The following is a 144,179-nucleotide window of genomic DNA, read 5'->3' on the forward strand; positions in this document are numbered from 1 at the left end:
CTGGCACTGTATCTTCTACTTCATATTGCTTCTTTACTTTTCCATCTATGCCTAAGAGACTCGCCCACACTGGCGCTTGCTGGGTCAGGCACTGACAAATTACTCCTCAATGGGAAACCGCAATACACATGGTCTGATATAGGAGAACCTGAAATAAATTTTGCTAAGCCTCATATGGTGTGACAAAATGTGTATCACACACACACACACACACACACACACACACACACACACACACACACTTTCTAGCCAAGGAAGTTATTGTTATACATTCCAAAGGAATCCACATTTTGTTCTTTGTTTTTCCTTTTGGAATTCCCGAGTCAGGGTCTCACTGTGTTGCTGTTGCTCAAACTTGTGGTCCTCCTGCCTCAGTCTCCCGAGTACCACTGTGTTCAGCTCTCATGGCTTACTCTTTGTTTCACGAGTGTGACATGTTTATATTCACATGACACATAGGACACAGGGTAAAGTCAGGTGTCTCCATTCATTGCTCTCCCTCACAGTTTTGAGATCTGATTTCCCAGTCAGTGTAGGATTCGTTGATCCATCTAGACTGCCTGGCCAGTGAGTACTGGTCCCTGTCTCCACCTCCCTAGGGCTAACATTGGCTTGTACTACTATGTCCAGCTTTAGATCATTGTTAAATCATCTGGAGATCAGAACCGAGATCCTCAGGCTTGTGTGGCAAGGACTTTGCTGACTGAACCATTTCTCCAGCCCCTCTGGTTTATTATTTCACTGAAAATGAACACTAGAAAGCTAACTCATCCTTTATCACCCTTCAACTTTCCACCCCGCCTGGAAAGCAGCACATTAAAAGCATGCAGTGTTTTTCAAGACCTCCTTCAAATTCAGCAGTGAGGGAGGCATGGTCTCCTTGCCTTTACTATGTGGTCTGCTACAGAAGACCATGTCTGACCAAAGGTTCCCATGATGCTGCCTCTTAGAAGTGATGCAAGGCTAGTCTCCCTTCCACTCCTGGATGCTATACTTCATTTAACATGTGTCTTTATAAAGATCATTTTTAACGGCAGGCACGGTAGTTTTCCGAGACAGCTCTGCTCTCTAACAAGAAGCAGAGGAATGGGTAGCCATGACTGAACTTACTAGAATCTTTGCAGATGTTAGGTGAGCAGGGCTTTAAAATAGTGGATTTCCTGTAATGATGGTAGGAGCCCTGAATTTCCCTAGATTCTTAAGTATTTGTTCTCAGGACAGAGGAAAGCTCGGAGACTGCCACGCCCTTCGCATGGAGGGATTCTGCCAGTTTTTCTTTGTGGAGGAAGGCTGCTGAAATATAGCTAAACACCATGTGACTAAACAATCAATGATGGGCCCTAAGAAGCAGCAGCCTTTGCCCTAGGGAAGATTGGCAGGTTGGGGTATTTTGTACTCTGTCCTGATGTTGGGTTTTAGGACACTTGTGTGTTGGTCTGAGTCTTAGCCAAATCATTGAGGAAGCAAATGTGAAGACCATCTTTCCAGTCCTGATCTGCTGGGACTAATGACGTTGGAGTTTGGGGCATAGTCCCATCTTCTGCTTCGAGTAAGTCTCACAACAGCCCAGCCTGTCCTGAGGAGAGATGTGGCAATTATGGAGGGCATGCTTCAGGGACACTAAGCCACCTGTTGCCTTTCAATCTCAGCAAGGACTTTAGGGCAGGCCCATCAGAGTCCATATCCCACCTAGTTTTCACAACTTTGAATTTCAGCAGCTTCTCCCATAAAGTGGAGTGCACAGTGCTTAGCTCCTTAGGACACCGCAAGAATGGAATGGGGACACTTTACGTGTAGAGCAGGGTCTCACTGTGTGAAGTTACCACAGCCACCGGGGTCATTGCTATTCATTAGTGAGCGTAGTTGCCTTCACAGTGTAGTTCATTGGCCTGGTAAGTTGGAGCTGCATATGACATTTCAGTGTAACGCGTTACACTGAAGCACAGTACTGTCACTCAATGATGAACTCTCAAGCACACACCCTGGCTGCATTCAGGAAGGGCAAGGTCTGAGATGACAGGGGTTCCTTAGGGGTTTATAGTTTTCTGCAAGGGCATGAACTGCTTTCCTACTCACAAGATGACTACATTAGGTAAGTTTCAAAAAGAGCATCTTCTTGCGTTCCCTCCCTCATCGTTGACGGGCTGGGGCAGGAAGGAGGCACCAGCTGTGCCCGGTGTTGTGAACCTCTTGAAGCCTGGCTCATTAGAGAAGCCAAAATGCTTAGTGGATTTCCTGGGAGAATGGTTCCAAATAACTTAACAGAGAGTGGCTTGAAAGAAGTGGAAAAAGGCATTTTGTTCTCTCAAGGAGCCTAGCGAATGCTCAGTCCAAACACCCCCATAACTAATTCATTGCTTTACACCACACAGACATCTTTTAAATTAGGCAGAATACAGATGAGTCTTGTTTTGTGCCATTAATTTCAATGGTTTTACACAATATTTGAATCACTAGCTTTTCTTTTCCTTTGGAGGCAGACCAAATCAGGCTGAATCTACTTGCATTAAAAGCCATTCATGAGACCCAGCCAGCTCAGTCTTGCAGATGGAACACCATATGTTTTGGCTCAACCGCCATATGGAACGGCAATATGCAATCCAAGGATAGAAAGTACCGTTTCTTCCCATCCGCCTTCACGGTCACCTCTAACCCAGGAGCTCTTTCCATTCTGCATGGGAGTAAGCACACTCATTCAAAAAGCAGCCAGAAATGAGGAACATTGCAAGGAGTGTTTTCTTTCCTCTTGTCCTTTTACACTCAGAGACATCCACACACTCCATCCTATCTGTGCTTCCATGGGACGGCACTTGGAAAGATTCCATTTTCACGTTTCCAGGAATAGGTTAGGCCTTTTTGCTTGAAAGCACTTTTTTTTTGCAAACATCAGGAGACTCTAGAAATAGTGAGTTGAGGATCTGGTCCATGCAAAAGCATTTGTATATAATTTAATGCTTCCTGCGAGGAGCGTAGGAAGGAATAAAGGGACTGTTGTCCAGAAGAGAGGAGCCAGTATGGGCTTCATGGGCCAATTAGAATAAAGGCTTCAGGTTTTCTAGGGAAAAATGGATGGAAGGTGATTGCAAAGTAAGGACTCCCTTTCCCTCATCCAGGGTGAGAAAGCTGAAAGAGCCCTGAACTGGGAGTCTGGCCTTTTCTCCATTATTAAATAGCTTTATGACCTTGAGAACGGAGATGTGGCATTCATCATATATAATAAAGGTATTAGGGAGGCCTGGTGATGGCTACAGATCTGTCTCTCATCCTATCTCATACTGTGGGACACTATGGCAGGGGATGGGGGCTCCATGTTCACGGTGGTGACATGGACTAGATGCTGGCCTGACAGTGGGTGTGCTTCCTACATATTCAGACTGAGATGTCCCTCCCAGCAACAGCATTTTATAACCATGATTCAGTGTGTTCACATGAACCTGTGTGCTATTAATGACTAAGGAAGGGCACCTTACATATGTTGCTATAGCACTAAAGCCTCTGTACACACTCTTATCCACCTGCTTGAGGCAGTAAAGTTTTACTTCTTAGCAAGGGATCAGTTAGCACTAGCCTCAGACCACCCTGGATGACATGGAAGCACAGATGCTTTGAACCTGGAATTTTGATCTTGATGTAATTGTAAAGCAGAGGCAAGGGGACAGATGACAGAATTTTACCTTGTTTGGGACTGCCCAGAGGAGAGCCACATCTTCTAGCTATTTATGTCTCAAGAAGCTCCAACTGTGACTCTGGAGTTAGCAAATATCTATGATCTGGGACCTTCGAGACTGAGTTTCAGGAAATCTAGACCTCCGAGATTGCCAGAGCCTTGTTACCTGAGTTTCCAAACAGTTCCCCATGTAGTCACCTGTGACTGAAGCTTGCAAGTGGATGCTCCAATTCTCTTAGCAAAGGTGACAAAGCTCAAGGACAAAGGAAGGACAGCTGTGAGTCCTGACATTGCAAACTCTGGAGCTCAACTTCTGTGCAGAAGTTGTGCAGATTGACCTAAGAACGGGGATCCTGACCCTTAGCCCATCAGTTGTTTCTTAGGGGTAAAGAAATTGAGTTTGGAAATTCAAGAGACAAAAGATATGCAGGTGGGCAGGTTTGTGTGTGCTGTGATCCACTTGCACCCCTACAGGCACACTGTAGGAAACAGGAGGCAGGAGGAGAAACTTCCCTGGAGTTGAAGGGCACAGCAAACACACTGGGGTCTGAGCCATACCTGAGTTAGCCACAGGTTCTCAGGGCACTGAGGCTCAGGGAACTTGGGGTGCTGAAAAGCAATGCTATGAATTTCCTATGATTCAAATAGACCAAAGGAGGAGAATTGACCTGGAGATGTCTCAGAAGGAAGTCTGGCCAAGATGTAACAGCTGGAAAAGTAATGAGCCCCTATCAGAGAGTAGCTGGAGGGTGAGCTCTGGTCCTCAGGGACTAGCACAGGCAGATCAGCGGGAGTAACCATCTGCCACAAGTGGGCTTGGGGGAGGCTGCAGAGAGTGGAGAGAGTGGGGCACAGAGTAGAGGAAAGCTGAGCCTTCCCTTTCCTCTCTACTTCCTCACAGGAGGCTTGCTTGTTTGTTTGTGGTGTTAAGGCTGGAACCCAGAGCCTCCCGCATGCTAGGCAATGCTTTACCAATAAGCTACATAAAACCCTAGCTCCCACACAGTGAAAGCAGTAAGTATGTGAAAGGACACCTAAATGTATTCACCTTTCGGAACTGCTTCTTTTTTAACTGCAGAATAGCCTTCTGTGGCAATACTAGTTAATCATTTGCCTGCCTGCTCCCCTATTGATCAAGACATGGATTCTTTCCAGCTTGGAGCTATTGGGATCAGAGCTGCTAAATACGAATATTCATGTGCTAGTCATCGTGGGAACACATGTCTCCCTTTCTCCTGATGAAGGTACCTCAGAGGGCTCTGCGTGTAACTGGGCATCTCACTGCTCAGTGCAAAGGCCAAGATGTTTCACCCTGCCTCGCCCCATCTCAGTGCACGCTCTGACAGAGCAAGCTCCACTTGGTTATTCTTCTCTGAGCTGTGTTTGTTTTCTAGAAAACTTATTTATGAAAAAAAAATTTTTTTTCAAAAGGATGAAAGTGACTTGCTTTGGTGAATACTTAGGCTGTTGCTAGAGGCTTGGGAGTGTGTGTGTGTGTGTGTGTGTGTGTGTCACGGGGCACTACCAGCCTGGGATCACTTTCAGCTTCATTTGTGGCTGGTTGTTTATTATGGACTCACACATCTGGTCTAAACATCTAATAAAAGCCACTGTAGTCATGGCCACTCAAAGAAGGCTTTTAGATTTTGGATAGGTCTGTTTTGCTTTGCTTGGTGTCTCTCTGCAAGCCCTGGACAGGAGGGCGAGGTGCAGTGGGTTTCCTTCTGCCTCTGCCTTATCCTGCTTCTAAGACCTTAGTCTGCACATAAAAAACAGTAGCTCAGTTTCACTTAGCATGACAAATAGCTTCAGGGTGAGACCAACTTCAGTTTACCTCCCTATGTCTCTGCCTTTTACTTGGACTTTCAGTTTACCTCCTCAGAGTCTGCTTTTGTTTTGGCTTTTGGATGAGCTATTTACCACTCTCTTACCAGTGTTTACATGAAGGTGTTTCTAGTGTTTTACTTACACTTTTAGTGATTTTTGTGAGGAGAGTTGGTTCATCTCACTTCTGGGAGGTACAAACCTAGTAGATAAGCAGAATGCTGTCCTCGGAGCATAGCAGCCATGACCATCTTCAACCCAGCAGTTGTGACTATTTGCAACTATCCTTGTCAGGCCTGACTTCCTATAAAAGGAGGGGGTGAAAGCCATTAGACAATCACCTGAAATGTCAGCCACTTCTCACACTTTCAGTCCTTGGGATATCTAGTTCCACCCAATTTCATGGTCTCAGGAGGCGGTACTGTGTATAGGATGTGGAAGGGTAACTGCATATTTTATATGTATACATCTATGTATTCTGGGGCAAAGCTTTCCAATGCTGCTGCTCCTGTAAAGAAGCCCCCACCCATGCTGTGGGAGTGAGTATCCTGTAAGTACCCCCACCCATGCTGTGGGAGTGAGCCTCATATTAGTTCTTGAAGCAAGACTTGTTTGCACTGTCATAGGTGCCCTGATTGGAGTGAATAAACATTCCTTCACACATCTCAGGAAAAGTTCACACAAGACAAGAAGTGTTAGCCCCTTTGGTAAGCCCTTTTAAAGTATACAACTTACCTCTTCTGTGTTAAAAATGACACTGAGTTATGTATCTCATAATGTCTATGATATCATCTGCCTTCGGTTTCCTCCAAAGACAAGGAGACAGTTCTTTGGATGATAGGCCACTTGGATCAAGGCTCTAATTTTCCTCTTTTGTGAGCTTTCCCCCGTTTGAATCATTTTGCCTTCTTTTCTGGGAGAACTTCTCAATGCTTTTATTGAATTTTTACTTTTTGTAATGGTATTCTTTAATTCTGAGAGCCCCTCCCCCTTCATGGTTCTCTGAACGGTTCTCTCTCTTCTAGCACCTGAGGTCTGGTTTCTGGAGTGAAATGTCTTCTGTCTCAGCGGGATTGCTGATGACAGTTTGGGTTCTCTGGTTGGGTCACTGTCTTTATAAGCTGCCATCTTCTACTGGTCTCTGTGCATGGGGGAAGCTGCCTCTGATGCTGGGATCTTCAACTGCTCAGATTTTAACACTAGGCACCAAAATGATCATCAAAACCACTCTTTGTATGTTTTAATGTATGCTTGTAACTCTCTCCCCCCTCTCTCTCTCTTTCTCTCTCTCTGCATCCTATTTGCTCTTTCACAGTAAAGACCATGAGTAAAAGCAACTTGTGGAAGAAGCCGTCTATTTGGTTTATACATCACAATCTCAGTCCCTCAATGAGGGAAGCCAAGGCAAGGACTCAGCAGGGCAGGGAGCATGAAGGAATGCTGCTTATCAGCTTCCCCAACTTGCTCTCTTATACAACCTAAGACTACCTTTCTAGGAGTGACACCACCCACAGTGGGCTGGAACTTCCTCCACGTTAATCATTAGTTAAGAAAATGCCCCCATAGACATACCCACAGGCCAGTCTTATGGAAGTATTTACTCAATTATGTTCACTATAGTTTGTGTCAAATTGACAAAAACTAACCAGTACACTGTGTATATGTGTATGTGTATGTGTATGTGTATGTGTATGTGTATGTGTATGTGTGTTTTGACCTAACCAAGAGAGAGTAGACTAAAGTTTTGAAACTGTCTTTCATACAGCATAATTTTTCATACAATATATACAGCTGCTAAACTCTACTCCATATTCAAGGACTTGGATCCATGGAGTTTCTATCATCAAAGTTGCTTTATTTGGACCATACAGTCTGGCTCTTCGTTTGTAGAACAGGGTGCCAGCCAATTGGTTCTTACATGCTTCAGTCTTAAGTGATGCCTCTTGCACCTGTAGCTGGTTATGGTACACATGCTGGAAGGAGTGAGAGAGCAAAGAAATGTTTGCCAATACAGGATGTCTTTGCCACAAGCTTATGGACAATGGGCCTCACATCTGTAGTGGTTTGAATAAGAATGCCCCCATAGGCTTATATATTTGAAGGGTTAGGAAGTGACGCTATTTGAAAGGATTAGGAGGTATGGCCTTGTTAGAGTAGACGTGGCCTTGTTGGGATAAGAGTGGCCTTGTTGGAGTAGGTGTGGCCTTGTTGGTAGGCTTTGAGGTTTCAAAAGCCCACACCATGTGAACGGAGAGATGAGGTGGCTCAGTGGTTAAGAGCACCAGCTCCTCTTCCAGAGGTACTGAGTTCAATTCCCAGCAACCGCATGGTGGCTGACAGCTATTTATAATGAGCTCTGATGCCCTTTTGTGATATGTAGATGTACATGCATATAGAGCACTCAAACATAAAATAAATACATCAAAAAAAGAAAGAAACAAAATAAAAGCCCATGCCAGGCTCATCTGGATGTAGAACTCTCAGCTATCATGACTGCCTGTGTGAGTTATGCTCGTTATCATGAGGAGAATGAATAAGCCAAACCTCTGAACTTGTAAACAAGCCTCTATTAAATCCTTTCTTTCTATGAGAGTTGCTATGGTCATGGTGTCTCTTCACAGCAATAGAAGATTAACAAAGACAGTGACCACTCACCTGTCTAGTTCTAATGCTGATCCCTTTTTGTGTTTTCCTTTTCAGTGGGTCAGAGTCTCAAAAGGAGTCTTTTCTAATCTCTTAACTAGAGACTGAGTTCTGGCAGCTAATGCTCTGGAAGCTAAGATGGGGAAGGAGGCTGAAACTGGGGGTGGTAGGAGGTATTTCAGTATGCAGTCTACACGGGTAGGCACTGGGGACCTTGTTATTGGTGGTGTCCCTCTCCCTGGGGTCCAAAGTTCTGTATATGAGAGACATCCCCCAATATCCAAATGGGGAAGCAGGCTGACAATTGAACTTTTCCTTTAACGTTCTTAAACCAGGTTTCTCATTTGCAACCTCCTCATCATTCCTACATTCGTGAGCACCTGGTGGCATCGGCCCTGCTGCCAGCCCAGTGTTGAAAACTCAGTGCTCACTTTCCTATGTGCTCCTTAACTTCCAAGTGCCTCTCATGTTTCCTCTCCTATTCCTTATGTGCCATTGGGTTTGTGTCATTTAAAAATCATTTTAATGGAGTTCTTGGGGGAACTAGAGGTGAATGGATGCTTGCTGCCCCTTTTCTTTATTTAGACAGAAGGTTTACTTCCATACTGTTGCAAGTCTTTTATTGGATCACCATATATTGGACTTTTACATATATATCATCATTCCAAGCTGTTTTTAGTGAAACTTGGGGTGCTTTTGCCCACCTATAATTTGGGAAGCAAAAAAGGACATTGCAATTCACCCTATATGTTTCTTCTTTGGCAAATACATTTGTTAGCTTGGGGCTATTTTTTTTTTTTTTTTACATGGCAGATTATGGGAGTTCCAGGAAGCTTTATAATGCAGAACCATTGAGTATCCAGAACAAAGCTTGATGCACCAAACATACCCTCAAGACTGCATACTTTTCTGCTGTGGACCTTTAGACTATGGCTTCTAGAAGAGGCACAGTGTCTCTTAATGCTTTGTTAGTTTACTTAACATCTAGTTAAATGTGGAAATTATGAATGACTCGACATCCAGAAACACACTGTAGCTTAGATATTATTTTTCTTGGAGACTACAGTGAGTGAAGGAAGACTTTGGGTGGCATCTGAGGCACTCTTGGACAATTTGTTGAGGTTGTAGTCTGAAGTAGGCTTTTATAGCCTTTCTTTGGTTCTGGTATAAATGGGCTATTGTTCTTGTGTCTTCCAAAAGGAAGAGGGGCAAAATGTTCTGTGCTTGGGGGTTAGCTTTGAAACTTTGACACAATGTTTAGAAGGGTAGTCAGATTTAGTTATCTAAAACCCACTTTTTTGTTCCTTTCTTGCCTTTTGCAGGGCTGGGGATTGAACCCAGAACTTCATGCATACAAGGCAAGCACTCTATTGACTAGGCTATATCTCCAGCCCCTGTAATGTGGCTTTTAAGTCTATGCTAGATAGTTATTAGGCACCTTGGGCCTATCCTCACATACACTTTTATATGTGAACAATTGACATCATGCCATCCTCATGTAAACTTCATGGCAAGGCTGTTTTGAGTTCAGTCCTGATGGCAGTTGCTCAGTGTCTTGAAGAAAAACCATGGGCTGGGGTTCCATTCCTGCTGAGCCATCAGGCCAGTTTCTTGTCTCTAGCACAACCAGAAACTCAAGATTTGAGTCTAGTTCATGATGTCTGTGAAAACATGATGTTAGTTCTAGAGTGGAAGGCATATTTCTCAAAATTCTCTGTCAGGATTAGCAAAGGCCATTACTGAGTCAAAAGCAGATAGGGCTCCTCTTTGTGGTGCAGTTCCTGAAGGCCACACCCTTTCGTGACATATGCTGTTCAAAACTATGCTGCTTTCAAAGGCCCCATTTGGTGTGGCCAGGTAGCTTATGGGGAAAAAAACCTCAGGGGTGATCTGTGTTAGCATCTGTGTTGGGAGGCTGAAGATTAGGACACACTGATGATTAATGAATGTGTTTCATTCATTTTCCCTTCCTCTGACATCTTTTTATCATTCCTAGTGACTCTTAGGCAAACTCATTACCTTCTGGAATGTTCTCTAATCCCAGTTCTACATAGCAGTTTCCTCTCAGTTTTTCCCCCTCCCTTTTTAATGTATGTCTATGCATGTGTATGTACAGCTGAGTGCTCGTGTGTGTGTGTGTGTGTGTGTGTGTGTGTGTGTGTGTGGGTACACATGTGCAAGTGTGCACGTACACGCAGAAGCCAAAGGATAAACTCAGGTGTGGTTCCTCAGGAGCCATTCACCCCTTGTGAACACCCCTTACCTCACAGAGTAGGGTAAACTGACCAGGCTCTACCCCTCATGTTGAAATCTCAAGTATGAGTCACCAAACCTGGCCTTTTTTTTAGTCCCTGTTGAGTGGGGTGATGTTGGGGATTTAACTCAGGACCTCATACTCATGAGGCAAGTGTTTGCCCTCATTTCCTTTAATTTTTTTTATTTAAATGTTTACATATCTATCTATCTATCTATCTATCTATCTATCTACCTACCTACCTACCTATCTATCTATCTATCATCTATCTATCTATCTATCTATCTATCTATCTATCTATCTATCTATCTGCCATGGTTGGGCAAGTGCCTGCAAAGGTGGAAGAGGGCCCTAGAGCTGCAATTACAGGCAGTCATGAGCGGCCTGATATGGGTGCAGGGAATTGAACTTGGGTCTTCTGGAAGAGCACAAAGAGCTGTTTGCCACAGAACCACACCCATTTACTTTAAACTCTGTACCATGTTGCAGTCCCCACCTCATAAGTCATTTTTCTCTTACTTTACTAGAGGAAGCTCTCCCTTAGAAGCCTGTCATACATTCTTCATCTCCACTGTCACAGAGAGTTAAAGTCATACCCTTGTTGCTATGGGAAACCAAATATACTAGAGATTACAGTTAACTGGGAGATCCACCCTGATGACATCATGAGCAAGTGTATCTAGCTCCACAGGTTAAAGAAAGTCTTTTTTGTTGTTTTATTTTTCTATTTTTATTATGTTCTATTATCCACCACCCTTCCAACCGTTATTCCACTGCAATTCCTTCCAACTCTGAAGCAGCCCTGTATCCCACACCTGGGATTAAAACAAAATATATTCAGGTATCATAACTCAGTTTTTAAAGAAACCAAAATTCTCACTACACTGCTCCCCACCCCAAGCCACAAGAAAAAATGAAGGGCACTGATAATCCAACTCAGACATCTATTGGGCCACCTCTTTCCTCCTCAGCAACTCTCCCTGTCCAGTATGCCTCTGGGGGTAGGCAGATATGAAAGTATGAGCCTTTCATCGTCTGATAAAGACCTGGAGAAATCTTCTCTCTGTTGGCAGTCATTTCTGGATGACTGTGGTAGTTGCTAGAAGACCAAGGACTCACATATCTCTACCCCAGAAGATCTCTCAAAGGCTAAGCTTTGGCTAGGACAGCCAGGACAGGCAAGGATGGTACATGGTGAGCAGCTGGTGAAGAAATGGAATTTTAAAGTTCCTCATCTCTTCTTAGTGCTGGACAAGGAATTTTTGACAGCAGAAAGATCCAAAGTAGAATAAATTGAAGAAAGGAAAGCATAAACCAAACATAAAATAAAAATTTTAATATTGATGCACATGAGGATAGGGTGATTGATGGCCTTTGTACTAGACCAACTTGTACACAAGCACACATAACTTATAATTACAATGAAATGACAGATCTTTAATGTATACTGAACAAACATCTTGACCCTATTGAATGAATGTTACCCATCCCCTGTTTAACTAGACTTTTTAGACTTTGATAAATAGTATTATTTTTCTGCAGAGGAGCATGGAACTCCCTTTTCTGTGCAGACTCCGTGGTATTCCATGGTATTTCTTGGTGTGGGTCTTAGGCTCTATCCTGGTGTAACAGAAAGCCTGTAATTTTTCTATGTTCATCATTGTGATTGTCTGTGTGCTTGCTTGTGAATGCTGCATCTACTGTGTTCTCTCAGGCAGGTTTAGGTAAAACACAAAGCTTTATTTTAAACACAGAGTCTGTTTTATTTTCCACAAGATCAGTTTGATAAGGGAGTAACTACAGAGAGACTTTATGTAGTGACAGGGTAGTGTCTCTTCCATTGTCTATTGATGGCCTGATGGTCTATTGATGTCTGATGAATAAGGATAGAGAGACTCAATGTCTGTGTTAAGTGCTTCAGAGGTAGTTCCTCATGTCTGAGCTGTTGCTTTCCTTGGAGGTTTGAAACACTTCTCTCTGTAATAATACTCATTAAAGATGAAGTGACTAGAAGATGGGTACCAGGGTATTCCAATCCTTGGGTTGCCTAACAAGAAAAGGTTTTGGTGATACTTGAGATGAGCTAAGAGCCAGTCATTCTCTGGCACACTGGGCTGCATCAGAAGAAAAGTTTCCAGAGAAGACATAAGTTAGGACAAGAAATGTCGAGTTAAGTGGGAAAGGAGCAGACATTGGAGACCCTACATCTGAAGACTAGCTGAGCTTCCGGTCTGGGCCTGAGCACTGAGCAGATCCCGGGCGAGCAGCTTTGCCCCGAACTTCACAGAACTCAGAGGAAGCAGGCCTCCCAGGAGCTCTAACCTGGGCAGTATCTTAGGTAAGGAGACAGCAACACCCACCTTAAACAGGAAGTAACTGGGACCCACTAGGACCCAGAAATTCACTCCTGGCTCAGAGCATTGGTTCCTTCTTGTCTGCGCCTGAGCACTGAGCAGATCTTGGGCCCCAGATCTAACCCCAGTAGTAACACCCACCCCACACAGTTCTGATACAACCAAGATAATAGGAAAGATAGGCTCTATTCAGAGACAGGGCAGATAGCACTAAGGAGATCCAGATGGTGAAAGGCAAGTGCAAGAACATAAGCATCAGCAACCCAGGGTACTTGGCATCATTAGAACCTAGTTCTTCCACACAAGAAAGTCCTGAATTCCCCCATATCACTAGGAAAGCAAGATTCAGATTTAAAATCACTTCTAATGATGATGTTAGAGGACTTTAAGAAGGACATAAATAATACTCTCAAAGAATTTGAGGAGAATACAGGTAAACAGGTAGAAGCCCTTAAAGAGGAAACACAAAAATCCCTTAAAGAATTACAAGAGAACACAGCCAAACAGGTGAAGGAATTGAACAAAACAATCCGGGACATAAAAATGGAAGTAGACACAATCAAGAAATCACAAAGGGAGTCTACCCTGGAGATAGAAAACCTAAGAAAGAAATCAGGTGTCATGGACACAAGCATCACCAACAGAATACAAGAGATAGAAGAGAAAATCTCAGGTGCAGAAGATATCATAGAAAATATTGACACAACTGTCAAAGAAAATGCAAAATGCAAAAAGTTCTTAACACAAAACATCCAGGAAATCCAGGACACAATGAGACGGCCAAACCTAAGGATAATAGGTGTAGATGAGAGTGAAGATTCCCAACTTAAAGGGCCAATAAATATCTTCAACAAAATTATAGAAAACTTCCCTAACCTAAAGAACGAGAAGCCCATAAACATACAAGAAACCTATAGAATGCCAAATAGACTAGATCAGAAAAAAATAACTCCTGTGACATAATAATCAAAACACCAAGTGCTTAACACAAAGAAAGAATATTAAATGCAGTAAGGGAAAAAGGCCAAGTAACATATAAAAGCAGACCTATCAGCATGACACCAGACTTCTCACCAGATACTATAAAAGCTAGAAGATGTTGGACAGATGTCATACAGACCCTAAGAGAACACAAATACCAGCCCAGGCTACTATACCTAGCAAAACTCTCAATTACCATAGATAGAGAAACCAAGATATTGTATGACAAAACCAAATTTATGCAATATCTTTCCGCAAACCCAGTATTACAAAGGATAATAGCAGGAAAGCTCCAATACAAGGAGGGAAATTATACCCTGGAAAGAGCAAGAAAGTAATCCTCTTGCAACAAATCCAAAATAAGATAGCCACACAAAGATAATTCCACCTCTAATAACAAAAATAACAGGAAGCAACAATCACCGTTCCTTAATATCTCTTAACATCAATGGACTCAATTTCCTAATTAAAAGACATAGGTTAATGGACTGGATATGTAAACAGGACCCAGCATTTTGCTGCATACAGGAAACCCACTTCAGTGACAAAGATAGACTCTACCTTAGAGTAAAAGACTGGAAAACAAATTTTCAAGCAAATAGTCCTAAGAAACAAGCTGGAGTAGCCATTCTAAAATTTCCAGCCCGAGAACACAAAGGGAGGGACTCATGGCTCCACCTGTATAGGTAGTTGAGGGTGGCCTTGCCAGGCATCAGTGGAAGCCGACGGCCTTGGTGCCTGAAAGTTTGGATTCCCTAGTGTTGGGGAATCTGAGAGCAGGGAGGTGGGAATGGGAGGATGGTGGGAGCATCTTCTCATAGTAATAGGAGGAGGGGGGATGGGGTAAGGGGTTAGGCATCAGTAGAAGTGGAGAGCCTTGGTGACTGAAAGTTTGGATTCCCTAGTGTTGGAGAATTCGAGAGCAGGGAGGTGGGAATGGGAGGATGGTGGTAGCACACCCTCATAGAAATTCTCAGAATTATATGGATTAGACATGACAGAGCCAGGCTGCCAGAAGACTAGATTCCAGAATTCAAACAAAAGATTTCCTTGATACTAAAATTTGTTTTGAGAATTGTATATTGCAGAATACACAGACTTGGTGTATCTACTCATTGAGCAAGCTGAGCAGACCTGCTTGAACCTCTGATGTCCTGGAATTCCAGCTGGATGCAGTGAAGACACAGCATCAGAGGCTTATCAATTTACTCTCCCCCCTGGCCCCTTCTAATATCTTAATGCCCATAATCAGCTGGAAGCAGTTAATAAAGAATCAGAGCCCCTATTCCCTGGGCTTGGGAACTGAGGTGGCTAATACTGGGCTGTCTTTCTAGGGAAAAGTAGTGGTTTTGTTGGAACAGGGAGGAATAGCTAGGATTTACTGCATAGCCATAACCTATTGGTAGAAATATGTATAATTGTTATTAAGATGAAGTTATTATTTCTTAAATAGTACAAAATTTACTTTTATTTCAAATTTAAGGTTTTCATTGGTACGAGCTTCTTGAGAGCTTGTTTGGAGGTTCTAGCAGGGAGCACAGCTACTCGTATACCCTTGATCGAAGACCTGCCTTCCTCTATTCAGAGAAGGTTGTCCTCTTCGACCGAGCAAGCAGCTTCAGGAGGGATGCACATGGAGCAGTGAGGGAGGAAGGGGACACCCACCTAGCCAGCCAGATCAGCCAAATCAACCCTGGTGATCAATGGGGTGACAGATATCGCAGCAGATCACCCTCACATCCTGGTATGAGTTTCTTTTTGATATAAAAGTGAGATTAATATTATTACTCACATAGGCATTGTGGCTATATAATACATTTAAGATTACAAGGCTTGCCGGGCGGTGGTGGTGCATGCCTTTAATCCCAGCACTTGGCAGGCAGAGGCAGGCGGATTTCTGAGTTTGAGGCCAGCCTGGTCTACAGAGTGAGTTCCTGGACAACCAGGGCTACACAGAGAAACCCTGTCTCGACAAAAACAAACAAACAAACAAACAAAATACAAGGTTTAGACCCAGCCCTTCTTTAACCTTTTTAACTGATTTGAGATGGTTAGCCTGTGATTTAGGGGCCTATAGCAAATTCATGGCTCTGAGTTTATTGTTAGGGTGTTTTCTATATTTTGTTTAGCTGAGAGGAGTTAACAAACAATAGTTCAGATTGCCTTACATGAATAGTTGATTTTCAAAACGTCAGAAGTCCACAGAATTGACGTTACAAACATTTCTGTATTAATGTTCATTTTGATTAGAGACCTGTCTGCTCCTGACAGCTTCCTGTCTTGGATTCTAAGAAGAAATTGAGTATCTTTGGAGTTATTCCAGTTGTGATGAGACAGCAACTAGGCAAAAATTGCCTCTTTTCATCTACAGACAAATTACTGTCCAGAAAAGGACACACTTGCAGAATAGTCGACTGATTATATCTGCCAAGACAGAGTAATCAGCCCTTAATAATTCTGCATCACTAGGTCTGTCAGATGATCCTGGGCCAGAAGGCTGAAGATCGGATGCCCCAATGTTTTGTAGTGTAGAGACTGTCCAGGTGTTCAATGGTCTCTATAAATTGGCTAAATTTTAGAAGCTATGCTTTGTGCTTCCCATAATTTCAGTTAACTCAGTCATTCTGGATTTCTGACGGGGTTGAAGACTTATAGTATCATAGCCAATCCCGGCTATTTACTTTGAGAGAAAAGAGTTGAGAGGATGGTTTTCAGCTGACATTCATTCTAAAGCCAAGAAAAAAGCCAGGTTCAGAACTAAGTCTTTTAGTTAGGAGAGATGACAGAGGTTCTGGTTAGTCAACAAAATGATGGACTGTGTATTATGTCTGTCTTGTACCTTACTGACCCAAATTGGTATAGTTATGCTCTAATTGTATTTTGAGAGAAAAGTTTTATTTTAACAGGAAGGGTGATATGTAGGAGGAGCTAAGGTGGGAGGAGGAAAAGAGGAAGAGGAGGAGGAAAGAGAGGAGGAGAGGGAGAGGAGGAGCTAGGAGACAAGAGAGAGAGAGAGAGAGAGAGAGAGAGAGAGAGAGAGAGAGAGAGAGAGAGAGAAACATGGAGGCAGATGTTCGCGTGTCTCCACCGGTCAAAGGTAGTTGGTATATTGAGGTTGGGTATTGGGTTACACTTCTGATTGTATGGGCAGCTTGTTATTGAGCATTACCAAACTTATCAAGCCTTTGATCAACATTTAAAAAATTGTATAAAAGCAAAAAGGAGGAGGGGGAGGAGGGATGGAATAGGGGTTTTCTAGGGAGGGGAAATGGGGAAAGGGGATAGCATCTGAAATGTAAATAAAATATCCAATAAAAAAATAAATAAAACAAAAAAATTAAAGGTGTATACACCCAGTCTAAAAGGTATATTATTAAGCTAGAATATTCATTGTAGAGCTCAAATTTAATGAACATTTCAGATTGTAATTTAAATATTTATCAAAATGCAAAATAAAGATTCTGTGACAGTCAGAAAAAAAAAGACTAGCTGAAGCGAGGCTGTGGCTAAGGAACTGGGGAAGAGTGGGCTCAGAGCTCAGAAAGGCTGGGGGACTACTAGAGAAGTCAGAGGAACTCGTTGCTGGGCTGGGCCTGGCTTTTGTGTGTGTGTTTTATTCATGAACTTGAATTCCATGCCAAACTGCAGTCAGCAACTTAAGGCATCAATCTTTCTCTAACTTCAACTGTCAACTGTTGGGTAGAGTTGATGAAATAATCTATTTCTTTGGAGGAAACATGCATGCCAGGATAAGTCACAAACATGTATCTGGTTAGCAATTATTTAAAGGATTTGCAAAGGTATAATGCTGTCTTATTTGTGTGGGGTTATAATTTTGCTTGTTATGTTCCTAGAATTAAGTTAAACCTGGAAAGCAAGTCCTGGTCAATAAGGACTAGCAAACAGGAATGGGATTGGAGGGGGCCATGAATGCAGCCACAGGTGAGGGGAATCCAAGAATACAGGTATACATGCATTGTGGAGAATACAGTCAGGGTTGCTCTGAGCAGATCCCACCCACCCTGCCCCCATTACTATGATCAAAGAAAGTGCAGATCCTTCTTAGAAATCTATGGAACACTTGCTCCCTTTCCCCTCAGATTTCCCACTTCTGTACAGTTGTCTCTTATGACAAGAGAAAGACCAAGACAACCCGATGTGTACATCAACAGACTATACAGTTGACAGCAACCTGGGAAACTGCAGTGTTCCCTTAAAGACAGGCCTGGAGACAGATACTACAAGGAGAAGAGCCATAAGCAAACCAAGGGAAGGTAGTATGCAACATTAAAATCACTCTGGTTGCACCTTGAAGAAAGGTAGATTAGAAAGAGGAGGAGTGCAGGAGGGATAGGCTCAGAAGAAAATGTGCAGGGGGTGAAGATCTCATGCATGTCACATAGGCACTTGTGTCTGTCTTTCCTGAGATACGTCTCTGAAGATAAAGGGTCATATGAATCCAGGTGACCTCGCCTGGGGCATCAAGATCTGTAGGAGAGAATGTGTGTGTGTGTGTGTGTGTGTGTGTGTGTGTGGTATGGGCAAATGCTAGCAGGGCTAAGACCCTCCTTGGCTTTTGGAAATTTGTGGAAATTAGTATCAGTGCGATAGTCAGCTGCTTGATTGATTTTCATGACCATTATTGCTGCTAAGGAGGATAGAGCCTTCCCAAAGGGAGCAGGCTAGAGAGTCAAGGCCCAAGAAGCAAAGCCCCACTTGATCTTTCAGGCCTAGCATACCCGTTGTCTCTTCTGTGAATTCTTCTCTGAATATTCCCAGTTGCTTGGACTGACATTTTCTTTTTATTTCATTCTTCCATTCATTGTATATCACGGTTCCGCCCATTACATTTAAGCCTTTCTGAGGCTGGAACTGTGTCCTTGTTCCTCAGAGACAGCCTTAGTTCATTGTGGCTTTTCAGTGAGGTCTGAAAACTTGGATGAACAAGAGTAGATATTCTGTCACACACACATCCTTGCCTTGGGTGGCTCTCTGATGTTTGTGGTCCAGAGCCCTATATCTGGAACAGTGCCTGATCTTAGGGGATGGGGATGAAGATCACAGTTTCCTAGCCTTCTCTTTTTCTTTGTGGACCATGTCTCTGCAAAGGAAAGGAGCGCTGTCTTAAGGGCACATGAATCCAGTGCTTTCTTTGCATATTCTCCTTCTCTGGCTCTCTCACCTCTGTAACATCTCTGTCAGGGCTGTTACATTTATCTACTTTTCTTTCCACTCCAGCCACTGGACTTTGAGCCTTGCAAAGTGTCCATGTGCCACGCTGTCTAGTTCCTTGAATAAATGGTTAGAGAGACTTCTAGATGGAACAGTTCTGTCCTGTTAAACTTACATGTTGAATTTCTAATTCTAGTACAATTGTATCAGGAGGTTTGGGCCTTTGGAGATGTTGCAATGTTGGGAATGTGTTAGAGAAGGGGGCATTTCATAGAGTCCAGGAAGCTAGAAGGGAGAGAGGGGAAGAGGCTGGGGAAATGAAGGTCTTCAAGGGCAGACCCTAATGTTGAACTTACTTAGGCTATATCCCCTGAAGTTCCACCACCTCTCAATAGCCCACATCTTAGTTACTTTTCTATTGTAAGACAAAGGACCATGACCAAGACAACTCATAAACACAACAAAAAAGCATTTAAGTTGAGCTCACAGCTTCAGAGGGTTCATGCTCATGATTATCTTGGAGGATAGCATGGCAATAAGTGAGCAGGCATGGTTCTGAAGTAGTAGCTGAGAGCTTACATGTAACCCACAAGCAAAAGGCAGAGAGAGAGAGAGAGAGACAGACACAGACACAGACAGAGACACAGAGAGAGAGACAGACAACTGGGAATGGTATAGGCTTGTGACACACTTCCTTCAATAACGACATACCTCCTAATCCTTCTCAAATAGTTCTGCCAACTGGGGCCAAGTATTCAGGTTTCTGAACCTATGGGGGCCATGCTTATTCAAGCTACCATGGCCCATTATGCTCCAAATCCACAAACCCATTCCCAAGGCTAGTCTTCATGATCCAGAAGCCTCACTATTGAATGATACCATGCCAGGGACCAAGCCTTCAGTATGCAAGGTTTTAGGGGGCATTTAAGATTCAAACACAACAGATAGCCACCTACAGTCTGGAAAGTGGATCCTCACAATATACTGGATCTGCTTGTGTCCTGATTTGGAGCTTTCTAGTCTTTAGAACCTTGAGGAATCAATGTTGTGTCAGCCATCCAGTCTGGATATTTGTTATATTTGCATATTTATTTTAGCACGCTGAACTAACCAAAACGGAGATGAAGGCAGGAGTGAATTTAAGTTTCTGAGCAGATTAGGAAGCAGAGATCAGCATGAACAGTAACAAGTCTCTTTATGACATTTGCATACAGATGTGCCATTGTACTTGGTTCCCATTCTTAACTCTCCAACTAGGTGACCTGTGCCCTCTGTCCGCTCTGACTGATTCCTTGTTGGGGCCTAGGCTGCCCCACTTTGGGAGGCCTACAATGTTGCGAACTGCACTAGTCCCACGTTCGGGCACCAAAAAATGTTGAGGCCCTCTCCACCCCACGCTTGGCAGCCACTGTATCCTGGCCCAAGCTGCCGCTCTGGTCCACAGGTCGGGGTTCAGCAAGAGAGAGAGAGTGAGGACAGACTCGAAGAATGGAGACCAGACAGAGTGTGTTTCAACCCTGTTTATTCTTCAGTCTCTCTTCCTAGTCCAAATCCCAAGTCTTGAGTTCCTAGTCCCTAGTGCCTCCAAGTTCTTTCTCCAAGTTACTTCTTCCAAGTTCTCTTCCAAGTGCCTGCTACCTAATGCCTAATTCCTACTCCAAGTTGTACTCTCTGAAGTGTCAGCTTCTCTGTCTCCTCTGTCTGATGTGTCTGATCTGTTCTGTCTCTGCCTTTTATATGTCTCACTTCTAAGCCATGCCTCTAAGTCACACCTATAATCATGCCCTTAGGTCTTGTCTCTAACTCTGATCTCTACACTTCTAAGTAACTCTTAAGTTACACACCTTTAATCTCACACACCTTTAATCTCACGCACCCAAGGTATCTAAACCAAGATTATCAGAGTGTGCTCAGCTGTTGTAGGCTATTATAATCCAAGTCTCATGTCAGGGTATATGGCTCAAGATGGCTGCAAAGCTGATAGCTGCCTTCTGCTAAAAGTCGGCCCCCAACAATTCCTTACTTCTTTCCTCCAGATATTCTCTCTGTCATATTACATGCATTCCTAGGAGGAAATTTCAAATGAAGTTTGATCCCCACTTACCAAAGTTACTAGTCATATGATGAGTTACACTCTTTGACCCTCATTCTGACAATGAGGATAAGTAGAATGACCTCAAAGGGCTGGTAGGAGAAAGAGTCCATCTAGTCAAAGTGTCTATCCAAGTCAGTGAGAGCACCGACGGGTCACAAAGCCATTTGGAAGAAAATGAACCTTTTCTGGACTGTTGGTGGCACTGCCATGAGATTAGAGCTATCATCTGATAGAGTACTGTGATCGAAACCGAAGCCCGTGAGGAGGTGGCTGTGGATACTTACATCTGTTTTGTTCAGGCATGGCAACTGAGGCTCCGGGAGCCTGTTGTGTGGCTAGAAAGAAATGATTCCAGGAACCTGGGAAGAATTCATTCATTCACGTGTGTGTGTGTGTATGTGTGTATGATCTATCATCTATCTATCTATCTATCTATCTATCTATCTATCTATCTATCTATCTATCATCTATCTACCATCTGTCAATAAATCAACCTCTCTATCATCTATCTATCTATCTATCTATCTATCTATCTATCTATCTACCATCCGTCAATGAATCAATCTCTCTCTCTATCATCTATCTATCTATCTACCTACCTACCTACCTACCTACCTACCTACCTACCTACCTACCTACCTATCTATCCTTTACCAGGCAAATGCTGCATGTCAGGCCCTATTCACTTGCTTCAGCCACAGTGAAGAGGGTATGTATACAGGTGGATCTGGGAGAACGCCAAGCACCACACATGTCTTTGGCCTGAGAGAGTTGCCCAGAGGAGAAGGAAGTGAGTTCCCATGTATGGAACTTCAGTGCGTACTCTGGCTTGAATATGTGTCCCATAGCTCATATGTTGGAAACTCTATTCCTACAGCACCAGTACTAGGAGGTGATCTCTGCTGAACAGTGATCATACTACAGTGTGCCCTTTGAGTAAGTATGTGCCAATGTCATTGAAATGAGTTAGTTATGCAAAGATTATTTTTGTTATGAGAACAGGCCCAACTTTTCTGCCTACTGCTTTTTATCCTTCCATCCTCTGCCAAGAACAACTCAACACGAGGTTCCTTTCTAGACCTGTGTGAGTGCTTGTGCTTTAGACTTCCTAGACTCCAGAACTATTAGTGGGGAGGACCTCTGTTCTTTATACATTCTTTGGTCTCAGGTACTCTGTGATAGTAGTACAAAAGTGGTTGAGATGATGGATGAAGAATAAAGGGCCCTCCCTAATCTGGTGCAGTTGCCAAACTGAACTAGCTAGGCAGATTTTCTTATGTTCAGTTTATTGATAAGATAACAGAAACAGAAGAGAGAGGTTGCACCCATTCTCAGGCCATCTGAGATTCCCTGTTTCCTCTGGTCCTGCAGAGGAGGGCTGGAGAAGCCCACTTCCTTGCTGTAATCCATCCTAGAAAATGCCTGGTTTTGAGGCAGGCTGTTTGTAGCCTGTTTTCTCTCACCTTCTGTCTTCTACTGTGCTGGTTCCAGGTTGGTGGAGTCAGAGAATACTTCCACATTTTCTCCGCAGTCTGATGCTTGCCCACCCCTTTCTCATCTTATCCCCAGACTTTGAGCCAAATGGCCATTGTCCACAGAGGAAGATGGAAAGAAGATGTTTGGAGCTTCTGGCCGAGTTCAAAAGGCAGTAGCTGCAGCCATGAGCTGAGGGCTGTGCAGCCAGACTCTGTCCCTGACACTACACTAAGGAGCATCTCTACTTGATGGGCCTGGGTCAAAGCCAGGGTGGGAGGGGCTGGATGCTGAGACTGGGGAGGGAACAGGAAGGTGGGGACCAGCTGTATCACTCTCTAACTAAGCTGATATAGCCCTGGGGCCCTAAGAAAGCTTAGGGACTCCTTGCACCACTCTGGGATGATGGAAACTCTGAGTTCAAACTACACCTCAACCTCTTCCTAGGGTTTTGGCCTTGGGAAAGTCAACTAATCTCTTTGCCTTAGTTTCTTTATTAATGCAACTGGAAAACAGCAAGCTACATAAAAAAGGGCTACATCATTTAGTCAGTACATAAAAACTGTCACCTACTCCTGATCCTCAGTTATTTCTTCATTTTCCAGTCACCCTTCAGCACTCCTCTGCATACCTCAGATACTACTTGAGGCAGTCATTCACTGGTTATCAGTCCTGACACACTGTCACACAAGCTTCTCTTTCTTGGGCCTCTCAAAGCTCTCCTAATTGAATGTGTAATCTGTATACACATGAGCTACACAGAACATCTGCTATGGGTCAAGGATGTGTCCATGCAAAACAAGAAAGAGAGAAGCCATTTCTCCTCCAGGCATTTCTATCATAGAAACACCATGGAGGGACTCTCTGGTGTCCTGCCCCAATGGTTCAAACACCCAAACATCCCTTCTGCCTTCTAAATTCTTGCCTATAGGTCCTGAGGGATATGTAAACTATTTGACACCCAGGTAGACCCCTGGACATCAGAAGAGAGCATAGCTACCATGCTTGAGCAAGGCTCCTTAGGGGGCTCAGAGAGCTGGCTCTTGACTAATTGTCAAGAAAACACTTTAACACACACTGCTGAGTCTACATCCACTGTGCTAGTGGGAGGAGCCAAAGCAAAACAGAGCTTGGGGGCAGTCTGAGTGGCAGGGTTTCATCTTCATCCCCTTCCGGTATGAGTTCACATAATAAAATGGCCCCTGTGGGTAGGCTGGTATGAACAGTGTTGGCAGATAGTGTGTACAGTGTTGGCGCTGTCCTCAGACTATGTGATCATGAGCTTTGGCCTCTTGAATGCATTTTTTTTTTTTTTACATCTCAGAAGATCTTGATAATTCAATCCAATTATACCCACACAGACCTGTTGATAAGGGTGAACATTACAGAAAATTCTATGATTTGGGCCCAAGATGTCTGCAAAGGCCCATATATCCATATACTGAAGGGTTGGTCATCAGCTTGTGGCACTTTTGGTAGGTGATGCAACCTTTAGAAGATGAGGCTTAGCAAGAGGAAGTTAGGTCATTGGGGGTGTGCTCTTGAATGGATGTGGAATGCTAGCCCCGCCCCCACTGTATACCACGAATGAGTAGTTTTCCTCTGCTATGTGCCACAATGGTTTTGTTTGTTTGTTTGTTTGCTTGCTTGTTAGAACCAACTATGGTTTGGTCAAGTTTTCATAGACTGAAACTGGAAATTGTGTGCCTAAATAATCTTTTTTTTTTTTCTGTTTTTCTGTCTGGTATGCTTGTACATATGCTCATGTTTGTGTGTGTGTGCGTGTGTGTTTGTGTGTGCACATGTGTGAGTGTGTACATGTATATGTGTGTAAATACATGTGGTGTTCAGAAGACAACCTCAGGTATCATTGTTTAGGCATTGTGTTCCTTGGTGGGTTTTTGTTGTTGTTCTTTGTATTTTGTTTTGTTTGTTTTCAGATAGGATCTCTCATCGGCTTGGAGCTGGCTGGCCAGTGAGCCTCTGGGATTGACCTGTCTCTGTCTTTCTAGTATAGGCATCACAAGGGCATATCATTGTAATTAGCTTTTTTTTTTTTTTTTTTTTTTAACCTAAGTTCTGCCAATCAGACCCTGGTCCTTGTGTTTACAAGGAAAACACTTTAGCCACTGAACTATCGACTCACCTCAACTTTTGCCCTTTATAAGTTATCTCAGGTATTTTGTGAGAAATTTGGGAATGATTTCTTCTTCTCTTGAGGAAGTCCAGGGATTTTTTTTTTTCTCTAAAGGTAGGCCTCTTCCCCGTCCCCAGATTCCAGAGGCTAGTTGGGTTCATATCCTTTTTTTTTTTCCATATTTTTTTCAAAGTACTTACTCATTCACATTTTACATTCTGCCTTCATGTAACGTTGTTCATACAACAGGAGTCCATGAAGCACTCTCCTTGTGCCAAGCATAGTTCTAGTGGCTAGAGACACCCCTGTGAGAATGCCAAATGAGGCAGGCAACATGTCAGTCCTTTTTTGCCCACTGCAGGCATGTGTTAACCCAAGCAGCAGGGGTTGGAGGGATGGCTCAATGATTCAGAGAACTAGCTGCTCTTCAGAGGGCCTAGGCTTAATTTGTAGCACCCAAATTGTGACTCATAACCATCTGTAACTTTAGTAACAGGATCTCTGACACTGTTTTCTGGCCTCAATAGGCACTACTAGGCCCATATGTAGTTCACAGACATATCTATAGACAAAACACCATACACATTAAAAAAAAGAAGAAAGAAAGATTTAAATAGTAGTAGTAGAAGCAGCAGCAGCAGCAGCAGCAATAGCAGCAATAAAACAACCACACAAAATGCAGTCAAGCCTGCAACCAAGGGAAAACCTCAGAAACCAGAAACAAAGGAAAGGTCTCAAGTCAAGTCCCATGGGATACCATCGAAGAGTTCAGGAAGTGGCTCTGGTAAGGGTATAACTGAGTGCTGCATGGAAGTTTCTAGAAATGTCTAAACTACAGACCAGGGTCTGGTGGGGGTGGAGCATTTGCTGTGAGAAATTCAATGCTTACCTCTGGTTCTTGAAAGCCAAGGAATCATTATACCACAGGCAGAGACATTAGTTACTACCTCAGAGGACAGCTACATCCACATTCAGGAAACAGACCTATATTCACACACACAACTGGACCATTCTAGAAGATTAGCAGATCATAAACAAGGGAACAATGAACATATTATAATTGTTGTATTTTGTGTTTAGTTATCTTTATTATGAAAAATTTATAAATGTTTATCATAGGTTGGTATGTATAGGAAAACCAGTACATGTCGAGTTTGATGCTATCTGTGATTATGGGTATCCACTGGAGATATTAGTAGCATGTGTCTCTCAGGGACATGAGGGCACTATTGTAACTTTTAGAGTCCACCTCCTAGGACAATGTGATATGTAATAGAAGGTGATTGGCTGAGAGAGCCAAGGACTCCTGAGCATGAGACATCCAATTTCAGTCTTGAAAGGTGAGGAGGAGGCCCTAAGTAAGGTAGAGAGGAAGCAATTTTCTGGGCAGAGGAAGTAACCAACACGAAAGTTCTGAGACTAGGATAATTTAGAAAAGTTATAGGAAAATGAAAAATGGCTAGGTATCTGGAACAATGAGTCAGAGATTAGGAGAGTTCAAGAGTTGTGGTATAGGCTTGATGTCTTCTTCTCAGGCTGGAGGGGAGCCAGGTAGGTATGACCAAGGCAGGGGCATGATTGAGCTTGACAGAAGCTTGAACACTCTTTTGCTCTACAGCACTGCACTTTCCTACTCTTCCTCACTCCATTCCCCACTCCCATCTAGAACATTCTTGATTTATATTTTCACAGTAACTTCACAAAGGAGTCATTAGGTATCTTCTCGAACCCACCGTGGCATAACCCATGTCCCTTGGCTCTTGACTGAGACTTTGGTCACCTGTGATTCATCTTAAAGCTCTTGCCCAGGAGATGTGACACTCAGGAGCACAAGACACAGTCAAGCAATTTGCCCCACCCACAGTCGTTACAGTGAGCTATTCTCTCAGCACCCAGCTTTTTCACTGGGACGAGAAAGAACAATCCTGAGTTTCCTTGAGCACATTGACTCACCTATGTCTTTCCCACTGATTATTCTGATGAACAGAGCGCCCTTCACTAACTGTTGAGCAGCTTTAACTGTTACCATCTCATCCGAACACATAGGGCCACATTGAAGGTTGCTTTCTTGCACTAGCCTCTACTTGATGTACCTCAGTTTGTTGTACGAGGGCCTGTAAACCTCGATGTGGTTGGCATCCTAAGGCCAGTTTTCCTTTCTTGGGTCTTCATTTTCCAACACTTCTCGAGGATTGTCTGCTCCTAGCTGGTTCTGCATCAGCTTTATAGAAGCTTCTTTAGAATTTGAAGCTGTTTTCTTGGATAGAGCATTTGGACCTTTCTTGACAGTTCCTGGAGTCCCTTTGGAAGGCCCATTTCTCTGCTAGGTTCCCTGCAGGGGAAGGTGTGAAGGCTCAGGAAGTGGTAGGGAAGACAAGATGAGACAGTCCGTAAGGCTCTTTAGTGTCCAGGTTGGGTGGCTTTACTGGGCTTTGTCTAAAGGCAATTTGAGTGACTAGACAAACTTTGCCCAGGGGCTATATATGAATCTCACATGAAGAGCTCCCCACAACCTGGACTGTTCAGAATGAGCATTAAACTACCCTTATAGTGCCCAAAGGCAACTCATACTGCTTCTAGGTGGTAACCATGGAAACCTCCCATTGTTGTGAATAGCCCACCACCAGAACAAAAGCCTTTTGTTTTCTGCTTCCCCAAGGAGTGGTATTAAGTGCTTTGCCTCTCCCCTTTCCTAGATGCCATCTCACAATAACTAAGGTTAGGGTCCAGGTACCCAAGGATAAGAGCTGCCACTCAGGACCTGGGAGGGCTTTGGAGGAGGGAAATGAAAGGATGGGGATGAAGATGGCAAAAGATAACATCCCGAAGGGCTGGTGAGAGGCAGTGGTTGGGGGCAGGCTGTTGGTGTCACTGGAGATGCTATTAAGGGCATTTATGAGGCAGCATTCATGTCTGGAGTCCCATCTGACTGGCATCAATAAGTGTCTCTGTTCCATTCTGGAAGGAGAGCCTTAATTAGGCATGAAGAGATTCATCAAACAGCAGCCTCTTGGAGCTGTTGGTCTCCCTGCCATCTGGACGGATGGTTTCCCACCCACAACAACAGTGGGGATGATGGATGAGGTCCCACAGCTCAATACCCCCTGGGCCCTAAGAAAGCCCAAATGGCATTTGTCCTCCCCAGAAACAGTGAAAATCTGCCTGTGTCGATGGGCATATGTGCTGTGGTGCACACTAAGGTTTGTCCTTAGAAGATGTGATGCTGACCTGGGGCAGTGAAGCCCACATCTACCTAAACTCAATGTTTAGTTTCCAGCGGGTGCTCTAACCACATGGCTTTATAGAAAAAGCCCTGGAGTGAGGGGAGAATGTTGTTGAAAATTCCATGCAGGCCTTTGCCTCAGTTTAATGACCTATTTCTTCTGCTTTGGTTCAACCCACATGACTTTTTGGAAGGTTCTTTCGATATGATAGATGCGAAATGGCTTCATTCACTATAAAAAGCCTTTATAGACAGTCAGGATTTAATCCAGCAAACATTTATTGAGCAATTGTTGTGTGCTATGCACCACGCCTAATGCTGTGATGGATACAGATGAATAAAACAGTGCCTGCCCTTGGCAGGGTTACAATCTACACACAGACATAGGACAAGTGCACAAGTAGCTATAATACAAGGCAGAATATGGTAAGTGCCGTGAGAAAGGGAGAAATAAAGTGCTGCGGTGGTTCTGTGGAGGGAGAGGTCCCATGATGGATCGGGGAGGGCTTCATGGCGGATGTGGTCTCTGCATGGGCCTTGGAAGAAACTCAAGAGTGATCCAGAAGATGCGAACTGCAAGGCCAAAGGCACAGGGCCAGGACACATGGTGTCTTTCCCAATACTGACAACTCTTCTGGATTGGCCAGTGCAGGGTAGGAAGTGACCTGATTGGGTGTAAATAAAGATGGGCACATTTTTGTGGGCCAGGAGATCTTAGCAAAGTTCATGAAGAGCTGGAGTTACCATTGCACATACTCGGGGAGGTCTGAGAGAGGACACCACTACTAAGGGGTCCAAGGGGTCCAAGGGACAAGTAGAGGTGACGTTGAGACTAGCTGGAAAGAGTAATGAGGGAATACATTGGAAGAGTCAGTGATCATCTTAGGGACCCAGACTGTGTTGAAAGAATTATTGGTGTTCCAACTGGGAGATAAGGGATCATGCAGGGAAGATGGTCTACTTAGCTTCAAATGTCTTAAGTTCAAGATGTCAGAGCAGATAGAGTATGGTGAAAAAGCAGTGTATCATCCTGGAACTGGGAGCTTCTAGTGGAGCTAAACCGCTAAGGGGAGTGGAGGGTATTCTTTGGGTGGGAGTAGTTGTGTCTGAAGGGAAGCATGGAACTATGGATGCATGGCTTACAGGCCTTTGGGGAGGACCTTGTGGGAAGAAATGGCTACTTTTTGGTACAGGGAGAAGAGAGGGGGAAATGGGCAGATCTTCCTTGGCTCTTTTCAGCTCAAGGTAGGAATGCCAATAAATACCTCATAAATACATAAATAAATATATAAATAAATGGTCATGGAAGTTGGGGTGGGAGGGGTAAAACCTTAAGAACATAGTGTCTTGCACAGGAGAATTCGCTGTAGGGCTTTGTAATGAGAGGTCTTTCGATTTAGCACATGGAGGTGACTGAGATGCTGATCCCAGGAGTAGGCTAAGAGGGAACATTGAGGTGTGGTACAAGGGATTGGTGGCAGTAGGGATTGCAGAGCCTGCCAAGGTCTGATAGTGGAGGAGTTACGTGGAGAGGCTATAGGAATCAGGGTGAACACAAGAGGGGCTGGGAAAAGTCTGATAGCATGAAAGGAAAGACTCCTTCCTTGTCTAAGGGAGGGACCTCACTTGGAGAAGAATGAAGGTTACATGGAAAGAGAGGTTACATAATTTCTCAAGAGATTATGAGAAAAGGTCTGATGTCAAATGGCCCTTTTTTGGGTGATGGCAGAGGCTGAGGGTGGGGTCGCTAGGGGCTCAGGATAAATGGAGGTCTTGCAGGCTTAGGCAGGTGGACTCTGGAGATGACCAACAGTAGAGGGAACTAGCCGAGGCTGATGTGATGCTCCGTGGCAGCTATGAGGTTAAGAGTACAGGCTGTGCTTTCCCGGGGCCAGCCAAGGTCAACCAGCCTATGTTAAAAGACTTCAGTGGAACCCAGCCCCAAGTGAGTCCTCAGTAGGCAGTAAAGGACACTTGGCTGCTGACTGGAGAAGAATGACAAGAGGGAAAGCCAAGGTCCTTAAAGATCCTGCAGCTACGTGCCCAGATCATTCTAACAGCCCAGGGGCTGCTAAGTTAAAGAAAGGGCATATAAGGGGAAGTCCTAGGACCTCTGCCTTTTCCCATCAGGTTACAGCCTGCGTAAGTCCAGTTAGACAACTGGCCCTCTAACTCCTCTTCACAAAGAGGATGCTGGATGGAGCTCAGGGTCATCTCCAAAACCTGACCTCTGAGCCTTCATGATCCATGTGGGATGTTCTGACATCCAAGGGCTTTACTAATGCAAGGTCCTGTTGGTGATCGTACCTATTCTTCCAGGGCACTGCAAACTTTAGAAATTAAATGTCTTCTAGAGCCTTTGAGAGCCTTCAGATGGAAGGCTCTGGAGACATGTAAAATATGATACTAATTATCTCCACTGCTCATGAGGAGGCTGAACCACTCAGCTCCCAGGGAGGCTGTTATGGCTGTTACTTTCTTAAATATTCATTTTATGACGCAAATCCCAAATCACAAGCTTCATACTGTAACAAGAACAAAGAGAGGGGCAGAGACGTACAGTCCTCAGCCTGTTTGGAGCATTAATGGTTCTAGGGTATCCCTCTATTGTCTCTGCTCACTTCACATCAGCCATTAATTTAGAGCAAGCATCATGTTCTGAATGGCTGTTGATTAATTACGTCAGGCCTCATATGTTTGGGAGCGGATCTTGATGACTTTTTTTTTTTTTTTTAACTCTCTTCACCTTCAAGATAATAGTGTTTTTTTTTTTTTTTTTTTTTTTTTTTTTTTTTTTTTTTTTTTTTTTTTTACATTTATCTTTCAAATATGTTTAAAAACACCATTATTTATCAGGCGAGGGAACTGCATCTAACACATCAAGCTGGCTAATACTTTGCTGTGTGTGACCTGTAAGTCCAACCCTTAAGTTGTTGGCACTGAGCCCAGATTTCCCCCTGGAGATTATGTCCAGCGTTTGGAACTGTGTTTGGCTTTGGGCTTTTTTTTTTTAAAAAAAAAAAAAACAAAAACAAGAAAAACAAGTCTTAAGTAGGAGTCCTAACAGAGTAGGGAGAAGGCTTTTGCAAAAACTCTGCAGTGGTTGATGGTGTAGGAGGTGAGAGTGGGCAGGGATATAGGGTGGACACTGGAACCTCTCCCAGAAGAGCTCGGTGTGGGCAGGTATGACTGTCAAGATGGGAAAGTGACAAGGTGACATTGACACAGCAGGCTGGCTGCAGGGGACTCTCAGAGTGCAGGATGCAGAAAGCAAATGGAGTGACTGCAGAGACCCAGGGTTAGATGCGTCAGTCTTCCAGGTGTCTAATTCTAGGGCTCCGTGAGGTGCCTAGAAAGCTGATTGTATGTGTTTTGAACAAGATGACTCCTATTGTGACAGTGATTCTTCAAGCACTTGCTGTGTCTTTCTGGTGGTAGATGGGACAGTAAGTTCCTTCATGTGACATTCTAAGAGGATGGGATAAAAGCTAACCTCGAAGCTGAAGCCCTAGGGTCACTTCTGCCTCAGTGGGCCTCACCCAACAAAACGTTCCTATTTTGTCCTTTTCTGAGGTGGAGCAAACTCCTAGAAGATGTCAAGTTTCTAAAACCATGATTTACAACAATCTACCTTTTTAGGGTCACATGTTGTTCTGCCCTACTAAGTCCTGGGTAGTACTTGTCTAACCAGAATATGGGGATGTCATTGAGTTTCCTCCAGCCTCTCTCCATAGCTGTGAAGGCTTGTCTGGGATGCAGGTGCCATCGTGCTTGTCCTTTGGGCAGCTGTACTCTCAAGTTCATGAACAAAGCCCTCAGCTCTGTTGTGACCCGTGCTGCTTGGTCTCCTTGTGCCTCTTTGCCCAGTGGAACTCTCCAAGTCTCTCCTCCATGAACTGCACCTCTTTAGACTGGTCCAAGCTGCCATCTCTGGGTCTGGGCTACCCAGAATCCACTTCATTTGGAGGTTCGGGGAAGCTGACAACAGGTGGCTCTCCATTCATCCATGAGCCCAAAGATCCATCCAGCCCAGGAAGCGGGTTGTCATCCAAAGTCATGGGACTGGCTTCTTTGCATGTCAGGTCCTTCTGCCCCCAAAGATGGACTGAGTCTCCATCTGGTCCAGGTGGGTTCTCCACACCTTCTTCCTGTGGCTTATCTGCCTAATGCTAGATGAACACCACACAGTTATAAATACTCAGGTCAATATATATATGCAGGTATAGATATATATATTCTGGTCACTGTTTTACACTTTAACAAAGAAAACCACTAGCCTGCTTGTTCTATTTTTTTTTGTGCCACCTGACTCCCATCTGCCTGTGGTGTAGCTGGCAGGAAAGTGAGCCACTGAGTCCCATGGGCTGACCTCCTTACGTAGCTCCATCACACTGGCCGACAGTCAGTTTTAATGCCCCCTGTTCATGTAAGCTCTTGAGGGCCTTGAATTCTAAGGGCATGGTGTGGGGACTGGCCTGGGAGGTGTAGCCGTACTTGAGGCTGTCGTAATAGTGGTACTTGACAGGGTTTTGATTCTGATCCAGTGGGAAAGGCCAGAAGCCATAAAGGTAGATCTGATTGCAGAAGCGTGTGGCCAGGGTGTACATCAAGAGGCCGGTGGTTGGTCTTTTGATGTGGACTTTGTTGGTCAGCCAATATCTGGAGAAGAAAAAAAAAAGTTAGAAAAGGAACAATAAAGCCTGGGAAGATGGCTCAGTTGGTAAATTCCTGGCTTGAGAGCATGAGAACCTGTTTGGAGTACCCATGTAAAAGCCGATGGAGTATACCTGTAACCCTGCCGTGTAGGGGCCCAGTGGAAACAGGGGGATTCCTGGAGCTCATTGGTCACCCAGCCTAGCTAACCAGTGAGCTCTGGGTTTAGCAAGAGACCCTGTTTCTAAAAAGAAGGTAGAGAGTAAAGATACCTAATGTCAACTTCTGGCTGCCACACATACACACTTGCATGAGGCACACATGTACACACATCCGCAGGCATGCACGTGCACACACCCATGCACCCACTCTACATTATACATTAAAAACAAACATATACAGAAACAATGAAGAAATGTGTTTGTGACTACTTCTTCCCAAGCAGTCGTTTTACTCAGCCAGCAGCCCACCTCCTGCCACTCCAAGAGCCAATCAATCATGTCATAGACTCAAGGCTTCCTTCTCAGAAGTCTGACAACCTCCACAGTTAAGCACTTGGACTACACCTTGAGTTGGTGCTTCTTTCTGTGTGTGAGTCTATGAGGTCTGGGGTGCCAAGATGAAAACTGGCAGCTCGAAGTCACCCAGGTGGTATGTACCTTGCCTTGAACTCAAAATCCATTGACAACCGAAGCAGGGTTAGCAGTTTTCTGTAACAGGCTGGACGGTAAATACTTTTGGCTTTGCGACCCTATGGCTCCAATTATGACTATGCAGCTGCACTAAGTCAGCGCGTTAAAGAGCCACCATCAACATACATGGGTGTGTCCATGCTTGGCCCTAATCTCTCTTAAAGCACTTTGCTTACACATTGCCTTACAGAGAGCCCCATTCATCTTCTCCACTTAAGCAGGCACAGTTTAAATTTGTTTCCTATCAGTGCTCCTGGAAGCCCTGCCCTCTGAGGCAGCTGACCTTCTCTGACCATGTATGTAACTTTTCTGCAGAGCCAAGACACTCTGGATGGTGGTCTGGGCTGGATTCTGTCTACACGTTTCCTGCGTTAGGACTTGGTCAAAGAGTGATGGGAGGAAACAGAGAAATCCAGAGAACAGGGCATTGGATGGGGCATCCTACGAGAGTGGAGTTCTGTGCATTACTGTGTACCTTAGCCAGGACCACAACATGGAAGGGGCCATCTTCATTCTGGATGAGGAATCATGCCCAGAGGATGAAGACATGTAATTCAGATGGTTCCATCATTAGCTTCTGTTCCATCTGTGTCTTCGAGGTCACTTCTCTCTGATGAACCTCATTTGTCACATTGATGTGTAGTTCAGACACCTCCAGGTTCCAACATTCCAGGAGAGTTTAGAAATTTCTCTACATGTGAGAAACCTGCTTGCTATCATTCTCAATTTCTACTGTATGGATCTGGAGCTCAGCCTGAGCAGACCCCCCCCCCCCACTTCTTCATTTGTAGTTAAAGCTCCACTGTCCCCCAGCAGAATGAGTTTTTAATAGCCAGATTTCTGTGCCAATTGGGAAGGCAGAATTGCTGACCACTGAGTTGGCCCAATGTGTCTCTAAACCAGACCCAGACCATGATTTTCTGTCCTTAAACAACCACCATGGCACAGCGTCTTACAGCCTCCCACTCACCACTATTCCGCTGAAGTGAAGGCCAGCACAGCAACACATACAATTTTGCCCTCAAATGAGCCTATTAAATTCATGCTGGAAGTAGAAGGACACCAGAGCAAAATGTTTACTTATTGTTGAAGGTTAAAACTGGTGTGTGTGTGTGTGTGTGTGTGTGTGTGTGTGTGTTCACAGTGACTTTAGCTAACAGGGAGTGGAGAGGAGGGGAAAGCTTCCTAGAAGCCCAAAGAAATTATGTACAATGGCTCTTTCTGCAGCTCAAAAAAAGAAACCAAAAGATTCCAGAGTCAACCCTAGAGCATTTACTTGCTTCTCTGTTTGGAAGAATTAGCTTATGAATTTGATGAGGTTACTAATAATCCTTGTAATTAAAGTCTACAATATTTGCAATGTTTGATCAAATAAAAGGTATTCTGAGGACCCCCCCCCCCCGCAACAGAACTGTCTGTCTGGTGTGATGTTAATGTCCTTTTGGACCTTGAGATAGGCGACTGTGGGTCCAGATGACCACATCCAGGCCTGTGGTTCTCCTGGGCATAGTTGGAGCTTGGTGGTCCTTTGTACGACCATGGTTGTTCTGTAAGTCTGTCACTTGGAGACTCTCTTTCTTCTGCCTCCCCTTATTTTAATCTATCCGAACCTAGAAACTTCCTAGCAACTAGATTTTCCAACAGGGAAAAAGATGGAGTGACAAAGACAGAGCTGTGCAGTGGCTGTGGTAACTGCAAACACGATACAATTGAAACCAGCAAGGAGCAAGTCTGTGGACACAACACATATCTCTCCTTGCATTTCCATACTGTTGATGTTTCTATGGTGATGGTCAACCATTGACTCCTACCCCCACCCCCCCAACTCTTCACAGCCTCCTGGGCATCTCTCAGAAACCTCTCCCTGTTCCACAGGCCATCCAAATTCCATGGTGGAAACTGCAGAAGACCTGCCCTGGCTACACTGGCAGCTTTGCCTTCCCTATACTACGTCAACTTCCCCAGTCTAAATGGCCGCAGCTCTCTTCCAAGGCCCTATGTTGTCTCATAGTGCTTCCCCATATCAAGAGTCTGTTGCTCTTTTGTCTTGGTCTCTGGGCTGTATCTGAGGCCACCTTTTAATTGTTTCTCTCCCAGGTTGTTGAAATCTCATGGGACTGCAGTGCGCATGTGTGCCTTTTCTTTATACTCTGGGTTCCCAGTGCGTCATCTCTGTGCTAAGGGATAAGGACTGCTGAAGAAGCGTATTATCACTTACATGGAAGGAGGTCTGATTTCAGAACAGAGGGCTGTGTTTAGTCTTTCCTTCCCTTACACTGAGCTTCCATAGGGTCATAGCCTACTTTCCATGGGTTAGGTACAGGCATGGGTTAGAGTGTCACTTGTCTGAAAGAAAATATATTAAGAATATGAGGGGTAGCCTATGTGTGGTAAGTCCCACAGGGGTCATGGTCTCTCTTCACAACAAAAAAAACTTTCAATAAGACAGGTAGATAATATCAGCCAGCCATACTGTCAATGAGTGAACTCCACGGGAGATATTGATGCCAGAGCTTCTAAGCCATGAGGGGAATTAATGCCATTATTCCAAGAATCCACAGGACACCAGCTACCGAGTAGCTGATTGCAGCTACTTGGGTGGTTCTGAAAGGCTGTATTTTGTGAGGTTTCCTTCCAACTGCCCCATATTGCAATACTGTTCTGAGTTTTTGAGAAGAATTACATGCTTTGAAAAGTACATCTTGTGACCCTTACTCTTCTCCAACTATGATGGCTATTCTTGACTACATTTGGAAATAACTAACCCCACCCCTCAAAATAGGTCACACCTGTGAGGGATTTTTGCTTAATATGAAGCAGAAAGATTCACTTCTAAACTTGATCATTGAGGTGGGAAAATAGACCTTGAATCCAGAACTTTTGAGGTAGGAAGACCCATCTCTAATCTGGTCCATACCTTCTATTGGAGTTCTACTTAAGGATAAGGAAGAAGGAAGGTATTGGTTTTTGCCTGCTTGCTTCGGCCTCACTAGCAAGTCTATTCTTCCAGCGGTATTAGAGTCTACTTTTTCAGGATCCTGGCATATACTGAAGACCAGTTGAAGCATCCAGCCTGTGGACTGGAAAACTACTAGATTCATTGGTCCTTCCATTCATAGTTATCCATTGTTGGGTTAGCTGGACCACAGCCTGTAAGTTATGCTAACAAATAATCTCTCTCTCTGTGTGTGTGTGTGTGTGTGTGTTCTGTTACTCTAGAGAACCCTGACTAATATACCAACCATCCTAATAATAGTCCACAGCCACTCCCCTCATGTATCTCAACTGAGATCTAGCCTTGACTTCAGTAGCTCTCTCACGTATTCTACTCCTCACCCAGGGTTTCACATAGTGGTCATACCACAGACTGGGACATTAAGAAGTTCTCAAGGAACTTCTGCTCTGACTACGAGGTGGGAAAGAACCTGAAGGGAAAGCAGAACAGAGTAAATATAGGGAAGATGAGTAAATATAGGGAAGTTTACAGTGGAGTAAACTGGGAGTTGAAGTGTGTATAAGGAGAACCAGTGTCCAGACTCCGTGCTGTCACATAATAGGGGGCAGTGGCAATGGTGGCATCTTCAGGAACAACCAATTTTATTGTTTCTCTGTAAGGTGGATATTAAGATTTTCTGAGTTATTTTTTAAAGCACTAGAAACTGTGTGTGTGTGTGTGTGTGTGTGTGTGTGTGTGTGTGTGTGTGTGTGTTTGTGTGTTTGTCTAGAACACTATGGGCATTCAGTGGTAAAACACTTGACCAGCATGCATGAGGTTCTGGGTTCAATTCCCAACACTATCAAAAATATATTTATTTAAAAATATCATGTGAGATCTAACTGAGTGAGTGAGTGAGACAAAATATGTCTGTGATTAGAGTACCACCCCCCTAGATATTAAGATTTTCTGAGTTATTTTTTAAAGCACTAGAAACTGTGTGTGTGTGTGTGTGTGTGTGTGTGTGTGTGTGTGTGTTTGTGTGTTTGTCTAGAACACTATGGGCATTCAGTGGTAAAACACTTGACCAGCATGCATGAGGTTCTGGGTTCAATTCCCAACACTATCAAAAATATATTTATTTAAAAATATCATGTGAGATCTAACTGAGTGAGTGAGTGAGACAAAATCTGTCTGTGATTAGAGTACCACCCCCCTAGATTGAGCTTGTCTTCCTCTTTCAATGAACAGAGGCAAACATAGTAGACCAGGGAGATTTTCCCAAGCAGAAGCAAGATCCATATGCATAGGATTAGACAGAATTCGGATATAAAATATGCTTCCCAATCTTGGTCTCTGGGGTAGTTTTTGCCCTGTGGTGATTCTGTGTGGGTCAGGGTTGGGGTGACATGGCTGTAGCTACAACTACTGTTATCCAGAGTCAAGCAAGTTGCAGCTGACATTATCCAGGGACGCATGAACCACACTGATGCTCACTCCCTGAGCTAACACGACCAAATGCCATCCTAGGGATTTATGCTTTATTTACTTTCTGATAGTAAGCCCTTAGCAGGGGATGACTTTCTGAAATGAATTTATATTCAGGCCACTAGTGCTATGCCCAGAAGGGGTGTGTAAGTTTAATCAATGGGACAAGCAAGCAGCTAGCGGGGGACAGTGCCATAACATGCCCATACTGAGATCTTTTCACTCCATACTTTTTTCCATCTGCTCCTTGGGTGAACTCTCTTTTTCTCTTTCCCCAAATTAAACACATACATCACCTGTTCCTGGAAACTGTCTCTTTTTTTCTTCTAACTCCTCCCTGGCTCAATCTGTCAGTTACACTACCTGATCACCATGAGCTTTCCCCCTACTCTTTTCTGTGCTTAGCAACTGGGGCCAAGACTTTTACATTCCTTTGTAGAATTCAGTCATCCATCTCCCTGCATACTGTATTTAGGCAGAGACAATAGCATTTCTGGAATCTACAGTGTGCTCCCCCATACATCTCAGAATCCTTGCAGTTTAGCTGGGTTATATCACCAGTTCTAGTACCCAGGCTACAACAAGAGAGGCTTCTATGTTCTCTCCCCCTGATCTGGAGATGGGTTGGTTAAAATAGGATGCATTATAGGTATCCAAACCACTGGTTGAAAGAGAGCCAGGAATAACTCCCCTTATATTTGGTAAAAGCAAGACACAGCATCTAATTTGTATCCCTGGGACTTGGAGTTTGTCACCGTAGCAGGTTTGGAAATAGTAGTCCTGAGATCAGTTGTGTGCCACATCCATTTCACTCAAATGAAATTGAAAAACAGGAAGACATGAGAAAGAATAAAGGGGAAGCTAGCATTGTGCAGTTTCTGAACTGCAGACATTGAGACAGAAACAGAAGACAGGCTTCTCAGAAGCAGTTCCAGAGTTTCCACTCATAATTGCTACCCAGGAAAGGTGTTAATGGCCCACAAGTTTCCAGAATAAACCAAAGTGTGATGGCTCTTGGTTGAGAGATTCACCTACTCCTCATTCTGCCTCCAGGGTAAACAAGAACTCCTTAGCCATGTCTGACAGGGACACTGGGGCTGCATTTAATGAGCAGCTTATAATAGAGGCTGACTACGGTAGGTAGGAACAGATCACTCTCGATTTCCTTCCTGTCTCCACAGTCTCTCTGGCCAATTTAGAGACCGTGTGTGTGGCTGACTTATAGACAGTTCCTTTCCTTGGGATAACAGCTGGGTGTTAAAACACAAACTAATTAATTTTGCCTTCCCAAATGAGGTTAGCTGGGTGCATCCACAGAGTTGTATTGACAATGCACCTTTAATATCCTAGTCTTGAGATTTTAATTAGAAGGCAAAGTAATCTCAAAGACGGCAGTAATTATTTTTTCAAATTGGCCACCCCAATAACTGTGCCAGTTAAGCACTGTAGTTTATGAGCATGGGCACCAATCAATAAAGATTGCCAAAGCTACCTTTAAAGTGCTTCCTTCCTTCACCTTGGATTCTTGGGTGTAGCATGTGTGGAGAATAATGGCTGACAACTGGTTGGAGAGAGGACAGTGAGGGTTTTCTCCAAGAAGCTAATAGTACTGTGGGCCGGTGCTCATCATGTCCTTGTAGGGAAGGAATGTCCACAGGGGATGTGGATGGCACCTGATGCTTTGACCAAGCTTAGCAGTACAGCATGGAAGGAAGTCACTGGCGGCGCGACTGCTTTGTGGTCACCTGCAATATGGATCAGCCCAAATCGAAAGGCCCCACAGTCCACTGTTCTGTCCTTGGCTGTACACTGAAGTCTCTACTATGCCCTGGTTAATCTCAGGGTGAATTTGTCCATTTTGCATGACACTTAAGTTCTGGCTTTACCTTAGAATTTGGGGCTGTTGTCAAGAGTTGGTAAAGTACTTGCCTTGCAAACGTGAGGACTGGAACTTAATCTCTTCAAAAGCTGGAGGAGCCTAACCTAATCTTTGAGCCTTATATCCTCTCCTGTACCAAGAAACTGTCTCAAACAAAACCTTTCCTTGGTTGGCACCTAAGGTTGACTTCTGGCCTCCACATGCTCACGTATGGGTGCGTAGTTACATACACACGCACACGCACACGCACACGCACACGCACACACGCATGCACGTACACTTAGGGAAGCATGGGGAATGAGGGAGAATCCTGGTTCCTAGGTGTCTAGGTCTCCAGACTTATCTACACCAATATTCTATCTAGCTCAAGTATACTCCAAAGATGACCAAGTCATCAAAAGTTTCAATGATCCTATGAGCACATCCGATGAAATCAATGGCCCCCGTCAGGCTGGACATGTTAGCAATCTAGGGCTGCAAATCTTCCTCATCACTACTTTGTACCACTCAACTGCCACCGAAGCATCTTTGTTTTCTCTAAAGCCCTTTGAAACTATATGGTTTTGGTCAGCTGCTTTAGAATGTTCTCAGCTGTTGTATCACTTCCTGCTGAAACCTTCAGGTCCTTCATGGATGGCTTTGGTCCTGTGTGCTGATCTCCTATCACAGCATCTACCACGTTACACTTTGACTATTTGTTTGCCTATCATTTTCTCCTTGCACTTCTAAATTCTATAAAGAAATGGGTTGACTTCCTTTTTTTCTGTTACCTTAGATGCTAGCATAGGACATGCACGAAGTGCATACTTCACAAGTCTTCAGTGATAACTGGCTGGCAGAGCTCATGGGTTATTGGGAGCCCTGTCAGGAGAGGTATATGGGCTCACTCAGCTTATTCTACCCATCTAGGCAGCAAGCAAGACTGTGCATGTGATAGGCTAACACCAGTTTAGACAGCACATTGTTTCAACAAAGAAGTAAAAAATAAAACATGATGCTGGTTATTTGGAGGGCCTTTGCTGATACAGAGTAGGCACTTTGAGAGTAGAGAGACTATTTTTCATGCTTAAGAATTATCTGTGACTCTAAAGGGCCAGGAGGACTCCAGATAGATCATTTGTTGGGAGCGTAAACCTTGTGGCCAGACTCTAGAGTTTAAATTGATGCCACATACAAACAAACAGATTATATTCAACCTTGTTCATAATCAAAGGATTTCAGTTTCAAATAACAATAATCAGATGACAGTTTCGTTGGACTGGTAAAGATGACAAATGTTGATAGTACGTTTTGGAAAGGTTTTGGGAAAGCAAGTATTTTCAATAATTGTAGGTGAAAGTAAATTGGTACTTGCCTCTAGGGAGGGCAATTGGGCAATAGCCATAAAGATCAACAAGGCGTGTATCTATCTCCCTGTTCAGCAAAGACACATCTAAAGAGTAAGCCCACAGATACAAATAGTTTGCAAGAATCATCAGAAGTAATTGATGGATTTATCTATCACTGCAGCAAAGACTGGGAACAATGCCTCTGCCTACACAGGTGATGAGCCAGATGTACCACGTATGGCCAGGCAGCTTTGAGGGACTGTGAGGTGGCATGCATCCAGATGGGATAGTTTTCAGTTTAGAAAGGTGTGAGTGTACACAAATTCCCTATGTGTAAAAAGAGACATAGTCACAGAGAGCCAGCTTCATTGCTTGACTCCTGGAGGAGGATGAGAAATGAGGGGCTTAACTTCTTTTACACACACACACACACACACACACACACACACACACACACACACACACACACACACCACAACATACGCACATACATGTACACAAATGCCAGTATCTGAATGTGTCCCAATACTATAGACACGCTTCTCTTTTTATGTTTTTAAAGATTTATTTATGTATCTTATGTATATGAGTGCTCTATTTGCATGTACATCCTCATACCAGAAAGGACATCAGATCTCATTGTCGATGGTTGTGAGCCACTACGCAGTTGTTGGGAATTAAACCGAGGACCTCGGAAAGAGCAGCCAGTACACATATAATACAGCCAAAGGGAAGGAACACAGGGATGGGCGGGATCTTTTCAAGCTCATTTAATTTAGAGGGAAGGCTTCACAGCCACTAGCTATTCTGGGCTTTCCTTTTCCTCCCCAGGGTTAGCAGGTGGAGGAGGCTATCAAGACAGCACAGCCTATAAAGCTCAGGAGACATCTTAACCCTGCATTTGAACTGTATCTTGCTGCAACCCTATACTCCTTAAACAAACATATTTTCTCCTCTCTTGGCCTTTTCCCCCTCCAAGACAGGGTTTCTTTGTGCAGCCCTGGCTGTCCTGGAACTCACTCTGTAGACCAGGTTGGTGCTGAACTCAGAGACTCACCTGCTTCTGCCTCTTGACTGCTGGAATGCAGTCAGTGTTATTAACTGCTGAGCCATCTCTCCAGCCCAGACGATCTTTCTTTTCTATAGAACATACGTCCAGAAAGTCAACTGTAGTTCCTTGCCTAACTGCCCACTGGAGCAGCAAGAGAAAAGGGTATGTCCTAGGGATGCCCACGGTGGACTGTGGTGGCAGGCTTGGAGAAAGCTCCCCTGCTGGTGTTGGGCTGTCCCTTTGTTCTCTTCACTGTCTGTGCTCTCACCCAGCTAGTGCTCTTTGGCCTTGAGGCTTCTGCTCACAGTGATGGATGGCAGGACCACACCACTGATCGTCCTTTCTAAGCCCTGGCAGAAGGGGACCTGAATAAGTGCCATTCCAAGACAAGCCTCAACCTTCCTGGCACCAATTTTGGCACCAATTCATAGAGTGTCTGCTTAGGGCCTGTGGGATGCTGCCCTGCTCAAGGGGTGACCATCTCTGTGAGTCACAGCCTTCCCAGTTGTTGTAATTGAATTAGAACCATTCATGGCCAGCTGCTGACTAGTTTACCTCTTACTGTGCCACACATAACTGCCTGGCTGTCCATCCACTCTCCTCCCTGGCCAACATCCAGCCAGGGCACTGGGCCACTCTGCAGGCTGGCAAAGCTCTTGGGAGAGCTGCTCATGCTGGGACCTTGTTGGCATTTGAGGCTAGGCTCTGACAGCCACTGGCTTTGCATTGTGCTCCTTGCAATGCCCAGGTCACAATCTCAGATGGGCTGGAGCTGGTAAGTGCACTGATTCACTGAATCAAAGAACTCTGGAGTGGAGCATAACTGTTACAGATTTGTGTTCCTTCCTCACATTCATCGGTTGAAGGCTATCCTATCTAATTCTCTCTCAGTACCTTGGTGTGTGACCTTATTTGATGATACAATCTCAGAAGTATCCAGATTAAAATTAGACGTTAGGATGGGCTTTAATCCAAGGTGTTGTATGTCCTTGTAAATGGAAATGTTTGTGCCATGTGAGTGTGAAGACAGCTATCTACAGATAAAGAAGAGAGACTTAGATAGGTGTCTCATAGCCCTCAGAGGGGGATAATGCTGCCAAATTCTAATTTTGGGGATCCCAGCCTCTAGAGTTATGAGAGGACCCATTGCTACCATTTAAGCTTATCAGTCAGTCCTTTGCTCAGGCCCCCCTCACTGAACAATGTACCAACTCATTGTGAACAACATGGCTCCCCCTCCTTACAGCCTCAGTAAATGGATTCACTTAACCCAGACATTTCAAAAGGTGCTGAAGATTTATCACTTCCTAAAGGAGCCACCTGGCTGCCGAGGCTCTCAGGAGTTGGGAGGTTCTCACCAGTGGCCAGATGGCTCACTCTCCCCACTCTTTTCCCCCACCTACCCGCAGCCTCACAGGCCCAATCTAGTAGTCCCTCAAGGGCTCTATTTCATCAGCCTAAAGTACCCTGGGAGCTTTTAAGTGTCTGATGAGAGCCCCTGACTGAATGCGGATGTTCAGATGCTCCCCAGAGCCTTCCCTTCCCAAACATTTCAATTCCTTAATTTTTCTGCCACCATGGTCCTTTTCCAGTCTGCTACCCCAAAAGCACATGTTACTCTTCAAGTGGGATCTGGTCAAGCAGAGTAATAAAGTGATCTCTGACCTCTCTGTCTCCGAAAGGTATTAAAGATCCACAGTTGTGCCCTGAGATCATGGAAACCTTTGTGGTAGTCATCTGTCCACTCACAGTTTCAAGCCACCACTGTTTTCTGCACCCAACGGCAGAATTGTGGTTTTGTCAGAATTTTCAGTTTCTTCCCTTAGATTAACCGAGACTCTGAATGTGGATACTTCTATTAGAATCATCTCACTTGTGAATTTGTTAACTGAACTAACAATGACCTATGCCAGCCATTGGCAGAAATGGAGACAGGGTCTGAGCCTGGTGTCAGGGTCACAGAGGTCAATAAGATCAACATGAACACAATGAATTTAGCATCATTGGCCAGTCCATGGTCATTACAGAGTGGTTTGTCCATCTGTCACATGTCTGGATATGAGGAGCGGTAGGAGAATGTGTAGAGACCTCTCAATTTCACACAGGCAGAGTCTAATCCTAGCTCCTCCCTTCTCACCAGGATAATTTTCTTAACATCTCTCAGTCTTAGTTTCCTTAGAGTAAAAGGAGAACTGAAGTATCTACAAGTGTTTATCTACAAGGCTGTTCCAAGAAGAAAGCTAGCATTTGTCCTTCATTGCGGGGCTGTGAAGGGATGGCTTGGTTTCTGGTGTGGCACAGGCCTCGAACCCCAACCCCAATGGGGCAATGGCAGGTGTTCGGCCATGCCCCAGACCCCAGGCTCCTGACAAGCCATTGACCTGGGCCTTGCAGTCACTTTGGGAGGGGCAATGCAGCCCCTCCCAAAGAGGTGTCACCTAACACAGGTAGAGGGTGTGGCTACGGGCTTCAGCCTCAAGAGATTTACATATTAATGAGATACCTAAAGGCCAGAGGGTGTATCTAATTAAGTATTCTTTCCCAGACCCTTCTTCCTTCTCCCTCCCTCCCTATTTAAGTCAGGCCCGCCCTGACTTAAGTGGGGGTGCATCCAGACCATCTATCATCTGCCATGTCAATAAAGCTCTTGGAACCCCGGACTTCCTCATATCATTGGGGCCTGCTGTGGAAAGCTTCTCTGCGTTTTCCACCATGGGGGCTGCATCTTCAGACAAGCAGCTGTGCTGTGCGCTCCTCTTCATTCCCAGCTGCGTCTGAGAGCCCCTGAATAGATGCCAGTCAGTCCCAGGCTGCCTCCTTGTCCGGGAATCCCCACTTGAGAGCCCTGCGCCCCTTGTGGAACCTCAGACTGAGTAAGAACTCCCCCACTGGGCGGTCCCTGGCCGCTTCTCACAGTGCATGCGCTTCTCATGGTGCCGTGCGCGCAGAACCGACTCATTCGAAGTTCCCACGCAAGCTTCTGCTTCTCCCTGTGGGCAGCAGACATGCGGGACCCACAACGCAACAGAGAACTCATGCCCTTACCCCTCCCCCGCACTTCATTGTCCTAATTGTCAACCAGGTCACAGCTCTTTAAGTTGCCATGAAGAACCTTGTCACTGTAGCTGACTTACACCCGCGTAAATAAATAAAGGGACTACACAGATCCCAGCATACTGTCTGCTCTTTCCTTCATCCAGGGACCCCAGGACTGCACTCTCTGCTACTGTCTGGTGAGCACACCTATTGGTGATGTTTCTTCTAACCCTCTGTTTATGAAATCTTGGATGAATAACCTTCCCAAACTTGGGCTTGCTGGTGTCCATAGATTTTCCGTGTGTGTGTGTGTGTGTGTGTGTGTGTGTGTGTGTGTGTGTGTGTGTGTGTGTTTTAATCAGAGCCAAGATGACTGTCTTCTATCAATATCCTTCTAGTGCAGCTCAATTTAGAAGAGACCATGGCTAGCTGTTCAGAGTACCTAGTTGCTAGTCTCTCCTGGATGTTAACCGGTCTTGATTTAGTGATAGCAATGGTATACAAGTTTATGTCATTACAAGAATCAAGTGGAAGACCTATTGAAACACAGATTGCCGGATGCTTTCCTAGGCCTTGTGATTCTGTATATCTGGGTGGTCTGAAGATGTACAAGTCTAAAAGGGCCTCAGGTGATGCTGACGTTGTTCATCCAAAGTCCATGCGCAGAAGGCCTTTAGCTTAGGGCAGCAAATGGACCTGTAAGTAAGGTTTCAAGGATCATCTATCTCACTTCCCCCAGGCCATAGATCCACCCCTACCCTCTTTGTACAGAAAACAGGAGTTGAAGAGTTTGTTTACTTCTGTATTTTGTTTTTATACTTTTTGGCAGTGCTGGGGGTGGAACCAAGAATTTCACATATGCAAAGCAAGAGAGATGCACTCCCAGCCTGCCTCTGTCTTTTGTAGCTTTAGTATAATCTACTTCTGTTTCTTTGGTTTTAGCCTGCATGATAATATAGCTTTTCGGTGCTGTTATTGTTTTTCTTACTATTGTCCCTTCCAGGGGGTCTTGTATAAATGAGTCACTATATGAGGTTCACTTTTTCTATCTTTAAAAGGGGGATAACAAGATTAAGTCTAGCCTTACCATTACATGGGATAAGGCTCAGCGTGCTGTCTGGACCATAAGTGATAACTAAGATCTCATGTGCCCCATCTATTTTCCGATTTTCCATTTCAGTTCCTTCACACAACATTCGGAATGTGTGATTGAAGGGTTGACATCTGAGTATGTCTGCTTTTCTCCAGAAGACTATCTCGCATGCAATGAAACAGCCAAGCAAATCAGGGAAGACAAACCCATCTGGTTCATCGATGAGAAGGTTTTACGAAGATAGTGTCCCACTAGGTGGTAATAGGTGTCAAGACTCTGAAGTGTTCTGACAATTCATCTTGTCCTGCCTCTAGGGAAAGCTGCCCCAGACCCTGGATAACTGTTGTGTGAACAGTCTCTATACCAGGGTGCTATTCCTAAGCCCACTGAACTCCCATGGCCCCTGCAGCTCTGAGAGTGAAGAGGTACAAGTTCCCACTGCACATGCTGCCCTGGGAGCCAGATGACGTGGTTCTACTCTTGGTTGTTCCACTTAGTGGCTGAGTCACCTTGTATGAGATCACTGGATTTTCCTGAGCAAGGGTTAGCAAAGGTAACCTTAGCACACCTCAAAAGTAGATTCTTATTTAAGGTCCTTGCCAGCAGAGTACAGAGTTCCCGATTCCCCAAGTCCTCACAGATACGTGTTGTTTTCTGGCCACTTTCTTAATTTACTTGATGACAGTTATGCTCCTAGGTGTGCCGTGAAGCCCCACGGTGGTTTTGTGCTTTCTGCAGCCATGGGTGATGCTGAATGACTTGTCATATGCTACCTGTCCATTTGCATATCTTCTTTGGAGAAACGTCTATTTGAATCCTTCTCCCATATTTCAACTGGGTTGCTTGTGCTTCTCCTGTTAAGCTGTACAAGTTCTGAATAGATCCTGGACTATTGGTCACTCACTAGACATACTACTTGGAAATACTTCTGCTTATTCTATGGGTTTTCCTTGTCATGTCCAGACAGAGCATCCTTTAGGTATAGTTGGTCCCCTACCTTCTTCTCTACCACTCCCTTGACATTTCTTTCATGATTTCACTCTGTACCCCAAGCCTGTTCCTTCATTTCCAGTGAACACCAGGTAAAGCCACCCTGAGATGGAGGCAAGCTTTCTCCAAATGACACAGGCTTCCCACCTTCTCACTGGCCTCAGTACTTCACAAGATCGAGGGGTCTGTCTGAGGAAATCCATCCCCAGGCACCTCCTGCACCCCGTCTCCTGGTTGAAGGTGTGAGGTAGGGCATCCCACCTGTTGCTCCTGCAGTATTCCCTCCTGGTCTGTCTGCAAAGAGAGCTGCTTTGCTCCCAGGATCAACAGCCTGTTTGTTTAAAGGGCTCATTACTGCTGCTTAATGCTATTTTGACAGATGAAAGTGAGTCAATTATGGCTAAAAATAGCTCTGGCTGTAGCAGCTTCTTCCAGGTGGCAGCCTGCAGCCCTATCCAAAGGACTTCTGCTCTTATTGCCAAAGGGCAGTTCCTTGCCTTCCAGTGTCTCCTTGAATCTTCAAATCAACTCAGGAGGCCTCTTTCCATGAATAAAGGCCCTTCAAGGCATGGGGTCCAAACCCTGGAGTTCAAGGTTTCTTGCTCTTATGGAATGGAGCAGAAAGATGCCAAAGAGGGTCTCCAGAGCCTACTGTATTCCTCTGGAATACGGAGCACTCTGTTTCAGCAGCCTTGACCATAGTTACCCTTGAGATTTGACTCTAGATCTATTTTGGGGCCTGTGGGTTCTCTGTGATAACACATATCAAAATACATCCAACTTTGTTCATAGGCATGAATGCCTTCCAGTCACCTTATTGCATGAACATGGGGGTCGTTTGTGGGTGACTCAGATGGCTTCCCAGTTATTATGTTGAAGCCCCTCGAGAGAGAGCATTCCCATGTTCTCAAGTTGGCAAGGAGTCAGTACTGGGAGCTTCTTCTGTGGAGCAGGGCTGTGGTTTGGTCCCTTGCTTGGATGGACTGTTGGGTAGGTCAGGGATGTATATTTGTAACAGACATCTCAAATTTATGTTCAAGAAGCTACTTGGTTCCTCAGCACCTGCTCCCATCCCACCACCCAGGCTTCTTCAAGCACTTGTATCTCAGGGTATGGGACCACCATCTACCCATTTGTTTAGGTTCTAATCCCAAAATGATGTGAAAAGAGACACACTCAATAGCAGCTGTGCCCAGTGTCCCATCACCAGCCATCATCTGACTGCAACTGTGTGGTGCACCCTGGCCTAGAACCATCCAGCCAAGGTATTTCTGAGTTCCCGATGAAGAGCAATTGAGAAGAACAGTTATTGTCTTTCTCAATCCTAAATTTTGGAGTGATTTTTGTTGTTGATGTTGTTTTTCGAGACAGGGTTTCTCTGTGTAGCCCTGGCTGTCCCGGAACTCACTCTGTAGACCAGGCTGGCCTCAAACTCAGAAATCCGCCTGCCACCACTGCCCGGCTTGGAGTGATTTCTTATCCCATAATAGATAATTGGAATCAAGTGAGTAATTACTTAACATACAGCTGGCTGTGTGACCTAGGGTATGATCCCAGGCAGTTTCCTGGTCCAGATCCCTAGTGGGTGGGTCTGTGCCTAGTCTCACAGTTGGGAAGAAATAAGCATGGAATTAGAAATTATCAGTTTGCTTGGGGCTATTGAAAAGCCTAACTGGATCAATGTGGACTTAAACAATTCTTCTTTCTTAAAAAAGTTATTTTATTTTTGAGACAGAGCCTCCTGCAGCCTTTGAGCTCACTATGGTGCTGAGGATGACCTTGAACTTCTGATCATCCTGCCTCCACTGCCCAAGTCCTGAGTTTACTACCACCATGCCCTGACTATGTGGTGCTAAGGATTGGACCCAAGGCTTAGTGAAAGTCAAGAATGTGGGTGACAACTATGATGACACTGTCCAGACTTCATCTCATTTAGTCCTCACACCCCAGCATCGTTACCCTCCCCATACCTGCTTACTGATGAGGAAATTAAAGTTCACAGAGCTTAAGGTGACATATCAAAGTCACTGCCATTTGTGCCTGGTGGAGATCACCTACCTGAGATGGTAGATATGAGACCTATCAGTCACCATCTTCCTTCCCAAGTCCATTGCGTCAATTCCCACCGAGCCTCAAATCTACCCCCAATTGCTTTCTTAAGAGCATGGGAGGGAGGCAGCTCACCCGGATGATACCCATTTGCCGATCTCCCTCCTTGTTGATGGAGGCTCAGAAAGGCTAAGAGCTTTCCGCTAATGGGTGTGGAGGTGAAACTGCATCTGAGAGGCAGCCCTGCTTACTGTGCACACCCCACCCTTAGCAATGAGGGGATACTCACCCTCGGACTGCGTGCAGCAGGCGCAGGGAAGGGTAAGCCGTGCGCACATTGACATGGTGCTTCAGGATGAGAGCGTTGACCCATTCCACACGCTCCTTGCCACCCCGGGCCATGAAGGCAGGTATCCACAGTATGCTCCCGTTGAGGCCATGCAGCCGCTGCAGCAGCTTCTCCCGCCACGTGGCGTTCACTAGGTCCTCAAAGGCTCGCTGGATGACTGAGGGGTTCATGGTCACTAGGTCTGTCTTGAGGCCCACATCCCGGGCATACTCCTGTACTGGAGCCAGGTTGCACCTGAGGGATAAAAGGCAAACATGGTCGTTTGGGAAAGATGGCCCTTCTTACATTGAACTTGACCATGTCCTCTGCCACTTCTTGCTTCTTTCTCTTCTTCCTCATTGATGCACGATGCTTCACGGGTCACAAACACCCCCTATGATCCCTTCTCTTCCTCCTGCCTCAAATGTTTACTGAGCCTCTGCTATATCCATAGACATAGAATGCCACTCTCCTAGAGGCCATCGTCTAAAAGCATGCTTGCCCTCAGTTCCACAACTGAGGTGTGCCTTGACTCAGTAGGTGACCCTTTATAGTGAGGGCTCAGAAGACAGATTTCCAGGTTCAAAACACAGATCTGGCATGCTCTGCCTGTGTGATAATGGGCAGGTGGTTTTTGTTTGTTTGTTTTTGTTTTGTTTTGTTTTTGCCTCTCTGTGCTTTCTGGGAGCCTCCATGTCTTTGGCAGTGATGGAGACCACATGAACAGTGGGTACTCAGAATGCTGCTGGGCCATAACGAGGGCATAGCCAATGCTAACGGCTGTCATCTTTCTATGGACTAGAGGACTGTCAGGTGTTGGAGCAGGGAGGGGAATCTCAAGGATGGATGAGCAAAAGAGCCTTGGTGGACAGGCCCAGAAAAAGAGCTTGTCTCCAGTTTGTAAAGTCAGAAGAATCCCACAGAGACTTGTTAAAAATAGGATTCCCCAGGTCCTGATTCAGCTGGCCTCAGAGCTTAAGAATTTATATGTATATATGTATATGCATGTGCATACATATACTTTGTAAATATCTCTTCCTCCTTGGGTTCCAAGCAGCTTAAAAAAAAAAAAAAAAAACACACCATGTTTTGGGATTTTAGGCACAAGAAATCTGCCTGAGAGCAGAGAATATGGCACAGAGAATATGGGTGTTTAGAAGGTGTGTGAGTGGGTCTGAATAACAGAGATTACCTAGCTGATCATAACCAGGAACAACAGAGCAGCTGGATGAGATATCAGAGGTAGGTGATGCAGGGACTTGGCTCTGAAGGCAGGAGAGAGCCATTTGAAGGGTTTTGAAGAAATGACCAGCATGGGCAGATCTGCACACTGCATTGTCTTGCTTAAGCCTGCTCATGAAAGTCACTGAGGGACTGCCTTGGGTCCCTCCCTCAAGGGTTCTGCCCCAAGTATTCATGCAAGGCTTCCTGCCTGAGCTGAGGGCCCCAGGGACTGAATCTACAGCCTGGACTGGTTGGTGACAAAAATCTTCAGATCAGTGGGTATATGTATGAGAATGCACAGCATGTATGTACAGTATAGGGGCTTGCAGTGTGTGAGGGAGGGGCCAAGTGCCATCACTTCATATGCACCAACTGGCCCTGCCTTTAAGGTTACTTAACTGTTCTTCTTCGGCTGGGAAAGAAAGTCAGTTAAATCGATAGCAAGGGGGCATCACTGAGCCCTGGGTTATGCTGGCCACTTGGTTAATATTCTTTTATGGGTCAGTTCATTTTACTGTGAACCTGTATTAATTTTACAGATGAGAAGAATGTAATCCTCATTTGCCAATTAACTTGCTCAAATTCCCTGGGTCAGGAAGGGGACCATTAGGACTGAGACTTTGTGGTGTCTGACTCAGAAGCCTCCCCAAATACTTCTCGTCTCCATCTCTAGCCCCAGGCTTACTATTTCCAACTGTGGCAATCAGTTGTTGGGAAGAGAAATGCTGGGACCTCTTCAGATGCCCCTGTTATAGGCTTTGGAGAGTGGGGATCCTTCCAACACAGTGGTCCATCTGGGGCCACCCATAGCACCCAGTTACTCAGAAGCCAGCTGAGTCAGGTTTCCAGAGCTTTCCTGATGGTGAGGACTGTTTGTGGGCTGACTCCCAATCCTGAGAGCAGAGCCAGGAGGATTTAATCCTGACAGGCTCACTGGAGACCACCACTGGGTCTTTGCTCCGAGGCAAAGAAGGAAGCACAGGTTTACTGGGCCTCTAGTAGATTTGAGGCCAGGTCAGGAGGTAGGAAACCCACTGATTATTACAATGGCCTCCACTGGAAGGGATATCAGCGTATTTGCACCCTGTGAGGGCAGGACCATCCACAACAGTGGCTTCACACCTATGTGGGCTGGGGTGGGGGATCTGTGGGGCCCAAGCTTGTCCACTGGTATGGACATTGCTGCTAGGCATGGCAGCTGGGCCTGTAATGCTCTTTCCACTGGCATGGAGTACATGAAATGTTTCATTTAAGGAGGGAGGGCCCAGTCTTTTCTGACTTTGGTTCTGGTGGATCTAGGCTCTGTTCAAAGAGAGTTCTAGGTGAGAGAGTTGTGTTGGAGACGGGCCTGGCTTCTGGCAGCAAGGGAGCTGGCCCCTTCCAGAAAGAGCTGTATCCACAAGTATGTGTAGAAGAAGCTTCAAATGAGGGGTAGTTGTGGTTCTGAAGCTAGGCTGCCAGCTCCACAGCCCAACCCTGACTGTAATCACCCAAATTCTGGCCATCCCTTCCTCAGTTTCCTCACTGGAAAAAATAGTGCTGAGAGTTGAGTAAGTTCATAGATGTGCAATGAGCCTGCTGTTAATAACATGCTGAGGGCACAGCACATCTTAAGAAACTATGTTGCTGGTAATTTACCGTGTGTGTGTGTGTGTGTGTGTGTGTGTGTGTGTGCATTATGTATGTATGTGTATGTGCATTTATGTGTGTATATGTGTGTATGTATGTGTATGTGCATGTATGTATGTTGTATGTGTGTATGTATGTGTGCATGTGCATGCATGTATGTATACATGTTGTATGTGTATGTATGTATGTGTGTATGTGTATGTGCATGTATGTATGTATACATGTTGTATGTGTGTGCATGTATGTGTGTATGTGTGTATGTATGTGTATGTATGTGCATGTATGTATGTATGTATGTGCATGTGCATGTATGTATGTGCATGTGCATGTATGTATGTGCACATGTTGTATGTGTGTACATGTATGTGTGTATGTGTATGTATGTGCATGTATGTGTGTGCATGTATGTATGTGTATGTGCATGTATGTGTGTATATGTGTGTGTGTATTGCTCAGAAAAATGAAGCTGAGAATGGCATCTCTCCTTATCCTGGCCTTGTAGTCTTATGCCATCCTCTGTGGCTTAGCTGTCTCAGCCATCTCATGTCTCAGCAGCCAGTGTGTAGCCAGCATCTGCTCAACAGAGAGCCCCCTGGACCAGTTCTGGCTTCCCCATCCCCCCTCTTTTGATCTGTTCTTCCTTGTGGGAGGTGCTACCTGTCACAAGTTCATTTGCTCCAATGTGTCCTGGGACTTACTAGGACTTCTGGGTTACTGTCTCCCAGTAGTTTTCTGAGGTAGTAGCAATGTTCTGCACGTCCTTCACATGGAGGGGGGCAGAAACATAAACAAGGAAAACTGATTTGTAGAATTTGATAGATGGAGAGAGGCATCCATTAAGACCTTTTCAGTATTTGTTGTTGGAGTACAGCCCTTTGGGGTCTTCCTGTGTGCTATCAGGTCCTTAGCCTGGAGGTGGTCCAGACACTGAGAGAAAAAAGTGCTGTTATCTTAGGAGCTCACTGTCTGGGGGTGAGGCAGTGTAGTGGAAACATACAGTTTATAGAGAATGACTGCTCAGTGTGCTATCATGTGGGGACATCGAGCATGTCCACATGTTATGCCACCTAACATTCATGACATCATTTCCTGTTGATTATGTATGTGAGCTTGTGGACGTGGGGTCAGCAGCGTACAAACTAGCCTCTCTCTAGGCCCATCTTGTATACCTCCTTGGGGTCTTGTGGGACATCCAGTCTCAGACCCACTTTATACCCAGTGCCTCTGCATTCTATAACCACTAGATACACAACCACATTCAAGTGTGGAGAAATCTGGGTTATTGTCTGAAAAGGCTCTATCATGGGAGGTCCTTGGAATCAGCCAACACAACCCAAACATTTTATACATGTAAACAAGGCCCCAGGAAAGGAGAAGTGATCTACTCTAAGTCACATGACAAATGACAAGTAGAGCCAAGAATGAGCTTCAGAACCCACATTGGGAACTGTGGGCAGGACCCTCAATGTGGCTTCTAAAAATTCTCTTTTCATTCAGCCTGGGACCCTAGCCCCATAGGATAATGCCAACCATGTTCATTCAGGGTGGATCTTCTCTCCTCAGTTAGGAGTGGGGCTTAGCATGGTATGGGAAGCTACTTGTTGAAACTCTTCACTCATAACAAAGTACAGGGTCCTGACCTGCAAGAGCTATACTAGATCAGAAAGGCTCCTTCACCGCTGTCTGTACTCTAGTGGTGAGCTGAGCCTGGGAGGACAATTTGCCCCTGTGTTCTCCACTTTAAGAGCCGTCCCCCTATCCCTCACCTCTCTGGCTTCCAGTCAGACAGATTCCCAACAGTTTCCTTTCTTTCCCTCTTCAAACTCTCTCTTAACCAATCTTTAGACCAGAGGGTCTAGGAACATAGGAACAGAGCTATTGCCTCAGCCAAGCACAGAGAAACCTGGTCAAAGAGAACAAATGTGTGTCACGTCTCAGATTTCTGCCAGGGCTTGGAGCAGCTTAGGATGAAACTTGAGGCACCATGTGTCCTACTTTTGTCCAGCAGACAGCAATGCCTTGTTTCCTAGTTTGTATGGCTTGAGGGTCAGGTACCAGGGCCATGGATAACTGTCACAATGTCCCCAGTGATGGCAAAACAAGAGCTGATATCATAGAGAAAATGACTGCTGAGTTTCTCTGTTACTTTTCATTTCCTAGGTTTTGACTCCAGGATTCTAAAGTTACAGGTGGAACACCACCTTCTAGAATACTGGGAACTTTTACAGCCCTGACCCCAGTAACTATCCATCCAGATTTTCTTAATCTCTTTTGTACCAGGTTCTGTTTAGTGTTTTCAGAGAACAAGCTGGTTCTGTAAGGGGCCAGACAATAAATAGTCCCAGCTTTGCAGCCTGTATGTGCTCTGTATTGCTTTAGCAAAAACACCACAGCTTTGCCCAGAACACTATTAGCAGGGCAAGGGTGGGCAGGAGGGGCTGTGTTGTAATAAAGTTTTATTTACAAGACATGCTAAGTGTCATAGTCTACCCACCTCTGTACTCTATGATTCCCAAACTTAGATGTAATCCAGGGTCATTTAAATTGTCTGGGTCATACAATGCCCTTGTCCTGTCCTACAGGTGATTTAATAAAATAGATGTACCCATGAGTATTTTGTTACCCCTTCTAAGAAGGGCCAAAGCACCCAAACTTTGGTCTTCCTTGTTCATGAGCTTCATGTGGTCTGTGAGTTGTATCTTAGATATTGCCAGCTTTTGAGCTAATATCCAATTATCAGTGAGTGAATACCATGTATGTTCTTTTGTGACTGGGTTACCTCACTCAGGATGATATTTTCTAGTTCCACCCATTTACCTAAGAATTTCTCGAATTCATTGTTTTTAAAAGCTTAGTATTATTCCATTGTGTAAATGTACCACATTTTCTGTATCCATTTCTCTGTTGAAGGACATCTGGGTTATTTCCAGCTTCTGGCTATTATAATAAGGCTGCTGTGAACATAGTGAAACATGTGTCATTGTTATATGTTGGAGCATCTTTTGGGTATATGCCCAGGAGTGCTATAGCTGGGTCCTCAGGTAATGCTATGTCCGATTTTCTGAGGAACCACCAGACTGATTTCCAGAGTGTTTGTATCAGCTTGCAATCCCACCAACAATGGAGGAGTGTGGAGACAAAGTGTGGGACAGAAACTGAATGAGGGGCTATCCAGAGATTGCTCCACCTGGGTATTCATCCCTTGTGCAGTCACCAAAGGTAGACACTGATATGGATGCCAGGAAGTGCATGCTGACAGGAGCCTGATAAAGCTTTCTCCTTAGAGGTCTGCCAGAGCCTGAAATATACAGAGACAGATGCTCATAGCTAACTATTGAGCTGATCATGGGGTTCCCAATAGAGGAGTGAGAGAGAAGACTGAAGGAGCTGAAAAGGTTTGAGGCCCCATGGGGAGAGCAACAATACCAACCAACCAGAGCTCCCAGGGTCTAAACCACCAGCCTGGGAGCACATAGGGAGGGATACATGGCTCCAGCTGTATATGTAGGGGAGGATGACAGTGTCAGGCATAGGTGGGTGAAGAAGTCCTTGGTCCAGTGAAGGCTGGACCCCCCAGTGTGGGGGAAATCATGGGTGGGGAGGTGGGAGTGGGAGGGTGGGGGACAACATATCCTCATAGAAGCAGGAGGAGGGGGGATGGGATAGGGGGTTCCTGGGTGGGGGGTAAAGGGGATTACATCTGAAATGTAAATAAAATATCCAATAAAAAAATTAAAAAAACAAAACAGATGTACGCTGTGACTGGGGACAAGGCTCCCTGTGATGGCTAATCTTCATTGTCATCATGATTGGATTTGGACACACACCTCTTGGTATGTGAGAGACTTTCCAGAGAGGTTTAACTGAAGAAGGAAGACCCACCATGGGATGTGTTATACTATCCCATGGGCTTGGTTTCCAGGCTGAACAAGATGGGGAAAGATGAGCATAGCAAACATTAATCTGTTTCCTAACTGTGGATTGAATCTGACCAGCTGCCTCAGACTCTTCCTGCCATGCTTTCTCCATCATGACTGACCCTCGAACCACAGGCTGCAAACAAACCCTTCCTCCTTTAAGCTGCTTTTACTGATGTTTGGTCACAGCAAGGAGACAAGTCGCTAATGCTCTCTCAAAGCCATTATGACAAGCAATGAAGGTTGAGAACAGGATGTACCCAATTAATGTGGCTTGTTTCAGTCACATTAATATAATCCAATATACCTGCCACTCAGGGCTACAACCCTTGCTGCGCGTGGATGGTTACCTTATGACAAAGCTGTGTGTGTCAATCTCCTGCCCACAGCCGCTGTTCAGCAAGACCCCCGAGTTGCCCACGATGGCACAAGTCTGGAAATGCTTATTCTTCAGAGGTGAGGTTCTGGGGAGAAGTTCATAGAGGTTCTGGGACACGTTCATTGTGCTGTCTCGATCAAAGATATAATGAATAATGTCTCCAGGTTTCAGGGTCCCCTTAAGGACAGAAATATCCTTCTCCGCATCCAAGAACTTTAAAATTTGCTTCCTGTGAAAACCAAATGAAGAAAGTCTCCATGTTGCTAGATGCTCTGTACTGGCTCAGATGTCCCATCCCTTGTCACCATGTAAGGATGCTGCAACCCAGACCAATGCTGAGCACACCCAGAGCTCAAGTGCCCTCAGGAATGCTCGATAGGCTTCATAGAAGTCCCTAGAGCAGTGATTTTCAATATTCCTAATGCTGTGATCATTTAATGCAATTCTTCATGTTGTGGTGACCTTCAACCAGAAATTTATTTTTTTGTTGCTATTTCATAACTATAATTTTGCTACTCTTATATATCACTATGTAAATATCTGTTATTCAGGGTATCTAACATGCCATCCCTGTGAAAAGATCAACTCCCAAAGGTGTCTCAACCCACAGGTTGAGAACCACTGCCCTACCTGGGCCAGTGTTACTTAAACAGCAGAAAACCTGTTTTACTGGGCAAAAGCAGCCCTTTGGCCCACCCTTCATCAAACTGTCTATCTTAGGGGAACTACCATTTAACTAGAAGATCTAAAAACAATGAGAAGCCAGAGTAATGTATGCCCTCATTCCTCATTAATCTCTACTTTTCCAAGAAGGCTTCTTTTGGCATGGGGACTGGGGAGGAGTTGGGGGTGGGGCACAGGCAGATGATCTGTGGAACTATCATGGGGAATTACTGCTTCCACCTGTAAGGTCCTGTGAGCATGGCCTCCTGGACCGTGCACTGGCCCATTTTGTGGACTGATTGTTATTCCTCTGGTTGCTGTCTCCTGGGGTTTATGAATTGTGACATTCCCCTGGTACTACAGAGAAGTGTTCCTCTGTGTGTATTCAGGAGAAAGTGATCAAAATACAGCTCTCTAGGTTCCAGGGTAAGTTAGATGTAGAGGGAAAGTTCTAGAATAGCACAGGGAGAGAATAGAGTCATGTCTGGAAAGGAATAGATATCTTCATGAAATCACCATGAGAATTTACTCCTAACACAGCCCATCTGCAGGAGCCTGGGAAGCTCTACTTATAGGAACCTAAGGACCTATATGTAAGTTATAGGTTATACCTATAGGATAATACCAATAGACACATTAACATGGGAGGGAGAACGCTCACATGACCAACAATAATAGAAAAGAACCACAGACAGCTAAGGAATGCTGAAAGCAGAGAAGACCTCCCTGATTGGTTGTCCAGTGCCAAATGATCAGTTCTGAAATTATATATGAATGTAAGTAACATACAGACTGAGTCAGTTGTGTTTATACATTTAGGAAAGCATGTATGTATGTATGTATGTATGTATGTATCTATCTATCTATCTATCTATCTATCTATGTATCTGTCTATTTATATATCTACACACACACACACACACACACACAGAGAGAGAGAGAGAGAGAGAGAGAGAGAGAGAGAGAGAGAGAGAGAGAATTAACAACAATTAAGAAATAGAGGCCACAGGTTTGAAAGAGAGGATGGCAGTGGGTACATGAGAGAGGCTGGAGGAAGAAAAGAGAAAAAGATTTAATTACATTTTAATCAAATTTTTAAAAGAAATGCCTAAGGGGCTAGAGAGATAGGACAGTTGGTAAAGTGTTTGTCATGAAAGTCTGATCTTCAGAACGGACATTTAAAAATCCAGGCACAGTGTCGTGTGCCTGTAATTCCAGTCTTAGAAAAATGAAGACACACAGATCTTCAGGGCTCAAATGTTAGCCAGTCCAGCCTACTCAATGGGTTCCAGGCTAATGAGAGACTGTCAAGAGTTTGACCTCTGCCCTCCACAAGACATGCCTACACATAGATGACAGAAAGCACACACCTTTAGTCCCAGCAACTGGGAGGCAAAGCTAGGGGAATGTCTGAGTTCAAGGATAGACTGGTGTATATGATATATATGTATATGTACATGCATATACACATATATATGTGTACACACAGACACACACACTATATATAAAGATATATATATATATAAGATATATAAAGATATATACATATAAGATATATAAAGATATATATATAAAGATATATAAAGATAAGATATATAAAAATAATATATATATATATATATATATATATATGAAAGATAGAGGAGAGAGAGAAATCCAGACAGCCAGGGCTTTCTCAAATAGTTTCTTGAAAAACAAACAAACCAAAAAAAAACCCCACCCCCACCACCAACAAAAAGACAGGATAGTGATTTCAGTCATACGGGGAAGGAGCTGCATGCTTGGGTCAGCTGTTCTAATTGGATCTCCTACAGCAAGCCTCCATTAGAGAACAGGCCCAGGGGAGCTTGTCTCCATCCACAGAATGCTTGTGTGGCTTGCAAATGTGTGACTCTACCTGGATGTGCATTTGGTAACACTGAGCCCTGAGCCTGCAAAGCTTGAAGCGTGTATATACCCTGAGGCAAGTCCCAGGAGGTTGCACTTCTAGATACTTGGAAACTAGGAAGAATCTAGAAGCTGTAGCTGACACCCGATGAAGCTCCGATTCTGTCAGGCCTCAGGTCAGATGATTAGTGCACATCCAGGTTTGGGATGTTCTGAGATAGCCAAGGGACAGGCAGAAGCCCTTGGGCATGGTATGATCCATCCACTAGCCACTGCACATTACTGACTGGAGTCTCCTGTAACTGTGCAGGGGGAGATCCATCTTGGTTGAGCATTTCTTATTTCTTAGTGGGAAACAAAAGCGTTTTATTTACTGTACTTCACTAAAGATTATATAACTTGACACGCTAATATGGTTTGGAAATTGCTAATATCCCCTGCAATTACTTACCCCAAAGTATTTAAAAGCAAAGAAAGCCCCCAGAAAGCTCATAAATAAATACCTCTGTGAGGGAATTAATTTCTAACTAATTATGAGAAATTACAATCAATTATTAAATATCATTCCAAATCACTTACAGAATCTTTTATTGTGAATAATGTTGGCAACTAATTGAGCAGAGGGAAATTCCTTTTTCCTCCGGGTGGAGGCATATTATTCCTTCTACAGTAGCTGGTGTCAGCAGACTCCTTATGGAAGCAATGATCTGCTCTTCTTCACAAATGGGGTATGTGTGTATGCATCCGTGTGTGTGTGATTGTGCGCATGTGTGTGCACATGTGTACACACGAATGTGTATGTCTCTCTGCTTTTCATCTTCTTTTCAGAGTTACTACAGAAAAATACCAGAAGGAGCTGAAGTAGGAAGGTTCTGGCTATAGGTGCTATAGCGGGGAACATGGACTATGGTGGCCTCCTGATAGATACGGCCAATTCCAAATCTCTAGGACCCATGGATGTGATTTTATTCAGAAACAGCGTTTCTCAAGATTTAGGATCTTGAGATGAGATGATCTTGGATTCCCTGTGGGCTCTAAATTCAGGGACCATGTTCTGTGAGAAATGGAGAATGAGGTTATACCGACTCAGACAACAGGACAGAAGAGGTAGATGTCAGTGTGATACAGTGGCAGGAGCATCTGGAGTCCTGAGAAGCCAGCAGAAGCAAGAAGGCTTCTCCTAGAGCTGCTGGGGCAGTGCTCAAAACACTGGCTTCTAGAACCAACTAGGAGAGAAAAACTGCCGTGGCTTTAGCCACAGGTTGGTGGGGTTTGCTGCTGTGCATCTGTCTTGTCAGTCCCGAGGAGTCCCAGAGGAAATGGTGTGGCTGTTAGGACAGTGAGACAGGGGTGAGTCTCACCTAGGTGGCCCCAAAAGAGGTGCTGAGAAAGCATGGTTTCCCGTGGCAGCTCTTCCAGCTGGCCTCTCAGTTCCTGGGTTTCCAGATGTCAGCACTCTTTAGTCCCATGCTCCTTTTTGCCTCCCCATCTAGAGCTAGGGGGTGGAGCCACTGGATGTGGCAACTCCCTGCCTCTTGCTACATTGTATGTTGCCCTACACTTTTGCTTCAGCATGCTGAGGTCCTGCTGGATCATCAAGCTTTTTCTCATGTGGTCTTGGCTGCAAGGTTTCCACTCCCCATTCTCTACCTTCTGTTCATTTTTTCCTTCATTCCCCATCACAAATACCATATTCAGACCCTGCGCATGCAGGATGCAGCATGGCACACCTGACAAGCTCCTACTTAGCCTTCAAAACTTATTGCTATAAGCCAGCCCTTCCTAGTAGCCTTCTTGGACCCCTTAGAAAATGACTAACTCCTTTCAGTGCAATCTCCTTAGCTTCACTTATTTGCAAGATATAGTATGGTCTGGTATGAATACCCTACGGAGTCATCTTTGCTTATTTTTGTATTTTTCTGCCTAACATGTCTATTCATGCCAGCAGCCTGCGCCACACAGCTCAATGCCTAGAGACGAGTATCTGCTGGGTCAGTCACAACATCTCAACCTGAAGTCCCAAGGGCTAAAGTTATAACTCCTTTCCATGTCCACCACCCAAGGATGATTGCTATCTGAATGCGCCAAAGCAGGACAAAAATCTTTCCTCTGGCTTAGATAGGTTGCTTGTTGGTCTACCAGATGTCAGGTCAGCTCTGGATCTCTCAGCTAGAGTTGTGTGTTCTCATGTGGTGAGGAGGTAGGATTTCATTCTACAAGGGCCATCGGCAGTGCAGACAGGTAAGGGACTGTCACAGAATGGGGACACAAGTATCAGGTAGAGACAAACAAGAAGCAACTCTTTATGTCAGAGAAAGAGGCACCTGTGACCTGTGCTGCCTAGAAGCAGAGCTCCTGGCCTAAACTGGGGACTATGTGGGGTAGGTTCACCCACGGCCTCCCTTTGTCCAAATAGCTACATATCCACATAGGGCATGTGGCTGGGCTTGTGCCAGGTTTTGATATTTAGTTGATCAGTTAATAGATAAAACTTTTAGGAGGGATACATTTTATTTCTATTCTGGCTTCTTTAAGTAACAGAGAGCAGCAGTTTGGTGGCTCGTGGTATAGAAGGCCAGGCCTGCCCCTTTCTCTCTTGTTCTGTAGTGACCAACCAATACCTGATCCTCAGAGAGAGCGTCTGGTTGTGTCTCCATTTAGACGAGGCTGGCTGGATGCTGTGCTTAAGGCTTTCATTGCTTCTGTCAGCAACAGCTGGCGGTGAAGAGCCATTTATTACAACTTCAGCTCTGGAAGGGGGGAAAAACAGGAAGGTAGACACGATCTGTGAGCCTGCCCATGACACGTCTAATAGTTCCGTTTTTGCACGGGATTGAATGTAAACTTCACAAGAGCAAAATTGCCGTTATTACCTGAGAAGGGAAGTCTATTTATCTTCTAGAATGCACGCGCTCTCTCCCTCAGGAATAGCCTACGGACGTTGGTTCTTAGAAACAGGAAGAGGGGGTTCTACAACTGCTCTTCCCTCCCTCCCATCTCTGCTTCTAGGAAAATAGGCACTGTTTGCCAGGACAGTGCAGTTTCCTTTCTTAGCCACAGTGAAGACCGCTCACAAGGGGAAATCATAAACTATTACATGCTGGCCCACAAGCTTAAAAAAGGTAGCTAAGACCACAGAGGTCAATGTCCTTGTAACCTGCGGCTTCACCCTTCTTCCCTCCTTCCTGCCATTTTCTTCCTTTTAAAACTTTTTCAAATTGTGTGTGTGTGTGTGTGTGTGTGTGCACGCACACACACACACACACACACACACACACACGCAAGTGTATGAAGTTGAGAGGACAAGGGGCAGGAATCCATTGACTTCTTCCACCATATGGGTCCTGGGGATTGAACTCAGATGGTCAGCCTTTGTGGCAAGTGCCTTTGATCACTGTGCCGTATCATTGGCATCTCCATCACCATATTTGCTGATAGAAAAACATCCACCTATGATAGAATTATCAGTCTTGTATCTACCTGACTTCAAGTGGGGAATTTTAATCATTCATTTCTCCATTTCACAACAGTTTGACATAGAAGGTATCCAATAAATAATCGCTTGTTGAGTTTGACATTAAAATTGGCCCTGAGAAGCCTGGCATAGAGGAAGGAGCTAGCTGGCTTTGTATTCCTGAGGCAGATCACAATGCTGGGTATAAACTATCTTTCTGTTTGACTCAGGGACAGCAGGGCTTTTTGAACTCAGACACTTGAAATCTATGCTAGTAGGTTTCTAAGAAACCAGGCTACACTGGAATCTTTGAAGACAGTGTAGAAGCCAGCCTGCCTCCTGCAAATGCACAGAGATACATGTGGGTCATGTCCCACGTTGCCTTTTGTCTAGCCGGCAGCACATTCTCCCTGTTAGAATAATAAGTGGGTTTGTAATGCTGAATGCTATAGCCTTTGAGAGTTCAAACCAAACACCTCTGTCCTCTACATTTATCTTGGAACAACCAAGTTCAAAAAGATAAAATCCTGCTAGGGCTGCTTGAACTTAACCCTCTGTTTTGCTTTATTCAGGTGGAGAACAAATTCTTTTAGGCTCTACCCTGTGTGGCACACTTGGCCTGTCTGCTCACCTCCATCTCTCCTTATTCCTTCCTTCTTGGCTTTTTAGCATTTGCTTTGTAGCTTTGAAGAGGATAGACCACATAGCTTTGCAGAGGATAGACCATGAAAGGATTCAGAGTGTGGCTACTAGTACACAGGCTTAGAGAAACTTATGGAAGAAAACAGAAAGCCCAAACTCTGGAATTTTATGGTTTTATTGAAGAAAGCTGAATATGTCATGGAGAGGTTTTTGCAAGCTGGGCATTCCTGGGAAATCCCTTTACCCCTCTGGTCCACCGTTTAGATCTTTACAGAAAGAGGCATCTAAGAGGAACATGCTGAGCTCCTCTGATGTTCTAGAGTTCTTAAAGGACCACTGCTGTTTCCTACTACTGCCCAGGGCTCCAGGAGGGCTGGTGTGACTGCATCCCCTCTGTCTTCTGTGTGTGTGTGTGTGTGTGTGTGTGTGTGTGTGTTTGTGTGTGTGTGTGTGTAGGCCAAAGGAGGTTGTTAGGTATCTTTCTTAATTTTCTTTATCTTATTTTTTGAGGCAGTGCTTCTCACTGAACCTGGAGCTCCACAGTTCAGGTAGACTGTCTAGGTAGCCAGCTCCAGAGACCTACCTGTCTCTGCTTTCCAAGTGTTAGGATTACACGTGTGCACCTCTATAACTGGCTGTAATTTTGTTTTTGTTTAATATGGCTCCTTCAGATTGAACACATCTCCTCGAGCTTGTGCAGCAAGCGCTTTACCCACTGAACTATCTACTCAGCCCTGGTACTTACTGCCTGATTACATGTGGCTAGAGGCAAGAACAGTAAAGTCAGGACTGTGAGTACAGCTGTCATATCCTAAGACTCCCCAATATTCACTGCAACTTACATTAGTATGGGGTGAATATAAGAATTATTTTCCTGTTTGAGATGACATAGTCTTTCTAAAAACATCATGGCTGGCATCTCATGGATTTGAACCCTGGTGATACTCCCCAGGAACTGGGCATTTTGCATGGCATCAAGCACACTCAGGAAGAAAACTTCTGCCGAGCATGGAATCACGAAGGCTTGTAGTGGGGACCAGCTCAGAAAAATATAGGTGGGGGTCTCTAGACTTCTCTTGGGTACAAAGTGGTAAAAGAAGTAAAGAATCCAAGCACTGGTAATGATAACATTCTGATCCTAAGTCCAAGCTATCCTACCTTACATAGCTAGCCTTGCTGCTGACCTGTGTGGCCATCTGGGTAGGGGGTATGGCAAGGTTCCTTTGGGTTTCTTGCTTTTGCCTTCATGTCTACACAGTAAAGAGAATGGCTTAACTATCCACAGGGACTACCTCTGTTTACATGATTCATATGTTTTGTGCTGTACAAAGCCAGCTGGACTAGTGAAGGGGATTAGTTCTCTTCCATAAATATGCCCTTTAGGGCCCAGAACATCTCAAGCACTACAGGTACATTTGGGGATTAAGTTGCTTCACTTTTGACCTCTTGAACTTGGCCCTCATTCACCAGTCTTTGATGCTATCAACACATCCAGTGACAGCAGCAAGTGTCTGATGCATGCATTGATCATCTCAGAAGCTGGCTATATAAAGCCTTATAGTCTGTAGTTCTAAATGGCTGCTTTATTAATCTAATTCCATGGGATACTAAGACCCAGAGGGTGAATTTACTTGCCTGAAGCCCTACCTAGAAAACTCAGCATTGAATCCAGGGCTTCCAAGACTGCTCAGTTCTCAGACTCAATCTGGTGGTGCCTCCTCAAGTTACTATGGAAATGTGGGCTTTGTGGGCAGGGTCACCTGTCTCCAAAAGGGGATATTTTTCCATAGCAGGACAGAGAGAAGTATAGGGACATGTGGCTTTCTTTATTTCGGCCATGTCTGTGTTTTAGCCAAAAGATACACATCATTTGAAGTGCCACATGGTTGAGGCCATTAGAGTTGTAGAAGCAATGATAGAGAAAACAGTTTCTCCCGCCAGTTACACAGGGTCAAGATCAGACATACTTTACAGGTCAGGTATGGTCAAAAGACCTAAAACATATGGAAGAATGATGAACTCAGCCTCTGAATGTTGTGGACCTCTCATTCCCAGCAGGATCAAAACAGGACATTGAGGAAGTTAAACAAGAATATCAATTTAAACAGTAGCCTTTGCTCATGTTTAGGGTCTCACTACTTGCCTTTCTGTTCCTTAGCTTTGAGACAGTGGTCAGACCCATGGTGTACAATGAATCTGAGTTTGTTGCTTTGCAAAGCATCTGCACCAATCTGCCCCATAGCCGAGGACTGTCCCAAACGCTTCCAGTCATACTATGTAAGAGTGCTCTTTCAGAATTTAGAGTGCACATCCAATAATTAGAATTAACGTTACTTAGTTGACTCCCTATGTATTTTAAGATGGCTCAGCAAAGTTCTCGAATGCTTTCTTCCCATCTCAATCCCCAGACAAGCCATCAACTACAATGAAATTGGATTAAAGTCCTAGCTTTGCTTGAGGGGCTCCACTGCTCAGCAAAAATCCAGGTTACAAGTTAAGTTGGTGGTACTTCAAGCTCTACAAAGTGGGTGGGCTCTTTTCCAGAAGGTAACTTTCACCCATCTGTATTTCCCATCTCTGCAACCTCTCTAGCCCCATGGACCATTTCATGTGATCTCCCATTGACAGCTCCCCTCAAAAGTGATTAAGGAAATGCAAAACCAAAGAAATGAAACAGATCTATTTGCTAAGTAAGAAGGGCACCATCCAGCAAAGAGGAGAAGCAGATTAATAGCTGCCTTACAGCAAAAACAAATGAACACAAAATCTAATTTACAAACCTATTAGATTTGCTATGTAAGCTGTTCACAGCTGATCTGATTGTACCTCTGCCTCCAGAATTCCTGCAAGACAAAGGAAATGCATTATTTATAAACACAGCTCTTCTTTGCAAAGCCCTCTTCAATCACCAGGAGACCCCAGAGCTCATCTGGGAGACTCCAGAAAGAAAACATCTTACGCTGAACTTTCCATAAAGGGCCATGTCTTGGTCTCAGCCATAGCCCAGGAATTTCATGGGGATTTGGGACGCTCAGATCCACCCATGTCCCAGTGGACAAATTGAGGCACCCATTCGAGCCGGTAATAAGACCCCTCTGGAGGCAGTCTGCCTTGGCTAACCCACATGACAACACAATTCAGTACAAGGTAGCTTTTGCACCAACGTGACTCAGTATCATTCCCTCTCCTCTCTTGCCTTCTTTCATGGGTGGTGAGATGTTGTTCGTCATAATTACCTTATACTGAAGACACCAGCAATTCAACAGAGGCAATGAGATTAACTCAGCAGTGCCCCTGGCCAAATGTGGCAACAATTGACTCTTTAGAGGTAGCATAGATAACACTAATAGTGTTGTTGTGTGGAATGGAGGAGGCAGGAGGCAAGTGAAGAGTGAATGGGATTCTTTGTTTTGGAGAACAGGCTCTTGAAATGCTCAAGACTTTTTTGATCCATTTCTTATTCAGTTGTCAGATTTCGTCCGTTGGTCACACAGCTTCATCCTATCTTGCTATTGTATTGGCTGGGAAATGTATATATCACCATATGTGAATACACACACACACACACACACACACACACACACACGCACATGCACATGCACACGCACACACACGATCTGCTGAAATGCAGTTTCAACCTTACTTAATGACAGTCAATGATTTATTTCATAGCCACACAATTGGAGGCAGCAAGAGGCCCTTTAGAATTTCTCCACGAAGTTTCACCCCTCTAAGCTAGTTCATTATGACACAGAATATCTTACTGCCTTTTCTAATTTAATGTCTAGTATTTAATTAATTAATTAGGTTTTTTAGTCTCCCCACTTTCCTTGGAAGACAAACATCTTGTCTTTCTGATCTGGCTTCTGGTAACATCTCCCAGGATGTTACATCCCCATCTGAATCACTTCTGCCTGACCCCAGGGGCTTTATTGGTGTGCCATTCCTATACATGGCCTTGCCTTCACATCTCACCCAGAGCCCCACCCTTGAAGCAGCTCTCCTCAGGGAAAGAAAAGAGTTTTGGGGCTAGGTAGAAAGTCAACCATGGCAATTTAAAGTGCAGTGATAGTCCAAGACTAACGAGAGGTCAATGAAACAAAAGAGGTTGTCTAGAAATACGGAATGTAAAACATTGATACATGATTTTTAAAAGCATTATCAAAGAGAAATTAAGTAAATGGTTTGAAATAGTTGCCTAACAATTTTGGAAGGAATAATTTGAGCACCTTTCTGTGGATAGCAAAATGGACGTCAGATGGGCTTAGCTGGTTATCCTAGTTTGCATCCTGTTTCTGTGAGAAAATATTCACCTGAAACAACTAAGGTGGAGAAAGGGATTTATTTCTTCTTACAGTTCTCAGATCATGGAGGAAAGCTGAGGCAGGGACTGAAGGCCCTGGAGGAATTGTGACTACTGGCTGGCTCTCTGTGGCTTGCTCAGCTGGCTTTCTTACGTAACCCAGGACCATCTACTTGCCCATGAGTAGCACTATGCACGGGGAGCTGGGCCCTCCCATCAACCATAATCAGGAAAGTGTGCCACAAGCTTGCTCACAGGCCAATCTAATGGAAAGTTTTCTTAATTGAAGTCCCCTCTTCCTGGATGACTCTAGTTTGTATTAAGTTGGCAAAACTAACCAGCATACTAATGTTCCCCAAACCAGTAATTCTTACATCTCTATAACCAATTTCCTTTATCATTTATGAATACTATTTTTTAATTTAAACGTTAAAATGGATGCATCTTGAAAAATGCACCTTGTCCTAAACAAGACCATCCAGGAAACAGAGGTATGATGTCACAGCCAGGTACTTATTTACAAAAACCAGAAAACCATCACTAGGAAAGTATTTATCAGAGGAATTCCTGAAATCATCACCACAGGGAATAGTGGGCATACTTGCATCTCCTTCAGAAAAGACTACACAAAAGAGAAAAAGACTTACAAGAAAAAAACAAACCTGAAGTCGGGAGGGTGTGTGGTAGGTTGCCAGGAGTCGGAGTGGGGACCAGAATGCTGGTGGACATGATCTAAATACATTGTATTTATGTATGAAATTACCAACGTATGGATAATGACTTAGATAAACATAAAAAATGGGTTAAAATGGTTGGGTACTTATGAAGTCTTTGACGAGGGCTCAGGAGTGTGTGTGAAGGGTATGCAGAAGAGATAATAGGTTCTGGAGAAAGCTCTGCCTTTACCAGAATCTAAAATGCTGCTTATTCAAAATGCAAACCCAGCTCACGGGGGCTTTCAGCAAACTTACAAGGGCTCCAGGTGAGGAGAACGCTGCATCTCATTTAACTTTCAAATCTCATTCATTCAATAACATTTTTTTGAATAACATCATAGTGGGATTACTGGCAAAACTGAACACACGGAGTTCCTGCCCTCATGAAGTTCCGGTTTAGGGATATCACAAGGATTCTCTCTCTCTGTATTCCCCACCTCGTCTTAAGTTCCCAGTTTACCTACACACACACACACACACACACACACACACACACACACACACACACGCGCGCGCGCGCGCGCGCACCAGGAATAATGTTTTGTGTTCATGGGTCCTATGTCTGCGGAAACCAGCGGGGACGGGATTCAGGGAAGTCCTCCACCGGTCGCAAGACGGCAGGCCCCAATAACATGAGAAAGTCCGTGCGTGGGTTTCTAAACCGGCTTTACTGGCATGGTGATGGTAGTTAAATCTGGATGTGTACCCTCCGAAACTCAGGGCAGATCTGAGTTAAATAGGAAGGGGGAAAGGGGAGGGTGTGGGAAAAGGAATAGGTAATTGGCTATGCCCTCTGGCCTTTAGGTAACTCATTAATATGGAAATCTCTCTAGGGCTGAGGGCTGTAGTCACACCCTCTACCTGTGCTGGTGACACCTCTTTGGGAGGGGCTGCATATCCTACATGACTGAATGGCAGATTAATGGAGATCTTAGACCCTGTGTTCAGGGCCCTGGGTTCTGGGGGCGTGGCCTAACACCTGCCATTGCCCCATTGGGGTCGGGGTTCAAGGCCCGTGCCACGCCAAAAACCAAGACACGGCCCTACATATGTCTGTGGGTTCAACCAACTTAGGACAAAAAAGATACTTAAAAATTTTATATCTACTGGAGCTGAACAGACTTTTTTTCTTGTGGTAGCCAAACAGTATACAATAGCACATGTATGGTTTTAGAAATTAGCAGTAATGGATCCAAAGTGTATGGAAGGATGTGCATAGGTTGTAGGCAGATTCTGCACCATTTCATGTAAAGGATTTGGGTGTCTGTGGGAGAGTCCTACAGTCACTCACTCACGATCATTGAAGACTGGGTATGTTCATCATGTCCATTGTGGTGCCTTCATATATGTATACGTTATAAAACAAGTTAATATCCATTACCTCATATCATCTTTTTTGTTGTAAGAATATAGATCAGCCTGATAGCAATTTGCAAGTATATATTATTGTTGTCTATTATATTATTATTATTATTATTATTATTATTATTATTATTATTATAGCAAAATCTTGCCATGTTGCCCAGGTGGGCTTTGCTTTGTGATCCTTCTGCATCAGCCTCCTGAGTAGCTAGGATGGCAAGCATGAGACACTGTGCTTAGTTACATATGCTGTTAACTGTAGTCACAGTGCTACAAAATAAAGCTTCAAAATTGCCTAACTGATCTTAGATCAACATCTCCCTCCTCTGTCCCCAGCTCCTGACTGACAGGTTTAGAGGGACCACATACTTTACCACCAGCAGCTCCCAGCCTTTCTCCTCTGCCTCAGGCAGGTCCCAGAGAACACGGAATCATGCTGACTTTAGCCATCCATCAAATCCTTTGTTTTTACTTATCAATCCTCCCTGTAACTCTGGACTCCCTGTCCTTGACACTCCTGACAGGACATCTCTTTGTTGGCTAGGCTAGGGGTGGAATGGCTATCTCTATGTTGTAGCACACCCTGAGGTTTTTCTTTTTTTTCTTCTTCTTCTTCTTTTTTCTTTTTGAGACAGAATCTCAGTGTGTGGCTCTGGTTGTCCTGAGATTCATCACTTAGACCAGGCTGGCCTCAAGCTCACAGACATCTCCCTGCCTCTGACTCAATCACACCCTGCTTCTATCTACTGCTTTCTAACCATAGACTTCTTCCTCATCTTCAAGGTATGATAATCAAAAATGTTTCCAACTATTACCAACGTCCCCTGGGGTGTGGAGCAGGGACTTGCCTCTAGCCTGGAGCCTGTTCTGTGACTATCATTTTTGGTCTAGTTTTTCCCAGTACACTCTGTCTGCTTCCATGCCAACCCCCAAGCCCAACACCTGGGCCTCCCTCAGAGCTCCTTTGGACTTCCATCCTCAGCCACCCATTCCTTCTCTTAGAGATCAGGTGCTTTCTTCCCAGCATCTTTCCCGTCATCTCAAAGTCTGACCCCTTCTTCTACAGTTGAGAGGCCAAGGCCTGCATTTTTGTTCCAGTTTCATCTTCCCTGGCTTCTGGACCCACTGCAGCCTGTGTCCCTTAAGGATAAATTAACCTTGCCTTTTATTTCCCATATTCTAATGTTTTGACATCTGAGTCTTGCTGTCCGTGCAGATAAAATCCCTCCTAGGGTCAACTAAGCTTAGATTAACTAAGTCAAGGCTGCATGGGCATTCACCTTTCAAGGACCACCCAGCCATGGCACAGCCCACATGCCATCACCTCATTTATGGAGGTCCTGCTAAAGGCCATTATTCCTTTGCATAGTAACTCTAAGGCCAGATAGGAGGTAACCAGGACCAGATTCTATACCCCGTGGCCTACAGAAATTATTCAAACTAGTCTGCTCACCAGCCTTGCCCATCTCCTTCTTACAGAAACCACATTAAATGTTCTTGGCACTCTTCCTCTCACTCTCACTGACCCAGCCTCAGCCTTTCTCATGTGCCTCCACTCTATGGTGTGGCATGTGTGTGCTCTCTTTGTAGGGACTATTAACATAACATAACATTTATTAATATACATAGGGTGTCCCATGTATGTCACTTCTGTAGCTCATATAGTGTCTTGCCCCGGAGCTTAGTGAACTAAGTTAGACTCTCATCCTGGAAGTCTGCACACCTGATGCTGTACCCTCATTATACCCATTCCAGACACTGTGTTGCCATAATTCTTAGGGCAGGGCATCACTCACAGGGAGAATGACGGTATCCAGCTTTAGAAGGCAGCACACAAACGATGAGGGATCTGATTACATTTTTGCCCCAAATGTTACTAAAGTAAGCTAATACTTGCTGGGTTAAGGGACCAAACATAATGATCGGGTGAAAAATTTTGCTAAAAACAATCCACAAAATGAATTGCAAAACCACATATACTTAGACTAGCCAAATTGAACAATAACAGCATGCCCCTTCCCCGTGAAAGCACTTTGCATTCCAGAAATCCTCTAAACAGAGCCCTTGATACCAGCAACAGCAAGTGACTGTTTGATCTTTCTACAGTAGTCTCAGCCGTAATGGTGACAAAGTTGGGCCACTTGAAAGTTTTGCAGCTTAGAAAGTGTTTCCTGCACAACATCTGTGATGTTCTCCCTGAGCAGAGCACACAGTAACTAAGACAAGAAAGAGAGATGTTAACAAAATACAACAAAACCACATGCAGTTGGATCTGTTTTGGTGAAAAGCAACCAGCAAAGATGAAAATGAAATTTCTGCTCACCTTCTGCATCAGAACCAAATTATTTTTAAATATTTGTTTTTAAATTATTTGTTTTTGAGACAAGGTCTCACACAGCCTATGCTATGTACCTAGCTATGTACCCTGGGTTGACCTTGAACTCCCTATCCTCCTGTGTTAACTTCTTGAGTGCTGGGATTGCAGGTGTACCTCACACACTAATTTCTGTAGTGTTAGCAGCTGAACCCAGAGCTTCATGCATGTTAGCAAATACTCTGCCAACCAAGCTACAACTGCAGCCTAAAAGTTTTCAAGTTTCTTGTTAATGGGGACTTTTTTTTCCCAATAGACAAACCACAAATGTATAGTTAGTGAGATACAATGTGCTGCTCTGATATGTGAACATCAGGCTCCGTTGTTTATACTCAAAGTCATGCCCAGCGTCTCTCTGTGTTAGAATTTCCCACATTTGCAGTTTCCCACCAGAGAGTTGAGCTCAGAAAATGAACTTCCAGGAGCTGACAGCTTTAATTAAGAGTCTGGACTCAACTTAAACAGTTGATTAATCTTGAGAGTAGAAGATTAAACTGAAGAGTGACTCATGAATTTGTAGGTACTTCACATTGTTGGGAGGATACTGAGTGCCTTTTTCCAAGTCATAAAACCCACTGAGCTCCTACCTGCTGATTACTGGGTATACATTAATATATGGTCTTATGGACTCATGGTAGGGAAAGAGGTGAGGGAAGGGACAACTTTGAATCAGTCACATGAACAGACCTGGGGCTTCTACTAAGGGTCAAGTGAGGGTTTTTATTTAAAGATGCTCTTTCTTCTGTCTACCATATTTGTCATTTTCAGCAATAGCACAGGGATGCTAAAGCACTAATAATGTTGTCTCCTGTCACCATCATCCACCCCCAGAATGTCTCTTCCCAAAGAGAAACTACATCCAATAAGCAATTCTCCTCCTCATTCCCGTAACTTTGATTCCGTTGTCTGCCTCGTTATGACAACGTTATGACTCTGCCTATTTTAGATATTTCAGGTGGCTTATCACACATCTGGCTTATTTGACTTCCTGTCATGTTTCCTGGTGTGCCAATGAGATCTGGCATTTGGTGGTGAAGGTCTGGGAAGCGGGACCTCACAAAAATGCCCTTTGACTCGAGTGTGATGGTTCAAAGGCTCCACTGCCCAGAGTTTTCTGAGTTAATTAACAACAGATATAGCTCTGTTGCCAGTCTCTGTCTTCTTAAAGGCTGGCTATCCTTGCTCAAATAAGCAAGGGGCCCCAGACAGATGGATTTAGTAAGATCCTTAACATCAAGTTAGTAACCACAATTACATTGCTTACTCTGAGTGGGAGGTGGTTCGTGTGTGTTTGCCTGGAGTCTCTGTACTTTGGTTCGGGATGGTCACATCAAGAAGAATGCCTACCTTCTGGGTATGACCTGCACTAGAGAAGACTTTGCTCTCAGCATTCTAGTCATCCTGGTCCAAGGCATCTTCGGTAGTGACCACTGGAGAATCCTTGGTTTAGGACTTGCATCTGTCTGCTAGCTAGACTGTAGTGATGTAACTGCTGGGATCATCAGAAGACAATACATCCAAGGTTGTCCTTCTTAAACTCTAAGATATGGAGTGGCCTTGCCCTTTGCCACCCTAAAAGTGGTACTGAGGAGACTGCTTAGTAGGTAAAGCTCTTGGCACACAACCATAAGAATCTGAATTCAGATGCCCAGAACCCACACAGAGCCAGATTCCATACTGTATGTGTGTAATCTCAGCTCTATTAAGAGATAGAAGGTAGAGACTGGAGGGTGCCAAGAAGCTTGCAGGCCAGCTAGCTTGGCATAGGGAGCAGTAAAGAAGCCACTTTATCTCAAAACAGTGGAAGGCAAAGACCAAGTCCTCAAGTGGGGATTTGACCTTCACAGGTGCTCTGTGGTACAGGAGTGGCCCTCACCTCACGCTATAGTTGGCTTTTCCAATCACATTCCAAGTCACCTCTAAGATATTTTATCCTCTAGAGCATGAGTCAGCTAATTTCCCCTTTAAAAAGCCAGATAGTAAGTATTTTAGGCTTTATGAGTCAAGAGGAAAAATTAAAGATATGCACACCCTTTGGAAATAAGAGAAAAAAAAATTCCACAAATGTTTTATTGATGACATTTAAAAATATAATAATTCAGTAGAATATTTTTACTCAAAGCCTCATCAATCTTCTGATGAGAAGAAAATAATTCTTTGGGGGGAGACAGAATGGATGGGGTTTTTGCTTAATTCAAATTTACTGTTCTTGCCATTATTATGGGCAGGAGGTCTCATTCTCCTATACTGTTTCCCTGACTTTGAGATCCTTTATCTTTCTTTCTGTGAACTCAGTGTGTTACCTTAATCTTTCTTTTGGAACTTTTGCTCTGCCCTTACAGCCACAGGGAACTAAATTGTCACTTGGCCTATCTAGAAGCTTCTGTGTGCTTCTTTTATAGAATGAACAATAGTATCTGATTGGTATGGTTATTGAAAAGGTTATGTGATCTAATGCAAAGATCCAGAAAGTGTAGAACACACTGCACACCACTGAACAGCAAGAACATTCTTTTGATTACTTTCTACTCTCTACCTAAGGACCATCCAGTGGAGTGATTTGAATAAGAATAGCCCCCATAGAATCAGACATTAGGCTAGAATAAAGAAATAATTTCATGTAGGAATCTAAATCTTAGGCTAGAACAAAGAAGTAATTTCGGACAGGAATCTAACTTTTAGGCTAGAACAAGGAAGTAGGCTTCAGACATGAAAATGACCTTGGGCTAGAACAGGGAAGTGGGCTCAGATACTTTGGTCATCCTGATAAGCCCTTAGAAACAATTATCATGAGAGTGTTCACGTGATTGGGTTTATTGCCTTGCTTGCTCTTTAACTATTTGTGTTTACTGTCTTGCTTGTTCCTTGATTATTCGCATCTATTGTATTGTTAGACCCTCAACCTAGAACTGACCTTAATACATGCTTGTAATCAAAATGGCACAGAAGCAAAAAGGAGGAGGGGGGATGGGATAGGGTGTTCTAGGGAGGGGAAATGTGGAAAGGGGATGACATCTCTATGGTAAATAAATAAAATATCCAATAAAAAATTAAAAAAAATAAACAAAAAACAAAAAACAAACAAAAGAATGGCCCCATAGGCTTGTATATTTGAATGCTTAGTATTAGGAAGTAACAGTACTTTAGAAGAATTAGGGGGTGTGGTCTTGTTAGAAAGTGTCACTGGGGGTGGGCTTTGAGGTTTCAAGAGCCCAAGCCAGGGCCAGTGACTCTCTTCTCCTACTGCCTGAGGACCCAGATATAGAACTCGCAGCTACTTCTCCCTCATCATGTCTGCTTATATTCTACCATGATGATAATAAACTAAATCTTTGAAACTATAAGCAAGCCCCAATCAAATCCTTTCTTTTATAAGAACTGCCTTGGTTATGGTGTCTCTTCACAGCAATTAACAATGAGTAAGACGGAAGTTGATACTAAGGAGCTGACCAGATTCAATCTGCTAGCTATAGAATATTGTTGACCCCTATTTTAGGATGTAAGTCTAGGAGACATCTTTGTCACATTTCCTTTCTTATGCTTATGTGTGGTATTTACAGATCTGACATAGGTCATGATCTCTAGCAGGGCAGACCATCACAATTGTGGAACCATCACAGATCATGCTGGAATTGATCAGTGGTCGTAGGACACAGAGTGACAGCATGAGGCATTCCTTCTACAGGGTCACTTTCACAGGACGCAATATCATTTGCTCTTGGTATTGCCCAGGCAGATAGGCAGTTTTTTCTCTTTATTGGTTCTCAGGCCAGGCCTAACGGCTTTACAATGTGCTCACCCGTATTTGAGACTCCTTTTCTATACAGCAAGCCTTATTATGGCAGGAAGTGCTTAACTCTTACAGATACAGAGGATTTCTATATGTTCCATGGGACAGAAAAGTTGGTGATGCGTGTACATGTCACTGGGCAGTGTTGCTTCTATAATAGTTGCTGTAAGGTCGCTGGCTGGGCTTCCAAGGGTGTGGTTGAGACAGAGGTTAACTCAGCTAACAGGGCTGACAGTCCTCTGTGCCCATAACCTCTCTCTCTTCCCCTTCTCATCCCTTCTCGTATTTTAAACACTAGCTTGATTTGTTGTATACATTTACTTTGATTTCAGCCAACTTTCTTCTTGTCAATCAGTTTCCCTTGGTGTACAAGAAGGTACTAGCTCACTCCTGGCTTTCCCCTCTGCTTAAGTTCAGGAAACATCCCTGAGACCTTAGAGCTTTGATTATGTTCCAGCCAATTACCATAGCTTTATAGAAAAGCACTTATAGGCATCTGCACATCAAAATGCAAGTAAACAAGCCTCTTGGATGCCAGCATTTCACACCAGGCTTACTCCCCATCTTCCTCTTCCTTACCTCTAATGGGGGGGAGACAATATGATTTATCACTTCAGCCAGAATGCTCTTTCAGTGTGAATGGAGGTGCAGACCTGAGAAGCTGCATAAGCTGGGGTTACCAATTCACAGGGGACTTGACCTTCAAATCTTTAAGGGAGGCAGTCTTTATACATAGTTATCAGTCAGAGTCCCCACAGTTCAAAAGCCCACTTAACAGCACTTAAAACTCAAAGGTGCATGCACTTATGTTAATAAATGAACTGGAACTCATGAAAAGCTAGTAGAGCAAACAAAAAGCATTTTAGTTTTACACGTGTGTGTGTGTGTGTGTGTGTGTGTGTGTGTGTGTGTGCTAGTATGCACATGAACATGTGGGTGTTCACTCAGGCCAGTAGAGGGCATTGGATCCCAGGGAGCTAGAGTAACAGGCTGTGAGTCGCCTACTATGGGTGCTGGGAACCAAACTCTGGTCCTTTGTAAGAGCCAGAAGTGTTTTAAACCACTGGGCCATCCCCCTAGCCCCAGTGACTTTTAAATGTAACATATTATAGTTTGACTATTAAGTATCTTCTACAGGTTCATGTGTTTTATCGAATGGCCCCAAAATGGTGACCCTTGATGGAAGGTGAACCTTTGGGAGGTGGAGCCTCAGGGGTGGAAGTGGGTCACTGGGAGGAGTGCCTTGTAGTTTTATAGTTTATCCTCACTTCTGTCTGCTTCCTGATAGAGAAGCCAATGTGACCAGCTGCTTCCTGTTCCCAAGCCTTTCCACCATAAACAGCTGTGTTCCCACTAAACTGTGAGCCAAAATAAACCCTACCTTCCTTGTTTTTTGTTTTTTGTTTTTTTTCATATATATGGTCACATCATCAAGAGCAAGCAACAGTGTTTGTGCTTACAAAGCCTTTTCTGAGTTCATACATTCCTCTTCTCTACAAGTCAGGGCCTTCTGCCCTGTCTTTCTGTTCTCTCCTTTTTGCAGCAAGGTGCTCTCTACATCCAGTTCTTAGTGTCCCTGCCATACACCATGGACAAACAAACCTCTGTGGCCCTGCTCATGCCAGTATTGTCATGAGAAGTATACTTTATATACATCTAGTATGTTCCAGGAAGGTCTGGGGAATGAAGATATGAATCAAAAGAGTTGCAGGTGTCTCTCTTCTCTAGAGAAGTCTCAGCCTCCTAGAGCAGATCTTGGAGATGAAGGATGGAGAAACTAGATATACTCCCACCTTCTTCCACCTGCATCCACCAAGCATGCTCTGAACCTGGTGCTTTGTGCTAGCTGTGCTTCACCTGGGATGTTTGCTCCAGAGAGATCCCCATGGGATGCTTCCCCACTTCTAAAATCTTTGTGCAAATGTCATCTGTGTAGCAAGCCCTTTCCCGACCATCATTAAAAATAGCATCTACTTTTCCTTGTATTCCACTGTGGTTCTACTCACTCTCCACCTCTTTATCTTTTAATCACCACACTCATTTATTAAAGGTACCATTTTGCACTACGGTGTTAACTCTGTGATGGGAGCTTGTGTCTGCCTTCATATTGTCACCTCCTGTGGTGTTGGGTACATTGCGTGTGGGGTTCAATTAATATTCATTCATAGAAGGACTCAACCTCCCACCTTTCTCTTGTTACAACAGAGGAACCAGCTGTCTCCTTACCCAAATCCAATGCCTCCACCTATATTCTGACTTGTGTTCCCTTCTTCCTTGAGGCTATTCTATCCACCGTTGTCTTCCCTCTTCTGTGAACTCAACAATTCCTACTAGTGGCATACTTTTGCTATGTATCATAGAGCCCCTGAAAGTCAGGCTCTGTTCCACACATCTTACCTTATTTCGCAGTTGCCTTGCTATAGCCCTATGCGGAAGGAATGAACATCCATTTCTACACAAGAAGAAGTTAAGGCACAGAGAAGGTAAAACTGTGATCAGAGCCACATGGTAAGTGAGGACCTCAGGATTTGAACCCAGAAACCTAGGTGAAGAGTCTAGCTTTGAATTACTTTTATGCTTCAGGCTCACGCCCATCCATTATCCTGTAGATATATATTCACTTAATCTTGCTTTACTCTTAAGAAGCCCTTAATTCCCCTCAGGCAATTCTATATTTCTTCATACCACTTTGCAACTGTTCTCAAAGTCTCATCTATATCAGCTATCTCTTTCTTTCCGCCCTGTTCTCTGCTTGTCCCACTTTAATCTGCCTTATTTCTATTTAAAGAATTCTTCTTGTTGGACTACCTTGCAATGGCATTTCTCAGTCATTACCTGTGTTGGTTTGCTTTTTATCACTGTGGTAAACAGCATGACCAAAGGCAACTTGGGAAGGAAAGCACTTACTTGGCTCACAGTTTATAGACCACCTCAGAGGATGTTGCAGCAGGAACATGGAGGCAGAAACGGAAGCAGTGGCCATGAAGGAAAGCTGCTTACTGGCTTGCTCCCCATGGCTTGCTCTGCCTGTTTTCATATACAATCCAGGACCACCTGATCAGACATCGTACCACCCACAGTGGGCTGGAACCTCCCACATCAATCATCAATCAAGAACTGGAATGCCAACATGCCAATCTGACAGAAGCATTTGAGAAGAGGTTCCGTTTCCCAAATGACTGTAGCTTGTGTCGAGTTGACAAAAACGGAGCAGCATGCCATCTTACTCAGTCTCCATCGGTATTTGCCTGTGGTAGCTGCTTCTCTTTTTACTGGAGAGACTATTGTGGGTTTTCTGGGTATATTCCTTACTTTCTGCCTGGCTTACTGGGTAGCCCTGAACAGTTCTTCTCTTCCTTAGAAGACACATGAAAAATGTCACCCATGAGCACACCTTGGAGGAAGCTTGCTATCAGGAAGAGATGAGGGGCATGATTCCATGTAAGTGGTGCATTAGAGTTCACACAACATCTTCAGCAGTCTTCTGACTCAGAGATGCATTGTTTTAAATGGTTTTCTCTAAATACTTTAATGTTCTATTCACAATGGTATGAAAACCCTCTTTGATGCTTTTTGGTACCCAGGCAGATAGTGTCCAAATTCTTAAAACAAAAACAACAACAACAACAACAACAACAACAACAACAACAACAACCCCTCACACCCAACCAGATTTTGCATAGAATTACTTTCTATCATTTTCTACAAAAGTTATTTTTACAACATTTCCAAATGCAACGTATTGTTAAAAATGTGTATGTCCATGCATATTTTCCCCTTTAGACTAAGGGGTCTTCTGCCCATTACGAAAGTTTATACCCCAAGAGACGTGTCTTTGTTATTCTGGCTGACAGTTCATGTCCCACTTGGCCATGCAGACAAAATGCTGTCTGAAAGGATAGGAAGATCCACGAGCTGTTCAAAATAGTCATGGTTTCATGTGCAGAGTCTTACCACATGCCAAGCACAGCACCAGAAGTGCAGCACATTCACTTTCTTATTTCTTATTGTTTTAGTCATAGTTTGCCAAAGGAAAATAGGCTTCAGGACTTGATCATCATCAGCCAGTGAATCATCCCAAAATGTGGGGTTTCAAGACACCACCCACGAGGCCAGGTTTCATGTATCTGTGGGAAGGTGCCTTGTACCCTTCTTTGGTAAGAATTGAATGGCCTGTCACGAGTGTCCTAGAGAATCCTTAGAAAGAAAACATTATTCTATAAACAGTAGTGGAGTAGCTGAGCAGACAGTTTAGCAAAATAGTAACATTAGAATTTTGACTTGCGAAACACTGATCAGATAAAATGTGGCTCAGCCATTGAAAGCTATGCTTGGAAACAGCTTGCTACAAAAAAATGTACTCACCCAGTTGTTTTGCATCAATTATTGACAATCCTTCCACTTCAGACACTGCCATAACCTTGGCTGTCATTCCCTGCTCTTTTATTGTAGAAGAAACGTACTCCTGCAGAACCCTAACCAGAGAGTTGGCAGCCCTGAAAACTCATTTCATTCATGTCGTAGGGTGTGGATAAACCCTTGCTCTTTATAAAGGAGCAGAGTGCCTGTCCGACGGCCTACACTTTGCTCTTGAACCTGCCTGGCGGTAACTTGAAAGGCCTCCATGTTCAACCGGGCTTTCTTCTCTCCTTTTTGTTCTCTTCTTGATGGACTTGCATTCAGACACAGCAGCATCCCTAACAACCTCAGCAGCAGCCTTTTCATGATGGAATTTCTAGAGGACACGTGAGTTAGGAAAGACTTTGAAGATGTTTTTCTTCTGAGTGTTTGATGTGTCTCCTTTTGACCCTGCTTGGTCCTAGGGCAATGGCCATTCTCTCCCTCCCTAAGTAGCGATGTGGTCACCACCCAGGAAGTCTCACAGTTAGATAGGAGGACAGTGGGACCATTGGATATGGGCCTGGAGCTCTAGCTCCCCATAGACTCTGCTCTTACAGTCTTGAATCTTTCTTGGTCTTGATATCTTCATTGTAAGTCATGTCTTGGGTTCGAACAAAAGCCATGTGAATGTTTTTTTGCAGTGATACTGTAGGTGATGACCACTGTCCTTCGAAATAGAGAATAAACCAGTTATTGCTTGCTGAGCCTAAGAAATCTCTTGGGACAGCTGCTTCTCCATAGTGCAGCCCATTAGGTTACCATCAGAAGCCATGAAAGAAGGAAAAGAGACTTTAACGTAACAGGCCATGCTTTCTGATGCTCTGTGGCCTTCTCGGGGGGAGAGGGTCTATCCAGAAGGAAGGCTGCTGGGGATTGGTTTTGTGCCTTTTCTTTTCTTCACTTAAGAGACACATCTGAATGTCACATGCCCATGTTGATGGGGCTGTGTAGGACAGAACCCTTGTGTAGACTGTACCTCCTTGAGCAGGTGGAGACATGTGTTGAGCTCAAGCCAAGTATGATGGTATTGTCTCCTCAACAAAATCTCGAATGACATGGGTAAAGGGGTCGTGCGTATGGGGGACTATCTTGGTTACTGGAAGTGCGAACACCTGCCTGTGGTGAATGGGATTTTAAACTGTATAAATTGAGAAAGGAAATAGAGCAGAAGTTTGCATTCATTCATCTTCTCTTCTGACTATAGGAGTAGGGTGATCAGCAGTCTGGAAGTCCTGCTGCTTTGATTTCCCTGTTGTGGTAGACTGTATCCACAACTGTGAGCCCAAACAAACTTCTCCCTGAAGTTGCTTTTGTCAAGAGAATTTAACTACAGCAACAGGGAAAAAAAATGAAGACTTCAAATCTTTATTTTCTGCACTGTCCATGTACCAATTGGTATTCTGAAGTATCCCCGGGACCAGCCTCCTGCCTTCATCCTGTGGCAACACTTTCTCTGGCCTTTCCTTTAAACTTCTTTGCATTCATTTGCTTCCAGCCCTGTCTAGATGTTAGAGTTGCTCAGAGCTCAGCCCTAGCATGGCCCATGTAGTAACCATCAACTTCCTTTGTCTACCTCTAAGTTGCCTGATTGGCCCTGCACACTCCACTCCTGCTGTCTGACTCACTGAACATCATGGCTGCCTCCTACCCATGTCTTACATCTAACTTAGTTCTCTCACCTAGATCTTTCCTGTAGGGAAGAATAACCCTGCCTTGTTCATTCGAAATCAGGGCAGTGTCTATAGCTCCCCCATCTTTCCCATGCTGCTTCTCCTTCCAAGTTCCGTCACCTTTGGATTTTAGATCAACCCCTCATCCCCTCAAATGGCAGAAGTGGCTAGTGTCCCCATCATTGTGACATACATCTTCTCTCTCAGGTGTACAGTCTGCCAGGCCTCTCCATGGAAGACATGACTTCTACAATGCAGAGCTTGGCAACTTCTCTTCCTCCTCCTAGAAACCCCTCAGGGTTCCTTCATAGGCACCCTTAGCTTTTAACATCAGATTCAGATTTCTTAGCACAGGAACAGTTTCTGAGCTGCCCCGCTACCAAGGTTCTACTTTCCAGGTCTTCTAATTGGCAGGTAAAGCAAGGCTGTCCTGGAATTTGTGAGTTGGCTCACATGGTTGTACCATCAACTATCAAGTTCTCTCCCAGGAATGCCTTGCTCTATTCGTGTGTGTGTGTGTGTGTGTGTGTGTGTGTGTGTGTGTGTGTGTGTTGAGTTTAACATTTATAAATGGCCAGCCTCAGATCATAACTTGGCTAAATATGCATTTGGGGGCTTGTATTATGTTGAACTCTTTTTGAGATAGGGTCGCATGTAACCCTGGTTGGTTTTAACTCTATTTAGCAGGGGATAACTTTGAATTCTCAGCCCTCCTGACTCTACTTCTTGAAGGCTTGAATTACAGATGTGTGACGTCATACCTGGTTTTATGAGATGATGTGGATGGCCTAAGTATCTTGTGCATGTTAGGAAGGCACTCCAGCCCATCCCATGTTAAAGCTTTTAAAATCCAGAGACCGATCTTTAAAATGGCACAGACTAGTCAAAGAATCCCAGGGATCTGGCCATGCTGAACCATAGTAATTGTAGCAGTGGCAGCCCATGATGGGCAGGTCTGTGTTGTGTTTTCCCATGGTGCACACTGATTCTGACTGACAGCGAGCTGCTTCACTTATGTGTGTGACCTGCCTGAACTAAGAAGGCATCTGACTTTGTGATCCCTAGGCTTATTCCAGTAAAGGAACAATACTAATTTCATCTTCTCCACAAACTTCTCTCCTTTGAGACACCAGAAGCCTAAAGGACCTTGGGGCGTGGTGGGTGCTAGTTCCTTGTTCTTTCTCAGTCACAGTTGACAAGATGCTTTCGGATAAAGTCAACCCCTAGGAGGTGCTCAGCTTCAGGGGCTTCTGAGATATGACCCATCCATCCACCTCTACCACCAGTATTCTGCATGGTTTCCAAGGCACTGAGAAGCGTTGGGCTTAAAGATTTCTGCCCGAGGTCCTTGTGACTAGTGGAGAGCTCACAGGTATGTTCAGGGTGGAAAGTGAGAACTCCAGCCTTGTTGGTTTAGAAATCAGAAAGTGACTCTACACAAGAAATGTCATTGTAGCTCACAGCAGGTGGGGTTGGGGTAGCACAGAGCAGACAGGAGCCTTCAGGACTAGGACCAGGCTGATGTCAGTAGCATATATCTTGAATGAGAACTGGAGGAAGACTTTGCTTTGATAGTTAAACAGAGTCATAAAACCACAGAGCTACCACAAGCCAAGCCATTGCTATGGGTGGGCTTCCTTGTAAATTCTTCTTTCTATCCCCATCCTAGTGCTCTATGCCTAGCATCGTATTGCTCACATTTCAGTGAGGGATGTTAAACATCATGTTTATATCCTAACTAGGTTTTGCCATTAACTTAATGCAACCTAGAGTTTTCTGAGGGAGCCTCAGTTGAAGGATTGCCCAGATCAGACTGGCCTATGACCATGTCTCTTCAAGACTATCTTGAATGATGAGTGATGTAGGAGGCCCAGCCCACTGTGGGCAACACTGACCCTAGCAGGTGGGTCCAGACTATCTAAGAAAGCTAGCTGAGTATGAGCCTGTCACCAAGCCAGCGATTGAGTCAGGATTCAACATTACTCCATTGTTTCTACTTGAAGTTCTTGATTAGAGTCCCCCTCCCTGACGTTCTTCAGTAATAGACTGTACCCTGGAAGTATAAGCTAAATATATCCTTTCCTGCTCAAGTCGCTTTTGGTAAGAAAGGGTGTCTTATCACAGCGAAAGAAAAGCAAACTCAAACAATATCCAGTGATTGACAGCCAAGGAGGGAATGAGAGGCGGGATTTGAACTGGGCTGTCCAACACTCTCTAAATAGTCAGAACCTGAACTAAGTTGACAGGGAGACTCAGTATAAGAGGAACTCACTGAAAAGATGTCAGAGGGTGAGACTAGGCAGCCAGTGTTCCTGGTCACTGCACCTCACTCCAGACAGATGGCAAAGCCCATTAACTAGAGCAAGAGAAGGAGAGAAAGGCCACGTCAGGAAGGCCTTGCCTACTGCAACAGGGCTGTCCTTCTGATTTGACTCCCCCGAATCCTCCTTGGAGTTCTCGCCCTTAGCCTTGGATGCCTTCAGCAGCTTCTGAGAGGAAGTTCAGGCTGGAAATCCATTCTCTGTTTTAAACACCCATAGTGAGAGCTACCAAGACATAACGAACCCCTCCACCCACAGCCATATACACATACACCCTTACTTTCCCTGTTGCCCTGAGTATCAATCAGCTCAGGCACCATGGTGGGTTGGCCAGGGATAGACACAGACACTGGACAGGGACCTGTTAGGTCCCAGAGCTTGGGCTGGTGATTCTGGACAGTGTCCTGGGAACAATGACTCATTGAGGTGTTATTGAACATTTTACATCAAGGGGCTGCCTTTGAACTTCATTCTCTTCTCAAATCTCCAGTCATCAATTACTATAGGACATTTCAGAAAAGAGGGTTGGGGTGAAACCAAGAAGGTGGAGAGTCTGCCAGTCTTTGGAGTTTGGTATCATCCAGAAGCAAAGAGAACCCTTGCTCCACCAACTTCCCCACTTGGCCACAGCACACTGCGGTTGGGCAGGGGTTTTGGCCCTGTTGTCTTGGGCAGATTGTGTGCTCTTCTGAGACATCTGGGCACAAGAGGAATCATATAAGCACACTGGAACTCAATAGTTCTTTCTCCTGGAGAGAGGAAGAAGGGACAGAAATTCCCACTATTTGGCTGGGGGATGGGAAAGGTGGGACCCTGCCAGTCTTCTCAACAAAGGTGCCTTTGATATTACGATATGTAAGTAAGAGTTTGCATAACTCCCCCGCCCTCCCTTACACACAAATCCCCAAATCAACCAGCCAACCAGCCAACCAGCCAACCAGCCAACCAGCCAACCAGCCAACCAGCCAACCAGCCAACCAGCCAACCAGCTAACCAGCCAACCAGCCAACCAGCCAACCAGCCAACCAGCCAACTAGCCAACCAGCTAACCAGTCACCAACCAATCAAAAACCTCACAAGCTTGGTGTGATTCCTTGGTGTGCCACCTTTAATAGAGAATGCAAAGCCACCTTTTTCCATTCCTTAAAATAGATACCAGGTTGGCAGGCACGGGTATACTGCTGCTACTGCTACTACCACCACCACCACTACTACTATAAGAAGTGTAGGCTAGACTATAGCCAAGTTACTCTGTTTTGATTTCTTTTTGTTCCAATTAGGATGAATTTGGAATACCTATGTGACAGGCACTGGGGTAGGCTCTGTGGTCCCATGAGTATGCAGATGCAGAGTGGCCAGTTTCAAGGTACTTAAGATCTCTTTTGGAAACAAGACATGCGTGCACACACACTAGTACCCATGTGCACGCACACACACATACACATATATACTCAAGCAAATATCTTCCCGCCCCTAGGCATGGAGCCACACCTCGGGTAGTACTGAGGACACACATTAAAAAAAACGGTAGTGCAGGGCACTTTAGTTAAGTGTGTGCTCAGGAGTAGACAGGGATGGCCTGTTTTTTAGAGGACTCAGGGAACCAGACTCGAAAAACCACCTTGAGGGAAGAGTCTCAAAGAAAAGAATTGCAACTGTTGCTACCATCCCGCCTCATGGTTTATAAACTATATCCAAGTCTTCCTTTCTGTAAACCGCATGGTGTTTCTGTGCCTTCCTTACCCCAGTAAACGGTCACTGCATCTTCACCCTCCCTGTCCCTCTCCCTTCTCCCTCCGAAATGCTTAACTCCATTTTGCTTCAAGGCTGTGGCCCTATCATAGAGCCTCTCTTGCTTTGTCTCTTTTCCCTCATGACTTTATTTTTAAAATTTGAAAACAACGTATCTGTGTTTGTAAGTGTTTGTGTGAGTGTGTGTCTGTCTGTGTGAGTGTATGTGTATATGTGAGTGTGTATGAGAGTATGTGTGTGTGTGTATAAATATGTGTATTTGTGTATCTGTGTGAGTGTGTGTCTGTGTGAGTGTATGGGTGTGTCTGTATGTGTGAGTATGTGTGAGTATGTGTGTCTGTGGGAATATATGTATGTATATGTGTGTGTGTGTGTGTGTATGTGTCTGTGTGTGTGTGTGTGTGTGTGTGTGTGTGTGTAGGTTGGAGGACAAGCTGGGTGTTGGTTCTTGCCTTCCACTTTGACTCAGGGACGTCTGCTCTTCACCATTGCCTTCCAAGGTCCCAGTGTTCTCTGGCCTCCTATCTTAAAGTAGGAGTGCTGGGTTGCGGCCTCCCACTGCCAAGCTTTATGTGATATCCTAGTTTCATTCTGTTGCTATGATAAGCATGATGACCAAAGGCAACATAGGAGAGGAAACTTCCAGGACACAGTCCATCACTGAGGGAAGTCAGGGCAGGAATTCAAGCAGGAGCTTAAAGCAGAGATCATGGAGGAATTCTGCTTGCTATTTCATGTTAAGGCTCAAAGGTTCATGCATATATATATATATGTGTGTGTGTGTGTGTGTGTGTGTGTGTGTGTGTGTGTGTGTGTGTAAATAATCTCAAGATCACCTGCTCAAGGAATAATGTGAGTGGTCTTGACCCTCTTGTATTAATTAACAATCAATACACACTCCCCCAACCCAGACATGCCCACAGGTCAGTCTGACCTAAAAGCAATTCCTTGAATAAGGCTTTCCTCTCAGATCAAGACTTTCCACTCAGATGACCCTAGGCTGTACCAAGTTGACAAGGTTGAGTAGGACATGTGAATTCTGAGGATTTGAACTCAGAACCCAGGTGCTTACACCTGGCTGGCAAGGGCATGATTCCCTGAGCCACCTCCTCAGTCTGTTTTCTTTGGCAAGCCAGTCTTTTATTTGTAGACATTTTCCCTGTCTTTCTGTCTCCTGCTTTCTTTTTCCTTTTCAAACCTCTGATAAGGCCAGTCTCTGGTCATAAAAGTTTCATTCCACTCCACCATTTGATGCAAAGTGGTCTCTCAAAGTTGCCAATCCTGGTGATGCCCAAGCCCATGATGGGGAGCCTGAGCACCCTCATCTTTAAAGGGAGCACATGGCAGCAACACCTCCTTGCTCTCTTCTTCTCTCCTCACCCCATTGGCTACCTTTCCCCATGTCCTCTGCCACCTGGCTTCTGCTCTGGCTCTCTAAGTGAGGCCAAAGACCAAGGTTTATTTCAGGAGCCTTTGCTAACCACAGAGGTTCATCTACACTAGTGGTTTTCATCAGACCTCATGAAAAATTGCTTCGGTTCTCACAGGTTAGGGGACTGTGGACAAGTCATTCACATCTTAGAGTCACTGTGTGTATAATAATAATGAGGGGTGACCTTTTATGTTCCTCTTTGCTCTAATAATGGGCACACTGATTTCTGTTTTGTTTTTCTGGCTATTTCACTGGTGTTCTTGTTACTTTGTTCTTGTTACCACACAGATGGATGCCTCTGTTTAAAATGATCAGGTGTGAAACCAAACCCATCCAAGGGCCATACAGAACAGCTTCCTCACTTCATGCCGAAGGTTCAATTCCTCTAGGTATTACTGGACAGTCCCTAGAGAGGCTGGAGTGTTGTCAATTCTTAGTTTTGAAACCACTCCCTAACCCTTCCTGTCAATGCAAGGATATTAACAGACCCTACAGATGTTACAGTTCTGGTTGGTAATGTGGGTGGTCCTCTCAACTCGTGTGCTCTCCCCACCCCTAGTAAACTGTGCTTTGCTGGCACATTCTTTGTTTAAAGAAAGCACTTCAGGGGGCCCACAGTGGTTCATTTTTTCTTTGAGAACCATTTGAAACTTAATGGATCCTGTGCCTGTCTTTTGAAGGGTTCACAGAGTACATAAGGTCTACCAAATAGGGCCCTGGCTCCTCAACGTCAGCCAGACAATTCTCCTCCCCCAAAGCAAATGGTTTGTTAAAAATGTATCTGTTTTAACAGAGCATTCACCACCAAGGTCAGGGGTTGCAGCTAGGCTGATGGCAGACCATAGGTGTGGGCCCTTTGTTGGCAATAATGAGTCTTCCTGATAGCCAAATGAAGAAGGCTTCCCAAATCTCCAAATTTAGTCCTGCTTAGTGGGAACGTTTCTGCACCTAGCTACGCACCATCAGGAACTTTGCTGAAACGTGGTATGCTGACCATTATCATCAAGAACGCTGCTCAGACTGTTGTATAATGTTTTCTCCAGTGATACTGATTGGTGCACAGGATACAAAGTAACTGCAAACCTTTGAAGACCTTTCTCTGACAGGAGAAAGTGTCACGTGCAATAGTTGGCATGGTGCAGATACTTAGCAAGTTCAATTTTTCTTTTTCCTTATGCGCTCCAACCCTTCAACCCTCTAGGTTCTCACATAGAGTAGATAGGAGGTGAGAATAGGTTAGAATCTGTTTACTGTGCCATCCCAGAAGACATGTAGAAGCACAGCAAAGGGCCTGGCTGCCTCTAGTCAGTCTAAACCCTCTCCCAGGAAAAGTCTCTGTTGTAGTCACCCAATTGTGAGAATCGAGAACAAAGGATGACCCACGGCTTTATCTAATCTATGTTTTACAGATAGGGAAACGGAGACCCTGAGAAACAAGGACCATTGAAGTAGGCTGTACATGCAGATCTCTAAAGGCTTCCCTCCAGACACTTGTCTCAATATCACACAAAAACTCTGCCCAGCTGGACCACAATTTCCTTGAGCCCCTCATCTGGGCTGTATGCATCTCTGCATGCCACTAACATCTAGCACAGAACTTATAAGTACTTGGCGCAGTGGGTCATGTGCACAGTACAGACACAGCCAGCGGCACGATGATGCCACCAAGCTTATGGAATTGTCATAGAAATCAGGTACCAGGAGTTGACCTGACACTTCCCTACTGGAATACTAGAATAGCATGACTGCCCTGTTAGGCTGCTGTGTGCACACCTGATCAGAAATAGATGTGTGTCCCCCCCCCCCCCCCAGAAGACAGGCTTGTGGTGCATTCTTCACTGGCTTCTCTGAGATATTGCTTTTGAGAAATAGTCACTGAACTTTTAAAGAGCCATGTGCTGGGTACACAGAAATGAGCTAGCCCAGAAATGGATTCCCCCAGCCCCCCCAATGATCTAGTGATAGATGAAAGAATAAAAAAGAACTAGAATAAAAATAGAGCACCTCTCATGCAGATGGAGTGGAGCTAATCTCTGCCTGCTTCTAAGAAAACAAAAACAACATCGCACAATGAGACTTTGATGAAGTCTAAGAAATCTAAAACCCAACATGCTTTATTTTATTTTATCTCAGTGGATCTCAACTCCCAAATATCTGTATTTCAAAAGCTAAGATTAGATACCATTAAGCCAGCCTGGCCAGCATTGATTTAAAAAGTCTCTTCTGTGTTTCAAGATTGAGGAGGTTGTGGACCTCTGTCAATCTTCTTGTTATCAGCTGGATCTTAGCCTGCCAGGAGCCAGCCCGCCTGATTCCCTATTCTGACCACATCCCTCCAATCTTCTGGTTTCTGTATATGATGTCTGTGTGGAACCATGAAGCAGCCAGTTAGGAATACTAACTTAAACTCTAGGCTGCTCTTTCTTCATGGAATTGGGTGGGTTTGATGTATTAATAAGACACAATTCAACATATGTATTAGCTTTGTCCTAATGGAAACAAAGGAGAAAAGATTTATTTTGCTCACGCCCTCAGATGGTTCAGTCCATAGCTCTAGCCCAGGTGTCTATGCAGACCATCATGGCAGTAGGAACACGTAGAAGAGTGTCTTCACTTCAGGGTGGACAGGAAGCAGAGAGTAGGGAAGGGACTGGGCACCAGGTAAAGCTATCAATGGTATCCTTCCAATGGCCTATTTTCTCCAGGTAGATTTTACCTTCTACGGTTTCTGGTACCTTCCCAAATACAGCTACCAGCTGAGGACCATGGGCATTAACACATGCGCTTGTTGGGGGCATCTCTCGTTCAAATAGTAACAGTTGGTTTCATATCAGATAACTGCAGAGCTCCATACAATATCTTGCAGATTTCCTCTTCACTGGCAACAGAAAGAGGTATTTGAGGGATCCCAGAATGTATTTGACAGAGGCTTTCTGGCCTCCTTTAAGGAATGAGCTCCCTCTCCATTCTTTTCCTTATTTCTCAAACAAGTACATATTCTCTAGCAGGCACTGGATAAGGAGCCAGATGGCCAACATGGCACAAATCTTAAAGGCTCCTATCTCTTGGTGAGCTCATGTGCAGCAGTCATGAGAGACACCACATGATAAATATGAAGTGGTACCCAAGAGAGGCAGAGCATTCGACAAGGATGTGAGCTGGGGTTGGCCTGGTAGTGTTGCAGAGAGAGAGAAGTCCTCTTGAACCTGACTCTTCTTAACCTTCCTTGTATTATGGGGACCACACACACACACACACACACACACACACACACACACAACCTCTTTAAGTCACCTACATGATTGTTTCCTTGGAAGAATCTTCCATTGGGTACTAGGCAATTTCTCAAGTCCATTGAATGAATCATTTCTGTAATAAGGGATCTTTCTGGAGTATTAACTCACTCTGTATAGAAGTTCCTCAAGGAGTTGTTTTGTTGCATTTGGGGTGGATAATGCCATGGGAAAGAAATCAGACTGGCCTGTCATACACAAACTTCAAGCTTTCTGGGTCTACTCTCATGTATTTTGCTAACTCAACTTTATTGACTCAACGCTTGTCTTTAAATTGACTCACTTAAAAACTTAAATGAATTTATCACAAAAGTCATCTTTATATTGCTGCCATAAATAGAATAGCAATATCCCTTGCCCTAAATAGAAGGTAATAGCAAGAATAAATACAATTAAATTGTTGGCTGCCGTCCTGCTCAGGGGCTCGCTTTATCTGGAAGAGCAGATGGGTTTTAAAAGGCTCCCCTATATTTAACATCCATCACCCCTAGAGCCCACCCCTCTCCATTCTAGACAGTGGTGCTTGGGATTAGACTACAGTCTGGGCAGGCCACCAAATCTGCTGAGGAACCCTCAGACCTCTGGAGGGACGATTACTGCACGTGCCAACTGTGAAGCAAGGCCATTTGCTATTTGAATGATCACAGCCAACCAGCTCATAAGAGGCCTCGGTGAAGCTGAAGTATGCTCTGCTGTCCAGCTTCTCCAGAAATTTCCATATGTTACTGAAGGCAGTCAAGGCTGTGTTTCGACACACTGGGGTCTCTTTAGACTCCTGAGTCAGGTCAACTGTTGGTGAAGATTCCTTGTGGGTTTACCTCATGGCCGGGGAACATGGCCAACTAGACTCTGGAAATTTTCAGGTCCCTTTTCTGGCTTTATAAAGCAATTATTGTTCTTAGGTTTCAGTTACCTGTCCATCAGATTTCTCTTGCAGTGTGTGTGTGTGTGTGTGTGTGTGTTCGCTACAGCACACCCATGGAGGTCAGAAGATAACCTTGCCCGCCCGCCTTCACCACCAACCTTATTTGAGCTGCTCTTTTTGTTGTTTGCCAATGCATACCCATAGCCTACGAGTTTCTGGAAATTCTCCTATCTCTGCCACCCATCTCGCTGTAGAAGCCCTGGGATGAGAGATGTGTGCTACTGCACCCGGCTTTACATGGGTCCTGGGGATTCAAACCCAGGTCCTCAAGCTTGTGTGATGAGCAGTTGGACCACTGAGCCATCTCCCCAGTGTGCCTTGCAGTGTCTTTATAATAGAAGTGTGGACTACATAAAGAGCTCCTCACAATTCACGAGGGCATCCCCACTTGCAGCTACAATGAGTCACTTTAAAAAAAAAAAACATTCATTTTAATTAACATTTTGCATTAACATTTTAACATTCATTAACATCTCTTTAAAACATTCAGTCTAGGCCAACTCCATGATGGGGAGTGGAGAGATACAGACAAATTCTCCCTGGTGAGTAGGGCCAGGGTCACTACAGAAGGCAGAGAAAGAAAGCAGTGACACTCATGTATTCTTTAGTGGCAGGGACATACCTGCAGAAATGCATCATTAAGTGATGTTGTGTGAATACATGTTCTCCAGACATGGATGATGCAGCCTTCTATCTGCTTACTATGTGCTATACGGCCTATTGCTCCTAGGACCAAACACCATGTTTCTCTGTACAGTGTACTTACTATAGGCAACAAAATGGTGTGTATTTTTTTGATCCAAACACAGGAAAGGCACGATATCTATCAGCTCCGTTATAATCTTAGAGAGCCACTTTGGCATATGCAGTTTGGGATTGAGAAAAACATCATATCATGGGGTATGACTATGTTCCCACCGGTGGGGTATGTATGCACATTTCTTGGGCCTTATTATAAGGCAGACACAGCCTTAGCTGGCCTGAGATTCAACATATCTGCCAGACCTCCAGAAGATGCCCAGAGTTGTTGGTTTAAGGACCATACGTTGAATAAAAAGGCTCTAGCCCAGTGTCTCTCGATTCCTGACCCTTAGAGGGCCCAGCAGTGAAAGGATATCCTAGAATTCATCCAAGATGCAAATTCTCTGGCCTTAGGATCTCTGGGGTGGGGCTCAGCAATCTGCTTTGGATAAGCCTTTGAGGCAATTCTGATGCTCTTTCAAGTTTGAGAATGACTTTATGGACTTCATGCTTCCCAGAAGCCATATTAACTCATATCTCCATTTTCTTGCAGGTACTGTGTAATATGAACCTGACAGGTAAGGGACCACGGGACCCCAATTTTCTTAGTGTTTCAGTTGCCAAATCAGAAGATCAGAGGTTTGAGGCTCTTGTCAAGTTCACTCTTGACAAGAAAAAATAAAAAGGCAGTTTCAAGAGTACCCTGCTGCAGAAGAGCAAGGGAGAGCAGGAAGCTGGACAGGGTGTTGGTTGGGAGGGGGTCTAAGGAGCCTTCTCCTTCCTCCTCCACCATCAAACTGTGTCTTCCATGAACTTGAGAGTTTATGGGACCCTAGGGACTTCTCCACTGAATTTAGACAGGCAGGCAGGCCAGCAAGTATTTATACCAATGGTCACACAGAAAACTGTGGGCTTGTATATCCCATAGTCCTAAATCCAGGTGTTAGGGGTTTGGGCCACATCCAGAGTGTCTATCCAAACACACTGTTACAATGTTGCATTGATGGAGTGCATTTGTAATTCCATGCCTCTGCCACTCCCCCTCCCAGTGTTGCCTCCCTCCCATGCTTCTTGGCGCTGTATCATTTTCTAAATGAAACAACCCTCTCATTGACGTTGCTTTGTTAAAACCACACCGTGGTCTTAAAATAAACCGACGAGCCCCAGCACCCGCCAAGCATTCTTTTCGTTTGTGTGTGTGTGTGTGTTTTCAAAATTTGTAGTATAACACGTGCAACGTCTACCATTTTAAATTTGTTTAACCGTTCTATTCAGTGGCGTAAAGTACATTTCTGATTGCTGTGCAGTCTTCACCACTATCCTTCTATAGAACCCTTTTCATCTTGCAAAAGGAAAAATTTATACTAATTAAATAGTAACTCTTTATTCTCTTTCCCCTGACGGTGGCCACCACCATTCTACTGAGAATCTGGATGGTTTGAGGAAGCCTCTTTTTGAGGAATCAAGCAGTGGCTGCCTTTTTGTGACCGCATTATTTCACTTAGTTTAATGGCATCAAAGTTCATCTATGTCGGACCCTGCATGTGTCAGAAGTCTCTTCATTGTTGAGGTTGAACACTATTTCATTATCTATGTCACCATTTATCTGTCAGTGGGTATGGGCTGCTCCGATGGGTCTATGAACAGTGGCATTACTGTACTACTATCCTTTTCAGTCTCTGTTTTCAATTTTATAAACTTTTCGGTGATTTGACTTATTTTTCTTTTGTGTTTATGCATGTTTGTGAGTATGCACACAGACATATAGATGTCTGTGTGCCACACATGTGTTTATCCATAGGGGCCCAAAGAGGGAGTTGTATTCTCTAGACCTGGACTTGAAGATGACTGTCAGTTGCCATGTGGGTGCTGGGATTCGAACCTGGGTCCTCTGGAAGAGCAGCCAGTGCTCTCAAATACTGAGTCATTCTCCTAGCTCCTCCATTTCTTTAAAGTTATACCCACCAGTGAGACTGCTAGATTAGATAGCACGGAATCTGTATTAGGGTTTGGGGAGGGACAGTCCTATTGCTTTCTACAGTGGCCACAGTGTTTCGTATTCTATCGTTTGCACTTTGCACAATCAGGAGAAGACTGTGGCTTAGGAAATCGAGGTTCAGAAAAGTGAGGACATTTGCTTGAGGACACACAGGTAATAAGTGTTTCACCGCAGCATCCCCACTGCCCAGTGGTAGCTCCTCACTGGTACAGAGGTGGAGGCGGATGTCCTGCATCATGGGCAGGTGCGACTACTGCTCCAGTGGGATATTCCAAAAGTAAGGCTCTGAGTGGCATCTAGAAGAGATTTGTATGAAACCCAAGTCCTGGTTAGAGCCACAGAAGACAGCCTGGTGGGCTGTGGAAAGCTCTGGAAGCCGTGGTTGTTTCTACACGCATCTAGGGTCTCTGTGGGAGCCCTTCTGTAAGCATGACCACACACAGACAGAACAGCCCTGGAGTTCCTCTTTTCTTTCTTTTTGATAAACATTTCAATTAGGACATTAGTCTGGATACCTTGCAGGGTTTACTTGAAGTCAAGTTCTAAGAGTTCTAAGAGTTAGAGGCCCTTTGTGACCTATAGAGACATCGAGCAGAAGTCACCTGCCCGGTCAAGCTCACTCTCTCCAGACACCATGTGCCTTTACCTCTATTATTTAGATTGCCCTGGCACATGTTGTGAGAGAAGGTGCGAGTTACCCTAGGTATCACTCCCCTGAGTGAGGCCAACACTCTTAGCCTTGAAACTAGAGATACAGAAACCTAACAGCAGGTGCTCAGATCTTACTGGGCAGAGTCCCAGTGGTGGTGTGTCTGCCCCTTTTCTTTGCATCTGTTGAAATGCCAGGCCTCAGCGATGTCACCCCAGTGCTAGGAGACTACAAGTGGTCTGTGAATATCTCCCACAGACTCAGAAGTTTCCAGTATCCTTTTACCAACTTGCGAGGTGGCACAGAAAATGGAACATAGTGTAGAGTGCCAGAGTAGAGGGTATAAAAAAAAAACTAGCAAGGAGCAGTGGGAGGGGCAGGGGGCAGGGCAGGGGGCAGGGCAGGGGGCAGGGCAGGGGGCAGGTAAACACAGGTCCTCTTGCTTGCTGTGTGGTCACAGAAAGTCCTAGGACCTCTCTGAGCCTTTATTGCTTATCCACAGATGGGCAAAGAACATGATTGAAGTACTTATTGAAGCTTGGTGTGAGCTCTTGGAGAAGGTGTCAGGCCTTGGGAAGTGAAACTTCCTGGGACAAGGCATCTAACTGTGGAAGCCCATCCTTTCCCACTCATCTTTCCTTACCAGGCTTCACTGGCCTGGGGCAGTTGACAACATGAGCTTTTCTCTTCCTCTTCAGAAGAAAACTCTTCTAGGCCTTAATCATGTGTATTGTTCCCTCTTCTCTCAGTGACGCAGTCTCCCCTACCTCTAACAGACACCATTTTCCAGAGTCATTCTGATGAGAGCAGCTGGGGGCAGAAGGTTGTTGAAGGGGAGGCAAAGGCAGTGGCGTTTTTTAAAGTTGTCCCTACCCCCATTCTGTATGGATCTTTCCAGTTGTCATGACCCACTATGTCTTGGCCTCCAGCACACTGTCCCTGAAGGCTTTCCCCAGCCTTGCCAAGTCTGTACAGTCCTTTGTCACAGACCTTGGTGTTTCTGGGACTTCTTCCTTGGTGATTAGAGCATGGGTATTTCCTTACTAGAGGCTGCTTCATGCATCACTTTTGAATAGTTCCTGTCATCTGGAACTGGGGTTCAGATTTCACACAGGCAATTCACTATCTGTGTGACTCTGGATAGATTATATGATGGCTCTGTGCCTCGGTTTCCCCATCTGTACAACAGGGGCAATAATGACATCAACCTAAAATATTGCTTGTGAGGCTTAGAGGTATTATTTGAGATCTAACAGCCATAAATGACTTTGGTGTTATTATCTGTTGGTGCCTTCCTCCTGAAGAAAAGAATTGTGTGCAGGGGGGAGGGGAAGGATGTGTCTTCCAGTGTGGTCCCCATCATAGATCTTTAGGACCCAGATCCTAGTATATAAGATCTAAAAAGTAGGTAACATAAAAAAAATACCAACGAAACAAAAGCAAGCAAACAAAAAACTTGGGGTTGGCAGGCATCCGTTCTCAACCTGTTTGGTCAAAGAAGATAATTGGGCCAACTATAAAGACTTCTTTAAAAGCATGGTCATCTTAGTAGCCAAAAGAAAAAGAAAGCAGAGCCTCAGGATACAGAAGCTCGGAGGCAATGACAGCTGGGACTGGAAACTGCCTAACTGTTCTGGCTACATTGTAGCCTTTTCTTTCTTCTTTGTTTTTCCCTTTTGTATCCTTTGTCCTTTCTGCATATCAGCATTTGGGGACCACTGGTCAGAGGGATCATCTGGATCTCCAAACTGTGGATTAAGATGCTAAAGGAGCTGGGATTGCATCCTTGAAGCTTGGGGGGGGGAGGGCTGGAAAACGGAGCAGAATACTGGGTTCCTCAGACAATAGCAAGAAAGCACCGGGGAAATCCCCTTGACAGAGTGGAGAGCCTCCCTCTTGCAATGCAGATTTACAACTCACACAGAAAGCAAGGCGTGATGCAGGATTTTCCAGGGAAACAAATCAGCTCCCCCAAGTGCTCGCAAGTGTGTCAGGAGGAACACAGCTGCCTGTGTGTAATGCAGACACGCTCTCCTTGGTTGAAGCCACTCTCTCCACACTACTGTGAAGTAGGTGACAGCTGAAGCTGAGCAAATTCAGGGACAAACAGGTCCCGTCAGGACACTGGACAGTCTCCTGGCTGGGTGATTAATTTCGGGCAACTGGGGGGAATTTAAAACCAGCCCAGCTGCCACCTAGGAGAGTGACTAATCTCAACACTTAAGGATGAGACTAGCACCACAGAGATAGCAAGCAAGACCCAGACTGTCAGGCAGACAGCCACTGGGGATGTCACTCTGGCAGACCTTTAGGGAGGGACCTATCTCCATCCCCCCCCCCCAACCCCCACCAGCAGGAGACAGCCATGGCTCACTGGGCTGTGGAGTTCCTGCTATCCTGCCATCTGCCTGTCTAACTCAGTTTTGCTCCAGGCAGCTGTGAGATCTGATCCTCCAAAGCTTGTCTAGATCCGTGAAGCATTCCCAACCTTGAGTGGTCATCACGAGTCTCTGGCTTGACAGTGTTTTCAAAATAAAGCACTGATTTTAAGGGCCCCATAAAAAAAAAAAAAACATTTGGAGCTAGTGTACATGGTTGGGACCTTGCACTCTTATGTGGGCCATGTTTCAAAGCCGTCCCTTTCAGTGTCTTTCCCAGGATGAACCCTTCATGCTGCACATGGCAGAAATGCCTTAGCTCTCTCACCAAGTGGAGGTGTTTAACTGTTAGCTCAACAGTGGGGATCTTTTTGAGACAGAGAGACTAGGATCCAATTGCTAATACCTAAACCTGAGTTTGTTCATTCAAAAAAATAATAAATAAAACCCCCCAAAATCTTTATGGGCTTCATTATCTACCAGGCATTTCCATCCTGGGGACCTGGGCCATATGTTTCCCAGGATAGCAATGAATGCAGCTCACCACAAACTAGTACACTAACTTAAAACATTATGACTTAAAAAAAAAAAAAAAAAAAAAAAAGATTTGTTTTGGCAACTTGATTAAGTGGTTCTTGAGGGTGAACCTGTAGGTGGCAATGTCATTTTGCAATGTCAAAACGCTGGGCTCTCCTGGACCATATATTTCTCACAATGAGCTGGTGACAGAGAGGAAATAAAACATAATTGTAAGCTCTGTATCCATAAGATGCTGGCATGATGGCATACTCAAGTTGCACATTGGTGAGCAACTAAGGAAGAGTGAGAGTGGGCGGGGTGGCTGGGCAGGTGATGCAAAGGAGCTGGTGACTGAGTAGTGGGGGGGAGGGGGGCTGGGAAGGGAACAAGAAGAACAGGGAGGTCAGGGTGTATCAGGAGTCCCAGGAAGGAGGATTGACATGTGCAAAGGTAGAGAGATGGGCAATCAGGGAATAATTTAGAAAGTTGTGGGCAATATCAAATGGAGCAGGATGAACCCATGGGAGGATGAACCCAAGAGGCCATGGCCAGGTTATAGCCATGGATGTCCGTTCTCTGCTTAAAGAAGTCAGCATCTTTCTAGAATCCCACTCTGTGGCAAGTATAATTTTCATTCTCACCATTCCCAGTTTGTAAAATTCAAACAATTTTTAAAGCCTAGCAACTCTGTACTACAAGGGGAAAGAAACTGCCTGCACGGAATTGGTTTCCAAGACGGATATCTATTTACAATTTAAATTTGACGCTGGAACAGTTGGCATCAAGGACTAGGAGCAAGGGAGTTAAAACCAGACTGTCTTTCTCTTCTATTTTATCTTTTAATTGTGTTTATGCTTGGATGAACTATACCAGGATGGAGGAGAAAAAACAAACCCCGACCCCCTCCCCCAACAAAAGGACCACCATGAATAAACAGACTCTTCTTACAGAGTGCAGGATGCAACTGCCTAAGGCCTTGATCTCCAACATCCACTCAGACTCCTCTCAAAAGTGCATTTCACCTTGCCTTCCCTGGATAGCAGGAGTCACTGCCTGCTCATGGATTGGTCGCAGTGTTGGGTAGAGTGAGCCCCTCCTCCTCTGTCACTTTCCCAGACATGATTTGACATTTAATAGGGTGGTAGGACCCTGGCAGTATGTACTAGATGGTATCAATTCTGACCAGTCTGATATTCATTCTAACACATCAGTGCCAGAGATGGATCAGTTGTTAAATATCTTCACAATCACCCCTGCTCTGGATACCTGAGTGTAATCAGAGAAGTCTAGATTCAGTTGCCATAGGGATCTAGTCTGCAAGAGAATGACAGAGCCATCTCCTCCAGATGATTTAGTCCACAGTCTGCCTGACCTCTGGCCTATGTAGACCTAGTATTTCATTACCAGCAAATTAACTCACAGCTTCGGCTTCCTTACTGATAAACTAGGGGTAGCAGCGATACCCACTGAGGATGGGGAGGGTGATGGGTCAGTGAACAGGTGCTTTGAGGTAGTCAGCATGGGCCAGGTTCACAGGGCTCAGTGCACAGCAGTTCTTGGTGCTACTGGTTGCCTGCCATTGGGGTACCACAATGACAGAATATGTTAATGTCTTGGCTAACTTCAAAAAGCTTGCAGTTCATGCTAACTATCCTTACCATTGCCCTTAGTGCCACAACGGGCATTGTTAGGACCAGAGTTGCATAAGTCTTTTATAATTATAATGGCTCATCTGGTGACTAGGGCATTGGAGGAGAACCAGCATAAGCCTGCCTTGCATGGAAGCAACCAGAATATGACTTGAAGATTTGATATTACATTAAACCGAGCACAACTGATAACAGAAGGAGCTGTTTCTAGAGGAGGAGCGAGCCCTTGTGGCCTGAGGACCGCTAAGAGGCACCTTGCCCTAAGATGTTGTGTGGATAGCCTGTGCTAAACTGGAAAAATTTGTACTTCCTGAATGACTTCTGTAGTAGACATGAGAATCATGATCCCACTACTTTATAGGGGTTACACTCAAGCCTAAAGCCCAGGGGAAAACCAGAATGACTCAGTTTACCTAGCAGGTGTGTCAAAGCTGCAGCCTGCAGGCCCCATACATACCCAAAGAGCTATGAATGTAGTCTAACGTAAAACTGCAAATGTATTTAAAACACTATAAGGGTTTTTTTTTTTTTTTTTTTTTGGAAATTTTTTGGTAACTAGACAGCATGTTGTAAACTTTGTAGATAACATCATGTCACAGTGTCTAAAGGTTGAACATGCCTGATACAACATAGGCCGACTGACTGACCATAAAACCCAGGAGGTGTGAGGGGTTGTGTGGCTCTTTCACCAAAGCCCCATTGAATCTCTGACTCAGAACTTGACTGTGCTCCTTGGTTCCTGGGGGAACTCGATGGGTACCTCTGTCTTTTTACACTTCTTTATTTCTCATACAGTTCCACATGAATGACAGGAGTGGCAAGAATGGAGCTCTAAAGAGAATCACTCAGAAAAAGAGATGTCTCTCAGAAGCTCTACCCTTAGCCACAGAATATTTAATGCTTGAGGCAGATCAGGACCACTGAGGCCACCAATCTAAAATCTCATTTTCTAAGAAAGAATTGAAAGCATTTGAAGAATGATTCTGCAGGCTGTGTGTGTGTGTATGTGTGCATATGTGTGTGTTTATATGTGTGTATATGTGTGTATGTGTGTATATGTATGCATATGTGTGTGTTTGTATGTGTGTATGTGTGTGTGTATGTGTATATGTGTGCATGTGGTGTGTGTGTGTGAGAGAGAGAGAGAAGGAGAAAGAGAGAGAGATTGCATTATTTTCTGTCCACCTCTTAGTCCTTGGGAAAACTTGTCCCCAAAGTGACTCCGTCTGTCTTTTTTGCCTGACCAGTAGATCTTAGGATCACACTGTCTACCCGCTTCCAGAATCTGCCTTTTTTTTTTTTTTTTTTTTTTTTTTGGACAGGACCATGGTTCTCTCTGGTGGGTAATTTGTTACCGTCCCCAGCACAGGTAGCCAGGGGTGGTGCAAAAGTACTGTGGTCCTGAGTAGGACCCCATGCCTTCCTAGGAAGCATAGGGCAAAGGAGACAGAGTCCTCTTGACACCCCAAAATGTGTGTCAGGTCACTTACCCACACCAAGGTGGTTCCAACGATAAGATAAGTGACTGTGTTAAAACCGTACTCCTTATCAGACAGACAGGCTAGTGCGATTCCCATCCCCTGTCCCACATTGTTCCTTCCCTTCTCCATGCACTGCACAGTAAATGCAACGAGGCTCTTTCCCTCCAGATTAAACAGATGGGGCCGACTGCAAAACGAACCGGGCTCTCGATACAATCCAAGAGGCCTGGATAGTGCAGGTCCACAGTGAACGCATCAAACTAGGAGAAAGTGCTGATGATTGACCACGCTAAAGTCCAGCCTAAAAACAATAGTCTCCAGAGACCATACTACAGAAGATGTCAGTGTGTGCTAGCAGTTTGCTAACAGTTTTCTTACTAGGAAAAGTCCAGGTAAGGGGTTGTGGCGGAGACTCAGGGATCCTCAAGTGAAACGTGATACGTTCACAGCACAAGAGCCCTGAGTTTTCAATACACATTCTATCTGTAAATGCTCCTCTGGAAACTTCTGACTGCCTGCTGGAAGAATTTGACTGTGGAAAGTGGAGGCTTCAAGATGTCTTTGGCAGGAAGGGGAGACACCACGTGTAAACTGATCTACTCATTACATTTTAAAAATTAAAAGTCCCTGGCACAGAGAAGATATTGAGTAAAAAGTTCAGCGAATTGATGAGCAGGAATGCCTGCTTGTGGAAGTGGGAGCATATGTGTACCTACACACACACACACACACACACACACACACACACACACACACACACACACACACCAGAACAAGTAGGCATCTGAGGGTCTTCCCTTTTCCTACTGTCAATGTCACCCAGTGATCTGGGACAGACAGAAACCTGGGAGCGCTGTAGGGCCACCTTCCATTAGCTCAGAATGTGATTTCGGTTCCGACTACACACCAGGAAAGCAGCTATGAAAAGTAGTTTGTTTCTGTCTCTGCTGAGGAGCTGGCGGCACAGAGGCACAGAGTGTATTTACTGAACATTAGTGAAAGTTTTCGGAGTTCTGGGGGAAACCGAGGATGAGAAGAATGACTCAGAAAGGGACTCTTGAAGCATAATGGAGTCTACAGAATGATTTGTGGGGTTACAGAAAGGGACAGTGGCAGAGAGCAGGAAGAGGCACCTGCCTACAGGTTAGGGACCCTAGGGCCTCAGCATTTTGGATTCTGGACTCTCTGTTTTGGAGGGGTCTGAAGGCAGGACTCATCCTCTGTTCGTGTGGATAATGAAGTTGGACAAAGGAGGAGCGCACGCAGCACAGGATGCTTGTATGAGGTTGGCTCCTCACTAATCCCACAGAGGATCAGATGCCCATCCTGTGCTCTCAGGGACCTCACCCTCTTACTGAAGGCTACCTCAGAGCCTTGCTGCCTTCCTACGTATTCACCACTGTTTGGAGGCACCGGACATGGGTCGGGCTCCGCCTGCAGAAGACTGTAGGGTCGGGAGCCAGCATCAGCCCACAGGACACCCTGATGGTGCGCTGGGCTCCGGCTCCAGCTCCGTTAGAGAGCTCATTCCAAGAAGTCCCAAACCAGGGGCAGCTGGAGGTAGTAGTCCCGCCCACCTCTGAAGAGATAGGGACAAGCTGAGATCGCGCGCTTCTGGGGACCCCGAAGCCCACCGGGCGGCGTTGGATACTTTCCGGCAACCTCTCCTGGTCTTGGCGCCGGCTGTGAGCGCTCAGCAACCTGGGGTTGCCTGGGGCGTCGCAGGGTTGGCAGAGCACCCAAAGCCAGCGGAGAGCCCTGCTCTCCAGCACTGCGCGCCACACCTTTAGCGGTGCCACCCCCCACGCCCGGATCCTGGGCTGGCCGGCGGGCGGCGAGGGTGCGTACCGGTGTGTGCAGGGCACATTCCCCTTCCCAGGAGTCGGTGCAGAGCTCTCTTCACTCAGCTCCCGCTCAGGGGATTCCCCTCCCCCAGCTCAGAGATCCTCCGCGCGCCCCCTGCCCACTTTGCCAAGGCGAGAAAGCGGCCGAGCCGGAGACAAAGAAACTCCTGCCTGCCTCCACTCTCTGTCCTTCTACCCGCCCGAGACACTCCCCGGCGCCCTCCCTCGACCCCGGCGACACCGCGCGCGCACACGCCGGGGTAAGGGACCGGGGGACAGGGAGCAGGGTGGGCGAGCCCGCTTTCCCCATACCAAGCGGCTACAGCTGCCCGTGCACCCCGCCCGGGGACGCCCCTCGGCAGCCGCGCCCCCATCATCTACTCCCTAAAGCGTCCCGGGCTCCTGACACTGCCACCCCCAGCCCAAACCGCCAGCACTATCCCTCCAGCTGAGCGACAGGGGGGCGCGGCGCACACAAAGCGGATGGGGAGTAAGGAGCCCAGGGGAGGAAGAGATTCCGCCGGGGCTCGGGGCATGGGCTCCGGGCGGCTATTTACCCGATTTCTTCTTCGATCTCTGAGATGTCTGCGAAGATGAGGAAGACCACGAGCAGCGTGAGCGCGGCCAGCATCCAGCTCCGGAACTGCAGCTGCATGGTGGGGTCGATGCCCTCCGGGACCCGCGCGCGGGCCGGGGCGAGGAGCTGGGGCTGGAGGAGCCTCCGCGCTCCGCGCGCAGCGGGGCACACACCCTGCGCTCCGGGCGAGTCCGGGCCGGCGGCGGCCAAGGCGACAGCAGCAGCAACAGACAAGGGTAGCTCTGGCGCGGCGAGCCCGCTCGCTCTCTCTCCGCTTTTGCCCGCCCCTCCCCTCCCCTCCCTCCTCTCCCCCTCCTTTCCCCCCCCGCCCCGCACTGGGCTCCAGGCGCAGTTTGACAGCTTTGCTCCGCGCCTTGCCTGGTCTCCTCCCACTAACTCCAGCGGCCACCCACCCGCCGTCGCTTTTCCTGCCCCGGAGGGCTCGGGGAGCTTGCCACTCCTGGCCTAGGAAGGCTGGGCTCCGGCCATCGAAAGAGACCCGGGAGACTGAGCTGAGCCGAGACAACTCGGAACACCCGGGGCTGGCTGGCAAACGCCTTCCGTCGCTCGCTCTTTGTCCAGCGCCCTCGCTTCCTCTCAAAGTTTTCCCGACACAAAGACTAACACCTGGGGACGGTCTCCGGCGCGCAGCGAGGAGGCGGTTTCCTCTGGGCTCTGTTTCAGCAGCTGACAAATTGGGAGGGGAAGTGGAAGAGAGGAGGGGAGAAGAAATGGCTAAGAGAGGCCAACTTCACCAGAGATGTTCACGGCAATTGGTGGGCGAGGTGTTCAGCCTGCAAAACACCACCTTCTCTATGGGCGGTCATTTCTGTCCCTTTATAAACCCAAACCCGGGAGCCTGGAGTTGTTTGAGGTCATGGCTACAACCCTCGGATCTCCGTAGTACCTACTCTACTTCCAAGAGTACCTACATTGTGGCTGCTGCTCTACGTGCTTCATGCTCTACGTGCTCTTGCTCTTTTCTGATCCAATCAATAAACCCCTGGAGTCCTATCATGATCAAAAGGCCTTCTAGAAAAATACAGTTCCCACAAAGAGAGATGCCCCTTCCCCCACCCCGTACTGAACTATTTCCCTGCTTCAGATGCTTTAGCTCATGTTACATTTTGCCCTGCTGCGTTAAGTGGGAAGGACCCATTCATTAAGTTTTACTAGAATTAGATTACAAAACACACACACACACACACACACACACACACACACACACACACACACGCACCTTGATGTAACTTTTCAGAAGCCAGATCATCGTTTGGTTAATGAAAGGGTCCTAGAGGTTGATTGGGGGGGGGGGTAGGAATGTCATTGTAATGTCCTGCTGTTTGGGAAGCACCTGTAAATGAACAGAGGTGGCAGGTCGGTTGTGCTCCAGAATAACTCAGAGGAGCTCATAGTACCCTTGTCTCTCCCCAGCCAACCTGTGGAGGCCTAGAGAGCTTCCCATTCTTCCTCAACAACAGGCTCTTGTGACCAGAATCTTTTGGTTTCTTTGTGAGTAAAAGGGAATATGGGAGTGGTCTCTGCAGGAGGGCTGCTGGGGTTGTTGTTGTTTTTATTTTTGTTGTTGTTGCTGTTGTTGTTTGTGGTGGTAGTGGTGGGATTCAGGACAAGCACTCCCTTGCAGGAAGAGCCTCTGTCCCCTGCCTGCCGACAGGAAAAGGAAGCAGCCTGGTAAAGTGGGGGGAAAGTTCTTCAGGGTGCCAGCAGCAGTTGTCTTTTTCCCAGAGGAGGGATGTGCCCCTTCCATGGTGCTTCATTGCTTTCCCATCCCCTGCCATGACCATGCACGTCTGCTCCCTTTCAAGAAGTACCCAAGAGTGGGCACACCCTCCTCTCGGGTTTCCCCCTCAAGTGTGACTTTCTGAGGCTGAACACCAAGTTGAAAATCACTTTTATTTTTGTCCATGACAAATAGGGAGAAGCTATCTAAAGAGGGTATCTCAGAGCTGAGGGGGTGTCTCAGTCAGTCAAGGGCTTGCTGCACATGCAAGGACGAGGACCTGAGTTTGGATTCCTCATACCAAGTTCTGGGTAGAGTAATGTGAATCTCTAACTCCAGTGCCTAGGGGCAGGGCAGAGACAGACAGGTCCCTGGAGGTTGCTGGCCTGTCAGTATAACTGAATTGGCAAGCTTCCGGTTCAGTGAGAGACTGTCTCAAAAAATACAGGGCTGGGGACGGCAGCCAACATTAACCTCTGGACTTTGACTCTGTGCACACCTACCTGCATGTGTGTGTGCACTTATAATACATTGTACACACCCTACATGAACATGAATGATACAACAAACACACACAGACACAGACAGAGAGAAAGACACACACACACACACACACACACACACACACACACACACTGAAGGGTGTCTAGCTGGCCAAACATAACAAACATGGCTCTGGCAAGCCTTGATCTTTCCATTCTCTCTGCCTTGCTAAAAAACCCAAACCAAACAAAACCAAAAACATTAGATTACATTCTTAAAGCTGACCATCAAGGTTTATTCCCTCCTCCTGAGGCTGACTACCAAAGTCCAGCCATCAAAAGCCCCCTTTTTAGCTGCCCGAATTGACATGCTTAATCAAAATCGGACACCTCATCCTAACATGGGGTTTCCCCTTTTACCTTTATAAACTACCATTTGTCAATGGGCCCAGTCTGTCTCTCTATCCAGAGGCAGTCCTGTGTCCCATTGGGACAAGTATCCCTTCCCCTTCTCTCTCATCCCCTATCTCCTGTCTTTATCTCTAATTCTCTGTCCTTTGTTCTTCTGGAAAAAAAGAATCTTCTTTGTGCTGAGACTGTGGTCTTGGGGTATCTTGTGCTGATACCAGTAAACACACACACACACCTTTCTATCAGTGTGACCGCTTAGGTGGTCTAATTCATCCCGTGTCCACATTCTCTAAGTGCCTTTCTCCGTGTCTGGCTTGATGAGTCATTTAGGAGGCGTACGTTGGTCTTGGTGCTATTTTGATTGGTTTTTCTCCATTCACTTCATTCAGCAGTGTTTACTGAGCAGTTATCTTGTGCCAGGTTCTGGGCTAGAGGCTAGAGAGAGCAGGAGCCAAGTCATGTCCTGCCCTCTAGTGGCCCTCTGTTCAGAAGGAAGGCAGACATGCAAGTGTCTGATGCTGACATAGGGTGTGAGCTACAGTAGAGCCGTGTCTGTCTCCTATTGTAACTGGTGAATAGGATCACTCCAAAGAACAAGAGGAAACCACCCTGGCCTCTCTCTCCCCTGATCTCTGCCTTTCCTCCAGCTACACATTTTTACTTTCTACTTTTTACGTGTGTAGAGTGGGAGCATGTGTGTTGGGGCACACATGAGCGTCTGTAGGTGCACATGTATGTTTCCATGCATGTGTGATGAGGACTGAGATTGATGTTACCATTCACCTTTGGTGATTCCAATTTCTGCAATGAGGCAGGGTCTCTTAGTCAAATCCCAAGCTTACAGTATGATGAGCCTTGCTTGCCAGCTTGCCCTGAGAAGCCCTAACGGTACCTCCCAAGGCTGGCATTAGAGATAGGCAACCGTACCCACTGGCATTTCTGTGGGTTTTTTGAGGATTCCAACTCTTGTTCTTCAGATTGCACAGTAAATGCCCTAACCACTGAGACATTTCTGCAGCCCCCAACTACAATCCTTATTGTGACAGAATGTCACAAAGTAGTACCACGATGTTCAATTCATCAGGTCAGGCAAACCCCATTGCTTCAAACACTATTATAGTAGAGGCTTTTTATTTTCTGTGTGACGACCCATGTCCTTATTCCAGGCTCAGTGATATTCCTCCTTTTCATCCACTAGAAAGGAACCATTTTGAGTGGCCAGGGAACCATGGAAACTTGTATCAAATACCATTCCGTGTAGAAAAATTCATGTGCCCAGACCATTGGAGAAGACATATTCCAAGAAATGGAACTAAATTAACATTGTAGAGACCCTTCTTCCAAAGACAGTCATTGAGGTAGGGTTTAGCTTGGAGGGTGGTGAGGGACTCTTTCGATCATTCACCATAGAATGTTGTTTAAGGCACGTCGGCTGGATTATTCTTGGGCCAGTCTCCTTAACAGTGGCCTATGCACAACGATTGCTCTTGTCTCTACAACCTGAGTTTGTTCCTGGGATTTTAAATGAAGACAAAAGATCAGACTGGAAGCAAGTGTCAATAACTACTGTCTTAGTTAGGATTTCTACTGATGTGACAAAACACCATGAACTGGAGGCAGGAGCTGATGCAGAGGCTATAGAGGGGTGCTGCTTACTGGCTTGCTCCTCGTGGCTTACTCAGCCTACTTTCTTACAGAACCTAAGACCACTACTAGCCCAGGGGTGGCACTGCCCACAATGGCGTAGGCCTTCCCCCATCAATCACTAATTAAGAAAAAAATGCCTTATAGCTAAATTTTATTCCATTTTCTCCATGTAAGTTACTGCCTTTTGGCTGATTCTAGCTTGTGTCAAGTTGACATAAAACTAGCCAGCACAGCTACACAGGCAGATGCTTGGCGTGGCATGCTGATCCCTTCTCTCCTTGCATCCCCTTTCCTGCATTGGATTTCTCAAGAAATGGGTATCCTGTAGCAATCCTTTCTTGAGGCCAAGTCCTGGAATGCTCAGGCTAAAATGCAGGATGTACATGGGAGCACCAGTAAATTAAAAGTCATTACAGCTCATTAACATTTTAATTCAAATTAATGGAGTATATTAGCTGTTCAGGCAACTCAAAAGGGCTCAGGAAGTTTGTATTAATGGGAAATAGCAGAGAAGGAGGCCATGTAGAAAGCCTGGCAGCATGTAGCAGTCAGACAGCCCTTCTATGTCAGTGTTCAGGCTGAGGGTTGGAGCATCCTTTGAAATACCAACCTCAAGCAGTGGGAGTTAGCCAGTGCTGCAATTCATGGACACTCTGCAACTTAACCACCAATAATCTAACTAACGGCCTCAATACAGTCTCGCTATGAACAATTTTCACTCAAACTACTATATTGATAATGATTTGTCCAACACACTGAAGGGCCATGTCAGATGGGAAAGGGGTGAGCAGTTCCACACCAATATCCATGAGCACGGGTCGTTGCAAGGCAGGCTGGTGGGTATTTCTCTTAGTCCTCCTGTAGATCCTTCCATAGAAACAACATCATCTCCATTTTGCACCAGGCAAACTGAGGCTTAGAGATGCTGAATTGCCTAAGTGGTTCAATTGGTGGAGGGGGGAGGGGGGTTCTGGTTCAGATGCTGGAAATGCAAAGGCTCCCCCAGCACTCTGGCAACTCTGAATCTATTTGTAAATAGCACCTCCTTTGATTTGTATCCCTTAGGATCTGCTGTGTTGGGGCTTGGGGATCAAATCCATCTTCACTTCTCTGTAGCCTCCATCGTTGAGGAGACACTAACCGTAAATCTCAATTTTTGTCTTTCCATGTGGAAAAGTCCTTTCAATCAATGCAGAATAAATAACAATTATCTAATATTCTGACCTAGTACCTAACATCTTTGTAGCTACAGAGCAGTGATAGTTTTGCACGTTCATCATCTCTGAAAGAGGAGAGAAAGAGAGGGAGGGAGGGAGAGCAAGAGAGAGGGAGGGGGGATGAGAGAATGTGTGTTGGGATAGAGCAGAATAGGAGGGGAATGGAAAGAGGCAAGATATTATAATCTGGGTAGATTAATAAGCTATTGTGTTTCTGCACCTTCAATAACTGAAAGAGCCTGCCTTTTCGTTTGAAATTTACACTACATTTGAGTGTTCTTTAAAAATGCCACGCTTCCCCCTTCCAAATCAGAATCAGAGTGGTAACAATATGGAAAAGCGAAGGGGCACATTTGCATTCCATTTGTAACTTTCCTACATAGCAAAATTGTAGTTTAGCCAAGGAACGAAAAGAAATATACTCAGGCAATTGCTGCAAATGTTTCTGAAATTATCAGCAAGAGATGGGAGCCTGCTCATAGAGAGCTGGAAGGGAGAGAAGTTGGGGGGAGGTGTTGTTGATTTTTTTTTTCCCTTGGAATTTTGACAAACCCTTCCATGGGGGTGAAAGACAATTTTGAATCAAACCATGAAGTCCAGTACCAGGTAGCAGAGAACAAAAGGGAATGTTCTCTCATGATTCTGTAAAATGGCCACCGTGACTTCTGAGTCAGACTTCTCAGCTCACCATGGTTTGCTTATAGTTCAGCATGACATGCCTATCCTCAGGTTTCCCATGCTGACCATCCTTGGGTTCATCTTACATCTCTTCCCTTCGCCTCTATTCAGATGATGGGCCTTTCATCCACAAAGCTGGGAGTGTCTGTGGAAGTCACATGATCCTCTTCATTCACAGACAGGGTTTGTTGCATCACTTTTGAGTGTCTGAAATTGTGCTGACAGCTGGGATACGGTGACTGAGGCAGGCGGACCACTTCCTGATGACCCTTGGAATCTCCAGGTGTTTTGAAGCTGAGAATACACTCCAGCTTGTTTGTCTCTGATCAAATGCAGTATTCATTTTCTCTCATATACACTAGTTTTTTTCAATTTAAATGACCTTAGAAATGTGCAAGGGATAAGGACATTCATTACTTTCTGGCTCCACACTGATGCCCGGTGGACAGTTATGGTTTTTGAATTTTTTTTTACCTTTATTCTCATGTTGATAAAGTCATAGTTGGGAAGAGAAACACATGGCACACCATGACAGAGCATTCTATCACGCTTAAAGAAAATGAAAACATGTCAAGATCAAGAAAATGAAGGGTGAAGCAGCAAGAATGTGAGAGGTTCTAAGTGCTTATTGTATTTGCTTCTTATTGAAATGAACGTTTTTATATTCTATGCATGCTAATATTTAATATTTTAACTTTTAAAATGTATTTTCTGTTACATTTATTCATTTGTGTATGTCTATGCTGCTGTGTACATGTGGAGGTCAGAGGACAACTTTCATGAGCTGGCTCTGTCCTTTCACCATGTGGGTCTTGGGGATGAAGCTCTGTTTGTCAGTGTTGGCAGCTTGTCCCTTCCCCTTCTCTCCTGTTCAAATAAAGTCTGTATGGTTGTACATCAGCACTTGCCAGTCCCCATATTTTCCTTGACGAATCAGATGTAGGAGGACTACAGAGAGATCCAGGGATGAGTAACACACAGTCTCAGTGTACATGAATAACACACAGCCCCAGTGTACATGAGTAACACAGCCCCAGTGTACATGAGTAACATACAGCCCCAGTGTACATGAGTAACACACAGCCCCAGTGTACAGGAGTAACACACAGCCCCAGTATACAGGAGTAACACACAGCTCCAGTGTACATGAGTAACACAGCCCCAGTGTACAGGAGTAACACAGCCCCAGTGTACAGGAGTAACACACAGCCCCAGTGTACAGGAGTAACACACAGCCCCAGTGTACAGGAGTAACACACAGCCCCAGTGTACAGGAGTAACACACAGCTCCAGTGTACATGAGTAACACAGCCCCAGTGTACAGGAGTAACACACAGTCTCAGTGTACAGGAGTAACACACAGCCCCAGTGTACATGAGTAACACAGCCCCAGTGTACAGGAGTAACACACAGCCCCAGTGTACAGGAGTAACACACAGCCCCAGTGTACAGGAGCAACACACAGCCCCAGTGTACAGGAGCTCCAGTGTACAGGAGTAACACACAGCCCCAGTGTACAGGAGTAACACACAGCTCCAGTGTACAGGAGTAACACAGCCCCAGTGTACAGGAGTAACACACAGCCCCAGTGTACAGGAGTAACACACAGCCCCAGTGTACAGGAGCAACACACAGCCCCAGTGTACAGGAGCTCCAGTGTACAGGAGTAACACACAGCCCCAGTGTACAGGAGTAACACACAGCTCCAGTGTACATGAGTAACACAGCCCCAGTGTACAGGAGTAACACACAGCCCCAGTGTATAGGAGTAACAACTCCAGTGTACAGGAGTAACACACAGCCCCAGTGTACAGGAGTAACACACAGCCCCAGTATACAGGAGTAACACAGCTCCAGTGTACAGGAGTAACACACAGCCCCAGTGTACAGGAGTAACACACAGCCCCAGTATACAGGAGTAACACAGCTCCAGTGTACAGGAGTAACACACAGCCCCAGTGTACAGGAGTAACACACAGCCCCAGTATACAGGAGTAACACAGCTCCAGTGTACAGGAGTAACACACAGCCCCAGTGTACAGGAGTAACACACAGCCCCAGTATACAGGAGTAACACAGCTCCAGTGTACAGGAGTAACACACAGCCCCAGTGTACAGGAGTAACACACAGCCCCAGTATACAGGAGTAACACAGCTCCAGTGTACAGGAGTAACACACAGCCCCAGTGTACAGGAGTAACACACAGCCCCAGTATACAGGAGTAACACAGCTCCAGTGTACAGGAGTAACACACAGCTCCAGTGTGCACAAATAACACACAGTACAGATGAGTGCTGGACTCTAGGCCATACATTGAACTGTTCTCTTTTAGACTTGATTCTAAGATCATGCACGTTAGAGTTCAGGACCCTCTTAGTGTCTGTTTCTGGTCTCTCTAAAGTTTCAGTTTTCTTGATAAATGGAGAACATAGTACTACTTACCTCAAGAGTTCCAGTAAGAATAAACTAAAATAATATAGCCAAAGTGTGTAGAAAACTAGCATCAACTGTGTTACACACAGAGCTATATTTATTATTTATTATAAAGCAAAATATAAAGGACATGTTTATACATATATATGAATATATGATATCTATTACACATGTAACAGTAGGTATCTCTGAGCAGTGAAGCTTAGGATGATTTTGATTTTCTTTTACACTATTTTCTGCCTTAAAAATTTTTCTTCAATGTTCACAAATTACTCTGTAATCAGAAAAAAAAAGCCATTAAAATTTGTGCGCCTATTTTCTCTGCACTGGTATCTTTTTGGCAGGGTTTAATATTCTCTCTCAATAATCCAATATAAACACACATATTTAGTAAAATTGGTTTTGCAAACAACGTCCCAACCTTTCTTTGCTATTTTGTAAGCATCTACCTAAACTTCACAGTGCAGTTTCTAAGGGTGGAAAACATGGTCCGCAAAACCTTCTTTCATGGAAATTACTGGAAGTGCTTCAGGCTTTCTCCCTTGCTGTGTCCTCTCTTGGGCCAGTCTGACTGACACCCGATTTAGATTTTTCTGCTGCCAGCTCTGCAGGAGAGTGGGTGTCTTAGTAAGGATTTTATTGCTGTGAAGAGACACCATGGCCACAGCAACTCTTATAAAGGAAAGCATTTAATTGGTGCTGGCTTTCAGTTTCAGAGGTTTAGTCCATTATCATTATGGTGGGGAGCAAGCATGGCAGCATATAGGTAGACATGGGGCTGGAGAAAGAGCTGAGAGTTCTACATCTTGGTCCACAGGCAGCAGGAAACCATGTGTCACACTGGGCACAGCTTGAGCATGTATGACCTCAAAACTCACCTCCACAGGGACACAGTTCCACAACTACTCCAACAAGACCACACCTCCTTTTTTTTTTTTTTTTAAGAATTTATTTATTTATTTATTTTGTGTAAGTACACTGTAGCTGTCTTCAGACACCCATATGAGGGCATCAGATCTCATTATGGATGGTTGTGAGCCACCATGTGGTTGCTGGGATTTGAACTCATGACCTCTGGAAGAGCAATCAGTGCTCTTAACCACTGAGCCATCTCTCCAGCCCAAGACCACACCTCCTAATAGTGCTCCTCTCTATGGCCGAGCATTCAAACACATGAGTCTGTGGGGGTCCTTTCCTATTCAGACCACCATAGTGGGCCTCATGCAGAGGGCCTGGGTCTCCTCCCTGCTCACCACTGCTTAAACCCCACCTTGGTATGGTGCAGGGAAGAGTCAAGAGCCTTTACTTTTCAGATCCTCGGCCAAGAAAGGAGGCCTTTCTTGAGGCCTCCACATTGCTGATTTTGAGAAGAATAACTCTCAGTGTGAATGTAGCTCTGAGACCACCATCCATTTAGAGTGACTTTAAAATAAATTTATGGTTAGGATAATTTTTTTGTGTGTGTGATGTAAAAGAAGACAAAAGTTTTAGTTCTTCCAGCTAGCTTGTTAGTGATGTATGAAAGTCCAAATTGTCTAAATTCTAAGAGGACACTATGGCTACTTAGCTTTATTAACATGTTTGGGAAGACTATTTTACGACCTGCTAGTGTCGCATGATCTTCCGTTTCAAATATTCTTTAGAGGACGTTGGAATCCCATGTGTCACCAAAGCTTAGAGTAAATGTTTACTAACAGGGAGATAATTTTGGCAAGTCTGAGTGATTACAGCGCTTTGTGGCTGTGTGTCGGCCTTTATGTCAACATGGTATTGCTAATGGCTATGATTTATTTACTCCCAAGTCCTTGGTCAGTAGCAGCGCCTCCAGTTATATAGCCTTGGTCCAGTGAAGAGCCTGCAGTCTGTTTCTGGAAATTCACCATGATGACAAGAGAGCTCTGGGCTGCTCCTCTCTCCTGAAAGCAATTTAATACAATTTCCTGAGTGGCTCTGGGAGAAGCTGTGGCCTCAAGCCATTTAACATACCCAGGGTTAGCTTGGGCATGTCACAGCAGCTCCTGTAGCATCTAAGTTACTTAAACACTGAGTTATCAAGACACGTGCTTTTTTCTAATAGAGGAGATCATGAGTCTGATGGATGGGAAATTTTACTGCCTGGACCCCAAAGGTCTATACTCTAGAGACCTGGTCTTCAACGTGGTGTTATTGGAATTCCTGTGGAACTTTAAGAGATGGGATTTTGAAGTCCCTAGGTTAATTTGAAGGTGGCTGTGAAAGGGTTGAGGGACCTGGTCTTTCTTCTTAGTATCGTTCCTGATTTGTGATGTGAGTTGAGGTTTATTCCTGGTCTCCATTCCTGACATTTAGAAGCTTCACCAGAAGATGCAAAGCAAACAGGCGGGCCAGTATCTTAGAGGGAAACCTCCAGCATCAACAACATAACAACAGTTTTCTCTTTTTAAGTTCATTGTCTTGAAGCTTATTAATACAGCTCAAGCCCTTTGTTTTCTTCTGGAGGGAAAAGTTTGCGTGTGGGGGTGTAGCGTACACTTAGAGGTAGAAAAAAAAAACTGTAGAGGGCTATCATATCTATTTAAATAAACATGATTTTTTTGACCAAACTCTCTAAATGTTATCACAGAGATCCACTTGCTGAAGCCGACTGATCATTTTAGATTGAGGTTCTTGATGGTGCGGATGGGGAAGAAACGGAGAGCCAAAGGCAGCTGGAGCAGCTGGAGGGCTTTCATATGATGCCTCTTCCTTCTACCCATTGATAATTGCTAGTTGGAGCCTTTAGAACACATTGATTATTTGTGGGTTCTACGAAGTGAATATCAAAAAGATTTGAGAAAAAAAATTACTTGTATACTAAACATGCGCAGACTTTTATCTCCTTCTTGCATTTCCCTAAATACCAGGCAACAATCATTTACAGGACATTTGCATTTACATTACAATGTGTTACCCACTGGTCATCAAGAGACAGTGGAAAGAGTAGGAGAGGATTTGTGGGTTGTACAGGTAGTGCACCATTTCTTTCCTAGTAGGGATGTGAGCATCCACAGACTGTGGTAACTATGGATATCCTGGAACCTGTCTCTCATGGATACTAAAGGGCAACTAGATTGTTTTGTGGGTTGGGGGGGGGGGCGGCCAGGAGAGTATCTGCATTTAATCTGTCATTTCCTGAGGATGGCCCAGGTTTCCAGCAGTTTCTTTCTACTTTTTCAGCTGGATTAGTAACTTTCTAGCTCCCTTGTATTTTCTAAAGCTTTCATTTCCCTGTAGTGTGGCTCATTTCAAAGGCTGCTATCTTCTAATGATCCTAGGCCTATCTGAAGAGGGAAGCATTCTCCCTTCTTCACCTTTACCTTCTGCTTGCCAGCCCGTGGGAGGGAGGGGCCTGTCTGCAGCCCTTGGGGGAAGTCAGTCTGCAGCCGAGAGCTCCGAAGCCCACAGCACAGCTGGCCTCTAGCAGAGGTGTACCAACAAAAGAAGAAAACAAAAGCCGAGTGGCTGTCATTTCAAGCTCCATTAGGAGCATGTGTTGGGCAAGGAAATCAATGGGAAAAATGAAGCTGGTAGGAAAGGGGCTTCCCCCACCCCTTCTGTTTGTAAAATGGGATTGACCACAAATAATGATAGCGCAGAAATCATCAGACCGAGGAAAAAAAAATAAAATAAGAATAAAAAAGAAATAAAAAGGGAAGTATTTCCAAAGCCCAGGGAGGAAACAAAATTACCACCATGTTTCGTTTTTTCTCTTTGCATGATAAAATACCAGCCAAGTCAGGATTGCAGCACCCAGCTAGCCACTGTGAGGTGGATGCTTTGAATGAAATGGGAATTATTCTTCTAGGGTTACCGCAGCCATTCTAAAGGATAAACTCTTAAGTATCAATAATATTGATATTCGTCCTAATGCATGGCTAATCGAAGACCATTTCACAGCTTTGCTTTCAGAAAGCCAGTCAAGAGAAGGCGTCCACGGGGACTGGTTAACTCAAACTTCATCCTGGTCCGCTGACAAGGTACAATAAGAGAGGTATTTTGAGAGACATTGTGGGCAGCGATACAGTTGTATTTTTCGTAAATAGTCTATGAAGAATCAATTCTTACTCTGTAACTCTGTTTTCATATAACTTGTAGGCTTACAGGAAGGTCTACAAAAGGGTTCCTTTCCTGTCACTTGATTTCTTTGATATGCTTAATCCTGGCCTTTTCAGCTTTCTCTTTTAAGCTTTTCTCTGTCTTTGTTGTCTTGCTGTGACGCCTGAGAGCAGCCACCAGATGGCACTGTGCCAGATGAGTGTCTTGGAGACGGAAAAGGGAATTGCTGGGCTTAGCGGGGGAGGGGTGGGGGTGTCGGGTCAGGTGAAGTCATGGGCAGAGAAGAGTCAGAGGAGAGAGTACAGCATGAGAAGACAGAGAAGTGGATACAGATGCCTGAAAGGCAAAGATCTTGTATTTTATCTGTGAACTGATTTGTGTGAAACTGACAGAAGCCACGTGCCTGGAACTGGGATGAAAAATGAGCACGCGGTCCGTGGAAATCGTGGAAATCGGTATTCAGGCAAAGAAATCAAGGCAAGATTCTCATGGATTACCAAAGATTGGTTGGAGAGTCCCAGTAATCTTTGCAGAGAAGTCCGTTCATTTACACCCCATCAAGCCTTAGTGAAGAAATTAAATTTGAACACTTCTTTAACTAATCAATATCAAAGTCAATAACAGATTGACACCTTGTGCTTCCCTGATACAGGCACTACGTTAGTAAATGGTGTGATTCTGGTGGTTTCAGTTTAGCAGTTAAAAAGTAGAATTGTCTCTGCTTGGTATAGTTATACTTTTTCTTTTTTCTTGTAATCGAACTATGAGTCTTGTCCTTAATGCTCCCCACCCTATGGAAAGTATATAAATTAGCAAATCCCCTTTCTCTAAGGAAAGAAAGGGCAGAATTAACATGGCATTTGTATGCTTGAAACCCATACATCAAGCCCACATACTAGGTAACTATAAAATAGTGAAATGCCTTTCCTGATATGCCCAACTCCAAGCCCAGATCAGGGAGTTAAGAAGTAGAAGCCACAGCGCCTCAGGTTTTAATCCGCCGATTCAATTATGGTGCATCTTGTCACATGTTGCACAGAGATGGCTACATCCGATCCCTCATTGGTGCAGTGGATTCTCGTTGTCAGTCCTCTGAGGATGTGGAGTTGAAGCCCCCACATTTTGTGGTAAGTGTGGCTGCACTTATCAACACATCTCCATTCCCCCCCCCCCCCCCCCCCCCCGTTCTGAAAGCTGTGGGGCGCTGCTCGGGAAGCACAAGAGGAGACAGTGAGTATCCTGCTGGCAAGCTATCTTCATCTGCTCCACCATGCTTTTCATGACGCATGCTTTCAAGTCCCCCAAAGTGAGAGCTGATTAAGCCGTGTGCTCTTTGTCCATCTCAGCATCCCTGCTGGCCCTTTGGTAGGACTTGCAGTGCAGACTGTTGCAGATCACCTATGAGGCAGCGGGCTTCATTTAGAGAAGGCATCCCCTCCACCCCATGTTCAAAGTTAGTAACTCATGCTCAGTGTTACACGACTGTAATCCTAGCTCTTGGGAGACTGAGGCACAGGAGCCATGAGTTCAAGACTGTTTCAAAAAAAAAAAATTTTCAGATTAGGAGAAGCCAGTAACTTAAAATTTCATCAAATCGTCTCTCGAAAGGATAATCACGAGTTACAAATACATAGCTCAAATTAGTTTGTTATTTATATATTTGTTTATTATTTGTGTTTCTCTGTTTATGTGTGTGTGTATGCCCAACTGTGTCTGTGCACGTAGAGGCCAGAGGATTACTGCAGGTGTCATTTCTCAGGAACACTGTCTAGTCCACCCTATATTTGAGACAGGGTTTCTCATTGGTCTGGAGCTCCTCCATTAGGTCAGACTAATTGGCAAGATCCATCTGTTCCTCTAAGTGCTGGGATTACAAGTGTGTACCAACACACACACACACACACACACACACACACACACACATACACACACAATGTTCTCCCCATTCTTCATAGCACAAGTTTAAATCACACAGATGTTTTTGTGGCAAGCAAAGGTACTTTGGAATCTGAAGGTTTTCAGTGGGCCGCAGACATCCCAGTTCTCAACAGCCTGGAATTTTACATCTGGACTCGCTCACATACTTGAGATCTCTAGCTGGCTCCTGTGGCGTCTAACAAGTGGATTAGCACAGCACACAAGTGTCTGTGCTCTGCTTGGGGATAGGCATCCTTGCTCATGGAAGATTTAAAATAAATGGGGACAAATCCTCGACGTTGTTTGCAAAAGGGTAAGTCGGAACGACTTTTGTAAAGGACAGTTTGTCTATATGAAAGAAATCTTGATATGTAGGGGATCAGTTATGTAGGGTGATTTGGTAGTTGGTGAGAACAGAATCACCTAGAACCACGAGAAGGTAGCCTGACTCTCCTGTTCCTCTGGGGTGCCCTGGGTACAGTATTTTACCACAAGAAAGTGGGGACTCTTAATAATCTAGCTATAAACAGAGATCAATAATATCTCACCCCACTGTTTGAAGTTCATCTAGATGCTTCTACTTTTCAGGTTACACAGGGAACAGATACTGGAACAGGCAAGGACTTTGTTGAACAGAACACCAATAGCACAGGAACTAGCCCCAATTATCAACACATTGGATATGTGAAACAAAATGTCTGTGCTGAGCGAACTGTAGGCACAGCACGCAGCAGCCCACAGAGCAGGAGAAAAATCTTACCAGCTATACCTCAGATAAGAGGGTAATAGCCAGAATTTACATAGAACTGCAAGAATTGAATACCAAAGAAATAAAACTGCCAATCAACAAATGGGCTAATGAGTCAAATAGACGGTTTTCAATAAAAAGAACAGAAACGGCCAATAGCTATTTTAAAAAGCATCCAACATTCCTAGTCATTAGGGAAATGCAAATTAAAACTACTGCAAGATACCACCCTACCTACTTCAGAATGTCTATTATGAAGAAATCTGACAGTAAATGTTGGAGAGGATGTGAAGAAAAAATGAACTATTACTGCTGGCGGGGGTTCAAGTTAATACAGCCATTATGATAACCAGTTTGGAGGTTCCTCAAAAAGTTAAAAGTGATACTACCACAAGACCCAAGTATCTCACTCCTGTGACTATACCCAGAGAACTCCACACCATAGAGATATTGGAACCCCCCAAGTTTATTTCTGCTCTATTCTCTGTAACAAAGAAAGGAGCCAACCTAGTTATCCATCAAGAGATGAGTGGATAGTCAAATCATGGTACTGTCTTGGTTTGTTTCCCCATAGCCAGAGTCAACACCATGATCTTGACTTGAAAAGGAAAAGATGTATTTAACGTACGCTTCCTTATCAAAGGAGCAGGGCAGGAACCCGGAGGTAGGTACTGAACAAGGGGCCATGGAGGAACACTGCTTACTGGCTTGCTCTTCTTGGCTTGTTCAGTTTGATTTCTTACACAATGTGGGTCCTCCTGTCCAGGGGAGGCACTGTCCACTATGGACTGGGCACTTCTATATTAACCACAAATCAAGAAAATGCCCCACAGACTTGCCTACAGGCCAATCTGATGAAGGTAATTCCTCTATTGGTGTTCCCTCTTCCCAGATGACTTTAGCCTGTGTCAGGTTGACAAAAAGCTAACCAGCACACAAACATAGATACAATGCAATAATAGGCAGTGCTAAATAAGAGCGAAATCACAAAATTTGTAGGAAAAGGGATGAACTTAGATTGCATAATATTAAGGGAGCTGATTCAGTCTCAAAAAGGAGAGAATGAACCTTCTCCTCCATACTTAAATCGTAGCCTATCATGCATATCTGCATATCTGTAAACAAATGTACTTCTGTTGTACTTCTGAGTACAACACAGCGAAAGAGAACAAGAAGGGGGAGAGTAGATGATGCAGAAGGACAGAGTGCAGGGAAAGGACACGAGCCAGGAAAGAGAATGTTAATTGTTTTCTAGTTTTAGCTCTTTTGGGTTTTTCTCTTATTTTTGGTGGATACGTGCATAAAATGTACTTGGTAGTTAAATGAGTAAGATTGAAAGCGCAGCTATGGCGCCAGAATGGCTCTTCTAACTGTATAGAGATTCACTGAGATGTCTAAACTGGGTCTGACAAGTGCTTGTTTGCCTGTATGTTACTCTAGCAGTGTGATATATTTTCCATTGGCAATCTCATAACAATAAAGTGATATGTGTATATGTATATGTGTATATGATATATATGATATATATGATATATATGTGTATGTGTATATGTATATGATGTATATGTATATGATGTATATATGTATATACAAAATATTTCATAAAGCAATAAAACTCTTAAAACTACAACAACACATCCTTCAACCCAATAATTCCACCATCTTTAGGACCCTTTCCTTAAGGGGACGTGTCAGTGAGGAAGAAATAGACACAAGGGTGTTTACAACAGCATCATTTTTAGAGTTAAAACTGGAAACTAGCATTCCAACGGCAGAGCTTTGTCAATAGACCAAATAACAGCTGTTGAGCGGAATCCTAGACAGTCATTACAGATGACATACGATGACCTACCTGCATTCTGTAAGCTGAAGACGGTTATAGCATGGCTTGATCCAAGAGTTTGCTTTTAGAAACATACATAGGTGCCTATTTGGAATAGTAGGCAGCCTCTGAGATGGAACACAGTGATGCCTGACCTTTGTATCCCTAGCCAGTGTAAACCTCTTCCCTTGAGTAATTTGTCACTGTCCAATAGAATATGGCAACATGGAGTTCTGAATTTATGATGATGTTAATGTGAGTTCATGATGGGGTTACACATGTTGTGGCTTCCACTTCTCTCTCTGTATTAGTTCCTTTGCTTGTCATGTGACTAAGTGTCTGACAAAAGGGATCTAGCGGAGAAAAGATGTAATTTGGCTCACAGCTTGAGGGTATAGCCTAGTGGTATTCAATCTTCTGAATGCTGTGACCTTTTATTACAGTTCCTCATATGGTGACCCCTCAACCATAAAATTATTTTCCATTGCTACTTCAGAACTATAATTTTGCTACTGTTATGAATCATAATGTGAATATCTATGTATTCTGATGGTTGGCCACCCCTGTGTAAGGGTTATTTGATCCCAAATGTGTCACAACCCACAGGTTGAGAACTAGTGGTATAGTCCATCTTGGTAGGGAAGACACAGTAATGGGGGTGTCTCTCAGCTGTGATGGCAGGTGTGGTAGGATGCTTGTTTCTAACTCATGAACCAGGAAGCAGAGAGGGTAATATCAGAACTCAGAAGGCTTCCTCCTTCCTCCCCTTTTCATTCAGTCTGGGTGGCCAGCTCATGGAATGATGCTTTCCATGTTCAGAAGTCTTCCATCAATTAAACCTTTCTAGAAATGCCCTCACAGCCATTCCCTGATGTGGGTTTCCTAGGTGATTCTAAATCCTGCCAATTTTGTGATGAAGGATAACCATCACGCTATCAGCCTCTCCCTATTGCTTTCTTGGTTACTGTTTTGATAGAACCAGCTTTTATGTAGGAAAGGCCCTTGTGGCAAGGAACTGAGGGTGGTTTCCAGCCAACAGTCACAGGGACGCTAATTAATGTCCTATCCCTTAGTGGTAGGGAACTGAATCCTGCCAGCAACTGAATGAGTAGCGAGGTGGCTTTTTCATTAGTTGAGCATCTAGATGAAAATGCAGCTCTGGCCAGCACCTTGTTTGTGTGTCTCTGGGATCCTTTAGGAGAATCAAACCTAGTTGTGCTGATTCTTCACCTCCAGTCCCTGGGTTCAACTCTAAGTTTGTTGCTTCTGAGATGCTGACTCACATGTAAAGCAGAAGTTGTGAGTTCTAAACTATAAAGCACTAGATGGCATTTTGTCTGGGTGGTGCACATGTAGCATTCTTAAAATATTTTGGGCCTGCAGATTCTTTCGGTGTCATACTGGCAGTGTTGTTTGTTTATTCTGATGAAAACTTGAGGTTTTGACACTGCCACTGAATAAACAGAAGGGTGATTTAACAGTTTACAAATTGATCTGGCTGATTTCATATACTGACAACAGAGTTATCTTGTCTCTGAGACACACTCTGGATTTACGGAGTGCAGGCTGTGTCTTAGGGTTACTATCGTTGTAATGAAACACCATGACCAAAAGCAAGTTGGAGATAAAAAAGTTTATTTGGCTGACAATTTCACATTGTAGTACATTATTGAAGGAAGTTAAGGGAAAAATAAAAATAAAAAACTCAAATGGGGTAGGAACCTGGAGGCAGGAGCTGCAGAGGCCATAAAGGGGTGCTGCTTACTGGCTTGCTAATCATGGCTTGCTCAGCCTACTTTCTTGTAGAGCCTGGACCGGCCACCTAGGGATGACACCACCCCTAATTAAGGTACTTTACAGCTGGGTCTCATGGAGGCATTCTCTCAATCGAGGCTTCCTCTTCTCAAATGACTCTAGCTGTCAAGTTGACATAAGACTAGAGAGCACTGTGGTTGTTATGATTTATGATTCGAGGTAACTTTGGTTCACATTCTTGTCTCTTTTTGTTGTAGGTTGAGTTCTTAGGGGGCACACTCAGATGCTCACGGACACCATCACCTGTGAAAGAGGCAGGCGGGAAGCTGAATGGAGGCAGGAAAGCTGAGCTGGAGTTCCCTCTACAACTCGGAATCTTAAGTGACCAGGCCAATGTAGTCCTGCCTCATTCAGCCACTGGATGCTGGCTGTTCCCAGAGAGGGGATAACCTTGGAATACATGACACTCTACCCCTGAGACAGTCCTGAGATAGGTTGACCACAGAAGACTGGCTTCTGATGATATTCCTTGCTCTGGACAGTGGATCTTTTCTTGAACACGCCTGTGGGTGCTTCATTTCTGGAGGGACCACAGCAGAAGGAAAGATTTAAAAATGCACAGCCTGGCAAATGGAGGGTTGAACTGTTCTTTATACCTAATGAACATTTGCCCAACTACACAAAGGAAGTCTGGAGCATATTTGACCCAGGAAAATTTCTTCTCATTGGGTGGAAAAGGCCACTTTTATACCCCTCTATAGTCAGTCGGTCAGTGCATGCTCATTGCCCTCAGAGTGGGCAAGCCCTCGGTGAAATCATTCTCATTGACAAGGCAGAGTCCCAAGGAGCTGGCATCCAGATCCTACTAGTCACTCCAGTGACTCCTCTTCTTTATAAAAAGCAAAAGGAGGAGTTGTGAGATGCTAAGACCATGCCAGGAAGCTTGGTAAGGTAGAACAGGTTGAGACCCAGAGACTTAGTAGGCATACACTTGAAACTTCAGTGACTCCCTGCTCCCTGCCAGATTCCTGGCCTGGAACACGTGCCACACTTCCCACAATAGGAAATGTGACCTGTGGTCATGTTGTCCCAGAACTGAGTTCTTCATGCTAATGAGGTACCTACAGGCTCTGAGGGCTTAGCCAATAAGCTTCCCTTCCCAGACATTCCTCTCTGTAATCAGGTTGACCTGAGAAGTGGTTACAGTACGCATCCCTTTACCACCATGAACAGTCAATAAACAGTTTAGAACCATGGACTGTCTCTTTTATCTACTACCACTATGGGAATGTGCAGGTTTTCACCTACAGAGCTGCAGCTAAATCTGTAGAAGGTTTCTCTGCGATTTCTTCCTGCCTCCCTCCAAGCTAAGGACAATCACTGCTGAGACAAGCCAGGGCTCCCCTTTCCCCACCCTGAAATCCTGGCCCTGGCTAGACTTTGTCTCCAGCCCAGGGCTCTCTCAATTCCTTCTCAGCTCTTCTCCAACTTCATTCTCAGTTTTTCCATGACTCCCAGCGGCACCTGGATGTCCAGGAGTCAGAGAACCCCTAGCCCCAGGCTTGGTGCAGGCCTGGGGACCTTGGAACCAGCTCGGCTTTTCCAAATCTCAGACCATGCTTCCCCACCTATGGAACAGTGTCTAGGCACTTCCTAATGGCCCAGCACCAGCCCAGGATAAACTCAATCAAACTCCCTGCATTTCACCTCAGGAGTGGCTGTGCCCTGAGGTGGGTGGAATTTGGACCCACAAAAACCTACTCTAAAAAGGGTTCTCAAATGCTCCAACCCCCTGCAAGCCCTTTTAGCCCACTGTCCAAAGGTAGGGAAGAAAAGATGGTGAATAGGACAAGGGGATGTGGACCTGTTTACAGGTAGTGTTTTGGGATGATTCCAATCTCCATTGTCAGGATACCAGTAGTCCAGTTGCAGTAGTGTCAGGATACCAAACATGAGTCACCAGTGGTGGCACGATCCAACAGAAACAGCCAGGCCTCCATCAAATTGTCACAAGTCAGCCAGGTCGACCAGAACCAGCTGGGATGCCAGGGGAAGTTCTCTGCCATGCCTCTCTCAACAAAGTGAAGATCATCGAAGACACGAGACTGAAGAAGCATTGCAAGGCTAGGTATGCAAGCACCCCGTCACTATCCATTGAGTCCTGTTTATACTCTCTCCTAACATCTTGTGTCCTCCCACAGGTCTTGCCTCAGCAAAAGACCACGTGAGTCTGCATCACATGACACAACCAGAAACTTCCACTTCATCCCACCACTGCTTCCTTCCACGAGGACCTGGATGGGCATTTCTGCCCATAGTCTGCCATTTTCACCTCTCTGGTTTTCCTCTGTATGTGTTATAGTAGCTTCTCCAGGCTTGCAATGAGACTCATTCCTTTTGAGGGAAACAGAAGACAAAGAGTCTTAGAAGAACAAAAGCCAGTGTTTTATTACTGTTCTCTATAGTGCTCTGAACTTCCCATGGGTCAAACTGTGTTGGATTATACTCCTTCCCCATCCTTACTGTGATACTTGTATCCATCTGGCTTCAGGTATTTTATTGCTCCTGGTGCTATTGTGTTCATTGTTTCCAGGAAAGCTAGCTCTGAAACAGCCTTTCCTACCATTAGCTTTGGCTGCAGAAGATGGTCACCACCAGTCATCAAAGTGATGCTGGTGCCCTGATCCCTGGCCCCAGGGCATAGTATCATCCCTGAACTGTCTATTGAACACTGAAGCATCTTTTGAATGTTCCAGCTTTTTTCCCAGAGCCTGTGTCTCCTGGTGTTTCTCCTGGTGTCTCTCCTGGAAATTCTAGCATCTCAGATTTCCTTTGTTCCACCATCATGTGTTCTGTGCTCCTGAATATCATCTCACCAGCCACTTTGCATCCTTTCTTGGAGTCCTTGATAGAAGACATCTTGGAAGAAAAAATCTCAAATCAACAAACCTTGCCTGACCCAGTTCTAAATTCTGACCCAACTGTTCAGTACTCATGAATATTTCCAGGCTCATCTGGGCCCAAGCTGGTTAGGGTTGCAGCTTTAGGGTGGAGATTGGACTTTTCATGATCTATTCTTCTTTGTCTCTCAAAAGACTCATTGATTGGTGTGTGTGTGTGTGTGTGTGTGTGTGTGTGTGTGAATGTGTTCCTGTGTGTGCTCATGCCTGGACGTGTGTAGGTGCACCCTGTGCATGCAGTGCTTCAGGGATCCAGAAGAGGGCATCAGCCACTTCTGTGGCTGTAATTGGGATGTGGATTCAGGTCCCCTGGAAGGGCAGCAGTACTCTTAACTGCAGCACCATCTCTTCAACTCCAGGAGTTTGTCTCCTCTTGCCAGGAAGTCTTGTATCTTAACATGAACCTGTCTCTGCTTTTTTCTTCATGAGGAGACAAATACCTAAGTACCAGGTGGCTTTTATACTTGCCTTTCAATTGCCAATCTCTTCTAAGTTTTTTTTCCTAAATATGAATGGTGCTTATCAATAGTCACTGGACACACTGCTGTTGCAATTATAGCACCGTGGGAAGCAGATAACATCCTGAGTGAAAGAGTGTTGCTGACATGAGTATGATCATATCAAATGCCCACAAGAATGGCAAAGCCTTCCCACCTTGGTAAGGTTCAGGGAAATGGCAAAGGCTTCCCCTGATCCACATGCATGTGTTGACATAGTGTACTGAAAGTATGTATTATTCTTCCTGGATGTTTACAGCCATTGATTCCTATGAGACTTTATACCAAGAGATTAGTGAACCACCTCTTTGTGCTGTATGTAATAAACTCTCTGAGTTTCTGAACTGTGTAATAGGTACCCTCCATCAGAGTAAGCACAGTCTACCAGATCCCAGCCTTTCCTGTATTTGTATCTTATTTCTTCAAATCTGTCATTTCTTCATTCTAGTATCACCCCAGTCAGATTTCTAGGAGCAAACCATGCTGGACAAGGCAATGCTCCTCCCTCACAAAGACTAATTGATTTGTGTTTGTGAGTTTGTGCACACATCTGGCCATATGTATGTGCTCCACGTTCATGCAGTGCTCTCTGAGAGGCCAGAAAAGGACATCAGATTCTCTGGACCTGGAGTTATAGTCACTTGTGAGCTACCCAGTGCAGACACTGAGACCCCGCCTCTCCAATACACTTTTCTAATAAACTGCATTAACCTTTCTACTACTATGCCATTCCCAACTCACCAGAAATAAGAGAAAATTGGATTTTCACCCTATGCCAGAGGCTCTCGAAGCCCCACCTACCACTGAAGAAAGAGGCATGGACAGCTAGCAGTCAGCAAGTTGGATCTCTGGCTTCATCCACTGCCTCTTTCTATCACCTTCCAGTAGAATTATTTCTCATTGGCTAGTTTTATGTCAACTTGACACAAGCTAGACTCATCTGAGAGGAAGAAGTGTAGCTTGAGAAAATGCCTCCATAAGATTTGGCTATAGGCAAGCCTGTGGAACATTTTCTTAATTAGTAATTGGTGGAGGGAGGCCCAGCCCATTGTGGGTGAGGCCATTTCTGGGTTGTTGATCCTAGGTTCTACAAGAAAGCAGTCTAAGCCAGTCATAGGGAGTAAACCCGTAAACATTGCCCTTCCAAGGCCTCTGCATCAGCTCCTGCCTCCAGGTTATGGTTGTGCTTGAGTTCCTGTCCTGACTTCCTTCAGTGATAAACTATGATGTGGGAGTATAAGTAGAAGACAACCTTTCCTCCCCAACTTGATTCTGGTCATAGTGTTTCATCATGGCAATAGTAACCCTAGGTAGGACATTTGAAATGGAAATTTCTGGTGTTTTTAACAGCTCATTTGTGTCACATATTTTTCTGGAAGCCATCTTGTGAGAGGGCATGTGATGTGTTGCTGAAAACAGAGGGTGTATGATATGTGGAAAGAACTTCACAAACAGTGAGAGGATGCTCTTGCATTGCTACAGCTGGTCTTTGCTCGTCTTCACTGGACTTCATTGGGCTTCACTTCATAGAGAGAAACTTGCCAGCTGATTCTGGCCACTTTTGACTCATGCTGATCAGGCGGAGCCTTGCTGTTTCTGCTGTATCGTGCCACCCTACTGATTTGTGTTTGGCGTTTGCTATTGAACTGGACTTCTGGTATCCTGATAATGAAGAGTAGAATCACCCCCCAAGAAACTACTTTTAAACAGGTCCACAGTATCTTTTTCCTATTAAACCTTGTTTTCTCCCTACTTCTGGTTGGAGGGTTAGAAGGGAGATTGAAGTATTTGAGAACCCTAAATAAAGTAGGTTTTGAAGAAAAAAATCTAAGCCTACAGACATTGTGTTTTTCAGAATCAGATAATGATACGGTAGTTTTAATGGTGGCCAACAGCTGTGAGAAGGCTAAAGAGGGAGTGAGATAAGGTTGTAGCTCTGATAACATCTTGGCCCAACTCCTGGGGAGCTGTGGACCAAGGATGGACCAACTTTCATGCCTAGTGTTGGGAGGTAGCAGGGCTATTAGCCAATGAATAAGTTGCTAATAGGAAGCAATTAAGAATTCCTGCTCATCCTTAAGGGATTGTGTTAATTGATGTAAGAGTAAGCTGTTATAAAACTATAAAGTGTGTTGGGCTTTCTTGCTTTTTCTCCCACTTCGTCTTTTGCTATGTGGTGTGATTGGTGCATACCCACTTGTTTTCCTTTTGATTTCACTGTAGGGTCCTCATAAAAGCTGACCAGCTACTAGCACCAGAGATGTTCATGGGTCTCCGACAATGAGCTAAACAAACCTTCTCTTCTAAATTACTCAGCCTTGGGCATTTTATTGTAACACCAAAACACAGACTAAGTTAAATGTAGAGCTGTGTGGCTCACCACCTCGCCAATGATACCCCTGAAATGTAATTCATTTTCATTTATATATGGTTTATATGGCATTTTCTTATGTAACGAAACAAATAAACATGACAATCCATAAATTTTTATTTCAGAGTGAAATTCAAATTGCGTCTCCTTCCTCAGTTTGCTTCACGAGAAGAAAGCATTTGGTTCAAATTTCTAGTGTGCAAGGGTGTATGATCAGAATTCATAGCATGTTTAGAAATGAGGTAATGGCCAAACTGATGCTCCCAGCTCCTGTGTGCTATGCTATCAGATGTTCTTGGCAAAGACAGCAAGAAACAGACAGCTCCTGACCCCATCCAGTGTTCTGTTGACTGGCTCATGTTGCACTCACTATTGGAATTATTTTCTCGCCACTGCTTTACCTGTGTGCCTCCAGTGTAGTTGATGAATCCACATAGATGCTGGCTTATTAACCTGAAGGATCAGAAGGAGAGGGTGTCAAGCTTTCTTCCAGTTCTCATCTTTTTGGAAGTTCTCCTTCAGTGAAAGTGCTTATGGGAGAGAATTAGTGACAGCTTTTGTTTTTGAAGATATAAAGACCAGCCTGAGGCCTCATTTCTGCTTCTGTCTAGTTTCCCAACAAGAAAAAGTCACTTTTTGACAAGAGGCTTTGTGACCATAACTAGAGAATTTAGTTTCTTTCCTATAACTTAGAGAAAGGAAGTCCATATAAAAGAACAACTTGAGAAGTGTAAAAGGTCTGATGGAGAGAAAACAACATGGGATTTGGTGACAGTCAGCCTCTGGGGTAAATGGATTGAAATGCCGCCTCTTGCTATAATCCATCATTATATAAACTTTCCGATACTCAGTTTCTTCTGGTAAACCAAGAGCATAGCTCACTGTTTTTGTCCTCTTTTGTAGTAAATGTCCTTGAATGGATTCTGTCTCCCCTACTCATACATTCTCTATACAATTCCAAATAGCTCCATCCTGACAGTTCCTCTAAAGGGCTCCTATTGACCTTCTGCTCTGTGAGATGTTTCCTGGGGAGACGTAAACCAATGTCTACAGACACCTAATGGATTATAGACCAATGTAATGATTCTATCGAAGGCCAGCTTGGTGAACCAATGAGTTTGAGTTTATGGGATTTTATACTGGAGCATGAACAATGCAAAGATAGCTGTGTTATCCAAAAGCCCTCCTCAGCTTGGGCATTCCAACATAGGTGATGCAGCTGTGGAGCTCTCTGTGTGGTGTATCTTTCCCCACTAGTACTTAGTGCCTACATAAACAGGGGGAGGGAGAGACCTTGTGAACTTGGTAAGTTTCAAGGACTTCTTGGGACTAGTGAGTTATCTCCTGAATCTTAAGGAACCTCTCTCCAGCTTGCATTGTTTCAACTCAGAGGAAATTGCTATCCATCTTGCTAGACAGATGTTTGTATCTTGCCTTAGGAGACTTTCCTAGCAGTGCTCAGGTCATTCTCTTGCAACTCCAGATTTCCAATCAACCAGTTCATCTGGGACATCCCATCCTTCTCTGGATCTTTGACTTTTGCTTCTCTTCTGGCCAGACCTGAATCCTTAAATATCTTTTCCAACTATAAGTTTGTCTGATGCTGTTGCTGGGACTCCAGAGTTTTTGATGGCACCTATGTACTGAGGTCTCTAACATTTAGAGCTCCGGCCTGACCTTGCCCAGGCCTTTCAGTCTCAGATATTCAACCTTTTAAGTCACATCTCCTTTTGAGTGTGCCATCCGCACCTAAAACATAACTACTTACTCCCATTCGTCCAACTGTAGGTGCTAGAAGGTCTGTTTGGAAAATCAATGTTTTTATTATTATTAACTAATCAAGTTTTGTTTACATTTCAAACGATATCCCCCTTCCCCGTAACCCCCTCTCCAAACTCTCTTCCCATTCCCCCTCCCCTTTGCCTCTATGAAGGTGCTCCTCCATCCACTCATCCACACCCACTCCCCTCTGGAAACACCCTATCCCATCTCTCCCCCAGCCTCTGCTTCTAGGTGCTCGCTGACACCCCTACTCCCACCTAACCATCCTGGCATTTCCCTAAGCTGTGTTATAGAGCCTCCACAGGACCAAGGGCCTCCCCACCTCCCATTGATACCAGATAAGGCCATCTTCTGCTACATATGCAGCTGGAACCATAAGGCCCTCCATATATACTCTTTGGTTGGTGGTTCAGTCCCTGGGAGCTTTGGGTGGTCCAGTTAGTTGATATTGTTCTTATGGGGTTGCAATCCCCTTCAGCTCCCTTAGTCCTTCCCCTAGCTCTTCCACTGAGGTCCCCAGGCTCAGTTCAATGGTTGGTTTTAAGTATCTGCATCTGTATTGGTTAGGTGCTGGTAGAACCTCTCAGGGAACAGCCACCCAGACTCCTGTCAGCAAGTGCTTCTTGGCATCAACAATAGTGTGGGAGTTTGGTGTCTGCAGATGGGATGGAACCTCAGGTGGGGCAGTCTCTGGATGGCCTCAGAAAGCCAATGTTATTCTTCCCTTTTATGTTCTGCCTTTTCCTATAGGGACTGGAATTTACCAAGTATATGTCCCAGAATCCTTGCCTGTGGGTATTCCATTTTCATCCCATCAGTAAGGTTCATTTGCATGAGATTTGGAGAGAAAAGAAGTCTAATAATTGCAATGCCCAGACTGTCTTCAAGTAAGTGATTTTGCTGTGGTCTCCAGCACTCCTCTGTAAATGTGTTCTCATTGGAAGCTGAAGTGTCTCAGGTATTTCCTCAACTCCCTGCAACACTCTATCTTTCTGCAAGGACGGCAGGCTAGCATCAGTGTCCTTCCATGACCTATGCTCCTCCCTCTTTCACATTTTTATAAACACCCACAACCTCAGGTCCTTTTCTGCCTAAAATGCCTGCATATGCTTCACTTCTGATCCATCCTCCAAATCACTGGCCCTCAAGTGTTACCTTGCACATAAACAGAAGAAGTGGGGGCACTTGTGTTAGCCCAAGATATAAACCCAGTGATATAAACCTTTACCATATAGGCTAATGGTAGTGTCATTTATGCAGCTTCTTAGGTCAAAACACATAAGAATATGTGATTCTTCTCTCTTATAGCCAAGATCTTGGTTATTTAAGCAACACACCTGAATTTTGGCAGATTATATAACCTGGGTGAGGTTCCATGTAACTAGTGTCACTACCAGTCATCTGTCCCTGAGGCTGGATGTCTCCAAACATGGGCTTTGTTTTTATGGAACCCAATTAACGGTGTTCTAACTGGAAAACAAAGAAGTTTTCTCAATGAAGCTTACACGGACATCTCTAGCTGAGAAAAGTTAAAGAGTTATTAAGTGAGGGGCTGGCATGACAGTTGCATACAAGAGAAAAAGACCATTTGAGCAGAGGAGAGTGATACATTTGTTGAGCAGGGTTAGGATGCAATTTTGAGATTTTCAAGGTAACAGCTTGAAAAGAGCCTAATCCTTGCAGATGTAGAATTTTTTTTTTCTCTCCAGCAGGATGCGTATTTCCACCATCAGTTTTGGAGAAGGTCTCAGGAGTGGGGTTGTTAACAGGGATAGTGTGCATTCTACTCTGTGGTAGCCATTGCCAAAAGAAATGTCAACTTACACCAAAACGTCTGTCCATAATAGTTAACACAGCATCATTTAAAACTTCATCTTTTCTATCTACTAGGGCAAGAAAAATTACGCCATGATGTATGTATGTGGACATCGTTTTCTGTGCTGTTTCTGTGGACTGCCTATTTGTGATGAGGATTTCTTAGAACGTTGGGACAGAGAACAGAGGAAATACTTTTTTCGTTCAGACTTACTGAGTAAAGGTAAAAGCATTGAATAGGAAGTCCCATCTCCCTGGGGCAAGAGTTTAAACGTTAGCATCAGAATAGGACATTATTTTTTTTTCTAGAAAATATGGGCTCCTACTTCCTGTCTAGGGGCATCCTACCTTGGCCACCACTGCAGAAACACCTCCACACGACGTGGTGGTGGGTATCATCCAGCAGGAGATTTGAACCCAGGTTCCCAATTGCCACCTCTGTAATCCCACATCTAATCACAAGCGCAGTCTTACCTGTGGCATGGTGCTGTGAGATGCTGAATGAGAAGCAAAAGCAATGAATAAAAGGGAAATGATAAAGTAAATCCTCTGGCTTATAGGTTCAGTGGGAACTGAAAATCAGAATAATGCATTTGGCAATACAGAAATGATACTAATGAATGCAAAAAAATGAGTCATATGCTTTTCAATACACCATAGAACCCCTCAAGTGGAAACAAGACTCCTACATCTAGTGAATTTGTCTAAACTGAGATCCACAGTGCATCTATGTACGCCAACCTTTGGTACTATTCTAAATTTTTAATCTTGAACATGAAATGAGTAAATCTTGAATTTTCGAGGGGTGTGGTATTACTCAGGTTGATAGTGTTACAGGCTTCTCAGGTGGGGAAATTTGTGTGTGCTCCACTGTAAATTTGTGGTGTTTAAATGTGGCATAAGGGTACTGTTCAGAAGCAGGCATTTCATTTCCTTCCTTTCAATCCATCATCTCCAGATTCCCAGGAACATCCCACAGTCCTGGGTTCCATGAAGCTGACATTTCACAGAACTACAAAGTTCTACATAGCAGGGGCACCCTCACTCAGAGAAGCCATTCTCCCAATAGTCACCCATTTTTGGCTTTAGAAAAATAGAAAGAAACACTAGGCTTGTTCTGGGTTGATCAGACATCTGTCAAAATATCTAAAAGCTAAAGCCATATTAAGAGCTTCTCAGAGAGCATAGTAGCTCCCAAACACCTATGAAAGGCTGAGAAGTGCCCTTGACTTTCTCCTTCCTAATTGAAAGGGAGCTGACAGTGAACCAATTCCATTCTTCTGGTACAATCCTGGTGTGAGACCTTGTCTGGTAGCAGTTTCACCCTTAGGCATTAACTCAGGATACTCTGACCACAGGGGTCTTTGGCTCTGGATGGCAAAACCCTGCCTTGGTTTAGGTCCAACATCACAACTTCCAGACAATAAGGACCCAAATGGAATTAAAGATATGTGATCTCAAGAGATATTCTTCCAGATAGAAGAAAGATGGTTACTTTCTCTTTGAACAAATGTATGGAACACACCAACACTGTGAAGTCACAGGATAACTTATGATGTCAGTTCTCTATGTCCACCATGTGGGTCCTGGGGATTAATCTCAGGTTTTCAGGCTTGCTGGTAGTGCTTTACAGCCTGAGCCATATTTCTGGTGTGTGTGCGTGTGCGTGTGCATGTGCGTGTAGGACAAGGATGATATCAAATGTGATTGAGGAAACAATCACTTTTCATCTTATTTATTTTTGGTACAAGGTCTCTCACTGAACCTGGAGAGCTCAGCGGTTTGGCTAGATTAACTGGTCTGCAAGCCCCAGGGATCCTCCTGTCTGTCTCCCCAGTGCTGGGATTATAGGTGCATGAAACACGCAGCTTTTTATATGAGTTCTGGGGATCAAACTTGGGTCCTCACACAGGTGCAGCAAGTGAGTCTTTTAACAACTTTCAAATATTTCTAGGTCACTTAAAACATCTATAGTATGAATAGACCACACACACACATTTATATTCTAGGTTTTACAAAATATGGATATTTTCCAGATTATTACATTGACAGACATCATACTATATCTTTTAATTACTGTGCAGCCAGAGAAACAAGAACATTTGCTATCAAGGATGATGAAGGGCTTTAGAATCAGAGTTGTCTTCAGCTACGCTCAGCCATGTAGCAACAGTTGGCATAATACACTTTCTCTTTGTGCCTCAGTTTCTTAATTTCTAAAATAAAACTATTGTTTATTTCTTATAGACATGGTGCCTCGCTGCCATTTCTAGCATAACTAAAGAGTAGAAGTGTGGTAGGGAGTTATTCTCTAGTTCTTGGAAGTACTGACCTGTATCTCTTCCCGTTAACTCCTGCTTAGCAGGTCCGTGTTGCTCTGTGATATTTTCCTGGGAGTTCACGTGACTGTGATAGACAGAGCTAATGTGATTGTGGTTGCCGCCTTAGCCTCATCTCTGGGAAGCTGAGAAGCTGTGTAACAGGAATCATGAGAGCAAAGGTGCAAGATCGGAGGACTCAAAGGCCAGTTGGTCTCCTAAAATGCTTCAAGAGAGTCTGATGTTGAAAGTGATGCCTCTGGACTCTGATCTGGAGCCAGTGAGCAGCATATGCCAGTTTCATTGGCCCACAAACATTAGAAAATACAGGGTGCCTTCTGTGGGGGTAGGCTTTGTCCTAAATGGGGAACAAGATCTTGATACAGACAGGGAAAGCTGAAACTCAATACTTTCACCCAAGTTCAGCATCCAGGAAGCAGAGGATCAAAGAGCAAAGGGACAAGAGCTAGCCAGGTGGCCATTTTGCATTGCAGGATGGCCAGACAGTCTCACTGGCCAAGACCAAGTCAGTCATTCCCTTAGACTGTTTCAGAAGAAACAGGAAAGGCAAGGCTAGTGGGAGGGGATTTAGCTGATACATTTAAGAGCTTTCCAGGAGGAGGAAGCCATGACTCTTGCTGGAGGAAAAAGGAGTCTGAACCAGACCACACAGACTTGACGGTAGAGTAGGGGTAATTGAAGAATCATCTCCTACTCCCAAGTATCCAGGGGCAGAAGGATGCTAAAATGGAGAATGAAGAGAGCTTACTTACAGCCAGGCGCTCTACTGCCCAGGGAGTATGGCTTACAGGTTCTCAAGCCTCCTGATGGACTGATCCTGTATCCTTGGTCATGAAATTCCTACACGCCACCATTTTAAGACATAGGTTTTTGTTGATTATAAGTTAATCAATCTATAATGTGCTATAATAGCTGCACAAATGAAGGCATCAGTATTTTTCTTTTCTCTTCCTCCCTCTTTCCCTCTGTCCCTTCCTTCCTTCCTTCCTTCCTTCCTTCCTTCCTTCCTTCCTTCCTTTCTTCCTTCCTTCTAAAGCATGCAAACAGAGGAATAATTTAGTATCCTGGCCTTTAAGTAAACTTTTAGGGGAAGCTCGTCCGTGTATGCATAATTAGGTATAAAATCAGATGTGTTCTGGGAGGTAGAAAAATGATTATTATGACCTGATCTATTAATCAAAACAGAACCACCTGCATTCTGCCTCCTTGATAACCAAGCTCCACCTTCCCATGGCCCCAGATGATAATCAAGACCCCTGAATAATTCCCCTCCTACCACCTTCCTCTCCATAGTCATCTATTCTGATCTTTTCTGTTGCTTTGCCTTAATAAACTTTGCCGGCTACTTTTGCAAATCTGTGTGGGGTTTTATTTCAATTAATAAAGCAAGAGAGCACACTCAAGACTTCCTCACCACTGGCTACAAGTAACTCTTACTTTCTTCCTTCCTTTCCATCTCTTTCCCTCCCTGCTCCTCCCCACTTCTCTCTGTCTTTATATATTTCCTTCCTTTCTCTTCCTTTGTTCCTTTTTCTTCCTTTTATGTGTATGACTTCTTTGCCTGCCTGTCATTAATTGTACGTGCACTAGATGGGTGCCAGGCACCCTTGGAGGCCAGAAGAACACATCAGATCCTCTTTAACCAGGCTTACAGATAGATGGTTTTAAGCCACTAGTTTGTGGCCTAGCCTTTTTGCGTGACCTTGAACTTGCTATGTATCCCAGCCTGACCTCAAATTTATCACCCTCCTACTTTGGCTTTCTGGGTACTTGGATTATGGATATACACTACCCCATCTGACTCAGCGTTTTTGAAAATACTCCCAGTATATTTCCAATAGGCAGTCAGGGTTGGAAACTGCCAATCTGGAATATTCCCATTTTGCCCAGTAGATATTGGTAATTTCTTTACTTGTTTGAGCATTTCTTAAAACCTGTTCCTGGACCCTGCATCAGAATACAGATTCTTAGGTCCTTCCCCAGACTCAGACTCTCTAGAATGGCCAAAGAATGCATTTGAACACACACCATCTCTGTAAGCTCTCTGAGGTTTGATAAAGTCTGATTAAAAGCCAGACTGTCTCCCATTTCATGCCACCCTACACTGAGAGCTGAAGATCTTCTATCGTCTGACTAAAGCCAAGCCACTTCTGCTGGCTATTACAAGCTTGAGACTTTTAAACACTACAGTGAAGACCTTGAAAGGAAGAATCTCATTTGGATAGAACACAGGCAGTTGGATGAAGCCATTTCTTCTATTTCTGACACTCTATGATTTTTATACCATTATATCTGTCATTATGATCTGTGAAGCACAGGCACAAAATGGTTCAAACTGTAGCTACTGCAGACAGAAGGGCAGGTAATAGCTTTAAGCAGGGTTCACATATCTCCACGGGTCCTGCCTTGGACTTTAAATCAAGCTGACCAATGGAGCTATAGATCCCATGGGCCTTCAAGACCAGAACATGCTCTTGCTGCCACCACTCATTATGGCTCTTGTTTCTTCATTACTTAAGTTGATACTAGCATTTGCCTGTTGTGCAAAATGATGGGTCTTGCTATGGCACTCTCACACTCGTATGTCATATGTGTTGATCTGGTTCAATGCACTTCCCCTAGGCCTCTCCTATACTCTTGTTGTCTTGACCCTACGTGAATTTCTCACTCACTCTGAGCTCTTGACTCTGAGTTTGAACTTCATTCTTACTGCTGATCCTTAGAACTTGAGGGTAACACTTGTTTCTCCCCCCAAATGTTCATCTCAGCTTTTTCTGATGGACTTTTTCAGCTCTACCTGGGAAATATGAACCAACCCTGGCTCAGGCTGCCTCCCAAACAGTCCCATCACACCCACCAGGATAGACAATTCCATCACATAACCTTGGAAGTGGGACAGAGAAGTCAGATTCTTCCCATGCTCCCCAGGGGATTCCAGTGGACAGCAAAGGTTGACAACCACTTACAAGCAGAAAACTACAGCTCCTGACAGCCACCCTCCTCTACCTCATCACAGCCTGGGTTACATGTCTGTCATGTTTCCATGACATGGAGGAGCTCCTTGAATGTCTGTCCCAAATCAGTAGTTACCACTCTTCCCTCCAGGAGGGAAGAGTCTGAAATATGCCACCAGTCATGAGAATGCAGGCTGCGGGAAAGGCAGCTGGCCAAAGAAAACAGTACTCTCACAGGAGAGACTCACAGGCAGAAAGCTGGTGGGCCATGCAAAGCAGAGAGAAGAAGCCATTTGCCATTATGAGTAACCTGCAGCACAGCAATACAGTTGATAAATACTCGGTATTTAAAGTGAACTTTGAACAAATGCAAAAGCAGAGATTGAGTGCTTTTGTGCAAGGAGTCGCACATTAAGGGCTTGTTGCAAAGAAACTTTGTCCTTGCATAGACTGAAGTGGAATACAAACAGAGCTGGGGACTCAGATGACTCAATGGTTAAGAACATGCACTGCTCTTGCAGAGGACCTGGAGTTTAGTTCTGAGCATCCATGTAAGGCAGCATACAGCCACCTGTAACTCCAGCTTTGGGGGCTCCAACACCCTCTTCTGGTCTCCATGAGTACCTGTACTCATATGTGTCCACGTGTGCACACGTACACACATGATTAAAAATAATATAACATTTAAAAATATAGTTGGACACTCAGTGGAGGTTCCTCAGTAGAACTCAGGCAGCAAAGCACATTTCCTAAAATCCTATGATTGAGGTGGAGGGAAATCTTCTGGTGATACTAACTGAGGTGGGGTTACAACAGTTTTAGGGTGAGGTGGAATTGAAAGTTCCTAATTGTGATTTCACTGTGGGTTGTTTGTTGTTTGTGGAATCTGCCAAGCTTAAACTGTCTGCGTAATAAGTTCTTTATCATCTTAATTCCAGAGGGTAGCTCATCATTTTTAATTAATTCTTTTGTTGTTGCTATGAATCCCTGAGCTGAGGAATCACATTAAGCTTTTTTATAGAAACATATGTGGGCAGAGAGTTTGGGTGTCCAGCGTGGTTGCAGGGCAGGGGAGTAACACTTTACTATGATATTGACGCCACAGCACTATTCGAATTCCTCTCTAGGATGCTATACCCAGTGGTAGCACCATCCAGCCTTAAGGTAGAGAACAAACATCGACAGTGAGGCCCAAGAAACTGAAAGGCTGTGGGAATCGTGCATTTGGGAGGTTCTGTAATGAGACAGGGCCCAGAAAGACGTGGAGAGCTCTCTAGCTGTCAAACTGCAAAGGTTGGAGGATCAAGTGGGGCGTTTCAAAACAGCTATCTCTGCTTTTCATTAAGATGAAATCCCAGATACACTCATTCCTCACCGAGTCAACTGATCTCAACAAGACAGCCCGAGCTCACTGGCCCATCACTTCCTATGGTGGTGTGCTGATGAGAATAGGACCTGACTCTCTTCATCTGCCAGGTCTGGATGCTGATGGCAGTTTCTGATGGGAAGAAATTGACTGTGTTTTTATTCTGTGATTTCAACAGACCTGCTTTAGAAAAAAACCAGCAGAGCAGAAAGTAAACCCTGTGCCGGGTTTTTGCACTGTCCTCTCTCCTTCCACTTTTCTTTACTGGCCAGGAGGGATGTGTCTCTTAGAAGTTCCACCCCTGGTGATGCTCTTTGGAAGAGCTTGCTTGGAAACTGAGCAGAGGAAGGAGTTCAAGTGCATTGCCACTGAAACCGGATTAAAAGCCAGTGATTACCTGGGAGCTGCCTGACAGTGAGCCCGCCCTGCCAATCTGCTTCCTATAGCAGCATACAGGTATACACAAAGTCTCCTTGAATTTCCTCAGAAGAGGGCAGATTAAAAGTAAAAATAGGGATTAAAAAGCCAAAACCTTAAATAGCTAGAGAAAACCTGGGTGATAGGGACAGCCTTTGCCAGGTTCTAGCTCATGGGGGCGTTGGGGCCAAATCCCATTTCACAGCAGATTTAACAGAGGATTCATCTGACAGTCAGATCTCTGCCCAGTGCCTTTGAACATCTCCCTTTAAGCTGTGTTAATGAGCTTGACTACTGCAGGCCCACAAGCTTTCACTGCTCTCGCAATGTTGATGTCTATGCAGGACAGGCTACAGGAATTCTCGCATTTGGAGTTCCAGTTTTATCACTGACTTCTCCATTCCTTTATCTGAGAAGAAAGGAATATTTAGACATTTAATTGGGATATAATGAGGTAACTATAACCAGTTAATTAGTCCTCAATTAAGTTGCATTTACCATACCTCCTGAATGTGTTCTCAGCAATTAGGGACATCTAATGAACTTGGAGTGACTGCTTGACTTCTCACAGTCAGCAGGAAGATGAGAACATCTCTCTTTGAGTTGGAAACAGCACAGCTTTTCTTTCTTGAAAGCTGGCATCAAGGAATGTATTCAGCCTGTCTCAAAATCAGTTAAACAGAAGAGCGACAGTGGGTTCGAGCAAGAAAACATGCAAACTGATTAATGTAATATAGGGATCTTTGCAGACAGAATACTGAAGGTATGGGTCCAAGTCCTGGCCATTCCTTTCTAGATGTGTGACCATCTGAGTTCATTTTCTGATCTAGAAATTATTTTTTAAGCAATAATTTTATATGTAGCACACATTAAGTGATAATTGTTATGTGCTATAATGGTATAGTTCTTGACTTTGACAAAATTGGCAGAATATGACATCATATTTGAAAGTATGTGACATCATCAACATAAATATATGAGATGATAATTGGAAGGGTTTGACGCCATCAATAGAAGGACATGGCGTCATAATCTAATGACTTTGACAGAAAAATTGACAGGATGTGACATCATACTAGAATGAAATATTTGAGATCGTAATTGGAAGAGAATGAAACCATCGATAGAATGACATGATATTTTTTTTTTTTTCTTCAAGACAGGGTTTCTCTGTGTAGCCCTGGCTGTCCTGGAACTCACTCTGTAGACCAGGCTGGCCTCGAACTCAGAAATCCACCTGCCTCTGCCTCCCATGTGCTGGGATTAAAGGCATGTGCCACCACTGCCCGGCTGACATGATATCATAATCAAATAACTATACATCAAAATTGGCAGGATGGGACACCACAATTGGCTGGATATGACATCATAACCAGATGAATATTATACCTTCAATGTAAATATATTATATCATATTGGAAGGTTATGTCACCATCAACAGAATGTATTCTATGAATTCTTGAGATTGAGTAATGTATAAAGAAGAATTTTGAGCTATCAGGAAAATAAACAAAATCTGCATTGATAGTCCATCTCTTTCCCGTCAGAATGGCTAGGATGATGATGATGATGATGATGATTGATGGTAGGTTCTGGAAAAAATGTTGGGAAAGGGTCTCTCAGTCACTACTGATGGGGAATGTAAGCTAGGGAGATACTGTGGAAAGAGGAAGGAGACTGTCCAAAACCTAAAATCAAAACACCACGATCCAGCTATGTGCTTCCTGGGCATGTAACACAAAGGAAGTTAAGCTATACCACAGAGTTGTTTGGTTCGTCCACATTTATTGTAGTTTTGGTCACAATAGTTATAGAACCAAGATAGATGTTCAATTAGTAGATGGATGGATAAAAATGTGGTACACACACACACACACACACACACACACAATGGATTTTTATTCAGTTGTGAAGGACAAATTTAAGTAATTTATACAGTTTTAGATAACATTGGAAATCATCATGCTAAGCAAAATAATCTAAACTTAAAAGAACAGTTCTCACACGTTTGTGTCATATATGGAGAATCTAGAGTTACACACACACACACACACACACACACACACACACACTCAATGGACTCAGTGGGAGAAGGAAGACCAATGAGAGAAGACAGGAGAGGTAATGGAGAAAGAAAGAAAAAGATGGGAGAATAAAAGAGCAAGTTACGACGTACATGTATGAACACATCACAGTGAAACTCATTAGTTTGTGCACCAATTAAAAGTCCACTTAATATAGCACCAAACTAGGACCATATTTCTTGGTGGTGTTCCCCTCCCACAACAACAAACAAATAAAAATCCCGAACACGAAAATGAGCAGCATTTTTTAACTCACAGTTCTGGAGCTGGAGTACAGAAGCAAGTCCCTGGTATCTGCTGAGGGGCTTCTTACTGCATCATGCTATGGTGGAGGGTGTCAGACGACAAGAAATGCCAGCAACTGGACATAACATTTTAATGATAAAGCCACTCTTGAAGACACCAAATGATCCACCCACTAGCCTCCAAATGGATGAATCTGATCACTCCCTGAGGGGCCTCCCTCTAAATGCCATCAATATATCAAGGTGGGGATTAAGTTGCCAACATGTGGAGTGTGGAGGACACACTCAAACCATAGCAATGACTTGGGCAAGCACTTCAAGTCCTCCAGCCTCCACCTCGTACTAGATAGAACAATGAACTCATGAGGTTACTATGGAGATTGACTGGAGTATGTAAGCTGAGGCCCTCTGTTTTCTACAGTAAACTTTACCCATCTGTAGCTGTTTCTCTGTGACTTCTGCAATTTGGTGGGTTCCGCAGAGACATTACTTGGGTAGGTAAGCCCCAGAGGAGGGGGTTAATTGTCATAGATGGAGCCCCCCCCCGGGGGGGGGGGAATTTCACTGCAGTGCCAAGTGGTGAACTATTCAGGGAAAAACTATCAGGATACTAGAAGATGCCCAGGTAGCCAGGAAATGTACATGGAGAAGAATTAATTTCCCCATTATGATCACACCATACAGAGAGACTAAGAGGAGAAAAGTGATTTGAGTTATCTATTAAGCACCTTGTAAAAGAGTACGAAAGTGGGACGAAGGACGCTATGGTAGGGTAAGGAAGGGGTGAAGTATCCCATAGCAGCATGTACCCTGCTGAAGGGCTCCAGGGTCTTGGCTCTCCCTAGATACTCCCTTTTCTCCAGCCAGGGCTCACCTCATCCTTAAAATCAGCTATGATTAAAAAGCCACATTGAGAAATCATCCGAAGGAGGGGAAAAATTTACAAACTAATTTGCATTTTAATGAATTTTTAATTGAACCCAAATCTGTTGTTTCTGTTTAAAGATGCAGGGCTGACTTTGTGGTCTCTGCGGCTGAGGGCCAAGTGGGAACTTGATGTGATAAAAACAATAATAATGCTAAGCTTAATTAGGTTTGAAGACTTGTCTGGAAAGTCTGTGTGGAGTCTGGGAATGGCAAGTGTTTTTTCTAGCAGTGGGCTAAGAAGCTGGATTGGGTGGGTAGATGCTTTCTCCTACAGATCAATATCTCAGCTCAAAGCAACCGCAAGCCCTGGGGGTGGGACAGGCTACTGGAGTGTTGGCTATGGTGCTTCTGCTTCTTGTCTTCAAGGCACAAGTGCCTTCCAAATTAGTCAGAGGTGGGCGGGCAGCGGAATCCCACAGTCTGCTTTGTGCTACCACCTGCAGCTTCTCTTCTTCCTCCTCCTCCTCTTCCCCCTCTTTCTTATCATCTTTATCTGTTTGTTTTTGTATCCCCCCCCTTTTTTTTTCTCTTGAAGTGGGAGAGAGTTCAGGGTCTCTTGGATGCCATGAAGAGATTCTACTATTGAGGCATATCTTTAGCCCTTCTTCTTCTTCTTCTTCTTCTTCTTCTTCTTCTTCTTCTTCTTCTTCTTCTTCTTCTTCTTCTTCTTCTTCTTCTTCTTCTTCTTCTTCTTCTTCTTATCCTTGTGTTAAATGGCAGATTCTTAGTGAAGGCAAAACATAACTAAGCATAGATAGATAATGTGATCAACTTTGGGACTGGGGATAAATGACTAAGCTGGTGAAGTGCTTGCCGTGAAATTCTAAGCACCTGAGTTTGGATCCTTAGTGCCTGTGTAAACAGCAGAGGACAGCATGGGGTGACAGGAGCCCATCTCTGGGACTTGCTGACAGTCCCGTCTCATGGCATGTGTGAGCTCCATGTTCAATGAGAGAATCTGTCTCAAACAACAAACAAACAAACAAACACTTAAAAATACCAAACCAAAGAGGTGGTGAGTGAATGAGGATAAGACACTGACCTCTGGCTTCCAGATGGTCTCAGTTACTTTTCTATTGCCATATCAGAACACCATGACCAAGGCAACTTATAAAAGAAAGCATTTAATTTGGGGATCACCATTTCAGAGGGTAATAGATCCGAGTCTATGATTATCACGGCAGGAAATATGACATCAGGCAGGCAGGTACGGCACTGGATCAGTCGCAGAGAGGTTATATATTGAGACAATAACTAAGAAGTGGGGGCAGGAAGAAGGGTGTGTGTGCATGTGGGGTGTGGGGAGGGAACTGTGAATTCAGTGGGCTTTTAAGACAGTAAAACCCACTTTTAGTGACGCACCTCCTCCAACTAGGCCCCACGTCATAAATCTTCCCAAACAGTTTCATCAACTGTGAACCACGTATTCAAGTACACATAACACACACACACACACACACACACACACACACACACACACACACACACACACACACACATGTACATACACATATGCAACATACATCATCACATACCCTATGTAAACTTTAAATTATATATGTGTATAGTTTATATGGAAAGATGACCACTGTGTGAGAGGCCTGCATTCAAAAGAACTGCCAGTTCCCGGGTTTCATTGTACTTGGTAAGATGGTTTGAGTTTTTCTCCTACTATTATATTTGGGTCAGAGATGGTAGATTTTTATTACCCGGAGAAAAAAATCTATAGATTATTTGCTGATGCTCCATGACCTGCAGCTCCACTGGGGAGACACAAAGTGGCAGGTTGATCTGGATGGATTTCTTCACTAGCAGTGGGTATGCCACAGGAGAAAACATCCGAGGGTTGAGGATTCATAACTTTTATGGGAAGAGGAAGACAGCCTGAACTTTAGGGTGAGAGATGCTACAGAAAAGGGTCTAGGTAATTTTAGCAGTCAGGACCTTGCATTTCTTGACTCACCTGGCTAGGTCTGTGGCTAGTTCTTCATCTGGATGCTCTGTGTCTGGATGTGAAGTTCAATGTCCAGTACAATATTTGGAATGATTTGAGTGCAGAACATGCAGAGAAAATTTTGGAAAATTTTTCAAAAAATTTTTTTTCAAAAAAAAATTCTGGAAAATTTTGAGAAAGTGACTTGTTTCTTGACAAAGGAGTAAAGTAATTGTTGAAATTATTG

At 44.6% G+C, this 144,179-nt stretch overlaps 1 protein-coding gene and 1 non-coding gene across 2 annotated transcripts; both read right to left on the reverse strand.

Annotated features, from left to right (window-relative positions):
* Positions 1-30,635: 30,635 nt before the first annotated feature.
* On the reverse strand, positions 30,636-103,598 carry St8sia2 (ST8 alpha-N-acetyl-neuraminide alpha-2,8-sialyltransferase 2). The gene is made up of 6 exons (XM_034492600.2): positions 103,297-103,598; positions 65,921-65,983; positions 61,666-61,794; positions 56,466-56,723; positions 49,307-49,600; positions 30,636-32,482 (listed from the first exon to the last, which is right to left on the reverse strand). Exons 1-6 carry the CDS (start codon positions 103,392-103,394, stop codon positions 32,197-32,199), a joined length of 1,128 nt encoding a protein of 375 aa, XP_034348491.1. The 5' UTR covers positions 103,395-103,598; the 3' UTR covers positions 30,636-32,196.
* On the reverse strand, positions 80,130-80,268 carry LOC117701996 (small nucleolar RNA U109). Its single transcript, XR_004605913.1, has one exon. It is a non-coding gene; the product is annotated as a small nucleolar RNA U109 (small nucleolar RNA).
* Positions 103,599-144,179: the final 40,581 nt, after the last annotated feature.

The sequence above is a fragment of the Arvicanthis niloticus genome, chromosome 1 (genome assembly GCF_011762505.2).
Source record: "Arvicanthis niloticus isolate mArvNil1 chromosome 1, mArvNil1.pat.X, whole genome shotgun sequence".
NCBI lineage: Eukaryota > Metazoa > Chordata > Mammalia > Rodentia > Muridae > Arvicanthis > Arvicanthis niloticus.

What these genes read in the sequence shown, in the direction of transcription:
- St8sia2 (XM_034492600.2), bottom strand. Translation starts at nt 103,394, where the DNA reads ATGCAGCTGCAGTTCCGGAGCTGGATGCTGGCCGCGCTCACGCTGCTC. An exon ending in GAGATCGAAGAAGAAATCGG is followed by an intron (nt 65,984 to 103,296) that starts GTAAATAGCCGC and finishes TTTGTCTTGCAG; the next exon opens with GAATTCTGGAGGCAGAGGTA. An exon ending in ACGCTCTCTCTGAGGATCAG is followed by an intron (nt 56,724 to 61,665) that starts GTATTGGTTGGT and finishes TGGTTTTCACAG; the next exon opens with GAAGCAAATTTTAAAGTTCT.